This window comes from Pinus tabuliformis, chromosome 1_1 (genome assembly GCF_031772625.1).
Source record: "Pinus tabuliformis cultivar Carrire ecotype Pingquan chromosome 1_1, CPIR1, whole genome shotgun sequence".
Classification (NCBI taxonomy): Eukaryota; Viridiplantae; Streptophyta; class Pinopsida; order Pinales; family Pinaceae; genus Pinus; species Pinus tabuliformis.
The window spans coordinates 336,129,245-336,273,423 of record NC_142297.1 but is presented as its reverse complement, the minus strand read 5'-3'; the positions used below and the strand labels follow the sequence as shown (position 1 = coordinate 336,273,423).

Below are 144,179 nucleotides of genomic sequence, written 5' to 3'. Positions count from 1 at the left end.
CCTCGGCTGAGACCCCAGTCCGTGTTACACGGACTGTCGCTAAAAGGACTGGTAGTGCCAGGATTTGCTTGGTTATACTCACTACTGAACCTGGGTCAGGCCCCATGTATACAACAGATATATATATATATATATATATATATATATATATATATATATATATATATATATATATATATATATATATATATATATCGATATATATATATATATATATATATATATATATATATATATATATATAGATATATATATGAAGAAAATAATATTTGCTTCTAGGGATTTATTTATGTTGTGAATCAGTGTTACAGTCCAAAAAACGAAAACTAGCCTATCTTAGAGAGAAATCAAAGGGAAAGAAAGGGGATCCTAGCGACTAAGCAAGGCACGTTTAGAAAGTATTAGCTCCAAAATATATCTATAATTATGTTACGCTGATTTCTTAAGGTAAAATCTTTAAGGGAATTGAAAACAAAAATAAATTCATGTATTTTGATCAAAATAGAAAATAAAAATAAAAATACTAATTCAATTTCAATTGAGAAGCTTTTGAGACCTTAAAATGGAAAACTTGGATTTCATTGACTATGAGAAGGGAACACCATTTTCAACACGAAAAACCTCAAGAAAGTTTTGTTCTCTATCAGGATCACCACCCTCAAATTCAACCTCATAACAGGTCCCAAATATATTGTCTCCCATCTAGCTTGATTTTCAACCCATACCAATAAAAAAACTCTTTAATGTTACTAAATCATCCAAGGAAAACAAACTACTTACACTCATATTTTTCCAAAACCCTTTTGACGATCCCACCCTCAAGCCTTGCCAATCTCCAGGGATCTGCTATGCAAGCTCTCCCAAGGACTGAGTCCACACCCTCCTCCTTGTACATGTAGTTGATTTTGTCGGTGATAAAAGCCTTGTCCTTCAGAGAAACCACATAGTGATAATCCCCATCATAGAATTGCAGGAAGAGAACCACATGTGTTCCACTCAGCTCCCCATTGTTTCCATCAAGAAGAACATTTTACTGCAAGTGGGTTATGATGTGAAATGAGGGAAACAATCCTAAAACTTCCTAGTGAGTAGTCACATATGACAACTTCAATTTAAATTCTATTTCCATATCGAGAAAATCAGAAACATAAAGGGGCCAAACTGAATGGTTATTTACTGGTTGTCACTAATGTCGAAGTTAATCATTGTGGCTACCGAGGGCTTGGAGTTGAACTGGGCAAGGGCTTAGAGTCGAACTGGCCAAGAGAAATGATTGTGTGGAAATTGGGTGACGACTTCCTAATTGTAGGTTTCTTCCAATTCTTTTCCCTCTCCATATATTAAGGTTTCAAGGGGGTTTTGGTAGAATAATACAATTGTTTAAAGCAATATGTTATGAAGTGAGTGCAGATACAAAGTGAGGCATTAATTTACTATTAAATAATATATGACTTTTTTTTAGATGAGAAATAATATGAGATGAAACATTATATGCGACAATATCCTTGATTCCTAAATAAAATTATTGTCTTGTATAGAATATAATTTTAAAGCTCTAAGCCCTAATTAAAATAAACATGAAGAGTAACCATGTATAAGGCCAATGTTGTTACATGGCTAGGATAACCCTTCACTTCGCAAGCATTGAATTGAGATAGTAGCAAGACTTCCTCAATCGGTGTTGTCTGTATTTAGGAACCATAGCAGAATTTTAGTGTCAAAATCTTCAAGATGTTTCCATTGATAAAACCCTAAAAGGTGAAGAGGAGAGATGTAAAACCCTTAGCAAGGTATTCCTACTCAACAACAATATTTGGGAACCAGAGTAGAATTTTAGAGTGTCAATCTTCAAGAGGTTTACCATTAATAAAACCTGACGTAAAAAGGGAAGAGGGAAAACCCTCAACAAGGTATTTGCAACTGAGGAATGTTGAATAAACACAAATCTCTGAAAAGATAAAAACCTCAGTCACCTGAGATTAAATCCGAATCGAACGATTAACAATGCTAGATGATCAAGGGAGTATGTGTAGAATCATAGAATATATATGGGTAGTATCTAACATTGCCTCTAATGTTGAGAGGTTGACTTTTAATGCCTACTTGTTTCCCTCGTGGTTGAAGCCAACAAATGTGGCGGATGTTGCCTATGTCAATGATTGAAACATTAGTGATTAAGTAATTAGTGACTTAATATATTATCTCTTCTCTACAACTCAAAATAAAACAAATAAAATGAATTCATATAAGCAATATTGGTAGGTAAATGGATCTCATCAGTATCATCTAATTTCTTGTGTTGATTGTCTTCTCCTTCTTCGGCTGTTTAGAAAATATTTACAAGATCCATTGATTAGATCCCCAAATGCATTTTTCATCCCTTGTCTAAACCAAAATTGAAGAGGTTGAAGAGGGATCACAATCTCCTTAGATAATTCAAATGCTTTTTAAGCATTCATGATCTTTTGCCAATATCACAAAATAAATTACCAAGCTTGAATATTTTAACTATAATATTTTGGACAAACAAAAGTGGAAACAGGAGTAACCCACTCTCACTCTATAACCTGTTATGTAAGAAGGTCTTCCCTTCGGTAGAAATCAATGAAATTTTCAAGGAAAGCTAATGAGATAGTAGTAACAGTTTGATGTACATAACAACTTGGAGAGCTTCATCACCAACTAGAAAGTCCTCCCTTAGAAGACACCACAATAACAATAGCAACTGATTTTTTGATGCCTAAGAATATAATTGATTTCTCCCGTTTTCAAATATAAGAATAATTTTGGAGAAGGTGGTTCATTCCAATGCCATGAATCAATGGATGCTAGGCATAACATCCAATTAGGCATCTCCAAGTTAGTTAATCCCATTTACTAGCAAGGGACAAGTGTCAATGAGAAAAATGGAATATGATCAATTGATACAACCTCTAATATGATCAACAAGAAACAAATAATCCTCCTTTCTTCTCCTCAATAAACCCAAATTGAAATGGTCAAACCCTCCTTTTGTCTCCTTGGTAAACCCAAACTCAAATGGAAAACCCCACACTGATTAAATTACTAGCAGGATCAAGGATGTTTCCTAGGACCTTTGAGTATAGAAAGTTCAATATAAATAACTCTTAGCAAAAATTTAGCATCTCAGAAATTATAAGGATCTATTCTAATAAAAATCAAATATTTTTACTAACCATAGAAGACAAAGATCTACTCACTTATTTTGATAGGGGATCAAGGAAGGTATAGATTGATCAAAGTTGTCCCTTCTTTTGTTTTGAGAAGTAATAAGGTCAAGCAGGATAAACTAAGATCAATATTGACCTGGGGAAACCTAGTTAGAGTACAATCCTAGTTTCTCTGGTGGTTTAACTTCTTGCATTATGAGAAAATGGATTTCATTGAATCTTAGATGGAGGTCTCCGTACAACGCTTTGTTCCATACTTATGAAAGAATTCTTCTCTCAAAACCTACAGAGAATGAATTTTTAGTCTCCACTCCTCATGTAATTTCTAAAATATCATTCTTCCTCTTTTTTAAGTCCACAACAAGTAATTGATGTGCAACTGACAAATAAGATGCATGTGAAGGATCAACGAATATACCGAGTTTTTTTCTCAATAGCCAAAATTTCATCAATATGCTTCCTCTGTTTAGTATGAATTCATTTATTGATAGACTTTTTAAGAGCCCTCAACTCAATCCCATAAATTTCCAAAGAATATGTGATCAAGGGGTTTGATCCTATTGCCCAAAAAGTATGCACAGTCTCTGATATTCCGTGCCTTTGATTTCCAAATCTACGCAAGCACTAGGGAATAATATGTCCATCATTATGACAACCGAGGGCACTAAAAGGACTTGCACAATAGTTAATTTTTTGCCTAGTATAGAAGCCAACCTAATTGAGCTCCACCTTCACGTGAAGCCTAGTAGCAAAGTCCACCCCCACAAAAACCCATGTGATATGTTTAACTCACTATAACAGGTTTGCTTCCTCTAGTAATGAAAATTTCCTAATGGAATTACTAATCATCATTAGTGATTTAAGTGACCAAAATACAAGTGGTATACCAGGGAGTTTGGCCCAAAACAATTTCTTTCATGGAAATTATAAGTATGGATCAAATCCCACATTCTAGTGACGTAAATAGAGGAGAGCATGGCCATGAGCCCAATACAATCCCAAAATATTTGCATCATTGTCATCATTAATAAACTGGAAGAAGAACCACTGATTGTATAAAATTTTGAAAAGAAGAGAGTACTTAAGAATTGGGAAGCAATGTTATTTAACCTGAGATGCTATCTGAGAGCCATCTATTCACAGATAATACCACTTACCCACCAAAGCCCATTGTTGTAATCCTACTACCTGGTCCCGAAAAACATCATAACGATAAATAAGTTTATGATAATATGAATCAACCTTAACTCCCTTTTTTTCCATGAACAATGGGAAAAAACATTCGTGGATTATCAGTTTCAAGTTAAATAGCCAGTGGGAATACCAAAACATTTGAATTCACATGTATAGTTGCATGTACAGGAGATGTCCCGGAGCAATAGACTTCTGACATGGGGCAGCCACAACTCTCTGTCTTAATAGTCACATGTATGAATGCATCGAGTAATGGCATGTCACTGCCCTAGTTGCCTTTAGTATCAAGTGACATCCTACTAATAAATGTAAAGGCTAGTTTTACAGGTGATGTTTCCGACACTCTATGATCTCACATATATGTGCACCAAAGTAGAGAGAATTACCAAAAAATATCTTACGTAGTAGTGTCGAAAAAAACCTAAATAAAATATGTAGACAAGGTAATTAATGTCACTTATTAACTCTAGATCCCACTTGATGTAGGTCGTCACCAACTCAATCCACTTGGACACCCCTTAAAATACAATAGACTAACCAATCACCACTAACCAAAGTCCTTCAAAAAATATCATCAAGCACACAATCAACAAAGATATTCAATGACGCCCTAAACCATTAATGCGAACCTATGGTATTGATGTTGGGATAGGGTTCCGGGGGTCAAGTTTGGTCAAATTTTGGGTAAATTTTGTAATATATTTTTGAAGTAATGTAAAGTATCGATGAAATGTCGAAGTGGAGCATGAATATAATATGACTCAAAGGGGCTTTAGTCCCTTAGGTCTGTAAGTGATAGGAATTTTTGAGAGTCGCCCATGGTCCGTGGACCATGGTACTGTAATCGAAATTCTATATATATATGAGTCATAGCGAGTCTAGAGAAGTACCATTTTAATAAGATATTTCGTAAGGGAAGGTGAGATAAGGCAGGAAAGGTCTATTTCATATACTTAGGTGAAAGGGAAAGGCTCCTGTGGATAAGTGCATAGAGACCTTGGTAAGTCTGCATGTTAAGTGCACAGGCCCCTAAAACTGCATGTGCAGGGAAAATAAGTCTGTACTCAATTTATTATACTTAGTAAAGATAGTTTTGAGCCAATTCTAATGCATCTGAGTCTTATTGCTTACATCTGCAAGTTTCTGTATATTCACTATGTGTTATAAGTTATATCAATTAATGATTATCTGTTGCATGAAGATAGTAGATCAGTAATAATTATCCATGTTATGAACGATTAAGAGCGTTCATGAAGATCTAGACATTATTTAATTGTATTTTCAATAATTGTGTATTTGGAAGGGTTAAGGATTCGTGAAGATAGATAGAAGCCCTAGGAAGAGTGGATCAATAGATACCTGTACACTTAATAACACAAAATATTATTTTCCTCTTTCCTCTGTGAATTACATGAGTGGCTTTCCAATTAGAAGATAGTCAAGGGATGTGGAAGCTTGGTGGCCGTATTGTGTGGCCCTAGAACAAGTGAAGCGCTTAGAAGCTTTAGAAAATAACAGCGCACCTGTCATGAATAATATACCACATTCGTCTAGGGTATGAGATAATATGATTTCCCCTTAACATTTTCATGAAGAATATTATGATCTAAGAGAAGAAGAGCTATATAACCATCTCACAAACTTAGATAAATTAAAATGCACATTCCTAATGAAGCACTTGGAAGATTCAGAAAATAACATTGTGTTAGGTTTCGATGAAATATTGCACCGATATGTTCTAGAGTTTGAACAGTCGAACATCCTTCGTCGAAGCACATGAAGGAGTGGCTGGAGGACACTATGCAAGTAGAGAAACTATGCAAAATTTTCTACGGGTAGGATTGTGGTGGACGATAGTGCATAAGGATTCTAAGACGTATTGCAAGGCATGGGATGCTTGTCAAAGGAAGGGGAACCCATCGCGGAGGGAAGAACTGCCCTTAAACTAACAAATTTCCTTGCAAGTGTTTGAAAAATGGGGATTTGACTTTGTGGATTTGATAAATCCACGAGGGAAAAAGACTGGTGCACGAAAAATTATTACTGCAACTGAGTATTTGACGAGATGGGTGGAGGTAGAGCCATTGAAAGACTGCAGCACTGCTACAAATGCAAATCTCCTTTTTGAGTTTCTCATAACTCAGTTTGGGTGTCCTAAGATATTGATAAGAGATAGGGATACACATTTCTTAGATGAAACTATTGCTGGGATGCTGGAAGAATTCCAAGTCTATCACTATAAAATCATGCCCTATCATGCTCAAGTTAACTATATGGTTGAAGCGCTCAATAAGATCCTGTATGACGTGTTGAAGAAGGTTTACAATGCGAAATGGAATGATTGGGTTGTATGCATACCAGCAATCCTATGGATATATAGGACAATGTGCAAAAAGTTGACAGGCCAAACTCCATTCAGATTGGTCTATGGGATAGAGGCTGTGATGCCCATGGCGTACATTGTGCTGAGTTTGCGGATTATCGCACTGACTGATATGGCGGATCATGAGACTATGGAGGAGTACGTCGAGCAGTTGATGGAGTTGGAATAAGATCATTTTTTAGCATGATTTCACCATCATGTGCAAAATCAGTGCGGGAAGGCATGTCATGTTCGACATATAAAGTAGCACAAGTTCTGGGTAAATGATTTGATTTTATTATATGATAGAAATTTTATGAAATTTCCTGGAAAATTTCTAATGAATTGGCTAGGACCCTATATAGTCAAGGAATTTATAGATTGTGGCGTACTTCAGCTCACGAAGCTGAATGTGGAATTATTTCCGGGAAGAGTTAATGGTGGTCGATTGAAGTTGTACAAGGGTGATCCCACCATTGTGCAATGACTATATGATGTTGGTATAGTCTTAGTACTCCAAGTAGCTAGAAGGATGTATAGGACTATAAACTACACTGCATATGAGTTGGAAAGACAAAGCAATGGGGTTTCATGATGGAAGCAAGAAGGGTGCCACGAAGGTTGCGCCATGGAGATGAATGCCATGCAGCTAGGTCAAAAAGTTGTCATTGCGTGCACTATAGATGATTGGATGGGAAATTTTCCGTTAGGAGGAGCGGGAGGGCTGCATTTATTGGGAAAATTTTTAGAAATCTGCGGCCAGAGACACCTTAATGATAAAAAATTAGAGGGAACAGTTGGATTTCAATTCGAATTTGCCTATAAATATGGTAGGCTCACTAGCATTCGAACACATTGCTTTCAATGAGTTTGCCTTAATCCTTGCTACCAAACAGATTGTTATATGTGTGAGAAGATTTGGGAAGACATTTTAGCCCAATCGGAATTTTCCAACCTACCTGAGTGGCACCGACAGATCATCTTTGGGAGAATGACAACCACTCCCCTAGAAACTGCTAAAGCTGTAACCACTTTAGCCTGACCACCCAAAGTCGTGGCAGCAATGGAAGCTACACCTTTTGTACCTATGGTGCCGAGGTCTCCTAGGCTTATGCCATATGTTGCTAATAATAAACAAAAGAAGCCACAACTAGTTCTGGTGAGACAGTTGCAGCGTAAAAACCCCACTGAGGTTCACTAGAAGTGGAAACTAGATAAGTCACAGCAACTAGATGAATGCCTTGATCTTGATGAAGAAGAGCTTCATGGAGGAATTAAGGAGATGGAATTTGAAGAGGGTGAGCCTATAACTTGGCTTCTGCAGTATATCCCACCGTCAAAAGGCAAGGTGAAGGTGTTGAAGGACCCAGATACCACCAAATTTATGGTTTCTACACCATTATTACTAGAAAAGGTGGTGTTTGAAGGTGCGCTATTAGCGCGCATTCCCCCACTCAAGTTGGAGGATTAGGACTTTGAAGGCCATGAGAAGTTCCCACAACTTGCAATGAATACGTATTTGACAAGGATTTATTATGAAGAAACTAGAGTAACGGGACTAGAGACAATGGAGTGGGGCGTGAGGGTCGAGAAAGTAGGAGTGTTGAGCATGCTATTGGTATCGCATTTCAGCACAACAAACATCAAAACAGTTTGTGTTTGAAAATTGCTCACCCTAGTGCATGATGGGTATTTATGGTATGAAGAACCCATCCCTATTATTGATAGGTTGATCCACTAATCACTATGTTACCCCATTAAGTGGTGGATCCAGCAGAGGAATTTGGAGGAAAAGCCAAAGAAAAACAACTCACGGACCAATCAAGAGCAAGTTCATCCTGGTGAAGAAATTGCACGGATATTCCATCCACTCCATTACAGACAAGGTGGTGACGTTTTCCACATAGATCTTGGCCTGTAAAATCATGAGGAAGTCTCACGCAGACGAGGTTCCTGTTAGCTCTGCTACATACTCCAGTGTTTGGAGGACCAAATACTAGCTTGGCCGAGTGTATACGCTCAGAAGGGCAGATCGCAGCAGTCTTATCCTCCCTTCTCCTTCATTTTCCCTTATACTCCATAGCCCCTCTACCTCTGTCTTCCTCCTAAAACGTTTCCATTCCCCGTTTAAACCCTCCTAAATCCAACAAAGCTCCTTTTAGCCCTAGCCCTTAAACGCAAGTTTAAACCTTCCACAAGACCCGACCATATAATTTGGCACTTTCTTCTCTCACCGCAAATCGCAAATCGCATATGTGTGCGGGCATAATGACCCCTACCCCTCGACTTCCGCCGATGCGATTTCGTGATGCGATCTAATCGCTATCGCAAATCGCACCCGTATGTCTATAAGGCTATGCCCCCTTATCTTTGTCCGACGCGATATTGCGATCGCTCCTCCGCCGTCTGATCAGTCCCGACGATCCAGCGGCTCACATTTGATTGCACCCGCTTCCGAAGTGCCGATGCGATATTCATCGGCGATCACAAGTCGCAGGGTCAGGGCTCGATGTTAATATAGACCACCCCATTCTGCCAATGCGATATCAGGTGCCGGACCTAATACGACTCACCGCTCCCTTGCATATTATTTCAGGTCTGTGCTAAAGCCATTTTCAATGATTTTTGGTGCATTTTCGTTGTGTAAACAAAATATGAAGGAACTTTGGGGCAGTGCGACATGCGACAATGATGTGAAGGGCGGACCCGATAAAAGAATTGGTCATGTTTATGGACCTTTGAAGTCCGAAAAGGACAGTGATGGGCGGGATTCAGCAATATTGCAACGTTTCGCTGTTTATGACCCGAACAGCCGCAATAACAGAAAAACATTCGCGGCTATCGTCTGAAAGGGACCGGTGCAGGGATTTCATAGGCACGATAGCCACTCCATTGTAGGTTCAGGCAGCAAGCCATCCTTAGAGGAGTCTTGCAGTCATGATACATACCAGAAGAAGGATTCAGTGGAAAGACAACGACCGGAAAACAGAGCCCGGAAAGGGAAGGAGAAGGGCCACTACACGCCTCAACCCAAATCAAACAAAATCATGGAGCATTAATAGTCCTGCCAGTGCAGCAGTCATCCTAACAAACATGATGGGGCATCTTTGGCACGAGGGAGCTCCCATGCATCACAACAGGCCACCCAAAACATCTAAATATGGTTATTCCTCTGTCAGAAGAGGAAAACCTCTGAGCCATGCCTGCCTATTGAGGGAATCAAACAGTTATGGGACAGATCAGACAAGTCTAAGACTCCGAGCCTTCTAGAGAGCTCAGGAGCATTGTAAAGGGCCTATAAAAGGCAGAAAACTAAATGTAACAAGGGTTCAACTTCTGGAGACTCATGAGACTTTGCTACTCAAGCTTCTCATCTTCATTTTTAGTAATACAAGCTTCTCTTGCTGTTATGTGTTTAATGTCCATTCCTCTCCTGTTCTATGCTTGCACTTGAACAATTTGTTCAGAGTTTCTGTGTGTTCAAGGCCAGATAACTGTCATCTTATCTCTGCTTTGATATATTAGATTTTTAAGCTTCTCTGCTGCCTATGGTTAGCCATTTATATGTGTGATTATATGTGCATCTTCCAGTATAGTCAGTAAGTCCATTTGCTGCCTGTAGCTATCCATTCATATAGGTTCATGTATGCAATCTGCTGGCATAGTCAGTGTTCTCCATCTATCCATTAAGTCTACAAACTATTGAGCATTAGCAGTCTAAAGCCTTGTGTTATTGGGGGTGTTCATGCATGTCTTGGGTAAAAGCATAGTTGAAATGGTTATCTGGCTTGATCCAAACCATCATTTATTCCAATAGTTCGAAGAACAATATTAAAGATCATATGTTACCAGGCATCTCCGATTTACAACCTTGGGGAGTTTCCTGGAGTGATAACATAATTGGCGCCGTTGCTGAGGAACTGGAAACTGAAGCTCAGCTTCCCTGGGAAACGACACAGACCCAACTTTGATGATAGACAAAGTCTGGGCACGTTTTTGGTTGTAATCATCTATCTGGCGACTCTACTAGAGGCCGAACCTCTTGGCGACTCCACTTCATAATTCTGGCTCAGTTTGTGAGGCATACTCGGAGAAATCCTCAGAAATCGCAAGCTGACCCAGCACCTGACCCGGGAAAGACCATCAAGGAGAAGAAAGTATTGCAGAAAGGAGCATCGGGTTCAGGTAAACCTAAACAATACTCTATATCTCTTCAGGAAGATCCTGCAATAGAACAAATACAGGTTGAGAGTACAGATTCAAATACTAGCAGTGAAGAAAAGCTCTCAGAAATTCATAAAGTTCCTTGTTCTTTAGTTTCTCCTTTTGTTGTTAGCCCAAAGGGAACCCCACCTCCTATTCACCATACTCCTTTGGTCTTGTCAATCACTCCTCTGCCTTCCGTCATTCAGACTCCTAGTACTCTTCTAGTCACCACAGTCATGGTTGGTCCTCAAGCACCCACCAAAATGGAAAGAATCATAGCCACTAGCATAGAAAATTTTAGGGGCGAATGTTCGCCCTTTGGCGAAATTAAAGGGTTTTAAATTTTTAGTGGGCGAATATTTTGTATCATAGTACATTTTTACAAATCACCTCAAATAGCCCACCTTATTTTAAGGGAGAGGGTAAAAAAGGTAAATTTAGCCCTTGAAATTAGGAGTTACAACCTTGCATTCGCCCATTTTCAAGAATATGTTTTATTTAAGTGAATCCATTCGCCCATTTTCAAGAATAGGTTTTATTTAAGTGAATCCTATGGGCCAAAGGCCCAAAAACCATATTTATAAAAGAGGTATGGTAAATTAATAAAAATATAAATAAATGAGAGGTATGGTAAATAAATAAAACATTTTTTATATTTACTCCATAAGTCACCTTATATACATTCAAGGGTGTAAACAAATAAAAATATAAGTAAAGTGGAGGTATGGTAAATAAATAAAGCGTCTTTTTATACTTACTCAAAAGGTATGGTAAATAAATAAAAATATAAATAAACAAGAGGTATGGTAAAAAAATAAAACATTTTTTTATATTTACTCCATAAGTCACCTTATATTTACGAACACTCAAAAAATGTGTTATATTTAGGTGAAACCTATGGGAAAAATACTATGGGACAAATACCATGGACTAGATTGTTATTAATACCATGTAAAAAAACATTATTAACCCTAATATTAGTATTAATAAAAATAAAAATGGCACATGGTATTGAACCATGGTATTCACCTGGAATGTAGCCTAATTAAATGGGGGAATTAAACCAGCATAGATCCATCTTTACTCTGGATCTATGAGAGGTATCAAATATCATGATATGAAACTAGCATAGAGTGAAAGAATATTCGATCCGATCAAGAGTAAAAATGGATGTTGTAATTTAATGTATGTTAAACATTTTAGCTTGGTTAAAATAAAAATCAACTATTAATTTTATTAATTTTTATAAATTACTAATAGTAATTTTTAAGCTTCAGGTTTATGATAACCCATGGTATTGACCCATGGTAATACCATGGTATTCATGTGAGCATAGACTATTTAAAGGGAAAATTCTATCATCTTACATCCATCTTAATTCTGGGTCTACCAAGTGCTCAGAGGGATAAATAGATTTCATCCCCCTAAGAGTGGTAGATGTGGAGTTAAGATGGATATAGGTTGGTTTTTATGATAATGAAGATATTAAATAGACTTAGGAAATTATATTGTAAAAACATCTTAAGGTGAATGGTTAAAGCATAGACATTGGACAAGTATATTTGTATACTTCTGTTTTAAACTGAAACAAATCCAGGGCTAAAAGGAATGGATTGATTGCACTAGTCATCCTTCTATAACTTTCCAACATATGCTGGAGTAAACAGATTGTAATTTGGTTAATTTTTCTAATTGCAAATAGGAACATACTTGTGTATTGTTAGGGTGCTTACGAGGTCCCTAGAAGTGTTGAATTTAAATATTTCTTGGTTTTATATATAGTATTAGGTTTCTTCTCATGCTTTCTGTGAATGGCACGGGTGAATTTTATCCTACACCCACTAGGTTATCGATATGTAATTTTGTTAATTTTGATTTCAAAAGATATTTTAAAGAAATGCAATGATTTCATTTGTGTATTCAATAAACACAAGATTTTATAATTGAGTAAAATATTCACCATGCCTAGTGAGATATTCGCCAAAAAATTATATATACATATCATATTATTGATAAAATCGCCTTCCATTTTTCCTATATACCATGGAGATTCGCCCGTTTATTATACATGTAAATTTAAGGGGGTTCTTAAAATTTTCTGTGGCCACTAGGTATGGACCTCTAATATTGCCCACCCCCTTGAATGCTATGCCCACTGGAGAATATCAGAAGTACATGCCTAAGTTCACTTGGACTGAAGGTGTCACTGCTGAAGAACACCTTGAGTCATTTTATAGCTATGCTGATAATCTGGATATTAGTGAAGATGATCTGTGGATGAGAGTCTTTGTCCAAAGTCTAGATGTGGAGGCTAGGAAATGGTTTAGAGAACAAGCCCCAAGATCTATAGTAGATATCGAAGCTTTGGATGATATATTCCTAAAACATTGGGGAGATAAAAAGGACCTCTTATACTATCATACAGAGTTTGAAAACTTGAAGAGGGAAAATGGGGAATCCTTGCCTGATTTTAATAAAAGATTCAACCATATGTATAGTAAGATACCAGATGAGGTAAAGCCTACCCCCACCTCTGCCAAACTTGCCTACACCAGTGCCTTTAACTCTGATTTTTGTTTGCTGTTGAGAGAAAGAAGATGTGCTACACTAGCTGAAATGCAGGATGCGGCACTAGAGGTCGAATCTAACATTATGGTTGCAGAAAAGCTCAAAAGTCACACTGATAGAAGGAGGCAGAGAGGTGAGGCTTCTTCTTCCTCTGCTTCATCCTTAGATACCAAACTTGATAAAATGACTAGAATGATCGAGTCATTGTCTGCTAAAATATCTAAGCTGGAGGTTGAGCAGAACTATGGGAAGACAAGGCTCCCAGGCACATTTGCTCCAAGAAATCTGAATCCATTTAGAAGAACAAACGAACAGTTGAAAATCATTCAGAGGGGTAAAGAAACTAATGAAGATCAAAGAGTTAAGGCTCCTTTCCAAAATGTGGTCATGGAGGAGGAACAGATTGAAGATGAGGATGAAATTCACTGTATGGAAGATAAAGGCAGTGACGCCTTTTTGACATTGGCTGCATACGAAGAGTCTTTGCTGCAGGAGCAAGACAGTCAAAGGTGGGACAGAGAGGTTGTTCTACAAACTGGGGAGCAGAAAAGATATAATCTTAGGTCAAATGCAAATAATGTCAAGGAGAATCCTGCCCAAAAAGCTGCCGTCCAAACTAAGACCCAGAATAGCAGACAGAGAAGACTAGCAGTTGATCCAGTCACCCTCAAAGCACCAGCTCAAGAGGTAAAAGGTTCCGACAAGCTACCTTTCTCTTTCAGCTTCGAATCAGAATTTCTGAAGTTAAAAATACCTGTGCGTCTGATAGAATTGGTGAAGAGTGAAATGTTTACAAAGCCTATCCTTCAGGCTCTCGAGCTGAAGATCACACGAACCTCCACTGACTTTGTCAATTTGCAAGACGATAGGCCCGCAGTTGTGCTAAGCCCAATGACTGAACCTGCCAATGATAATTCCCCATATTTTTATGTCTCCTTCACCATTCATGACAAAATTCTTGACAATTGCCTCCTAGATACAGGTGCCAGTCACAATCTGATGCCTAAAACTGTCATGGAAGAGTTAGGCCTTGACATCACCAGACCATATCATGACCTATTCTCATTTGATTCAAGGAAGGTGAAATGTCTGGGATTGATTAAAGATTTAGCCATTACCCTAACCCAGCTGCCCATGAAGAGCATAATGATGGATATTGTGGTGGCAGATGTCCCTCCTAAGTTTGGCATGCTGTTGTCCAGAGGGTGGATTAAGAGACTAGGTGGGACATTGCAGAATGACCTATCTTATGCCACTGTCCCAGTTTTTGGAGGAGAAAGCAGGAGATTGTATAGAGAAGCACAGTTGGCGTACATCATCAGTGATGAAAAGAATCCTTCTAATCATCCCATTTATGTGGTGGACACTGATTTTGGAGCATGTATCCTCCAAATTGAAGAATCTTAGAAGGCCTCATTGCAGCTCAAGAAACCAATTGTTCAGGCTGAGGGGAAGCAAGAAAATCAGGTTTGGGAGATGTTCTTTGATGGAGCATGTTCCAGGGAGACTGCAGGAGCAGGGGTGGTGCTGATATCTCCAAAATAAGAAAGCACACAACTGTCTTTTAAGCTGGCCTTCCAAGTCACCAATAATATAGCAGAGTATGAAGCTCTGATACTGGGCCTTAATGCAGCAAAAGACAGAGGAATCCAGAATCTGAAGATATTTGGAGATGTTGATTTGATCATTCAGCAAGTAAATAAAACATTTCAAGCAAAGCACCCAAGGCTGAAAGCATACAGAGATGAGGTATGGAGGATCAGAGATTCTTTTGATTATTTCTATATTTCATATATTCCTAGAGCCCAGAATTAGCTTGCTGATTCCCTTGCTGTTTCTGCTAGTCTGTTTATCCCTCCCATGCCTCCCAGACTAGTTTATGAAGTCCAGATGAAATATAGACCATCCTTGCCTGATAATGTCCAGCATTGGAAAGTTTTTGATGATGATGATGAAATAAATAGGTGTCTGCATGTCATTGATGAATTTTCCGAAATGCAAATTGACCAAGAAAACGAAGCCTTGCAAGAGACCCCCCAATCCCAGCTTAGAAACAAAATTGGAAAAGATAGCATTGTCTAGCTTCCCAGCAATCATATTCCTAAGGGTCTAATTCCTCTAGAAAGACTGTTTGATGAAAACGATGTACCCTATAAGGCTGCCCAAAAAGAAGATCCATCTGCAGTCTGTCAGCATGATATAGGGAGTCTAGGTTAGCCTAGATACATAAAGTTGTCTTCTCATCTATCTGCTGACCAAAGTTCTGAATACTGCAAATTAATGAAGCAATTTGCTGATGTCTTCGCCTGGGAATATAGTGACCTGAAAACCTATGATAAGAATATCATCTAGCATAAAATCCCTTTAGAGAAGGGCACCATACCTTTCAAACAGAAGCTGAGGCCAATAAATCCTATGCTTATCCCTCTGATCGAAAAAGAAATAAAAAAGTTGCTGGCTGCCAAAATCATAGTCCCTCTCAGATATTCCAAGTGGGTAGCCAACCTAGTAGTGGTGAGAAAGAAAAGTGGAGAAATCAGACTTTGTGTTGATTTCAGAAACTTAAATAAATGCTCCAAGAAAGACAATTATCCTCTACCCAAGATGGAGCACTTGCTGCAGAAGGTCTCAGGAGCCAAAGTGATGTCTTTCTTGGATGGATTTTCAGGATATAATCAGGTTGTCGTGCATCCAGATGATCAGGAGAAGACTGCATTCACCACTCCTTGGGGCACCTTTATGTATTCCAAGATGCCTTTTGGGTTGATGAATGCTGGAGCCACCTTTCAAAGAGCTATAGATATAGCATTTGTGGGAGAGAAGGATAAATTTGTCCTTATCTACCTGGATGATATAATAGTATAAGCCAGCAGCCATCAAGACCATGTGCAACATTTGAAGAAAGTATTTTTGAAGTGCAGAAGGTTTGGGATTTCAGTAAATCCTAAGAAGTCACAGTTTGCTTTAGAAGAAGGCAAGTTGTTGGGACACATTGTTTTTGCTACGGGTGTCCGAATTGACCCAGAAAGAGTAAAAGCGATACAAACCTTGTCTGTCCCGAGATTGAAGAAGGACATCCAGTCCTTTCTAGGCAAGATAAATTTTGTGAGGAGGTTTATCCCAAATTTTGCAAAACTTGTGAAGCATATTACCTCTATGTTGAAGAAGGGGTCAGAGATCAAATGGACTGGTGTAGCAAGAAAGTCATTCGAGTCCATTAAAAAGGCAATTATTGAGGCTCCCACTTTAACCAGTCCAGATTATAGCAAGGATTTCCACATATTTTCTTTTGCCTCTGACGACACCATTGCAGCAGTCTTATTGCAAGCAGATGAAGAAGGCTCAGAGCATCCGGTGGCATTTTTCAGTAAAACCTTAAGGTATGCTGAGCTGAGGTATGATATTATTGAGAAACAAGCATATGCTCTTATCAAGTCTTTGAAAGCTTTCAGAGTTTATATTCTGCATTCCAAAATAGTTGCATATGTACCCTCTACTACAATAAAAGATGTCTTAACAAAACCTAATGCCGATGGAAGAAGGGCTAAATGGATCGCGAAGTTAATTGAATTTAATATAGAACTGAAGCCCACTAAGCTTGTCAGAGGTCAGGGTCTTGCCAGACTATTAGTTGAAGAAAGTTGTAGAACACTGGACATGAACCTCATGTGTTCGAATTTTGAAAATGGTCAAGCGGAAGAAGAGGAAGCAGCAGAACCAGGAGAAAAGCAGTCATTGACAGAGAATCTAGCTTCTTGTGATTGGTATTCTGCAATAGCTAATTTCTTGCTGAAGTTAGAAATCCCTCCAGGCCTTACTCAAAGTCAGGACAGAACTGTTAAAGTCAGGGCAGCAAAATATTGCATCCATGAAAATCTACTCTATTGGAGAGACCCATCTGGAATGCTTTTGAGGTGTCTGGACAAAGAACAGTCAATGCAAGTTATGCAGCAATTTCATTCCAGCATGTGTGGAGGACATCATTACTGGAAAACTACAGCCCACAAAATCCTCAGAGCTAGGTACTATTGGCCCACCTTATTTTCTAATGTCTTTTCATTTGTTAAATCTTGTGATAGGTGCCAAAGATTCAAAGGGAAACAACAATTGAAGTCCCTGTCCTTAAAATCAGTACATGAAAAGGAACCTTTTAAGCAGTGGGGCTTGGATTTCATTGGAGAAATCAATCCACATTCCAGTGGCCAGCACAGATGGATATTAGTAGCCACTGATTATTTTACTAAGTGGATTGAAGCAATCCCTACTAGAAAGGCTGATCGTAATGTGGTCATGAAGTTTTTTATTGAGCATATCTTCACCAGATTTGGTTGTCCACATAAATTAGTCACAGATAATGCAGTAGCCTTTAGAGAAAAAGAATTGGTGGAAATGTGTAACTCAATGGGCATTAAACTGGTTCATTCCACCTCATACTACCCTCAAGGAAATGGTCTAGTAGAATCTTCCAACAAAAGTCTGATAAGGATAATTAAGAAGTTGTTGGAGGACTACAAAAAGAATTGGGATTCTAAGCTCAAATATGCACTTTGGGTTGACAGAGTGACCATTAAAAGATCCACAGGAAATTCTCCATTCAAGCTGGTGTATGGCACCGAATCTGTGTTCCCAATTCAGTTAACTCTCCCTGTGGCAAAGTTCCTGCAACAAGAACAGGATGAGGAAGAAGGTATGGCAAAAAGAATCACTGATTTAGCAGAGGTACATCAGATTAGAGAGAAGCTGGTTGAAAAGTCTGCAGCACATCAGAAAAAGATCAAGGAAGCCTTTGATAAAGGGACAAAAACAGATAATTTTCAAGTTGGAGACATGGTACTTAAATGGGATGCACTAAAAGAAGAGAAAGGAAACCATGGGAAGTTTGATGCTTTCTGGACAGGCATTTTATCATTTCTCAGGTCCAAGGGAACAATACCTTCATACTGAAGAGCATGGAAGGGGAAGCAGTTTTTGATGGCCCAGTCAACGGGAGTTTTCTGAAAATTTATGTGATTTAAGGTCTTTGGGCCTTAAAACTGTAAATATTTTATTTTATCAGTTTAGTATAAGCAAAGTAGACTCCATGCCCAATGGAACACTAGGATATTTTGGCTAATTTGTTTTCTACAGGAAAGGCATTGCTCTGTAAGTTCTTGAGACCTCACAGGGAGGCTCTCATCCCTTGAAGGAGCCAGTTTTAGCTCTGCTACATACACCAGCGTTTGGAGGACCAAATACCACCTTCGCCGAGCGTATACGCTCAGAAGGGCAGATCGCAGCAGTCTTATCCTCCCTTCTCCTTCATTTTCCTTATACTCCATAGCCCCTCTACCTCTGTTTTCCTCCTAAAACCTTTCAATTCCCCGTTTAAACCCTCCTAAATCCAACAAAGCTCCTTTTAGCCCTAGCCCTTAAGCGCAAGTTTAAACCTTCCACAAGACCCGACTGTATAACTTGGCGCTTTCTTCTCTCACTGTAAATCGCAAATCGCATATGTGTGCGGGCGTAAAGACCCCTACCCCTCGACTTCCGCCAATGCGATTTTGCGATGTGATCTGATCGCTATCGAAAATCACACCCAAGTATCTATAAGGCTATGCCCCCTTATCTTTGTCCGACGTGATATTGCGATCGCTCCTCCACCGTCCGATCAGTCTCGACGATCCAGCAGCTCACGTTTGCTTGCGCCCGCTTCCGAAGTGCCGATGCGATATTCATCGGCGATAGCAAGTCGCAGGGTCAGGGCTTGATGTTAATATAGACCACCCCATTCTGCCGATGCGATATCAGGTGCCAGACCCGATACGACTCACCGCTCCCTTGCATATTATTTCAGGTCCGCGCTAAAGCCATTTTCAATGATTTTCGGTGCATTTTCGTTGTGTAAACAAAATATGAAGGAACTTTGGGGCAGTGCGACATGCGACAGTGATGTGAAGGGCGGACCCGATAAAATAATTGGTCATGTTTATGGACCTTTGAAGTCCGAAAAGGACAGTGATGGGTGGGATTCAGCAATATTACAACGTTTCACTATTTATGACCTGAACAGCCGCAATAACAGAAAAACATTCGCGGCTATCGTCTGAAAGGGACCGGTGTAGGGATTTCATAGGCACGATAGCCACTCCATTGCAGGTTCAGGTGGCAAGCCATCCTTAGAGGAGTCTTGCAGTCATGATACATACTAGGAGAAGGATTCGGTGGAAGGAAAGTGGCCGGCAAACAGAGCCCGGAAAGGGAAGGAGAAGGGCCACTACACGCCTCAACCCAAACCAAACGAAATCATGGAGCATTAACAGTCCTGCCAGTGTAGCAGTCATCCTAACAAACATGATGGGGAATCTTTGGCATGAGGGAGCTCCCATGCATCACGGTAGGCCGCCCAAAACATCTAAATATGGTTAGTCCTCTGTCAGAAGAGGAAAACCTCCGAGCCACACCTGCCTATTGAGGGAATCAAACGGTCATGGGATAGATCAGACAAGTCTAAGACTTTGAGCCTTCTAGAGTGTTCAGGAGCATTGTAAAGGGCCTGTAAAAGGCAGAAAACTAAATGTAACAAGGGTTCAACTTCTGGAGACTCAGGAGACTTTGCTACTCAAGCTTCTCATCTTCTTTTTTAGTAATACAAGCTTCTCTTGCTGTTACGTGTTTAATGTCCATTCCTCTCCTGTTCTATGCTTGCACTTAAACAATTTGTTTAGAGTTTCCGTGTGTTCAAGGCCAGATAACTGTCATCTTCTCTTTGCTTTGATATATTAGATTTGCAAGCTTCTCTGCTGCCTATGGTTAGCCATTTCTATGTGTGATTATATGTGCATATGCCAGTATAGTCAGGAAGTCCATTTGCTACCTGTAGCTAGCCATTCATATAGGTTCATGTATGCAATCTGATGGCATAGTCAGTGTTCTCCATCTATCCATTAAATCTACAAACTATTGAGCATTAGCAGTCTAAAGCCTTGTGTTATTGGGGGTGTTCATGCATGTCTTGGGTAAAAGAATAGTTGAAATGGTTATCTGGCTTGATCCAAACCACCATTTATTCCAATAGTTTGAAGAACAATATTAAAGATCATATGTTACCAGGCATCCCCGATTTACAACCTTGGGGAGTTTCCTGGAGTGATAACAGTTCCAACGTGAGTAATTCCATTAGCTACACAATGTGCTAAAGGTGTGCAGTGCAACTAGGCACAATACATCTGCAAGGAGTTTTTGGCCAACTGTTGTTAGGCACAATATGACCGCAAGACCTTTCATTATTATTGGCTACTTCTATTGATTGTGCTAGTCACGTGGAGGCTACCATAAGACAGTAAATTCCCTCCATAAGATCCTAATTTACCAGAAGCTACGAAGTTTGCTTCGCTGTGGGCGATAAAGGACCCTGCGTGGGTCTTGGAGACTAAATTTTTTTGGGTGTTGGCCGAGATGGATATCTGCATCGTGATCACCCAGAGGTCGAGGCTGTTACTAACTCTATATGAACAACTGAAAGCTTATGCAGTGTTCAAGGTGGACTTCCACAATGTGTCTATCTGCGAATGACGGGTTCCGAGGGAAACATGGTACAAGTTACCTTACCTGGTGAGGGACGAAGATGCATAGGAGGTTGTTGGGAAATGGCCAAGGGAGTGGTTGCAACCCTCAGATATGGGTGCGAGTACAAGCAAGGCGAGAGAGAGTTCCTCTGTGCATACCACAATAGTGTAGAAGAAGAAGGAGGATGACTAGGCCACAACTCAAGAGAAATTTGTGCACCAAAATAAGGAAGTTTTTGTAAAGGAAACTGCTGCCAATGTAGCTGCTGAGAAAGAGTGCGTTGCTAAGGAGACCATTGTTGATGTTGAAGAGTCTTCTTCTCAGCATACCGTTGAGCAGGAGGAGTCCAATGTTGAAGGAGGTGAGGGTGTGGGGCAGGACACCCCCTTTAGAGTACAAAAGGACCCTAAGGAGACAACTTCAGGACCCAGGAAGAAGTAGAAATCCAACAGAAACGCGCATGTCAAACTAATGCTCCTCACTAAGGGGGACTTAAGAAAAATCGAGGACAAGTTCTGTGACATCATAATAGAATTGTATATGTAATTTGACTAGTATTACCAACAGGCATTGGGTAATGTGTAGAAGGATGTGTGTGATTTGTAGATACAGATGGGACAGTTGCAAGTGAGCGTTGGCTTGGCAAGCAGGATTCAAGCGAGCTTGTTGCAAGCGCGCACGATGGTGTTGGACACAAATCGGACTTTGGACCTTTGAGTCATTCATTTTCCAAATGGGGCCCTACACGCCTAGTTAGAGGAAGCGAACACCCAGTTGTCACTGTTAAAGGATTTGGTTGTCAATTGCCTGACACTCCCAATATAGACCCTCCATGAACTAAACCAAGGAGAATTCAATGAGCTAAGCGTTAGGGAGTAGCACATGCTGCTGGTGATCAACGAAGTCAAGACCGGCAATGAGAAAATATTTGTAGAAAAGGCATAGGCGTTGAAGGAGAAGGAAGAAATTGCCACATGCAACCAGGACTTGGAAGAAACTATTACACGGGCCTATAATATGCTACTGAGATTAACATTCTAGTAGCAGTAGAGTTAGAAGATAAAATCCAGCAATTGACTACAGCAGTGAGGGCATCAAAGGACAAAATCGGCGGAGTCTGATTTGGACTTTAGCTGCAAATCTCAGAGTTGCAGTTGACCACTCCGCCAGAGGTCTGGGAATAGGGTGATACAACAATTAAAGAAGGAATGGCCACTATGGACACAATAGTCAAGGACTTCATATATCTCTTCAAGTATATTATTGAACTTTTGACACCTCTATAAGATGACACCACTATGCATAATATTGCTATAGATATAAGGGAGTAGCAGCAGTAGTTTGACAAAATCAGGTCGACTGCGTGCACTTTAGTACCATTATAATCCTTCGCTTGGCTACAAGAAGGGAAACAACCGAAAACAGATATTGAAGAGAGGAAACGTAAAGAGGCCATCTTGAGGTCCAAGACATGGCCATGGACAGAGGAAGCAAGCCAACTCATTCTGTTAGTTGAAGGGAAGTTGAATACCATCTAATAGACATAAAGGACGATGGGCCTTGTGGTGGAAGGCCACACTATAGAGAAGCTGGTCAAAGAAGTACAACAAGTCGTGGTGCAGGGTACTACTAACTTGCTGGTACTGAAGATGGAGTTTCATGAAATCTATAAAAATATTTTTGCGTGAATCGAGTAACTGGAGGGCCAGTCACCCAATTTTTGTTGGGGGCCTTTTGAGATAGGGTCCCTCGGGTCACGTTTGGTCAAACTTTGGGTAAATTTTGTAATATATTTTTGAAAGAATGAAAAGTCTCTATGAAATGTGGAAGCGGAGTGCAAATCCAATATGAGTCAAAGGGGCTCTAGTCCCTTAGGTGGTGTTGTAGCAGCTACAACCACCCTCCAAAATTTTTCCTTAGCTTCGTTTTGGAGCCTCCCTACAAACTTTTCATAGCACCTTGTCTTGCTTTGTCAGGTTCACAAGATTCAGTGTTTTGCTTGCAAAGGCATCCTGTCGATCATAGCTCAATGCATTCCCCTCACATGTTGATCACCCATACTTGGTCTATATTAGGCTGAGCAGCTCCCCCAAGAAATTGCACAATTCATGAGGGCAACCAACCTTCCGTCCAAAAATTGCGCAATCCTGAGTGGCAACCTGTTGCGTTTCAGAATTGCACAATTCTGGTAGTCAACACTCACATAGAAAATTGTGTAATTTCCGTCAGGAGGGTTGCTCAGCATAGAATTTGAGAAAATTTGGGTAGCAGTCAGCTAGTCTGCCCATAAATTATGCAAATCTCACGGGTAGCCAACCTAGCTCCCAGCCAGAAATGTGCACTTTCTCCCAGTAGTTGAACAACCTCTTGCATGTGTAGCTGAGTTGATCGGTTCCCTTCGAGACCGAGAAAAACAGACTTGCATGCATGGACTACTTCTCCCAAGGCAACATGCAAAGGAATCCCTTGTTTCAGGGATCTATTTTTATCAGTTTGAGGTTACATGCAAAGATCATTTTAGAAACCTTTGACCAAGTGTCGCTTTCCCTAGATTCGTGGCATGTGCATCACAACCTCAATTTTATAAAAAATCATCAATTGGACACTGCAGAGCTCATTCCTCACATCAACCTTGTAACTCTGACATCCCACATTGCATCTAGGAGCTTTCGGCACATTCAGCTTACTTGTTTTTGGGTAAGCCCGTTTTCCATGACTTGTGTTGCATTTCTGCTGCTTGTTTTTTTCTTTTTCTTGTATGAGCATTGTTTTCTTGATTTCTTTCAACGCTTTTTGTCATTTACATGTGTACTAACTTGTCCTTGCTCTATTTTAGTTTTTGTTTCTATCTCACTGTTGTCGCATACATGAAACTATTTTGCATGAACGATCACCGAATTGGAAACTTGCTTCACTCACATGCATGTTGATATATTTACTGAATATTATATTCAATGTTTGCATGCATGATCAATCACTTCTGATTTCACTTAGTGTCGACATGCATTCACTATCATATTAAATTTTAGTTGCCCATCGGCGAGTCTGGCCAACCATGGACCGGACTCTGCCTTCACTAAGATAGCATTGTGGAATCCAAGGAAGGAAGGCTCTATCTTCCTCTCCAGAAATGAGCATTTCTGCTAAGGCACTATCCTCCAGGACTGATTTTCACATTTCTGAGGGACAGTGACTACTGGCCAAAAAAATTATGCAATGAATCACTAAGCCTGTAGCCATTACTAGCTAAGATTGCGCATTGTGCAATTCTAGTAGTCAGCAGCCAGACGGGACTATGCATTGCACAATTCCAGTAGTCAGTCAGTCTCCCAACAGCCCAGACTATGCCTTGCGGAGTCTTGGTAGTTAGTCTACAAACCTCCTGGCCAAAATTGTGCAACCTTCATGATCAGTCACACAAGCATGTTGCAAGTTAGTTCTCAAGATCATTTTGGTTTTTGACTGAAAAATCGCTTGACATGAGTTTTTCCATACCTCCAAGTATTGCAGTTGTTCATCTAGCTCTTAGCAGTGTAGGTATAATTATTTCCAAGAGAACAGAGTCGAAGACACCGTTTAGAGCACACCTGGAGATGCAATCGATCAAATTTTTATGAGCTTGCCTACTCATGAAGATATCAAGTTTTTCGTAGAGAAAGACATCAATATATGACAGCAACAACATCACATCAAGCAGCAGCATCAAAAGTAGCTAAACACAACATAACAAATGCGAAAAATGCAATGAATGCAAGAGGAAGGTTGTTGACAACACAAAGGTAGAACAAAGTGGCAAGCTCAAGAAAATCCTCCGATGATGAAAGAAACTTTGGAGACTCAAGCTATGAGGTTATGACATGACATGAAGATTGTGTGAAGACAGAGAATGGAACAAAGAAGGAGTTGCATGTGTTGAAGCAACAACTCAAGGAAGAACATGAAGTTGCACAGACAGACGAATTAGTTGCAATATGAATAGGAACAATAGTGCGGCAACATGCACTCACAAATGAAAATGCACCCATACAAGTTATAGATCTATCCAAGTAGCTGGCATGGAGTAGACATGATGATTAGTGTTGTTGACCACACGCGAGGGATTCAACAACATGCATGTCATTATGTGCATGCATGCGATCCAACCCATTCAACACACTCACCAAGGTGAAGACGAGAAGAAAGTCCAACTAGAGCTGAAAATGTACTTTGGAAAGTTGATATGCGTGACCACCAACACACACTTGAAGAGCCACACAAACATTATGCATCAGTGTGTTGTTGCTTCAGCTATGCCCAAGAAGACCATGCGCATGTTAGCAAACAAGTTGGATGAAGGAGCCAAACCAATGCACCAGATGAAATGGGGGTAAGAGTTTGCTTTAATAAAATGTCACCATGGGGTGCATGCACACCATCACAAATAGCCAAGCTTGGCATCAACTCACCACCTTCACCATCATAATCATGTCAAAGATTTGGTCTCATCACAACGGAATGAGTGTCAATGATGTCTTGCATGGCTTTCTCAAGCCATTTTTCTCTCACATGGGAACATGTGCATTGTACTGTAACATCATGTCAAGTGTGAGTCAAGAGTCGATAGTTGCATGTAACAGGCATAGGGTAGACAAAGAGCCATGAGGGTAGATGAATGGTCACAAAGCGGAATGTCAAGGGTCACCCCACTCTTTGCTATAAATAGAACCTCATAACTCATTGTAGGGGTTTTTGGTCAGCCAAGCTTCCGATAAGACTATCTTGGAGAGAGCTTGAATAGTGTTGTAATGCACCTTCACTTCTCCACTACACAGAGATAGTACATGTCTTTTCAAGAGCAAGCGCATGTGGCTGTAACATTCCACTGTTGTGGCTAGAAGTTTTACATGGATGTATTGTATGGATGGAACTTACACTTCTTTACATAATAAGAGCCAACATGTTTTCATGCATATGTTGTTATTATAGTTGGACTATTCTAGTTTCTATAGCAATGTATTTTGTTTAACTTAAGTAGTTGTGTATGAACTATTTTGTATGAAATTATATGAATCTTGTTGAAAATGTGTTGTTGGTTTAACCATGATCACTTTGGATTGTCAGCTGACTTGTTTTCCAGCTTGTGATGCATATTCCCTCATGTGTTCCATTCCTATCTGAGTATTGTTATAGGTTGCTAATGGGCGCACTCATCTCAACACACCGGGGTTAGAACCTATCATGCACCTTCCTAGGCTCACTACAATGGTCACACCCTTGCTACCAACAAAGTTATCTTACTTACCTCTATAAGAAATCATGGTCAAGGAATTACCATATGACCCACTATTGGGAATCCTACATCAAATGGTCTAATATCTAATTGGGACTTCTTACAAAGGAGATCCCCTTGACATGTTGGCGGGTCCAACACTATGAACATTTCTGGCACTAAAAGGAGGGCCTAATGACAAGTTGTGTCCTCTCATCCAGTTTTGAACCTTTGCATACCTCTCATGGATTCTTGCACTCTTCTCCCTTAATGATTTTTCTCGAATCATGAAGATCTCTCCATCACAGGGGAGCTTTTCGATCTTTTTTCCACTTAGACGTATGATGGTGAAGGCGAAGTGGCTTGGCCTAAGTAATTACATGACTTTCTTTCAATGCTTCATGAGGAAGATGCGTGTTTTGAAAAACAAGCTAGCTTGCTAGTTACACACACACTTCGCAAATCTCCACGCCAATGGCTTCTCAGCCTACCAGATGACAGCATTCACTCACTTGAGCACTTTTGTGATTTTATTGAAGACACTTTCTATCATTTTGATCCAGAACATCTTGACAAAAAAGTTTTACAGCAATGAAAGGATCCACATGAACCAGTTATGGATTTTTGGCAGTGCTTTTGTGACTTACGATTTCAAGCTCCCAGGAGCCAGATGAAATTTTCGTATCTTTGGGATCGGTTCAAGTATTTCCTTAATAAATTTGCATGTCCCAAGAAGAATCTTGAGACAAGCCTCGCTCAAAATTCTTCAGTGAGGGAGCTGCACAATCTCATGTGGATGTCATCATTGTCTCGACTATCTGTTTGTCTTCCCCTCATTCAACAACTCCACCATTGCCAAGTGATGTTGAGGATCATGCTCATACACTTGTTCATCTTTCACATCCTCCCAACATCACTTCGCTCAATTTCCGTGCACATTTTGTTTGTGAGTCCTTCTCATTCTCATATGCATTCTATTATATGACATCTGTCTTCGCACTCAAGTGTTCCTCTGGATGATACCGTCTTGTTTTCATCCATTCCTAACTCCTCACTTGTTGTGAACAAGGAACAAGACACTGACAGTGTTGGTGTTACACAACCAACATGCGTTGTCATTCATGAAGAGTATGAGTGGGAACTTGAGCATCAACACTCGGCAAAGTATGACTCCCTTCCATCTGAGCCCCCTCCATTCTTTCCTATCATCTTTCGTGAACCTGTCATCCATGATTTTTCATGTGTGCCTTCATACATGGATGCACACATTGTTGATAATTCATAGGACTCACCAAATGTTGGTCCATCATTCAACAATAGGGAGGATGACTTATTCATTGGAAATCCACTTGATATTTCTTTTGTCTTTCCCAGAAACACAGAGGATGAATTTGTTCACTTTTCATCTACCCCTTTATTTTATTTATCTGATCATGACGATGTCAATGAATTCATTGAGTTTTCTAATTGTGCTGGTCATGATCCATTTGTTTCCATATTTAATCATGATCATGACTCTATCATAGTTGATCTTTGGGAGCCACCATTTATGATGATCTATCTAGTGAGGAAGTTGAAGCACCCAAGACCTTCGAGGCACTTCAGCCCAAGTTGATCGTTATGGCAGGCCCTCTCTCACTTGGGGTTATTCTCACTTACAATCAAGAAATTTTTCAATCACCCAAGGCTCCTCATCACTCATTTGTATACATTGAAGATCCACCTCACACATAGATCATACTTCCTCCACTCGAACTGCACGATCCCATCACTCATGCATTGGAGGAATCTTACATTGTAAGAACACATGTACAACACATGTTATCTTTGTTTCTTTCGTTTGCTTGCATATCTCATTCAAGAGTGTTCTTATGCTTCAAAGTTGCACGCAGTGTCACACAACAACATGATAAGTTCACGGACTACTTGTCATGCACTTGTAGTCACTTATGTCCTGTGGGCACTTTGAAACACGAAGTTTCATTGTCTTCACTGTTATATCTTTCTTGTTTGCTAGTTCACACAACTGGGTTTCTCCCAGACCAAGCCTTCACCAGCATGGGTCAACCAATACACTAGTGGCTGCATTGGAAATATCACTTTACGTGATCAAGCCCATGCACTCTTGGTATAGGAGTAGGAGTAGTGTTTTCTTTCAATTGTTTGCTTGCATGCGTGTTTTCTTACATGCTTTGTTTGTTTGTTTGTTTTCCTGCTTATTTGCTTACTTACTTTGCTTTCACTTTCACTTCTGCTCTTGCTTTTCTTTGTTGTTTGTTTGTTAGTTCGCTTGATTCGTTCGTAGGTTAGTTTCACATGAAACCATGTATGACTCTTGAAGTGAGTTGGGTGAAGTATAAGAGGGCTTGTACAACTATCACTACTTGGCTATTTGTCATCTTGCCTTTGTATGAAGAACTTGTTACTTTTATTCCATGATATGTCGAAGGAAAATACGTACTATTCAAAGTGAACCTTGGTGAAAACACAACTGTTGCACGTTAACTAGTGTCACCTTCTCTAGTTGGTTGTTTTTGGGTTAACCTTTACCAGCCCAGTCAGGTAGAGTAAGGTGAGGGGGAAAACCTTAATAGGCATGTTAGAGATACAATAAACTAGTTCTCTCTTGGAACAACCTCCCCTTCTCTCAACAAGTTGGGATCCATCTTCTGCCTCTAAAATGAATAAGCGTTATGCACAGTTGAAAAAAATGTAAAGTAAAAACAATTCAAAATGAAAAATGAATAAGGTGAAATAAGAGAAATTTTTCTTGTGTAGGGAGGAGATGCAAGTAACTTCATCGGAGTACTCACCATGCTCATTGGCAGTGAAGCCATGCTCGTGATCCTATGTGACTCTAACGAGGTACTATCCAGGCCTGCTGGCAGGAGAGCAACACCAGAGATGAAACTAAGACTCTGACAAATATAATGCTTGTGCACCATTATACCCCTCAACCCTAATCGAAACAACTGTGTTGCCTTGGCTTTGAATGTGGGTCATTTGACCAAGAGCTTGGTAGATGCTACATCTTACAATAAATCTAGTGTGAAACAAAGATGAGTTAAGTACTGAACAATACTTCTAGAGGTGTTAGACTTTACTTCACGAACAAGGTCCATTCAGAGAGCTGGAGTTCTACTAGTGTGTCTCCAAGTGTTGCAGTGGCTACAACCACCCTCCAAAATTTTGTCTTAGCTTCGTTTTGGAGCCTCCTTACCAACTTTTCACAGCACCTTGTCTTGCTTTGTCAAGTTCACAAGCTTCAGTGTTTTGCTTGCAGAGGTAGCCTGTCGATCACATCTCGATGCATTCCCCTCATAGGTTGATCACCCGGACTTGGTCCAACTACAAGCTGAGCAGATCCCCCAAAAAATTGTGCAATTCTGGATGGCAACCAACCTTCCCTCCATAAATTGCACAATCATGACTAGAAACCCACTAGGTTTCAGAATTTCACAATTCTGGCAGTCAACACTCAGAGCAAAAATTGTACAATTTTCCCCAGCAAGGCTTCTCAACCCATAATTTGTGCAAATCTGGGTAGCAGTCAACTACTCTACCCAGAAATTATGCAAATCTCCTATGCAGCCAGCCCAGCTCCTAACTAGAAATGCGTATTTTGTCTGAGCAGTCGAACAACCTCTTGCATGTGTAGCTGAGTTGACCAGTTCCCTCCGGGACCGAGCAAAACATACTTACATGCATGGGATGCTTCTCGCAAGGTAGCATGCAAACGCATCCCTTGTTTCAGGGATCTATTTTTAGCAGTTGGAGGTTACATGCAAGGAATCATTCAGAAACCTCCCACCAAGTGTCGCTTTCCCTAGATTCATGGCATGCATGTCCCAACCTTGATTTTATGAAAACTCATCAAATGGATGTTGTAGATTCCATTCCTCACATCAACATTGTAGATCTGACATCCCACATCGCATCTAGGAGTTGTCAGCACATTCAGCTCAGTTTTTTTGGGGTAAGCCCATTTTCCATGACTTGTGTTGCATTTTTGTCACTTTTTGTGTTTTCACTTGTATGAGTAATGTTTGCTTGATTTATCTAAATGCTTGTTGTCGTTTACATGTGTACTAGCTTGTCCTAGTACCATCTCTGTTTTCATTTCTATCTCACTACTGTCGCATGTATGAAACTGTTTTGCATGAGTGGTCACTGATTTGGTGACTCGCTTCACTCACCTGCATGTTGATCTGTTTATTGAATCTTTCATTCAATGTTTGCATGCGTGATCAATCATTTCTAATTTCACTTAGTTTCACTGTGAATTCACTATCATATTGACTTTCTATTGCCAATCAGCAAGTCTGGCTAACCTTGACCTGAACTATGCCCTCACTGAGACAACATTGCGCAATCTGGGGAAGGAAGGCTATTTCTTCCTCTCCATAAATGTGCATTTCTACCCTTGAACTATACTCCAGGACTATTTTTCTTATTTTTGAGGGATAGTGATTGTTGGCCTAGAAAATTGCACAATGTAGTCACTAAGCCTACAGCCATTGCCATCTATGATTGTGCATTGCACAATTCCAGTAGTCAGCAGCCAGACTAGACTGTGCATTGCATAGTTCAAATAGTTAGTCAGTCTCCCAACAGCCTAGACTGTGCCTTACACAGTCGTGGTAGTCAGTCTATCAACCTCCAAGCCGAAATTCCAAAACCTTCATGATCAGTAACATAGGTATTGATCCGGATTTAAACAGGAATGCAATAGATTACTGAGATAACCATAAACATAGAGATGCAGCGGAAATAATACTTCATTTCATTAATGGAAAATACTGAAATATGCTTACAACCAGAAATGGAAATAAACCAGCTAAGGCTATGGTAGCTTATCTCTGAGAAGAGATGTGGCGACTACATGCCTCTGAACTGTTCTGAACTGTGTTACAATGAGGCTCGAAGGCCTATTTATTATTGAGAAACAATGGAAAACCCTTCACATCCCAAAACCTAACCCTAGAAGATGAAACGCCAAATTGTGGGCCCCGTTTTGGGGTGATTTGGACAGCCAACTTCCCGAGGTCGTGAATTGGTCGTATTATCTCCGTTTGACACGCATCATAGCCCGTTGGAAAGATCTCTCCAAGGACTATGACGGAAAAGATGATTTTTTGACAGAAAAATCACTAGTGGTATATTTCCCAAAAAATGTCGTTTAGGGCCTCAAAACGGCTCCGGAAGTTTAGGACCTGAAAAACTGCTAAAAATAGTAATCTGCGCTATAATTAAGGAAACTGAAAAACTAAAAGAGACAGTTTTGGGGGTCCAAATGGGATAGGTGGGTGGCATCCAACATACACCTGGATCATTCCTCCCCCCTTAGGAAGCAATGGTCCCCATTGCGTTGAGTTCCTCCCTGAGATGAGGAAGCTTCTGCTGAGCTGGGTCTCTAGTGAGCTGTTCTGCAATCTCTGATGTGTCCAGAAATGGTGGGGAGGATGGTTGGCGACAGTCCACGTTGAACACTCGATGCAAACGAAGGAATGGAGGAATGCTGTGCTTCAAAGCATTGTTGCCCATAGCCTTGTTACTGGTGTAAGGACCATGTCGAAGTGGTCTGAGTTTCTAATGGGTTCTGGTAAGGCGCTCTCTCTGCAAATGTAACCAAAATTTGTCGCCCACCTGAAACTTGTGTTGTACCCCTCTGGGTAAGGAGAATTTGTTCCTGTGTTCTGTCATGACTGTATCCCTCTGTTGTTGCTGTTGTGTAGAGGAACCCTTCGCGGGGGTCATGGATGTAGCAACGATCTTCCCCTTACTTTGGGAGCGAACCAGACAGAAAATAAATTTCCTAGTCTATGAGATGAGCTTGCTGCCTTTCTTAGCAGTGATCAAAGAGGTGGCAGTAGGTGGGGCTACCTCCGGTATCCTGTATAATGAATTATCCAAAGAAATAATGACAGTGCGAGGCCTTGACTCATACACAACATGTCACCTCCACAAGTATGGCTGGCCTAATACTACATCACAAACATCCAGAGGTGTAACATCACACAATACCTCATCTGTGAAGGGCTTGATGCTGTAGGGAAGGTGGCACTGTTGGCGAACTTTGAGATCACGTCCTTCGTGAAGCCACCTGATACTATACGGCTGTGGGTGTGGTGTAGTTGGTTGGCCCAACCGCTTCACGACCTCTGCTGAAATGAGGTTCTTTTGGCTGCCACTGTTGACAATGAATTGCAGCGGCGAACCCTTCACCCACATCTATGAGTGGAAAAGACGCTCTCCCACCTCTGGATCTTCGAGGTCATTTTTCTAGATCTTGGCAGTGGCAACAGTGGCGCTGGGATCTGCATCAATGATCTGCTTCCCTTTGCCATTCCCCTTGTCAGGTTCTGGCTCAGGGTCGGAACATGCATCTGATTCAGAAGCCTTCAACTCTGCCACCAGTGACTGCTTGGTCTGACACTCACATGTATTATGAGTGGGACTCTTATGGAACTCACACCACTTTCCTGTGTCCTTCTTTGACTTCATGGTGTTGCTCTTTTCTTGCGGCTTTGATGGGTTGTCTTGGGTAACCCCGCCTTGGCTTTGTCCTTTGGGCTTTGGATTTGTAGATCCAAAGTCTCGCTTCTTCAGTTTGAACTTTTGCTCAATTTTGACAGTGTATCGGTATGCTGTGCCGAGTGAGGAGATGTTCAAGAACTCCATCTCTTCCTAGATGTATCTGTGTAGGCAGATGCGGTATTTGAGTACCAGATGCAGCTCAGAATCTTTGATACCCAACTGTATGCGAAGGGTATGAAAAATGTTTGTGAACTCCGGCACATCTTGGTCTCGTCCCTGCCGCAGTGTGGTCCATTTAATGTATTTGTCCTCATAGCTTTTGACAGGGTAGTACTGCTCCTTGATGGCATCCCGGAAGTCATTCCAAATGGGTGCGGCTGAAAATAGTGAGCCTGTACTTTCATCCTTCTGCTCGCAGTAGGTTTCCCACCAGTCCTTGACATGGGGGGCTGCTTCGAGAAGAGCGAAAACAATCTTTTCCCCTAATTGAAAATTAATGAACAGAAAAATACCCATCTAGCAGTTTTAACAATTTATCTACGGCATCTGCGTCTATTTGACCCTCGAAGATGGGGATTTCAAAATTAACTTGTACCTTAAACGGTGTGGCGTTTCCAGAGTAGTTGTTGGAAGCCGTTGCGTCGCCTCTGGGTAGCCGTTGAAGGATCTGCGCAAAGCTATCCATCATCGCGTTCCTTTGCCGATCGAGGGCTTATTCGAGCAAGATTTTGGTAGGATCTCCTACCCCCTCGTCTTTCTTCTCATCTGCCATGGGAGGTCGTCGGGATTTGCGAGGCTGGTCTTGCAAAGGTTCGACCAGTTCAAGCCCTAACTCCTTATATCCCGACCTCGTTAGGGACATGCAAAGAAAAACAGAGAAAAAAGCAGACTACTTTGATACCACTGATCCAGATTTGAACAGGAATGCAACAGATTACAGAGATAACCATAAACATAGAGATGCAGCGGAAATAATACTTCATTTCATTAATGGAAAATACTGAAATATGCTTACAACCAGAAATGGAAATAAACCAGCTAGGGCTATGGTAGCTTATCTCTGAGAAGAGATGTGGCGGCTACATGCCTCTGAACTATTCTGAATTGTGTTACAATGAGGCTCGAAGGCCTATTGATTATTGAGAAACAATGGAAAACCCTTCACATCCCAAAACCTAACCCTAGAAGATGAAACGCCAAATTGTGGGCCCCGTTTTGGGGTGAGTTGGACAGCCAACTTCCCGAGGTCGCGAATTGGTCGTATTATCTCCATTTGACGCGCATGATAGCCCGTTGGAAAGATCTCTCCGAGGACTACGACAGAAAAATTGATTTCTGGACTGAAAAATCACTGGCGGTAGATTTCCCAAAAAAAGTCGTTTAGGGCCTCAAAACGGCTCCGGAAGTTTAGGGCCCGAAAAACTGCTAAAAATAGTAAACTGCGCTATAATTAAGGAAACTGAAAAACTGAAAGAGATAGTTGTGGGGGTCCAAATGGGATAGGTGGTTGGCCACCAACATCCACCTAGATCAGGTATGTTGCAAGTCAATTCTCAAGATCATTTTGGTTTTCGATTGGAAAATTTCTTGCCATGAGTGTTGCCATGTCTCTAGGTATTTCAGGTGTTCATCTACCTCTCAATAGTGCAGGTACAATGGTTTCCCAGAGAGCAGAGTCAAAGACACCATTTAGAGAAAAACTGGAGATGTAGTTGATCAAAGGTCTATGAGCTTGTCTACTCACGAAGATATCATGTTGTTTGTAGACAAGGACATCAATATATGACAGCAGCAACATCACAACAAGCAACATCATGAACAAAAATCTGAAGGCAGCCTACCAAATGCAATGAATGAAAACAATGCAAGAGGAAGGTTGTTGACAACATAGAGGCAGAACAAAGTTGCAAGCTCAAGCAGATCCACTAATGATGAAAGCAACTTTGGAGACTCAGGTTATGAGGTAATGGTGCAAAATAAAGATCACGCGAAGACATAGAATGGAACAAAGAAGGAGTTGCATGTGCTGAACTAGAAACTGAAGGAAGAACATGAAGCTGCATAGACAGATGAATGAGTTGCAGCAAGAATAGGGACAACAGTGGGCACAACATGCACTCATGGATGAAACTATGCCCGTACAAGTTATAGATCTATCCCACCAACTAGCATGGAGTAGACATGGTGAGAAGTGTTGATGGTCACATGTAAGGGATTCAGTAGCATGCATGTCATTGTGCGCATGCATGCGATCCAACCCATTCAGCACACTCACCAAGCCAAAGATGAGAAGCAATTCCAACTAGAGCTGAACACGTACTTCAGTAAGTTGATGTGCATGACCACCAGCACACACTTGAAGAGTCGCATATACACTATGCATGAGTGTGTTGCCGGTTTAGTCGTGCCCAAGGAGCTGAACCAATGCACCAGATGCAACAGAGGCAAGCATTTGCTTCAGCAATATGTCACCATGGGGTGCATGCACACCATCACGGGTGACCAAACTTGGCATCAGCTCACCACCTCCAGCTTCACAAGCATGTAAATGAGTTGGTCTCATCACAATATATAGAGTGTTAGTGATGTCTTGCATGGCTTGCTCAAGCCATTCTTGTCTCACATGGGAACATGTGCATTGTAATGTAATGTCATGTCAAGTGTAAGTCAAGAGTCCATAGTTGGATGTAATAGTCATAGAGTAAACGAAGATTCATGAGGGTAGATGAATGGTCACAAAGGGGAATGCCAAGGGTCACCCAACCTTTTACTATAAATAGAACCTCATAACTCATTGTAGGGTCTTTTGGTCAGCCAAGCTTCCGATAAGACTATCTTGGAGAGAGCTTGGATAGTATTGTAATGCGCCTTGGCTTCTCCAGTACACGGAGCTAGTACATCTCTTAAGAGGAGCAGACGCATGTGGCTGTAATGTTCCACTGTTGGGGCTAGTGGGTTTACATGGATTTATTGTATGACTGGAACTTACACTTCTTTATATTATACGATCCAACACGTTTTCATGCATATGTTGTTATTATAGTTGGACTATTCTGTTTGTTGTAGAAATGTATGTTTTTTAACTTACTTAGTTTTGTGTGAAATTATATGAATCTTATTGCAGATGTCCTATTGGTTTAACCATCACTTTGGATTTCTAGCTGACTTTCTTTCCAACTTGTGATGCATCTTCGCTCATGTGTTCCCTTCCTATCCAATGTTCCGAATCGGATCCACAAAAGACTGTCAAGAAACTTAACTGTATCGAGTTGAACAAATCCTTGAAAATTTCAAAACAGCGATCGAAAACACCCTGAACCAATGGCCATGGCAGCCGGCGTGGAACGACGAGGACCTCGTTCAAAGCACGCTAACTAAGGCCCATGGAGACTGCGCAAGATGCCAGAATAGCCCCTCGGAGCCCCGGATCAGGAAAAGGAGCTGATTTTCGATGCGCGAATCACGCATCGCTAGGCGAACAGGGCCAAAATGGGAAAGCCTGAGCAGCCGGCCGCGTGGAGGGGACCACAGGACTGTGGGCAGAGAAAGGAAAAGCGCCAATGTACGAAGGTGGGACCCATGACCTGGAAACCAGTGGTTTTGATCGGGGTGCCCTTGAATGGTAAGAGGTTTTGGAAGAGAGCAGAGTGATCCCACTTAGCGATCGACATGTGGCAGCAGAGGTGAGAGAAAAACTACTATGATCGCATGCTATCGGTCGAGCAAGTCAATCGCGCTCGACGTGCATATGATGTTGGATCTTGAGGAGAATAGATCGTGTTAGCCTCCTGCTGCAGCAGGTTAATAATCTTTCATGATCGACATTTTTACATGCCAAATATGTCGTACTATGCATGCTGCAATGCTCCCTATTTGCTACAGATGACCAGAGAAGTATCCATGAAGGTGTGCTAGTTTTAATGACACTTCTTTGTTCCAGTTTTGATGAGTAATCCATTTTTGATCAGTTTTCAAGTATAGGGAGGGCCAAACAACTTAATCTTGGCCTCCACAGGTTTCAATTTCATGTTGTAGAATATAGAGAGTGAACATCTGTCCAAACAGCTTAATCTTGGCGGATTTGTAATTAGGTAGAGAAACAACGGTGCTCAACAGCTTAATCTGAGCCCCTGGCTGAAATAAGTGTAGAAGTAGACAGGAGCACAGCAAGAAGAAAGAATGAAAAGCTAGGTATGCTAGTTCAAGTGCACCCAAACCAAAAAGAAGAGAAAATGCTAGGTGAGTAGGTCGGGTAGGTAGCTTTGTGGTTGCAGAATCATGGATTGTGATCCATTTCATATTGTCAAGTGTTATATCTATCATATCACAAGTTGAAGGTAGTTGTTCAGTTGGAGGACTTCATGCGAGGCATGTCTAACTTCCCTTTCTTCCTCTTTCCCCAAATCACTCACTAACTTCCCCGAAAGAGGTCAAGATCTGCTTGGTATCTCTTAGTTTCATCATTCTCCATATCATTTACCTTGGTGAAGATCTGCTTCACTCAAGGAATGTCTATACTGCTTCTATGAATCATTTCCCCCCTTAATAGCCTAAGATCTGCATACTTAGCGCTCTTTGTTCATTTGTCATGTTAACTATTAACTTTACTATGTAGCTCCCTATCTATTTCCCCTTCCCCTACTAAAACTATGTATATGACTCCCTTATATATTTATCCCTCCCCCTGGTTGAAAAATAACCATATACATCCTTGGGAATTGCTAAGTTTATCTGAAACTCAGCAAGAACCCCCATTGCCCCCTCAAACCATCTTCTCATGCATTTTGGACACTTTCTAATGCATAGAACCCTTCATCCCCCCTAACTATCTCCCAAGTGCATAAGGACTCATTCCTTTGCATAATTCCCCTTCACATGTTTAAAAATCACCCCTTTGACCTTGGTTTGCCTTTATAAGGCATGAAACCCTCTTTGGCCACTAAACCCCTCTCAAAACCACATCACTTTCCTCCTAAGTGCCTTTGGACTCCTTCCAAGGCATAAGAATACGCAAACCATGCAAAAACCATGAAAAACCTTCAAAAAATGATAAAATCCTCCCTTTTTTGGCTATCGGACCCCTTCCGATGCCTTAGAATCCATGCCAAACTATAAAGGAACCCTTACGATTTCCCAAAAGGCTTGGCAGTTCACAAAAACATGGGTCCGATATAATAAAGTTTCATTTGGACCCCCTCCGATGCGATATCGCTATCGGGAGGGGGCAATCATATGTTCAAATATCATATATAACTCCTCCGAATTCATGTTTCCTTTGCATTTTAATAAAATGCATGCTCTGATGAGAAAATGATCTATTTGATCCCCCTCCGATGCGATATCACTATCGGGAGGGGGCAGTGGCATATATAAGCGAAAATGGCTAAGTCTCAAGGCATGGGGCATAATGCCGATGGGCCGGACCCAAAAACATATAAAGTGGACTGGTAAAAGCATTTCGGGTCCACCACATTTCGGCGTTTCTATGTGGTAGCCCCATGACCCCGCCAATCGCGAAAAGCCGACGTAATCTCAGCCGTACATCGCCCTCACCAGATCAATGGCCCATATTTAATTGGCGGTCACCCCTTGTGTTTGGCTCCGATATGGCGGAGCCGAAATATTATAAGGGAGGGTCTTATAAAGATTTCAGGTCCAAAAGGAGCCCGTTGCACAGCGAAAGGGAAGGCTCCCGATATGGCAGAGCCGAAATAACAATAAATCATTGTATATTAGCATTTCGGGTCCGCAAACCAAATTTTTGTAAATCCGCCGATATGACATCGCCAATGGGCCGGACGCGATTCCAAATAAAAGGAAGGGCCTATAGCATATCGGGTCCGCGCAGTTCGACGATTCTATATGTGACGCCCCCCCGGTCTGCCCCGATGCGATTTAGCGCCAGCCGTTGGATCGGCCCGCGCCGGATCCAACGGCCAGGATTTAAAGGCTGCTACAGTGCCCGCCAAAAGCCAAATTTTCATTAAAATTTCATGTTTTTGGCACATTTTCTGTGTTATTCGGAAATGGGCCGTTTTCAAAGGTTTTGTGTGCGGCGCCCGTGCCCGCCCAGGTATAAAGGAAATGATGGTTTCCTTAACCATTTTGAGATCGCTCCAAGCCCTGTTTTTGCTCCAGGGGGCCAGTATCGGCCTCGGCACAGTCAGCAACACTTTTTCCTCCTGTTTGCACCATTTTTCAAAGTTTAAAGCTAGTTTTGATCGGCCAGAGCGCCGATAGCATTCCAAAGGCCACGAGAACCTTTGCAGCAGTTAATTTTGCATTAAAAGGCAGAAAAGGGGTGATTTGACAGCGTAAAGTGTATCAGAGGAAAGAGAAGGCTCAAGTGCATGTCAAAGGGTATCGGGAAAGCGACAGACAGTATCAGTATTGCGGTTCAAAGTAGATGAAGGCAGAAAGGCCCCAGTAGTTATAGCAAAGCATCATTGAGCTGTAATGGCTCACCAACTTGCAGTTTTTGCCATTTAAGGCAACAAGACCACTTGAAGGCAGATTAAAGGATTTCAATGCAGATTTATGACAAGTGCAATGGTCCCAGTCACATTTTGGAGCAGCGTTGCTTCCTTAATTGCGCAGTTATCAGACAGAGGACAGCACGTGGCTCAAGGCACTCTTTCAGTCCATTTTTGAAGCTGCAGGATCATGTGCAGCCCTAAAGAACCATTTTGATGAGGCTGCTCCCTCATGCGCAACCATTTTAGGTTATTTCATGCATTTATTTTCAGCATAGATTAGGATCAATGACATTCACTGCACAGATCTCTTTTGATCTATTTTCAGAGATATTTTTGAGATATTTTTCCCCCTTGACAGCTGTTCAAGGGAAGTCTGTAGCTATTTTTCTTTATATACCACCCTCTGCACTGTTTCAATGGTTAGTTGGTTGATAATATTCATCAGAGACTCGCGTTGTATACCTATTATTTTCTATAATCAAAGATTTCTTAAAAGCTTGGAGAAGGGACTGTCCGATGTGTTGTTACTGGTTTTGAAGAAATGAATATGGAATTCATGTGCTTTGATATGAATCAATAATTGTTTCTCACCTCTGTATTTCGATTTCATGTATGCTCAAGTTACAGAACAAAAGATTAGTCTAGAATTTGCTTAAATGCACTCTATACTCAGTTTTTGTGACTTCTTAATGTTTTCTTCTTGATGTAGGCATAGATATGAATTCGTTTATCGACTCATATTTGCTCTATTTCACAAATGAATGACTGTTATCTAGGAATTATTAACTGCTCCTAGCTAGGGTTTATTCATTTTCTTTCTGCTAATTTAATTGAGAGATTCTTAATTGCCTCTCTTTTCCTTAGCTCTCACTCCAACCCTTTAAGTTTAAAGGTTGTTTCTTATGCAGCTATCTTGCTCCATATTTCTCTTGTGACCAAGAAAACGCACTAGCAATCTTACTCCATGAATCCATGCCCAATGGTTTGAAACTTACCACACTATGCATTGCCTCTCTGTTTGAAAGCATCCTCCTTCCCACCAAATTACAAACCAAAACCCCTTGAACCCGATACCTAGCCTAAAATTATCATCAACAAAGCTAAATCAGAAAGAGAGAGCCCTCTCTGACTGCAGGTAGGCTAGAACCTGCAGTCCAAAGTTGGTTAGTGGTTACCTCGGCCGTATCCTTTCGAAAGCTTAAGGACAACCTGAGTGATAACATAATGGCAACTCCACTGGGGACTTTCCTGAGATGATTTCACAAAGAAGGTAAGAAAGCTTCGCTGAGACCATAAATCAAACATTCCAATTCAATTGCTATCCACTCTTTAAACTACAGATGAAGCCTGAATGCCAGCCAGGAAGCCTTTGAAACTGTTCTTTGCTTTGCATTAACAGAAGTAAATAAACGCTGCTTCAGTCAATCTTCATGCTAGTTTAAATTGTAGATAGTTGTCCCGAATTTTGACCAGTCATTTGCTATTAGTAAAAAAAATCCACAGAAAAATACCAGAAATAGGATTCAGAAGCTGGCTCCTAAAAAGAACCCACGACATACAAGGTCAAACCCAGATCTGGACCCTCCAGCTATTTTTGAGAATCCCAACCTAATACCGAAGATCCTTAGGAAGCGAGAAAGTCAAGAAGATTTTGCTGGTTTGAGTTCTGAAACAGCTCGGCCAAGTGCTGTTCCAACTCCTGTCAAGGTCTTATTTCGGTCAACCCCTGTTTCCCCTTCTTCATCATCCACATCTCAAAACACTCCTTCCACACCCTCATTCACTGCTACCACTACTGTTGTTCTAGTTACCCCAGTTATCCCTGTTATCCCAGTCGTTCAGGTTGTACCATTTATCCCCGTTGTTCCACTTATCCCCATCAATATGGCTATTAGATATGCACCCCTACATCTACCTGCCAATGCTGGGGCTTTACCTCAAGATTACTAATCTAAAATCACACATTTTGATTCCACCGGTCCTTTCACAGCCATTCAGCATACCAAAAAGATGCAAGACTATTTCGAAAGCTATGAAATCGATGATGATAGTGTAAGAATGAGAATTTTTGTTCAGAGTCTAACCGGTGATGTAAGAACTTGGTTCAGATCACTTGCTGCAAATTCCATAACCACTCCTGATGAGCTTTACCAATCCTTTACTACTAGATGGGAGAAGAAGAAAGACCCCTTGCACATACTAGCTGAATATGATACAATTAAAAGAGGTCCTCAAGAGACTGTTTTGGAGTACTGCGCAAGATTCAATAATGTCTATAATGCAATACCACAAAACTTAAGGCCTCCACCTGACCTCACCTTGTACAAATTTCCTGACGGTTTTGATCCTGATATGGCATACCAGTTAAAAGAAAGAGCCCCTACAACCCTTGTAGACGCACAGAATGTTGCTGTCACCGTAGAAGCCAATCTAATCGCTAAGAGAAACAGAGCTAGAATGGAAAGAAGAACCACCTTTAAGGAAGAACCCTCAGCATTTGACCAGAAGCTTGATGCTATTATCAACGGCCTGCAAAGGCTAGGAGAAAGGGTAGAAAATGTTGAGAGAAAAGCATCATGGGAAGGACAGCAGTCCAATCCCATAAGGAATCCAAATTTTAGGAAAACACAGAATATAAATGCTGGTAGACCTGGCCCGGACCATGACATAAGACCCCCTTTCCAAGATAACTATGTTGAAGGATCTACTTCTAGTGAACCCACAGAGGACTCTCACATGAACCTGATGGATCTAAAGGGTGAACATCAAACATTTTTAAGCCAAGAAGACCAAAATCAGCATAACTGTAATGAGTTTCAAACTAAAACTGGTGAGTCTTTTGATTTTAAACAAGGATATGATACTGCTATGTATGAGGTACACAAACAATATAAGCTGAGAACTAGAACCGTTGACATTTCTGAACCTAGTAAAACAAAGGAAGGCAAACAGCCCAACAAGATTAAAAGCAAGGTTGTCATAACAGAAACAGCTGATACAACTGCCTCAAGCCCACAGCAAGTGACTATAGAAGACATAACAGACATGCAGCCTTCTGTTAATCAGCCTTTGCCATTTTCTTCCCCTAAAGAAAGCTCAAACAGCGTCCCAAAAAGCATTCCTGAAGCTGTAAAACCGCAAGCAGAAATTTCCCATAATGCTGATAAACAAGAGCAGATTGCCGAGAATGCAAATGAAAAAGAAAAAACTGCCATTATCAACAGCAAGACTCCGCTGGAAAAGCCATTTAACTTAGAGGCAGAGATTGGAAAACTCAAGATATCTTTCCCTCTTTCAGAACTCGCCAAACACGATGTATATAGACAACAAATTCAAAGATCACTTCAAATCCCGGGAAACAAAGATGATGTAAATGTTTTGGATGATTCCCCAGAATTGCTATTTGGTCCAGAAGTTAACGGAAAATCAACACATGGACCTGTTCCACCCTTTTATATCAGTCTGCATATACATGACAAAGTGTTGCACAACGCTATGTTTGACTTAGGGGCCTCGCACAATCTTATGCCCAAAGGAGTTATGGAAAAACTCAACCTTGCGGTTACAAGACCTTACAAAGATCTGTACTCATTTGACTCAAGTCAAGTGAAATGTCTAGGCCTCATCAAAGACATGTGTGTCTCCTTAGTCCAATATCCCAACAAAACCATTCTCATGGATATAGTGGTGGCTGATATCCCACCAAAGTACGGTATTCTCCTATCAAGATCATGGGGAGCAAAGCTCCAAGGATCCCTTCCATTAGACCTTTCCTACGCTACTATTTCTGTCTTTGGGCAACCAAAGAGACTGTACAGAGAAACGCTCATGAAATACGTAGTAAGTAGTGAGAGCAAACCTGAAAATTTTCCCATTTACTCCGTGCACTCTGATATGGATTCCTTCATTTTGTTTAACGATGATATAAATTCTCAAACTGATGATGAAATATTGGCTCTACAACAACAAGCACATATCAATCAAGAATCGGTTGCACATACTCAACAAATTGTCACAACAACAAATGAAACCAGCATACAAGAAGAACCTCCCCAAACAGAATTTTCAAATCTGCCCAATCCTAAAATGACTCAAACTCTTGAGACTACCCACAAGCAAGAAATCACATCGTATTTAGAGTTTGACGGATTTGTTAACAAATTAGGGGCAGGGGTAGGTGTCTGGATTCACAACACACATGATAACCATGTGGAAGGACATGTCTACAGACTCAATTTCAAATGCACAAATAACATGGCAGAGTATGAGGCTCTGCTCTTAGGTCTTAAATTGCTAAAAACTCTAGGAGCTACAAAAGTATCTATCCTGGGTGACTCCGACCTAGTAATCCAACAAATGAAAGGTAACCTTGTTACCAATGACAACAGAATGAGAGCCTATAGGACTGCTGCTACCAACATACTCAATGCATTCTCTGAATCCAAGCTTGCCAAGATTTCGAGAAATCATAACATTCATGTTCACAGCCTAGCCACTTTCGCTAGTACATGCAAGCTTCCCTTTGAGCCAAATCACCATTTCACTGCTGAAATAAAACATAGGCCTGCTGTCCCAAATAACATTAAAGACTGGCAAGTGTTCGAGGATGATGCTCAAATAAACAATTTTCTTACCTTACAGCATGAATTTGCAGGCCTAAACATTGATGAGGATACCATGGAGGACCTACAACAACAAGCATTAAACGAAAATCAGCAGGCTGTAACAGCTGTAATAGCCAGACAGATCCTAAGCCCAACAGTTTTTGACAATGCAAACATTGAAGAGCTGAAACAAATGCATTTGGAGGAAATAGATAAAACAGAGGCCGAGATTATTGATCTAAAAGATAACTTTCTCCCTGCTGGCCTCACTCCACTAGAAGACATGTTTGATGCAAATGATGTGCCCAAAAAGCCAAAAATGCAGCCTATAAACACTGCCATAGAAGAATACAACATTGGGATAGCAAAGAAGCCCAAAATGATCAAACTGTCTAAGTCTTTGCCTCCTGATCAAAAACCAAAGTATGTGGATTTGTTCAAAGAATTCCAAGATGTCTTTGCTTGGTGTTATGAGGACTTGAAGTCCTATGACACCTCAGTAATCCAACACACCATTCCCTTAAAAACAAATCAGAAACCTTTCAAACAAAAACTTAGAAGAATCAAACCCATGCTCCTTCCCTTGGTTGAGAAGGAGGTAAAGAGGATGTATGAGGCAAGAATCATTGCACCCATTAGGTTTTCCAAATGGGTGTCAAACTTAGTTCCCACAAGAAAGAAAACAAATGAGATCGGACTTTGTGTAGATCTCAGAAATCTAAATCAAGTCTCCCTAAAGGACCACTATCCTTTGCCCAAAATAGACCACATCTTGGAAAGGGTGGTGGGGTCATCTAGAATCTCTTTACTAGATGGCTTCTCAGGTTTTAACTAAATACTTGTTCACTCGGATGACCAAGACAAGACAGCCTTTACCACACCGTGGGGAACATTTAAGTATGTAAAAATGCCATTCGGACTTAAAAATGCTGGTGCTACATTTCAACGAGCAATGGATATTGCATTTGCTAAAGAAATACATGATTTCCTAGTTGTCTACCTTGATGACTTAACCCCATTTTCCAAATCTGATGAAGAACACCTCAAGCACCTAAGGCAAATATTCATCACATGTAGGAAATATGGCATTTCCTTGAATCCCAAGAAGTCTCTCTTTGGCCTTGAAGAAGGCAAATTACTTGGACATATCATCTCAAAGGATGGTATTAGGATTGATCCGGAAAGGATCCAAGCCATATTGCAAATCCCATATCCTAGAAATATAAAAGAATTACAAGCATTCCTTGGGAAAATCAATTTCCTAAGGAGATTTATCCCAAACTTGGTTGAGCTAATAAGAATGCTAAACAACATGCTCAAGAAAGACGCCAAGGTAAAGTGGTCTCTAGAGGCCAAGCAAGCATTTGAGGGCATCAAATCAGCCTTAACCCAAGGCCCAGTCCTCACAAGTCCAAAATTTGATAGGGACTTTATCATATTTTCATTCACATCTGATAATACTATAGCTGTTGTCCTTTTGCAAAAGGATGATCAAGGAGCTGAAAAGCCAATTGCTTTTTTCAGCCGAGCCTTAAGAGATGCCCCCTTGAAATACCCAATCATGGAGAAGCAAGCCTATGCCCTTGTTAAAGCAATCAAGGAATTCCGAATTTATATTTTATATTCACATGTGATTTCTTATGTGCCAAATGCTATTGTAAAAGACATATTAACCCAAGAGGGGTTAGAAGGAAAAAGAGGCAAGTGGATTTCTAACATTCTTGAGTATGACATAGAGATAAAACCAACCAAGCTGATAAAGGGACAAGGTTTAGCCAAACTGATGTCCGAAATAAACTTTCAAGCCTTAGACATCAACCAACTGGACAATGAACCGGAGCTGGCGACTCCACGGATCAGTAAAATATTTCTGCAATGCCCTTGGTATACTGATATATGCATTGTATTGTTAAACCTGCATGCTCCCCCAGGATTGTCCAGGACAAAGAAAAGATTTTTAAAAATGAAGGCTTTAAAGTTTTGTGTTGTAGATGGTGCATTATTTTGGAGAAATCATGAAGGTATATTGCTTAATTGTTTAACCATGAGTGAAACTAACAATGTCATGAAAGAATTCCATGCAGGTGACTATGGAGGACATCTATACTGGAAGACCACAACTGATAAAATCCTAAGTGCTGGTTTTTATTGGCCCACCCTTTTTGCAGATGTAAAAAAGTTTTCCATGGCATGTCACAAGTGCCAAATCTTTGAAGGCAAGAGAAAGCTGCTCCCCTTGCCTCTGAAACCCATCTCAACCGAGAAGCCTTTTCAACAATGGGGTCTAGACTTCATTGGAGAAATCCATCCCTCTTCCTCAGGCCAGCATAAGTGGATCTTAACAGCCACCGATTATTTCACTAAGTGGATTGAGGCCATCCCATGTAGGCAAGCCAATGACACCATTATTATCCAATTCCTTGAGTGCAATATCCTTTCTAGATTTGGCTGCCCTGAGAAGATCATCACTAAGAATGTCGCTGCTTTCAAATCCAAAAAGATGATCAGTTTTTGCCACAAATTTCATATAACCTTGGGCCATTCCACAGCCTATTACCCTCAAGGTAATGGCTTAGCTGAGTCATCCAACAAGAGCCTGATCAGTATTATCAAGAAGACCTTAGAAGAAAACAAGAAGAACTGGCACAAAAATCTCACCAATGCCCTATGGGCAGACAGACTTTCAACAAAGAGATCCATTGGGATGAGCCCTTACGATCTAGTATATGGCATGGAGGCTAGATTTCCATCTTCTGTAGGCATTCCTGTTATCAAGCTGTTGCAAGAGGTTCAAGCTAAACCAAATGATATTCAACGAAGGATCAATCAGACCATTCATCTTCAGCAAACCAGAGAGCAGGTGTATGACAGAGCTCAAATGTTACAAGAAAGGCTAAAGAAGGCGTTTGACAAGAGGACTAAGGCTGAGGATTTCTTTATTGGCGATAAAGTGTTAAGGTGGGACTCACGACGAGAAGGCAAGGGAAAGCATGCCAAGCTTGACTTTCTGTGGAAAGGCCCATTTGTCATCAGCGCTATTCAAGGCAACAATACATATTTTCTCAAAACTCTAGATGCCTGCGCAGCTGAAGAGGGCCCTGTGAATGGCCGCATGCTGAAGCATTACCTCGATCCAGTGATCTAAGGGATACAGGGTTCTGATGTATATATTTGTATATTAATGCGTGTACATATAAGCGTTTTCTTTTATGTTTTTATAAGCGATCCGATTGCTTGGAACCAAGCAGCGAAGTTATGGAGGCAGAGCAGCACAAGTCCCCCATTTCAAAGCTCTGCCTTTGCATTGATTTTGGGAAAAGAGAGCAGTCCCAAGGAAAAGACCCAAAGGAACGTGACATTCGAAGCCTCTGTTCTTTTGAAGGGAAGATCAAGGAGAAGCACATCAATTTTGCCCCCGGCTATGAACTTACTTCAAAGGGTGCACAAGGCAGGTTTTGATATACTTTAAATGCTCTCAATGATAAAGGGGCAGCACTGTTGTTTATAACAGCGGGTTCAAATAAAAATGCTGCATTCATGCTTCCAGCTCTCCAGTCAGTAGTATCAAAACAGAGGAACGTTTGTTTTAGTGTTACATCTACAGCCTGTTCAAAGACAAAATTAAGAGGAGTTGCTCCAGTTGGTTCCCTTTTTGTGTTTACTTCAAAATGCAGTTCTCAAGCAAAAGTGTATGCAATATCAAGCACGCAGAAGAAAGCAGGTGATGCTTTATTTTTCACAATATTTCAGTTGAAGGAGAGTGCTGTTCAGATCTCAAAGTTCCAGTCATTTAGCAGTCAGCACAGAAGAAGTTTTCAGTTAACAGCAACTACAGAGGATCAAGGCAGTCTGACCTGCTGTTCTTGGCTTTTCACAAGGAAAAGCCATCCCCAAGTGGAGCCACTATTAGCCTCCTGCTGCAGCAGGTTAATCATCTTTCATGGTCGACATTTTTTACATGCCAAATATGTCGTACTATGCATGCTGCAATGCTCCATATTTGCTACAGATGACCAAAGAAGTATCCATGAAGGTGTGCCAGTTTTAATGACACTGCTTTGTTCCAGTTTTGATGAGTAATCCATTTTTGATCAGTTTTCAAGTATAGGGAGGGCAAAACAACTTAATCTTGGCCTCCCCAGGTTTCAATTTCATGTTGTAGAATATAGAGAGTGAACATCTGTCCAAACAGCTTAATCTTGGCAGATTTGTAATTAGGTAGAGAAACAAGGGTGCTCAACAGCTTAATCTGAGCCCCTGGTTGAAATAAGTGTAGAAGTAGATAGGAGCACAACAAGAAGAAAGAATGAAAAGCTGGGTATGCTAGTTCAAGTGCACCCAAACCAAAAAGAAGAGAAAATGCTAGGTGAGTAGGTCGGGTAGGTAGCTTTGTGGTTGCAGAATCATGGCTTGTGATCCATTTCATATTGTCAAGTGTTATATCTATCATATCACAAGTTGAAGGCAGTTGTTCAGTTGGAGGACTTCAAGCGAGGCATGTCTAACTTCCCTTTCTTCCTCTTTCCCCAAATCACTCACTAACTTCCCTAAAAGAGGTCAAGATCTGCTTGGTATCTCTTAGTTTCATCATTCTCCATATCATTTACCTTGGTGAAGATCTGCTTCACTCAAGGAATGTCCATACTGCTTCTATGAATCATTTTCCCCCTTAATAGCCTAAGATCTGCATACTTAGCGCTCTCTGATCATTTGTCATGTTAACTATTAACTTTACTATGTAGCTCCCTATCTATTTCCCCTTCCCCTACTAAAACTATGTATATGACTCCCCTATATATTTATCCCTCCCCCTGGTTGAAAAATAACCATATACATCCTTGGGAATTGCTAAGTTTATCTGTAACTCAGCAAGAACCCCCATTGCCCCCTCAAACAATCTTCTCATGTATTTTGGACACATTCCAATGCATAGAACCCTTCATCCCCCCTAACTATCTCCCAAGTGCATAAGGACTCATTCCTTTGCATAATTCCCCTTCACATGTTTAAAAATCACCGCTTTTACCTTGGTTTTCCTTTATAAGGCATGAAACCCTCTTTGGCCACTAAACCCCTCTCAAAACCACATCACTTTCCTCCTAAGTGCCTTTGGACTCCTTCCAAGGCATAAGAATACGCAAACCATGCAAAAACCATGAAAAACCTTCAAAAAATGATAAAATCCTCCCTTTTTTGGCTATCGGACCCCTTCCGATGCCTTAGAATCCATGCCAAACTATAAAGGAACCCTTCTGATTTCCCAAAAGGCTTGGCAGTTCACAAAAAACATGGGTCCGATATAATAAAGTTTCATTTGGACCCCCTCCAATGCGATATTGCTATCGGGAGGGAGGCAATCATATGTTCAAATATCATATATAACTCCTCCGAATTCATGTTTCCTTTGCATTTTAATAAAATGCATGCTCCGATGAGAAAAGGATCTATTTGATCCCCCTCCGATGCGATATCGCTATCAGGAGGGGGAAATGGCATATATAAGCGAAAATGGCTAAGTGTCAAGGCATGGGGCATAATGCCGATGGGCCGGACCCGAAAACAGATAAAGTGGACCGGTAAAAGCATTTCGGGTCCACCACATTTCGGCGTTTCTATGTGGCAGCCCCATGACCCCGCCGATAGTGAAAAGCCGACGTAATCTCAATCGTCCATCACCCCCACTAGATCAACGGCCCATATTTAATCGGCGGTCACCCCTTGTGTTTGGCTCCGATATGGTGGAGCCGAAATATTATAAGGGTGGGTCTTATAAAGATTTCGGGTCCGAAAGGAGCCCGTTGCACAGCGAAAGGGAAGGCTCCCGATATGGCGGAGCTGAAATAACAATAAAGCATGGTATATTAGCATTTCAGGTCCGCAAACCAAATTTTTGTAAATCCGCCGATATGACATCATCGATGGGCTGGACACGATTCCAAATAAAAGGAAGGGCCTATAGCATATCGGGTCCGCGCAGTTCGGCGATTCTATATGTGCCGCCCCCCCGGTCCACCCCGATGCGATTTAGCGCCACCTGTTGGATCGGCCCGCACCGGATCCAACGGCCAGGATTTAAAGGCTGCTATAGTGCCCGCCAAAAGCCAATTTTTCAATAAAATTTCATGTTTTTGGCACATTTTCTGTGTTATTCGGAAATAGGCCGTTTTCAAAGGTTTTGTGTGCGGCGCCCGTGCCCGCCCAGGTATAAAGGAAATGATGGTTTCCTTAACCATTTTGAGATCGCTCAGAGCCCTGTTTTTGCTCCAGGGGGTCAGTATCGGCCTCGGCACAGTCAACAACACTTTTTCCTCCTGTTTGCACCATTTTTCAAAGTTTAAAGCTAGTTTTGATCGGCCAGAGCGCCGATAGCATTCCAAAGGCCACGGGAACCTTTGCAGCAGTTAATTTTGCATTAAAAGGCAGAAAAGGGGCGATTTGACAGCGTAAAGTGTATCAGAGGAAAGGGAAGGCTAAAGTGCATGTCAAAGGGTATTGGGAAAGCGACAAATGGTATCAGTATTGCGGTTCAAAGTAGATGAAGGCAGAAAGGCCCCAGTAGTTATAGCAAAGCATCATTGAGCTGTAATGGCTCACCAACTTGCAGTTTTTGTCGTTTAAGGCAACAGGACCACTTGAAAGCAGATTCAAGGATTTCAATGCAGATTTATGAGAAGTGCAATGGTCCCAGTCACATTTTGGAGCAGCGCTGCTTCCTTAATTGCGTAGTTATCACACAAAGGACAACACGTGGATCAAGGCACTCTTTCAGTCCATTTTTGAAGCTGCAGGGCCATGTGCAGCCCTAAAGAACCATTTTGATGAGGCTGCTCCCTCATGCGCAACCGTTTTAAGTTATTTCATGCATTTATTTTCAGCATAGATTAGGATCAATGACATTGACTACACAGATCTCTTTTGATCTGTTTTCAGAGATATTTTTGAGTTATTTTTCCCCCTTGACAGCTGTTCAAGGGAAGTCTGTAGCTATTTTTCTTTATATACCACCCTCTGCACTGTTTCAAGGGTTGGTTGGTTGATAATATTCATCAGAGACTCGCAGTGTATACCTGTTATTTTCTATAATCAAAGATTGCTTAAAAGCTTGGAGAAGGGACTGTCTGATGTGTTGTTACTGGTTTTGAAGAAATGAATATGGAATTCATGTGCTGTGATATGAATCAATAAGTGTTTCTCACCTCTGTATTTCGATTTCATGTATGCTCAAGTTACAGAACAAAAGATTAGTCTAGAATTTGCTTAAATGCACTCTATACTCAGTTTCTGTGACTTCTTAATGTTTTCTTCTTGATTTAGGCATAAATATGAATTCCTTTATCGGCTCATATTTGCTCTATTTCACAAATGAATGACTGTTAACTAGGAATTCTTAACTGCTCCTAGCTAGGGTTTATTCATTTTCTTTCTGCTAATTTAATTGAGAGATTCTTAATTGCCTCTCTTTTCCTTAGCTCTCACTCCATCCCTTTAAGTTTAAAAGTTGTTTCATATGCAGCTATCTTGCTCCATATTCCTCTTGTGACCAAGAAAACGCACCAGCAGTCTTACTCCATGACTCCATGCCCAATGGTTTGAAACTTACCACACTATGCATTGCCTCTCTGTTTGAAAGCATCCTCCTTCCCACCAAATTACAAACCAAAACCCCTTGAACCCGATACCTAGCCTAAAATCATCATCAACAAAGCTAAATCAGAAAGAGAGAGCCCTCTCTGACTGCAGGTGGGCTAGAACCTGCAGTCCAAAGTTGGTTAGTGGTTACCTCGGCCGTATCCTTTCCGAAGCTTAAGGACAACCTGAGTGATAACAGATTGGACAGCTTAGATTGCACCTGATAGAAAGAAGTGGAATCAACAGGGAATTAAGCCGCGATTTAAGGGGATTTGGAATCCGTTTGACCGCCACATTGGAGAAAGAACATATCCACGACATAACTGAAGAAACGAATCGACGCGCAGGCTGGCATTGTTACGATGGGGACGCGTGGCTTCTTCTCGAGCATTCATGCTGACGCCAAACAGGGAACTCCAAGCACGCGGGTGGTAGGCGAATCGACGTAGGTAGGAGAGGAACCAAACAGGCATAGGGATTGAATGACTAAAACCATGAATAGAGATAGTTGAATGAGATTCAGAGAGGAGAAATGGAGAGGAGTCCAAGCGACCAAGAGAGACAGTGAACAGTGAACCCTGAGAGGAGGACTGAACACAGAGAACAGTAAAGCCAAGCAGAGGAGACAGAGGGCCGAGCTGACCATAGGTAGCGTCGAGCACCAGAGAGCTTGAAGATTCAAGCCTTTTCCTAGAGGAATCTATCCAGACTGTGTTATAGATCTAAGCTGGAAATATTATAGATCTGATATGAAAATATAAGACAATGCAAATATACCCAGAAATAATAAGATAGAAATAGATAGAAATGCTCTTTATTGATTAAACCCTTAAGGTAGGGCAACACCATACATTCACTCCTTAAGGAAGGAGAACACTCCACAAGCCATATTCATGTTCATACAATATTCCTTGACAATTCCACGACATGGAGTCTCTAGCCTCTATATAGGCCTCATACATACAATACCATGGGTCATTACCATGGTTCCCTCATACCATCAAACTAATATCATGGGCCCATTACATTATTACTAACTACTTGTGGTCCCTTACATGATATGGGTTAACCACCTTATTTGTTACTATGGCTCATCCCATTATTACATTGTTACCTTGGGTACCTCCCTTGGTACCCCATATTATCCCCCCTAGGTATATAAAATTCCACCCCCCTTAGCATGTTTCATCCCCGAAACATGCGAAGAACACAAATAATAAGATCTACTCAAAAGAGTAGTCCACTGTTACCATGCACGTGCATCTAGCCATCCAAGAGAGAGGTGAACCCTCGGTCTCGCTGGTGCCTCTCTCGGTTGAGATGGAAGTTGACCGTGGTAGCTCTTCTGTGTTGATGTGTAGTAGGTGGATCTTCGCTCCTCTCTATCTATCCTGTGGGGGTTGTTGTCCGTGTGGCTAATTGGTTGACATCTTGATGGTTGTCTTGCGGGGTGATGATATGTTGAAGTTTTAACCCACGATGGCTTTTTCTTTAATTCACCCCTTACGGGAGCCTGACTATTATCTGGTGCATGTTGTGGTGCTTGCTGTGGTGTCTTATCTTTCGATATTACTTCAACCACTGAGCCCTCCTCTGATGTATCAGCACCTGTAACCTTTTCTGCTTCAGCCTCTATTTGTGTTTGATTGTCTATCATCACTAGCTCATCATCTAATATTTTAGACCCTGGAACATCTTCTGGTTCAGCCTCCTTGGACTCTACCTGTTTATTAATGGAAATATCCTGTAATGTAATTTTGTTCTTTTTATACTAGAGCTTTAGGAATTTCTTCTGTACATTAATATTGATAGTACCCACTAATTCCATCCAAGGGTATCCCAAAACAACATCCATGTTATCCATATTTGAAGCATAAAAATCACCATGCAACACATATTTATCCATAGAAATCTTCAAATCCTTGTACACTTGAACATCTTCATCATCCACTTGTGTGTTTTCAATGTGTTTTGCTGGAATTTGCAATTTTTTGCCAAGTTGACATTTATGAGATTTTGCTTGCAACTCAGATTTATAGACACAATGACTTTCTCCTTCTGAATCAATCCATGAACCTGTAATAAGGATATACCAGTAGGAAATAGACCCACATGTTTCTCCTTATCTTGTTTTCTGGCATGAGACCATCTGTCTAAAAGTAATTTTTCAAATTCTTCATCAGGCATGTTGAAACACTTCTTTTGGTTAAGTAATCCCCACCATGTGGCTGCCTCATCTTCAAAATTAGCCAGTGCCACCCATTTCCAATTGTGTCTAAATAACCTCTTGTATTCCTTTATGTATTCTTCAATAGTAGAACCATTATCTTTTCCTGTAAAACATAGAACCACCATGAAGAGGGTTCTGAAAAAATTCACTTACTTGGAGAAAATTTGAAATTGTCACAGTTTAGTCAATATTGCTCAGAATCCCTATTATGACCTGTGTTCAGAAATGGAAAAATCATTCTGCATCTATCCATATGATAGAAATATTGATCCAAGCACTGGAATTTCAGATCTGCACTGCAACTCCCCCGCTGTCACCAAAATTTCTGCAAAAGAAAGAGCTGATTTTAAATCAGCGATATCTCCCTCATCCGGACTCCGATTCGACTGTTTTTTTTTTTAAATTGGGTATTTTTTCACAAAGAATCCAGATATGCAATTAGATTTTGCAGATCTTGCACTAGGGCGTCCAAATCTACGCCGCAAACTCGCTGACCTGAAAATTTGTCTGCAACCCCACTGATTTTTAAATCAGTGATATATCCTTCATCCGGACTCCGATTCGACCGAGTTTTTTTTGAAATCGGGTATTTTTTCACATAGAATCCAGATCTATAATCAGATTTTGCAGATCTTGCACCAAAACATACAGATCTGATCTACAAACTTGCCGCCCCCGAAATCTTGCAAAAATTTAAAAAAAAAAAATTCTCCACTTTTGCCCAGGAAAGTGCTCTGATACCACTTGTTATAGATCTAACCCAGAAATATTATAGATCTGATATGAAAATATAAGACAATGCAAATATACCCAGAAATAATAAGATAGAAATGCTCTTTATTGATTAAAACCTTAAGGTAGGGCAACACCATACATTCACTCCTTAAGGAAGGAGAACACTCCACAAGCCATATGCCTGTTCATACAATACTCCTTGACAATTCCTTGACATGGAGTCTCTAGCCTCTATATAGGCCTCATACATACAATACCATGGGTCATTACTGTGGTTCCCTCATACCATCAAACTAATACGATGGGCCCATTACATTATTACTAACTACTTGTGGTCCCTTACATGATATGGGTTAACCACCTTATTTATTACTATGGCCCATCCCATTATTACATTATTACCTTGGGTACCTCCCTTGGTACCCCATATTATCCCCCCTAGGTATATAACAGACAGAGCATCACATTTGGCTCTTTCCACTGTGGACCAAGGGTCACAGAGTTGGTAGGAAGAAAAAGAGTCTGTGAACTCTGATTGGCTTGGGGAATCCAAGAACCACCCTACCAAGCAAAATCTGCTTCAGGAGAACTCACATTGAGTCCCTATATTGTAATTTCTCTGCTGTAAGACACAATAAAACAAGGCCACCACTGAAGCTGGACCGGAGACGTAGCCCTAGAGAATAGGGTGAACTCCTTATTAAAAACTGTTTGTGTCTTTGTGTTGCTTATTGTATTTCTCTGCTGTCTTTCCACTTATTTTCTGTGTATTGGAAATCTGATCGATCTATTGCTTAAATAACACAGAACACACACCATCACATGAGTCTGTAATACCTTTTGTTTAATAAATCTTTAACTGAGGTCACTCATAGGGTGATTATCAGATCAAGTGGTATCAGAGCTCTAGGCTGTAAGGTTAGACAAGCTTGTGTTGGTTTAGCTGTGAATGCTCATTAGATCAAAGCTCAAATTAGGATAAGGAGAATTGGTGGAAACTAATCTTGAAATTGGGAGAGTCTATTCTTAGAAGACAATGTCAGAGGAAGGTTCTATAGGGCCAAACACTCAATTCATAGAAAGTTTCCTAGCTATAAAGTCTATGGTAGAAGAAATGTATAGGGACTTTAGAAAGCATAAGGATGAAGATTCATCAGGCTCTAAGCAAGATAAAGAAGAAGATGAATCTCATTCCCATGACCACTCCAAAGGAAAGGGGAAAGAGGAAAGCTTTCTCACACCTCCTAATAGCCCTGTGCATAATAAGAAAGCATCTTTGATTAATTTAGATGTTAAATTTGATTTGCCTATATATGATGGAGAGCTAAATGCTGAAAAGTTGGACAATTGGATAAGACAAATTGATGTGTATTGTAGGGCACAAAATATAGACTCAGACAAGAGTAAGATTCAGTTGGCAAGCCTACGCTTAGGAGGCACTGCCTTGGTTTGGTGGGAAGGCAGAACCCAAGCTGATATGAAGAAGCATGGTAAGACCATCTCTGTCTGGAGTGAATTTGTTGCTGCAATCAAAAAGCAGTTCTATCCATTGGCCTACATGCAACAAGCCATGATGAGTTGGCAAACTCTTCGGCAGTTGAAAGGGCAAAGTGTACAAGGGTATACTCAAGAATTCAGAAAGAGAGCATTGATGTTGGGTATCTCATTAGACTCACCAGAGACTCTTTTGAAGTACATTGGTGATCTACACAAGTACATGAGGCATACTATCCTCATGTTTAATCCCACTAGTATAGATGAGGTATCTGTACAAGCTACTCATCTAGAAGCTAGAGGAAAGAATGGAAATCCAGAAGTTGGGGGACCATCCCAACCCACTGTAAGCAAGAGAAAGGAGAAAAGGAAGCAGAAGTGGAAAGCAAGGAAGGCTAATACTGCACAAAAAGGCAAAGCTTCATGCACTCACTGTAAAAAGGAGGGGAATGATGATGAGCACTATTGGATTCTGCATCCAGAGCCGAGACCCAAGAAGTCTGAGGGCAAGAAGAAGAAGACTGTTGTAGCTATTCAGAAAGATTTGGGGTCAGACTCGAAAGATGAAACAATCATTGTAGCCACAGGCATAAAAGGTAAGAATTCTGAAGCATCTACTAGTAATTCTGCTTAATCTTTTATTGATGAAGAACATGAGAGAAAAAGACATGAGCTTTTCCATAATCGAGTTGTTTCCAAAAATCAAAATATTGATACTTTGTTTGATAGTGGATCACAAGTAAATCTGATTTCTGAAGCAATTGTAAAGAAATTGGGATTAACAACTACACCTCATAGGAAGCCATACCCATTAGGATGGTTGAATGATAAAGCAAAACTACAAGTGACTAGACAGTGCAAACTCAAGTTTTCTTTTGGGTCAGCATTTGTAGATGAGGTTGAGTTAGATGTAATTCCTTTAGATATATGTGGAACTGTTTTAGGAAGTCCCTACTTGTATGATAGAAAAGCTATTTTCTATAGAGTTGAGAACAAGTATCTACTTGTTAAAGAAGGAATCGAATACTTTGTAAGAGCTCATAAGCTCAAGAATAATTACACTCTCATAAACTCAGGACAGATGAAAAGAATGATAAATTCTTGCAAACAGTTCTTACTAATGGTTGTAAAGGAAATGAAAAATGATAAAACCAATGAATTTGAGGGTTGTAATTCTAATCAGCAAGCTGATATAGAAAAGATTGTTTCTGAGTATGATGTCTTGTTTCAAGAACCTCAAGGTCTACCACCCACAAAGGGAATAGTACATGATATTATTTTGCAGCAAGATGTTCCTTTGCCTAACATTTGGATGTACAGGTTATCTGCTTTAGAGAATGTTGAAATCAAGAAGCAGGTGCAAGAGTTGCTCAGGAAAGGGTTCATCAGACCTAGCACATCACCATGTGGGTCACCAATCATTTTGGTGAGAAAGAAAGATGGCTCGTGGAGAATGTGCATTGACTACCGAGCATTAAAGAAGATAACAATAAAAAATCGTTATCCCCTTCCTCGTATAGATGATCTTTTAGATCAATTGAAGGAAGCTGTTTATTTCACCAAGATGGATTTTCATAGTGGATACCATCAGGTCAGAGTTGCAGAGCAAGATGCATGGAAGACTGCTTTCAAAACAAAGCAGGGATTGTATGAATGGCTGGTTATGCCTTTTGGCCTAACTAATGCTCCTGCTACTTTCATGAGATTAATGAATGATGTACTCAGATCTTGATGATTTCGTTATTGTGTATCTGGATGACATTTCGATTTTTAGTAAAACGTGGGAAGAACATTTAAAGCATGTTAAGTAGACATTAGATGTTTTGAAAAGAGAAAATTTTTATGTTAAACTCTCCAAATGTGAATTTGGCAAAACCTCCCTAAATTATTTGGGTCATATAGTAGAGGGAGGTGAATTGAAAATAGATCCCTCTAAAGTGGTAATCATCATAAAATGGCCTAAACCCAAGTCTGCTACAGAAGTGAGAAGCTTCTTAGGAGTAGCACAATATTGGAGGAAGTTCATTTCAAATTTTTCCTCAATTGCAGCTCCCTTACATGCTTTGACAGGATTGAACAAGGTGTTTCAGTGGGGAGGCAAACAGCAGAAAGCCTTCGATACCTTGAAAGAAAAAATTAGTACAGCACCTGTACTAGCACTGCCAGATCTACAAAGACCATTTGATATCCAAACTGATGCCAGTGACTATGCAATGGGAGAAGTGTTGAAACAACACGGTAAACCCATATGTTATCATTCTGAGACTTTTAATCCTGTAGTAGTTAACTATCCTACCTATGATAAAGAATTGTATGCATTAGTTCAGAGTGTGAAAAAGTGGAAACATTACTTAATGGGCAAAGAAACAGTAATACATACTGATCATCAACCACTTAAATATCTACACTCCCAAACTAAGTTGCAACAATCAAGACATTACAGATGGATGGGTTTTCTACAACAGTTTCATTTAGTCATCAGATATAAAAAGGGCATACATAACAAGGTTGCAGATATATTATCTAGACCCATTATAAATGCATCTACCATACATAAGCATAATTTTGTGCTGCATGAAAGCTACATAGAACAGTATGCTCAGGATATGGACTTTAAGGATGTATATGCAACTTTGAGTCAAGGAAAAAGAGTAGAAGAATTGGACTATCATGTGAAGGACCGACTCTTACATCATTGTGGGAAACTCTGCATTCCGCAAACTAAGAGAGTAAAGATAATTAGGGAAGCACATACTTCTCTGATATCAGGTCACTTTGGGGTAAGTAAAACAGTTGCAAAGCTACAAAGGTTCTGCTATTGGCCAAAAATGAACAAGACAGTTTCTAGATATGTAAAGGGATGTGCTATGTGTGCTAAAAGCAAGCCCAGCAACAAAAAACTAGGCTTATACACTCCATTACCAATTCCTTCTCACCCTTGGGAAAGCATTTCCATGGATTTTTTTGGAGGACTGCCCAAATCTAGGAAAGGTCATGATTATCTGTATGTTGTTGTGGATAGGTTCAGCAAAATGTGTATTTGATACCCTGTAGTAAACAGATTACAACTGAACAAACTACAAAATTATTCTTTGAACATGTATGGGTTCATTTCGGATTACCCACTTCTATTATATCTGATCAAGACACCCGATTTGTGGGGAAGTTTTGGTCAAGTCTGTGGGAACTAATGGACACCAAGTTAAAGCAAAGCACATCTTTTCATCCACAAACAGATGACTAGACAGAAGTAGATAACAGGATGGTGATCCAGTTACGGAGAGGATATTGCAGCAAACACCCTAAGCTTTGGGATGAACACTTGTGTTATGTGCGGCATGCTTACAATAGAGCCAAAGACTCTTCTACACAGAGATCTCCTTTTGAGACCTGCTTTGGTTTCGTACCGAGGTCTCCTTTTGATTTTGTCTTTGGTAAAGATACCATGGTCGATAGACACAGTGATGTGGACAAGGCAACTAGGTTCATTAAGCAGATCCAGGAGATCCACCAGGCAGTAGAGGAACAGCTGGAAAAGAGCCAGGCCAAGTACAAGGCTATGCATGATAAGCATCGGATGGAGCATAGTTTTCAAGTTGTAGACCAAGTCTGGCTGTATATCAGCAAGGATAGGATGCAAGGTGAAGGTAAAAAGCTAAAAACTATTAGGTATGGACCCTTGAAGATACTTGAGAAGATTGGTGAAAATGCTTTTCACCTTCATCTACCAGCTTACATGCACATCTACTCAGTTTTGAACGCAGATTGCTTGAGGTTGTTTGAACCTTCAACGATTGAGCACCCTGAAGAGCAGATTCAATTACCTTCTATTGACGACCTACTACCTGAATATCTTAATGAGTTGAAGGAGGATACAGTGCTGGACAGGAAGCTAAGGACGACGCGCAGTGGACAAGTGGAATACCTTAGGATTGGGCTTAAAGGTTCAAAGCCGAGCAGTGCGAAGTGGATTGAGATTAGACAAGTGAGACAGCAGTTTCCTCACTTAGTCGATGCTTGAAGAAAACCAACTTTTGGTGGTCCAAAAGCTTTTTCAGTAGGGAGGTCGTGATCCAAATTGGATCCAAAAAAGACTGTCAAGAACCTTGACTATATCGAGTTGAACAAATCCTTGAAAATTCCAAAACAGCAATCGAAAACACCCTGAACCAGTGGCCATGGCAGTTATCGTGGAACAACGCCAACGAGGACCTCGGTCAAAGCGCACTGACCGAGGCCCATGGAGACTGCGTGGGATGCCAAAATAGCCCCCGGGAGCCCTGGATCGGGAAAAAGGAGCTAATTTTTTATGCACGATTAGCGCTAATCACGCATTGCTAGGCGAACAGGGCCAAAATGGGAAAGCCTAAGCACCTGGTTGCGTGGGGGGGACCAGAGGACCGCGGGCGGGGAAACAAAAAGTGTCAATGTACGAAGGTGGGACCCACGACCTAGAAACCGGTGGTTTTAATCGAGGCACCCTTAAATGATAAGAGGTTTTTGAAGAGAGCGGATAAACCCCACTGAGTGATCGACGCGTGGTAGCGGAGGTGAGAGAAAAACTACAGTGATCGCGCATTATCGGTTGAGCAAGCCAACCACGCTCGACGCGTGTATGACGTTGGATCTTGAGGAGCCCAGATCGGACGACTGAGATTGCGCCAGATAGAAAGAAGTGGAATTGACAGGGAATTAAGCCATGATTTAAGGGGATTTGGAATCCGTTTGGCCGCCATGATGGACAAGAACGTATCCACGACATAACCGAGGAAATGAATCGACGAGCAGGCTGGCGCTGTTTCGATGGGGACGTGTGGCTACTTCCCGAGCGTTAATGCTAACATCGAACAGGGAACTCCAAGCATGCAGGCGGTAGGCGAATCAATGTAGGTGGGAGAGGAACCGAATAAGCATAGGGATCGAATGACTAAAGCCATGAACAGAGATAGTCGAATGAGATTCAGAGAGGAGGAATAGAGAGGATTCCAAGTGACCAAGAGAGATAGTGAACAGTGAACCCTGAGAGGAGGACTGAACAGAGAGAATGGTAAAGCCAAGCAGAGGAGAAAGAGGACCAAGCTGACCATAGGCTGCGTCGAGCACCAGAGAGCTTGAAGATTCAAGCCTTTCCCTAGAGGAATCTGTCCGGACTGAGCATCACATTTGGCTCTTTCCACTATAGACCAAGGGTCATAGAGCTTGTAGGAAGAAAAAGAATCTGTGAATTCCGAGTGGCTTGGGGAATCCAAGAACCACCCTACCAAGCGAAATCTGCTTCAGGAGAACTCACATTGAGTCCCTGTATTGTAATTTCTCTTCTATAAGACACAATAAAACAAGGCCACCACTGAAGCTAGACCAGAGACATAGCCTTGGAGAACAGGGTGAACTCCTTATTAAAAACTGTTTGTGTCTTTGTGTTGCTTACTGTATTTCTCTCTCGTCCTTTCCACTTATTTTCTGTGTATTGGCAATCTTATCGATCTGTTGCTTAAATAACATAAAACACACATCATCACATTAGCCTGTAATACCATTTGTTTAATAAATCTTTAACTGAGGTCACTCATAGGGTGATTATCAGATCATCCAAGTACTGTTACAAGTTTCCAAGGGGCGCACTCATCTCAACCCACCAATGTTAGAACCTCTCATGCACCTTCCTTGACTCACTGTAGCGTTCACATCCTTGCTACCAACAGAGTTATCTTACTTGCCTTTCTGCGAAATCATGGTCAAGGCATTACCATATGACCCACTACTGGGACTCCTACACCAAACGGTTCAAGGTTTCATTGGAACTTCTTACTGGGGAGATCCCCTTGACATGTTGGCAGGTCTAGCACCGTCAATAGGTGGGTAAGTGATAGGAAGTTTTGAGACCCGCACATGGTCCATGAACCATGGTATTGTAAGCGAAATTCTATATATACATGAGTCATAGCGAGCCTAAAGAAGTAACATTTTGATAAGAAATTTTGTGAGGGCAAGTGAGTTAAGGCAGGAAAGGTCTGTTTCATGTACTTAGGCAAAAGGGGAAGGCTCCTGCAGCTGAGTGCGTGGAGACCTAGGTAATTTTGTAGGCTGAGTACGCAGGCCCCTGCAGCTGAGTGCGTAGGGAAAAGATGTCTGCAATGATTTAATTATACTTAATAAAGACAGTTTTGAGCCAATTTTGATGCATCTGAGTCTTATTTATTACTTTTGCGAGTTTATATATTTTCGCTATGTGTTATAATTTATATGAATTAATGCTTATCTGTTGCATTAAGATAGTAGATCAGTAATAATTATGCATGTTATGAAGGATTAAGAGGCTTCACAAAGATCTATACATTGTTTAATTGTATTTTCAGTAATTGTTTGTTCGTAAGGGTTAAGGTTTCACAAAGATAGATCGAAGCCCTAGGAACTACAAGAACCTATCACATTGACTTTTGGATGCAGAAACCTAGTTTTTTTATCCCCCAATACTACTTCAGGTGAGACTGCAACCTATGTTATGCAAGTTGTTGCCGAAAGGGCTAACAGTTAGGGTTTTGTGGGTTGGCGTAGATAATGTTGAACCTAGGTTAGGCCCCATCAAGCTAAAAATTGATACATGGTATTCATGTGGAATATTACATATTTAAAAGGATAAATTAAACCAACCTAGATACATTTTAACTTTGGATCTACCAAAGGTTGAGAGGGATAAAAATTCTTTTCACTCTAAAAAGAAGTTTTCTCAAGATATTTTATCCCTCTTAGCCCTTGGTAGATCCAAATTTATAATGAATCTAGGCTGGTTTGTATATGAAGTTCCAAGGTATGTGAGAGGTATATTCTACTGTAGCAAACACAAAGAGAAAAAGGCAAGGTCGTCAACCAAGATCAAATTTATTGAACAATATACTTGATAAGGTCACTTGGGGGAATTCAACTTGGGTGGGAAGGATAACACCCTCCCAACTATTTGGACTAGATCAAATTGACAAAATTGGCAGATTCTTGGCTACCACAACAATTATATGTTCGAATTTCTATTGTAGTATTTGTTATTGTTTGTGTGTGTGCCAATCTAGTTAGCCCCAAAATGAAGATAATAAGAATAATAACACTTGATTATGTGTTTAAGTTTTGTGAAATAAATAGACATTTATATTCAGTTTTGGCTAGCTTATTAATGGGATATGTTATAAGAGAATTGTGGGTTGTGTGCTAATGATATTTATTAGCATGCAAGTTTTAGTATGTTATTATTTTTTTATGTCAAGGCATCAAGATTATTTTCCCCTAACTAGTGTGTCCAATTATGCTTAGATAACACATCCCAATTGTATTAGGGAGTAATTTGTTTCATTTGGATTAGATTAAATTGAAAAAAATAGTAGATCCTTTGCTATCAATACAATTATATTTTGAAGTTCTATTGTAGTACTTCTTATTGTTTGTGTGTGTGCCAATTTGATTAGCATCAAAATGAATATAATAAAGATAAGTGCACTTGATTCCACACATGTTTTTGCGAAGTAAATAAAGAATTATCTTCCAGTCTGGAAAACTTATTAATGGACCGTGAGCTGTGTTGTGGCAGTTGATTACCATGTACAAGTGTTAATATGTTATTAGTTTTTTTACATCAAGGTATTAGGATTATCTGCACCTAAATAGTGTGTTTGAACTTATGCTTTAGATAGCACATTTCAGTCATATTAGGGAGTAATTTGTTTCTATGAAACATTTATTCGTTTACCAGATAAAATTCCCAATCATGGGCTTAATTTTAATTCTCTCATATGGTATGGCTCTTACAATCCTTACATAATTGGTTTTTCATCCTTGAAATTTAGATTATAGCAAGAATAATAGCCTCATACTTATTACTGTCTTGTTGCCTCTACTCTTTCCCACCTAAAAATTTGTATCTCTAATTGTGTTTTCTAGCCCCATATTGAACTACTACTTGAATTGTTATCAAATGAACTTCATGTTGGGTATATACATGTTTATTGTAAAGTTCAATCTGAGGAATGCCTGAGTAAGTTGTCAAGTTGTTGTAACTTTTGATTCATTATATCCAATCCTCTAAGGTGGAAACAAGGTTGTTCCATTTTACAATACATGATTGAATTTGATGGGGCTAGTCATTTTACAGATTTTGTGTGGCTGTAGGTGCCATCTATTTCCACAAGTAGTGAGTCCCCACCAAAGAGGTCAGGTAAGATTGAGTGTCCTATCAGTTAAAGAGAGAGAAAAAATTATTTTGTCGTAGCTCACATCCTTCTGATATTGTTGTAACTGAAATTTTGTTTCTAATGTTTGATTTCTTTTGATGTTGTTTAATTTAGCTTTTTTTTGTGTTGTTGATTTTCATATTATTGAACTATGTGCTATATGAAAACTAGCATCTACAAATTTGGTTCAAAATGCAAGTTCCACCATCTAAAAGATAGGTTGGCAACCTTAAAATTAATGGAGAATGTTGATGGATGTGAGGTACTCAAGTCAGTCTATGTTTTCATCCATTATATTTTTTCTTCCATTTAATATGATATGTAATTAGTCCCTAAATTTATATGCTCTTGCCTTGGTAGGTCAAAAGCGATGTTGTTTCACTATTAGAGAGGTTTGGTGAGCCTGAGTGTGTTGTAATATGCTCTGTGATGAGTTTTTTGTTTTCATGTTCTACAGTTGTTACTAATCAAATTATATTTTTTCTTTTGGATCTATTGGTTTACTAAATTTCTTGTTGTGGATTTCAGTTTTTTGTCAAAACAGGTATTCACAAGTATGGTGCCCAGTGAAATTTTGATCATGCAAAAGACAAATGCGGATTTTTAAACATATAATAGCACAAAGGGGATGTGGATGATTTTGTAACTGTAGGAATAGAGGAAAAAGGGGATTCTGACTTTGTAAATGGTAAAACAAAGGTTACACCTATAAAGCTTTCTATCATGCACAATTCCAAGGGCTTATCAATTAGACCCGTGAGTATTTGTTTGGATTTATCTATTCGGTAATGTATGGATAAACGAGTTTGTCATCAGTAATTGCAAATTAATTTTTTGTCATTTTAAAGTCACCATGACTTACTATGTTATATGGTTATTAGCATTGTCTACATATCTCCAATGATGAAAACCTAGTTTGGATTTCCCTTATATGTTCTTCTTGAAGTAATTCATTAGAATTTGGTTGGCTTCATTGACTTCTGTGTATGTAGTATGTAGTTGTGGTTTTGTATTGATATTGTTTGGGATTTTTGTCACTCTTTTTCACTTCTAAGAATGCTTTGGTTTTGTTTTACTTTAATTATTATGGATGCTATGATTTTGTAGGGTGAAACAGATTGCCCATTTTATGTTAAAATAGGGAGGTGGTTTTACAATGTGATGCCTTTCTTTTATCAAACCATGAAGAGAATTCTAAAATTCTTATTCAAGTCATTATATATGTATGTGTAAATGGAGTGATACTATTATTATAGTGTTAGATAAAAATAATCATATTTTTTATTGAAATCTCACTAGCTGATTAGTATAAAATTTTTATACAAATTGTACTCATTGATTTTACCTAATTTTCTTTAATCTTTTGTGTAGCTACAAATTTGGATCAAATTGTCGATTCAATCATCCTGATAGGATATGTAAGTATGGATGTTGGATTTTATTAAACTTTGCCAGTGCCAAATTTTGTGACCTTTCAATAACTATTGTAACTAAAATTAGATATCATTTTTTATTTCATGATGCATTATTAAATATGCCATCAGCTGTTATGCATTTTTTGCCAATAATCAACCTTTAGTTTTCTATTTAGGGGTAAGTCGAAGCCTCCTTTATATTTCAGTGTAATTTTTGTACAATGTTTTGTATATATATCTAAATCTCTTATGCTCACATTGAGCTCTTATTTAGTCAAGCTTTTGTGGTTAATTAAAAATACTCTACCACAATATTTTCTCTAGTGTATTCTACTACTATTTTTATTGCTATTCATATGTTTTCGGATGCTTCCCCAACGTAGTTTAGGAGCTTCTATTCCTCCACAGAGCCCTGTAGAGCTGGAATGTACAGTAAGTAATTTATTATTAAATGCTTACCTTGTTCATATAGACATTTATGTGTGTATAGATGTTCCATATAACTACATTCCCCATGTCATGAATTAGGGACATGGTTTGTTTCTATTGGGGAGTATAGAGCATTGACAAAAATTTGTCTTCGACTAGAATCATTGTCTAAAGAGTGATTAAATGTATGTTACTACTGCTTTCTTCACAAACTTATTTGGTTATCTGCAATTTTTCTATATTGTGTTTTCTGATTGGAGGTTTCTAGTCACAATTTCATATTCAAAGTAATTCAAAAGGCCAATTCAAGAAAGAAATGCGGATAAAATTATTTTGATGTAAGGATTAGAAATGGAATCATTCCAAACCCTTATAGAAATATTATTTTTCTAATTCTCACCAATAGTTGATGGGCACTTTGTAGATTGAATTCAAGGCCAACTTGAATAGAGATTTTGAATTAGAAGCCTCCACAAAGGGCTTCCTCTTATTATGATGAGTCTAACAACCCCAAATTTAGCATTACAAAGGAACCTTTAGTGACATTCAATTCAGTGGCCTTCAACTTAGAAACCATGAGTGGGGGTATCTATTTGGGAAAAGTCACCTAGGACATGCACCTGGCTCCAACTGTTATTGTGTGCTCTACGTACATTAAAAAGAACGGGGCATATCACTTGGTAGGACTTGAGCCATGTTCATTAGGGGAATTTTGAGGCCTAAAATGGGCCTCCTAAGAAAAATTTACAACCAAAATAAACTTTATAAAAACCAATAGGATTCAAGGTGATGATGCAAACCATGGGGGATGATTCACCATTTTTGGAGTAATAAAGTAAAAAGATAGAAAAATAATAAAAATAATAAAAATACTTTTTCAACTTATCTCCCCAATATTTTACTCAAATTTTGAGTGAGAATACTCGTTGAATGTAAAATTTAAACCCTCATCCAAGGAGTACCCATGTTTCATACCTTTGATGGAATCTACTACATGAAAAATGAGAAATACATAAAAAAATGTGATTGTAATCACATTTTCCATGTATTTTTCATTTTTCATGTATCAAGGTTCATCAAAAGTATGCAACATGGGCACTCCTTGGATGAGGAATCAAATTTGGCTTCCAATGAGTGTTTTTGCTTGAATTTTGAGTAAACCCAGAGGGAGATAAGTTGAAAATACGAGTTGAAAAAATGGTTTTTCTTTTTTCCCTCTTAAATTTGATGATGTCATCTAATCTTATTTTATTATTTCTACTATTACTTTATAATTTCCTTTGGAGGCCCATTTTAGACATCAAAATTCCCCTAATGTGGGGGCTATATTAGCTATCCACTATTGTCAACATAGCAACCCATTACTGACACAAGTGTCCCTTATAATATATGAAACACTTAGAAGTGAACTTCTAGTACATTTGGAGGCTTTGTAGTAGAGTAGAGCTTTGCTAAATGTATGTTTTGTGTGTAAAAACCATAATGAATAATATTTGTACATTAAAGGCAAGGATGAAAGCCACTACTATAAGATTTTTTTGTATGGTAAATATCACATTTTCCTTAATCTGACCGCAAATTGAAAGGTGATGAAAATTAGTACAAATGTAGAACCTTACAATCAAGTAATTGTTTGGAAGTTCCTCAGTTTCTAGTGGAAAAAAAATAGTGTTTTTTCACTTGTTGATGGTGCTAGACCCACCAACATGTCAAGTGATCCCCCTAGTAAGAAGTCCCAAATAGACCTCATATTGTTTGGAGTAGGGTCCCAACAGTGGGTATTAAAGTAGTGCCCTAACCGCGGTAACGCGCAAAGGTAAGTATGAAAACTTTGTCGGAAGTAAGTGTGTGATCTTGCAGTGTGTCAAGTAAGATGCATGGGGGTTCTAACACATAGAGGGGAAAATGTTAGGACCCTATAATACTAATGCATTTCCTCATTTTTATTAGTGTTGCTCCCTTATAGTTATTGTTTTTCCCCATAAAAGTCCACTATTGTTAATTTTATGCCCTTACATTATTATTGTTATGTTGACTGTGATTATATTATGACCCCTTAGACTCCTATATATAGAAAGAAGGTCTTTTCGTTTGAATCATCCAATAATTATTCATTTTTCTAATGTAAAGGAGGTTTCCCCCTTGAAGAGGCTGATTTTGAAGTCACTGATTTATCTTTTCTTCTATTTTGTGAGCTCATTGCATAATATTTGGTATTAGAGCCTTAGATTCTAGGGTTTTCTTTCTTAAAAAATATCATGAAATTCTTAAATACTTTTTAGAACAAATATTATCTTAAGAAGAGCAACAAAAATGGGTCACAAAGATGTTGGCTTATGACTTTGAAATTATCAACAAAAAAGGGAAGAAAAATGTTTTTGTAGATGCACTCTTAAGAAAGGATGACGATGTGGAAGAATTGCTTTGTGTCAGTTCTATTATCTAACTAGACTTGATAACCAAAGCAAGGGATGAATGGAGGAATGAAAAATAAGTGTGGGAACTCATTTAAAAGTTGCAACAAGATCCTAGTACATCTCAGAAATTTGGCTGGAATAAAGATTCATTATGGTATAAAGATTTCTTGTGCCTTTGTAAGAATTACCAACTCAAACAAAAGGTTATTCAGGAATTACACACCTCTCCCTTGGGAGAGCACTTAGGACTTTCAAAAACTTACCACAAGGTTAATATTTTTTTTTTTTTTGGATGGCCTTAAATATAATATTCAGAATGTTGCGGCAGAATGTTTGGCTTTTCAACAAAATAAAGTTGACAGAATTAAGACTGTGATTCTGTTAAAACCTTTATCCATTCCATGTCAACGTTGGGAGGAGGTTTCAATGGATTTTATCACAAGTTTACCCAATTTTGAAGGAGAGAGCTTCATCATGGTGGTAATTGATAAACTTACCAAGTATGCACAATTTTTTGCATTATCTCATCCATTTAAAGCTAGTACAGTTGTTATTACATTTATGGAAATAATTAAAAAGCTACATGGAAACCCAAATATTATTATAAGCGAGAGAGATCTATTTTTCTTGGAAATATTTGGACATAATCATTTTATTGTCTGGGTACTCAACTAGTTCACAACTCATCTTATCATCCTCAATCATATGGGCAAACTGAGATAGTGAACAAATGTTTGGAATGATATCTTCATTGCTTTATATCTGATAAACAAACATAATGGGTCAAGTGGTTACCTCTGACTGAATGGTGGTATAACACTTCCTTCCATACTGCAGCAAAAATGACCCCATTTATGGAACTTTATGGCTATCATCCACCATCCATCACATCATCTTTATGAGAAAATTCTAAGGTTCAAGCAATGGAACAGCAAATCTAGCATCAACAACAAGTTCTCCAACTCTTAAATGATACCTCACTTTGGCACAGAATATAATGAAACAATAGGTTGATCAACATCACAATGAAATAAATTTTGATATAGGTGAGTGGGTACTTTTACAGCTACAACCATACAAACAAATGTCCCTTTAGCAAGCTAAGAAGGATAATAAATTATCACCAAAGTATTATGGTCCTCACAAGGTGTTATACAACAATGGTACTATGGCATACAAATTGGAGCTTCTTACATCTTCACGAGTGTACCCAGTTTTGCATGTTTTACGCTTAGAGAAGGTTATAGGTGACAAGCTCCTAGTTCAAACAATATTGCCAAAGCTTGACGAGGAAGGAAAACTCATATTAGAGCCTGAATCAGTTATGGAAATAAATCTAGTACAAAATGACTAATTAGTTACTAAAACAACAGCTAAAATTTGCATATAAATGACCATTTTTTAGTTGGTGACCAATAGTATATAATTTATAGTATCTTATAACACAACCAACTTTTAGTCATCTTTAGCTTACTCATTAATTGGTTTCTTCAATTTTACCATCTAGTAGTATATTTAGTCATAAATTTGGCCATTAATTTTTCATTGGTTTAGTCATTAATTGTCGCAATTAATGACCAAATATACAAAAAAATATATTACTATATGAATCCTCAAGAAAACTAATTAATGACCAAAGAAATATGACCAAAATGTTGGTTGTGTCATAAAATACTGTAAATTAGCTACTAATAGCCATATATATGCAAATTTTAGTCATCATTTAAAACCAATTAATGACCAAAGAAATATGACTAAACTTTTGTCGTGTTATAAGATGTTGTAAATTAGCTGTTAATAGTCGTATATATGCAAAATTTAGTCATCATTTAATAATAAAAAATTTATCATTTGTCGTAGTCATTTATCTTCTTTTGGAATTTTCAAATTCATTATATAAACGATTGATTTAGTAGGTTCTATTTATTTCATTCAATTTCATTCATAATCATTATAAATGGTTAATTTCGCCATGTATTCATTTTATTCCGGCCCTTGGTTTTGGGAAAAATCAGGCTTATTCATGAAGCCATGGAACCCATCATTCGATCCCTCAACAGCAGTGATAACCTCAGCACCAGTTTGGGTGAGATTGCCAAGCCTACCCTTGCATCTCTGGAATCTCTCCTCGCTAAAAGCCATTGGAAATGCAATTGGGAAATTTTACTGCAGGTGCCCAGAAACAGAGGAATATGTCAGAACCACCTATGCACGCATTTGTGTGGAGATGGACTTCAGTGCCAGATTCCCAGCGGAAATAAACCTAACAAGTAAAGATTATGTGTGGAACCAGAAACTCGATTATGAAAGTGTCCTCTTCCGATGTCGATCCTGCTTTGAGACAGGCCATCTAGCCAAAAATTGCCCAAAAGCCTCCCAGAAAAATCCTGGTAAAAAAAGCCACCACAGATCTACTTGGTGGGAAGGAGCACAAAAAGAACACTACATTGTCATCAAAGAAGAATACTCTAGAGAAAACTCTGAATCACAAGAAATTGGGCAAGACAGAAACAACTCTCAAGACAAGCATGGAGAAAGCCCTGCCCAACAACAAAAAAGTGCACTCGACAACCCCTCAAGTGTCAACAGTTATGAGGATTCGATTATCGTGCAAAATAAATCTTCATTTAACAACAAAGCAGATCTCCTAGACCAAACCTCTTCTTCGACTATCTTCAAAAGGACGAACACAATTGATCGTGAAGCTAAGACACCATTGTTTCAAGAACCAGAAGAGATGAAGGAGATGCAAGATAAAGGAAGCTGGAAGACCGTAGAGAAAAAAAAGAGAGCTACAACACCAATCTCGCCAAGAAAGACAAGGAGCCAGACAATTAAAAATTAAAAATATTATAGGTCCGATAGACCAATTTGGTCTCAGTGGACGGTAACCACCATCATCATCATCATCATCATCAATATAAACTACTAATTTAGTAGTTCTAACTTGATTTTATGTGTTTATTATTAATCACCATAAATAAATTAGCATGATTTTGCTACTAATTTTTAAGAAAATGTCATACAATATGCATGTTTATCTAATATGATAACACAAAGTTACATATGTTAATTACAAGACTAAATAATATCAAGTGCAAATAAAAATAATTTCAACCATATAAATTTTATTATATAAAATATCAAGTATTACAATATGAGTTTCCAACTTAATATGGGTTGGACTACAATTTACACATGAAATATTGTTTCATTATTTCAAAACATTATCTCTGTGTCACCAAAGCATTGCAAGCTGTAGGTTTTAACCCCGTATAGAAATTACCTGCATACGAATTCTAAAACACAGAAAATAAACAATGCGAGAGCATAACACATAAAACACATATACATAGAGATTTTCCCTTGGATCGCAAAACCGAGACTACCAGCTTGATTTTTCATTATGTTCCTTTCAATGTTACAATACATATTTTTACAGGCCAAAGAATCCAATACCATGGACTAAAAACCATCGCACCAGAAACCATGTGTGAAAAAACATGCACAAAACCATAGGTAGGTCTGCCCAACTTAATATAGGGTGGAAAACATATTTACACCAGACCCCATAGAGTGGGGTGATCTACACCCCTCAAACCCCTTGTGACTCCCCTCGCTATACAATCGGCGCAACGAAGGCGGGGCCTCGCCCCCCTTCTAACCCCGCGGTTAACTATGTGGGCTAGTCATGGAAAGAATATAAGACGACCCAACATTCTCCCACTTGTTGTTTTCTTTCCACAGGGGACCACAAGAGAGCTTAGTCATTTATCCAGCCCTGCAACGCCCATTGTTTCTCTACAACAGCTCATAGATTTTGTCAATGCATCTGCAGTATTCTTCAAAGTGTCCACCTTTACCAGCAACACCCTTTTGTCTTCTATCATATCCCTCACAAAGTGATACTGAAAATCAATGTGCTTTGTCTTTGAATGATATGCAGTGTTCTTTGCCAAAAAAAATTCACTTTGGTTGTCACAGTCTATCCTTATAGCTCCCTGTACTAACCCCATACATGAACATGATCTCTGCAACCAAACTTCTTCCTTTCTTTCATGAGTGGCTGCCATGTATTTTGCCTCTGTAGTTGATAGTGCTACTAAATATTGTTTCTTATTTGTCCAACTGACTGCACCTCCAAATAGGATAAACACATACCCACTTGTAGATCTTCTTTGATCCATATCTCCAGCCCAGTCTGCATCAACAAATCCACAAATATCCAACACTTTGTCCAATCTTGGTCTTCCATAGTAGCACAAACCATAATCACTAGTGCCATGCAAATACCTGAAAACCCGCTTCATTGCTGTCTAGTGCTCCTTCCCTAGTTTTGACATAAACCTTCTCAATACTCCCACTCCATGTGCAATGTCTGGTCTAGTACAGGTCATTGCATACATCAGGCTACTGACTGCACTTGCATATGGAACATGGGACATGTCCTCTTCCTCCTCTTGTGTCTTGGGACATTGTTTAGCAAATAACTTTACACCTACAGGAATAGGAACCTTCACTGGTTTACTATCATGCATATTAAACCTCTGCAATATTGTCTCAACATACTTCCTCTAGTTTAACCAAAGCTACCTCTTTGTCCGATCTCTTTTAATTTCCATGTCCAAAATATAGTTTGCATCAGCAAGATTATTGTGGGGAAAAATGCCTATGCAAGACGATCCTATCCACCTAAGGTGTGACAGTGCCTTAGCAACAAACAAGGACAGCTATTCTGGTTTCTTCCTTTATGAAATGTGAAAGAAGAGAGATAAATAGACTTACCGGTATCTTCTGTTTGTTCTTCGATCCAGTCTCTCTTCTCTTTGGGAGTTCACAGCTACTTGCCTTCTCACTCGCCCAGCTTCAACGGGTTCCTACAAGATCACAAGAGAACAGCTACTTGCGACAAGAGAAGAACTCTACTCAAAGACAGATATTCACATTCATAACTAGTTCAAGATTAGAAATGAACTAAATACACCAATGTAATCATACATCAAAGATACATCATTATATAGGAGAAACCAAGATAACTTTATTGATGAATAACAAGGTTCAGGAGGAGATACAACCACAAGTGGTGCAATCCAGCACCTCCTTCCTAGCAAATGGAATTCCTATCTTCACCTCCCTTCAAAGCATTAAGCACCCAATGATCTCAGTCTCAAACCAGCAGCAATTCTTTGCAATAATAAAATTCCAGCCTCTAGATCTCATGGAGAAGAGATCTATATATAGATGTTTAGAGTGAAGATGAGTCAGCTTGTGACCTGACTAGTGTCCTCTTCCTCTGTCAGTTCTTACTTCCACTTGGAGGCTAAGAGCCTCTTACTCATCACTTAGTCGAACTCATCAAGGCAAGTGTCATGGAGGAATCTTTTGGAAGCTTCCACAGTCTTTGACACCTTTCACAAGAACCTTGACATTTGTCACTTTCCGCTCAGCGCACCCTGGTAGTGCTTCTACCTGCATTGCAGTGTAGGTAGCCAGTGTTGACTTTGCATTTCAGCGCAGACAGCTAGTGGAGCCACTGAATTGATCCTGAATTGACTTGTTTTTGAGTAGTTTCTGGTGGAGAACTTCTGTGAATTGCTGTGGTTTGTTAGCCTTGTTCCTCTAGGGGTAGGAACAACATGTTTAGGGACTTTGGATCCCTTAGATTATGGACATTTCATGCTCAATGCTGTAAGGCACAAAAAATTCTATAACAGTTGCCCCCTAAAGTATGAGGCCGTTTATCGGGTGAAATGCTTTATCAGGAGGATCCGAAGTTCATCCAATGCTGGGAGGAGACCTGTAATAAGATACAATACAATACATTATTTTTCATACTGCTTTCATGATCTAACTGAGGCGGGCATTCCCATGCTCAGCTTTATAAATTCATTTTTCTGTACATGGAACAGACAATCGTCTGATGATAGACTGATGATTCTGAAAGAGCCATCATCCTTTTAGTAGGATGATTATCTGCTGCAATGCTGTACATGTCAATGTCTTTATTTCCTGAATATATATATCGCAGCCCGGATGGATGAAACTAGATCCGGGGTCTTCAATCTCGTCCGATCTTCACTCTAAGTACAAGTCGATCCATGTGAGAATTTCTTTGAAGTTGAACATGGAAAGACATCGCTTGATTACCAGTCAATGATGTAAACTGTTAACAAGCGCGAGAGGAATCACCGATAATGATGATGACCCTCAAGGTACTGCAGTACAATTCATGTGGTGTGAATAAAGGACTTGGCGTCGAACACCACGCAAAATATTTCGGTCGAAGGTCATTGATGTATACCTGTCGCCAGAAGTGAGAAACTTGCCATTGAGGCATGCAAGCTTCAAAGTACTGAAGGGGTTGTTCCTAGACCAACTTCTTGGATAATGAGTTGATGTCGACAAGAAGCGATCCGTCAAAGGAGGGCCTTAATGAATCTCACATCAATGACACGGAACGGAGCTAATGATTTTGGTGGAGGTGAAAACGATCTGTGACATATGATTGAGGGTGGCGGTCATGAAAGGATGAAGGATAATGTACGGCAGTGGATGGGACACGGTTGACTTCTCTGAATGACTTCTCTTGAACATACGGCGACACTGATGCGATGGATCGGTAGCATTACCCCAAATATGGATGGTATGGCGAGACCATGGTGATGTGACCGGTGAATGAAACAACCCAACCCGATTGTGGTACGGAGGAAAAGTGTCATGTTCAAGAGCGACTTGCTACCATCAAAGTTTTTTTTTAGTTTCTCCCAATTTTTCCCCAGTCATTGCTGACCAGTACCTCTTTATTTTTGTCAAGCTTGAGGAGGATAACATGTGCTTGTTCTATAACCTGCCCTTCAGGCAAGCCCATCTCTATGTTTTAACGAGCCTAGCGATAGGGAAACTCGTTCTCGTCTAAAGACAAGCTTGTCGCTATTTAATACATTTAACGAGTCTAGCGACAAAGACAACTCGGTCCTTTTCATTTTTAGAGAGTCTGAAAAGGTACATAAAGTTAACTCCAAAGCTCCTTTTTCGTCATCTAATCCCTTAGGTCCGAAAAAGTATAAAACAATGTAGAAGGGATGAGTTTTCGATAGTTTTAACGAGCCGAACAAAACAAGCGCTCGATCTTTTTGTGCAATAATCCCTCAGGTCCAAAAAAATTAAAATCTAGAGGAGGGATAGCACTTCCTGTCGCTTTAACGAGCTGGAAGGCCAAAACTCGGCAATCTTTCCATATTTTACGAGTCAGATGAAAAGAGCTTAAATAAGACTCGTCTTTTGAGGAACGAGTGATAAAATGGGTTAGCAGCTGATTCAAGGTACAGGTTGGAATTTTCCAATCACGGCAGTGTCACAAGGATGGCTAGGTGAAATCACTCTTCGCAACTGTTCCTCAAAATGGGTAAACAATCAAATGGAGGTGAACGATCGGCCAAATGAAAAGTGGAGGTGATGGTGCAAACACGACCAAGGCTTTAATGGCTGATGATGTTACATTCGCAGTGGTTATTTACCGGGAATTCGGTTCATTTTTTATTTTAAAATGAGCTTAAACGCTGGTGGAAACACTTGCTCATTGCTTATGTTTATTTTTTAACGAGCATGAAGTCCGCGTTAAAACTGCTCGGATCTTGCGTTTATTTTTTAACGAGCATGAACTGTGTGCTAAAACTGCTCGATAAACCCATCATATGATAAGAGTGTCTCATTAAGATTCTATTTTTTATGGAGCTTCATCTCACAAAGCTTTGCTCCGCATCCTTTCTTTATGCAAGTTAGGAAATGGCTAACCCAAAAAACAGATAAATAACCGCTCTTTGCTTGCACTCCAAAAGGTTTGCATGCCCCCAGGTATAAAGTACGATTTCAAGGTTACCCCTACTTCATTTCCATCAAAACATTTGTTTCACCGAGAGAGGCCTACCTCTTTCAGGTTACCCAAAGATTGTTCTATTAATAGTTTAAACAAAACACTTCTTCAGCAATGTCTACCGAGACAGACAAAGGTGAGCGACGATGCCCGCCAACTCACATAACTTTGACAAAAGAATCTTGTTCTAAAACAACCCCTCTTCCTAGACGGACAGGGTACGAACTAGTCATATTCTCCCGCGGAAACCTACCCTATACCTAAAGTTTTCCTGCCGAAGCAGACCAGAACGCATGCCCCCTGGGTTCCAGTCATATCCTCTCGGATTACTCGCGCTCATCAGGAGGACGGACCGTGGGTTGAGACACTTCTTGAGTGAAGAGACCATTTAGGGATGGTATATGACTATTTGCGATGCGTGATCCGGGGAATGAAAGTTGCTCCACGAGCTTGACCATTCTTCCTTCATGTGGAAAACACATTACTCTAAAGAGTGAGGAGACGACGGCTCCCATGCAATATATATAGTCTCGTCCAAGGAGTAGGTTATAATCCAAGGGTCCTTGAACAACCATCACGTTCATTTGAACGTCTTCCCTTTCAATGTTATGGGCACATTGGGGAGGATCCCTAAAGGTCGACTGGTTCCTTTATCGAAGCCTGTCAGATTTCTCATTTCAGGCAAAAGCGTTGGCGAGCCAAGCGCTTTCCACGAAATAGAGGAAAGGATACTCACAGATGCCCCCTCATCAATGATAGTGCCAGCCATTACCATTCTGTATATTTGAAAGATAATTCTGAATGGAATGCTGGCTGGTAACCGGGGTCTGCCTAGTTGGTTCCAGTCGAAGGACACAACCAGGTTGCTTGGTGGTGGGACCGAATATACGGCCGGGTATGACCCTGACGAAGTTCCTTCCTGCGATAAAGGAATGGGCACATTGCCCTTATGCTCGTCGGAGTCTGTGTTGATGAAAACAATCTGGATGGTGTCATCCTTATTCTCTTTTGTGATGGTATCATTCGAGGATAGAGCCTCTGAAGGCAAAACTGGGTCAACTGCCACCTCAACCTTATGACTTTCGTTAGGTATGGATTCAGACGGTTCATCCTCAACGATAGGTGCTTCAGCTGACCACCTGGGTGGGCTAGCCAGATTCTCAACTGGTGAAGGGCTTGGCAGGAGTTTTTGATATCCAGGAGGAAGTTGCGCTCGTAAAATCGGGCGATCTTCCAAAACTCTTTTAGCCTCGTCTAAGAAGGGACAACGGTGGATGGCATGGTCGCCTTCACACAATTTGCAGGGAAATCTAGCTTTCCCTCTCTGTCCTGGGGCTTCACTTTCACTAGTTGATGGTGTGCTATCAACATGGCTATCAGAGGTTGACGCAATCGAATTGTGCAAGCGGGGAGACCAGTCCCTTAGTATTCGAGGGATGCAGGGACAATCTCTATGGAAGTGGTCTCCCTTGCATATGAAACATGGCGATTTAGGCCTAGTCAGTGCAGTGTGTGGATTTTCGTTAGATGCCTTTTGCTTTCCCCCAGTCACTTTTGGCTCCTTCTTCTTCTTCTCTCTCTTCTTCTTCTCCTTCTTCTCTTTGGGAGCTTGGCTTTTGCCGGCTCTACCATGTGAAGAGGAAGGAGGAGAGGAAGAATTATAGGAAGTAGAAGGCTGGTGGGCAGCTCTAGACTGATCTAACTGCTGATTCGACTATTCAGGATTAGTGGTGTTTTGAACAACATTAGTTGAGAAGAGCCGAACGGGCAAGCCTATTGTCAGTCCCGGAAGCGACAATGTGGTCATATGGGGCGCTCCAACATCTCCCCAAGAGGAGAAGGGACTAGGATTTCCACCAAGGGGAATTCCTTGGTTGGAGGGTTCCATTTTCTCAACTTAAAGATCAACGCAGGAATAAAGGGTGATTGTTTCGTTTAAAATAAATTTTAACGACGCTTAGACACAACTTGATTTTTCAATTTTAAAGAGTCGAGAAAAAGCTAAAGATGACTCTAGTCTCCTTCGATGTTTTAATGAGCCCGAAGTGACAAATTCTCGGATGGACTTTTTCTGTTATAGAGTCTGAAAAAGGCCAAAAGGAACTGCTCTGGAGTTCTAGGCAGAGGGTGTGCCAAACTTTTCGCAAAACCGCAGAATACTTTTTAGGGTACGGGCGGTCGATCTTCCTGAATGCTGTGTTCAGTGCATTGCGATCAGTAGGGCGGCCGACACGGCTTCCTAAGGATAAAGGGTATATGCCTATAGGGGTCTCCCAATATATACACGACGGTACGTGGGAGCACAATCCATACTGGCGCTGTCGTCCCTCAGGAGGAATCACCCACCATCAATGAGATCGACAGTCACCAGGCTTTACGACACCGGAACACGTCTCTAGCCTAGACCTCTATGTTGTGCGTTATGTTGCAAAGCGTTGTTAAGTTCATTCAATTTATTTTAGGTTGATCTTTTTAGAAGTTTGCCTTTTTGGATCACCACGAGATGTATGATACAATTCCTAAATGCAGTCTAAAGATGATAAGCAAGCTTTATATCTTTTCAACTATGAAAATCCTAGCTACAAAGGGAAAAGAAAGACACCATCTTTTCTCAAAGAGAAATCAGCACACTCTAATGATGCATTTTTCCTAAATCAACATGCAAACTATCAAGATGCAAATGCACAATGCAAGTGTTCGTTGTCCGCTTTCTTAGTATTGATGCCTACAAAGAAAGCTTTTTGCACAACTTTGAATTTTCTTTTAAATGATCACTACAAACAAGTTAACTTTTTCGAAATCAGAAAGGGTAGAAGAGATTACAAGACCTAACGATTTTTGAAATGAACTACTTGTTTTGACACTTAAAAGAGACAAACACAAACCAAAAGCAAAAATGAATGTATAACCAATCTGTAAACAGCCAATGAACTCTCTTCTAAGATCACAATCAACAAATCTGAATCAAGGGCTACAGGATGACTATTTCACTCTTGCAAAAGGAGACTGTAAATGACGCCACAAACAAATAAAAACACTCACAGTCTTTTGTACAAAAGGAGGCGCAATTTAAGCAGAGAAAAGGAGTTATCAGACAGGTACCTATGCTGGTTACAGGCTGCAAAAATCAGAATCAAAACAAGGCAAAACAGAGCAGAGAATCCCAGCTGCACAAGGCCTAACTGGATCAGCGCACCCTCAACACAGAGGTTTTGACATTTAGCGTAGGTAGCCTTCACGGGACCTGCGTTGAAATGCAGAACCTCTTCACAGGATCTGCGCTGAAGAAACGAGGGTTTCTCCCTAGGTTCTGGGTCACAGTTTGCTGATTAATCTACGGTTTCAGGCCAAATAAAAGCAACAAGCAAAGGTACAATCAAAGGGATGCTTTGAGGGATGACTAAGATCTATCACAAAGGATCATCAAATCATTTGTGAGTCCATTGTTCAGATCATAGACAAATCCAGTGATTGGATCAGAGCAGCAGCTGCTGCTGTTAAGTCTATGAAATAAACAATGATAGAAACACAAATAAAATGACTAACAGATCTCCCCAGCGGAGTCGCCAATTTGTTGTGGGGAAAAATGCCTATGTAGGACGATCCTATCCACCTAAGGTGTGACAGTGCCTTAGCAACAAAGAAGGACAGCTATTCTAGTTTCTTCCTTTATGAAATGTGAAAGAAGAGAGATAAGTAGACTTACCGGTATCTTCCGTTTGTCCTTTGATCCAGTCTCTCTTCTCTTTGGGAGTTCATAGCTACTTGCCTTCTCACTCGCCCAGCTTCAACGGGTTCCTGCAAGATCACAAGAGAATAGCTACTTGCGACAAGAGAAGAACTCTACTCAAAGACAGATATTCACATTCATAACTAGTTCAGGATTAGAAATGAACTAAATACACCAATGCAATCATACATCAAAGATACATCATTATATAGGAGAAACCAAGATAACTTTATTGATGAATAACAAGGTTCAGGAGGAGATACAACCACAAGTGGTCCAATCCAGCACCTCCTTCCCAGCAAATGGAATTCCTATCTTCACCTCCCTTCAAAGCATTAAGCACCCAATGATCTCAGTCTCAAACCAGCAGCAATTCTTTGCAATAATAAAATTCCAGCCCCTAGATCTCATGGAGAAGAGATCTATATATAGATGTTTAGAGTGAAGATGAGTCAGCTTGTGACCTGACTAGTGTCCTCTTCCTCTGTCAGTTCTTACTTCCACTTGGAGGCTAAGAGCCTCTTACTCATCACTTAGTCGAACTCATCAAGGCAAGTGTCATGGAGGAACCTTTTGGAAGCTTCCACAGTCTTTGACACCTTTCACAAGAACCTTGACATCTGTCACTTTCCGCTCAGCACACCTTGGTAGTGTTTCTACCTGCGTTGCAGTGCAGGTAGCCAGTGTTGACTTTGCATTTCAGCGCAGACAGCTAGTGGAGCCACTGAATTGATCCTGAATTGACTTGTTTTTGAGTAGTTTCTGGTGGAGAACTGCTGTGAATTGCTGTGGTTTGTTAGCCTTGTTCCTCTAGGGGTAGGAACAACATGTTTAGGGACTTTGGATCCCTTAGATTATGGACATTTCATGCTCAATGCTGTAAGGCAGAAAAATGTCTATAACAAAGATCTTTCATGTCGAATTTGGAGGACAAATGAGTCTTCAAATCCTCGATAATTTCTTTGTCATCCACATACAAGACCAAATAAATAACATGGTCACCAATTAATTTAAAATACAAACAATGATCTACTTTGCTTATGGTGAAGCCAAGTCTCGGTATAAATGTATCAAATTTCTGATAACACATCCTTGGTGACTATTTTAACCCATACAGAGACTTCTTTAACTTGCATACTAGTTATTTCTTACCCTTCACCGCAAAGCCTTCAGGTTGCTTCATGTAGATCTCCTCTTCCAAATCCCAGTGAAGAAATGTTGTCTTCACATCCATCTGTTCTACCTCAAAATCAAAAGCAGTAGCAACATATAAAAGTAATCTAATAAAAGCTACCTCGGCAACAAAAGCAAAAATATCACTAAAATCAATTCCCAGCACCTGGGAATAACCTTTTGCTACCAACCGATCTTTGTATTTCTCCGTCTTTCCTTTTGCATTTGTCTTCTTCCTGAACACCCATTTGCTGCCAATGGGTTTCCTTCTAGACGGCAACTCCACCAGATCCCAAGCCTCATTTTTGTGGAAAGATTCCATTTCCTCAACTATGGCCTCTTTCCAAAGTTTTCCATCCTCTGAATCTACTGCTTCCTTCATAGTTCTGGGATCATCGTCAGTAATAGATAAAGAAAAATTTGAACAGAAAGTAGATGGACTATACCTTTCTAGTTTCCTTCTTTCTTGAGCTAATCTTCTCACACCCGGAGTTTGTGGCTCTTCATCTTCTGATTCCTCCTCTGTTGTAGAGTCTGATTCTTCCTCCTTTAGCTCAAACTCTATCTTCTCAGGTTCCTTTGGTTGGACTTCATGTTTAATAACATATTTCACCTCTCTGAACACCACATCTTGGCTGTACACAACCTTCCTTGTTACTAGATTCCAATGCTTATAACCCTTTAAACCATCCTTATACCTAATAAAGATGCACTTTTCAAATTTCCTATCCAACTTGGTTCGTTTCTTCTTTGGAACATGTACATATGCATCACATCCAAATACCCTCAGATGTGAAAGAGAGGGTTTCTTACCAGTCCATACCTCTTACAGTGTCTTATCCTCCAATGATGATGAAGGTGATCTATTGACTAGGTAACATGCTGTCTCCACCACCTCTGCCCAGAATTCCTGTACTAATCCGACACCATTGAGCATGCTTCTTGCCCTTTCCATCAACGTCTTGTTCATTCTTTCTGCAACACCATTTTGCTGAGGTGTATATGGAGTAGTCTTCTGTCATGCTATACCACATTTCTTACAAAATTCTTCAAATTCCTTAATGCAAAACTCTCCACCATTATCTTTCCTCAGCACCTTTATCATCTTCTCTGTCTAGTTTTCCACCAGAGCCTTAAATTCATTAAACCTGCCAAAGACTTCAGATTTATTCTTAAGGAAACATATCCATGTATTCCTTGAGAAGTCATCTATAAATGATACATAGTACACAGACTTACTCAGTGATGGAACCTTCACAGGTCCAAACACATCACTGTGCACAAGCTCTAATATCTATTTTGCCCTCTTACCAGTGGAGGGGAAACTCACCCGATTATGCTTCCCATATACACAATTTTGATAGAAATCAAAATCCAGAGAACTATTACTCATACCTTCTACCATACCTTTACCATGAAGTATTCAAAGGCCCTTCTCTCCAATATGTCCAAGCCTTTGATGCCACAACATGGTCTTCTCTCCAGAGACCACTAGATTTTTTGCTTCACTTTCAAGAACCACAAAATTGTTGCACCCATCAACAACAGTGCTACCTTGCATCTTGTACAGTGTTCCAATCTGAACTCCCCGCATCAATACCAATGCTCCCTGAACCATTTTGCAGGTATCCTTCTTGAACATTGTTTTTACACCAGCATCATTTAGCTTACTTATAGAAATCAGATTTCTAGCTAGTGCAAGAATATGCAAAACACCCAAAAGTGTTCTAACACTTCCTCCTTGCAACTTCAACTTTACTTTTCAACGACCAATGATTCTAGCCTTCTTGTCATCCCCTAAGAAGACATCATCACCATCATATTTCTTATACTCGCAAAACCACTCTCTATGGGGAGTGAAGTGAAAGGATGCACCTGAGTCAATACACCATGCCTCATTATCTACATGTGTACTTGAAGAAGCCAAGTACACATCCCCACCTTCATCTGAGGTGGTTTTTGCCACTGCAGAAGAGCATAATCCAATCCCTTTCCTTTGTCAGGAGCTCTAGATTTATAGTCCCTTATGTAGTGCCCTTCCTATCCCCATTTCCAGCACACCACCTTTACAAGTTTTCCTAGAGATTTAGATCTCCATCTAGATTTAGATCTCCCACTTGATGACTTATTTTTGTTTCTGTTCTGGGACCGTCCTCATACAGATAAGGCATCACCATTCTAGCTCTCCATATTTTTTCATCTCATCTCCTCCGTCAACAAGGATGAGACTATTTCATCAAACTACAAAGTAGGTGCATTGCTACCTATTGCAATAACCAGGCTATCCCACGAATCTGGTAGAGAACACAAAAAACTAATGCACTTATCTTCATATGAAATTTTGATATCAATAGACGTTAACTAACTTACCACAGTATTAAACGCATTCATATGCTCTGTCACCAAGTCTCCATCTTTCATCCTCAGGTTATACAGCTTTCTCCGTAGGAATAGTTTATTCACCAGAGACTTACATTGGTAAAAAGTCCCTAACTTGTCCTACAAAGCCTTCATCGTAGCTTCACCTAATACATTCAACAATACTGAATCTGAGACACATAATTGTATTGTGCTCATTTCCTTCGATCCAAATTCTTTCTTTCTTCATCAGATACTCCCATTGGTTTAGTATCTGGATCTACTGTGATCCACTGATCTTTATCCACCAACAAATCCTCCATCTTGAGTTTCCATTACTCAAAACTCTAACCATTAAATTTCTTGATCTCTATCTTTCCAATGCTCACCATCTTCTTTCACCACAAGAATCGATCTCGCAGATCTCCCACTGAACAAGGTCTACCACAGGCCCGAGGGAAACCCCTAAGCAATAAAGGTGTCCCCTTGAAGCCAAAAAAACTCTGATACCAAATGTAGGTTTTAACTCCGTACAGAAATTACCTGCATACGAATTATAAAACACAAAAAATAAATAATGCGAGAGCATAACACATAAAACACATATAGATAGAGATTTTCCCCTGGATCCCAAAACTGGGACTACTAGCTTGATTTTTCATTATGTTCCTTTCATTCTTACAATACATATTTATACATGCCAAAGCATCCAATACCATGGACCGAAAACCATCGTGTCCGAAGCCATGGACCGAAAACCATCACGTCCAAAACCATGTGCAAAAAAACATGCACAAAACCATACGTAGGTCTGCCCAACATAATATGGGGTGCAAAACCAAAATTTTCCAGGGCGCTGCCCCGAACCCCATAGAGTGGGTTGACTTACACCCCTGAAACCCCCTGTGACTCCCCCCGCTATGCAATCGGCGCAACGAACGAGGGGCTCCACTGCCCTTCTAACCCCTTGGTTAACTACGTGGGCTAGTCATGGAAAGAATATAACACAACTCAACATAAGTGAACTCACCAACTTTGAAGGCTTGACCATAAGTCTTTATGAGTGTGTCTTATGCAAGATAGTGTCTCTAAGATAGATTCCCTTCCGTCTCTCATTTTGCATTTGTGACTCTAGTGTTATTGTTCTCCTCTTTCTTAAATTGTCGCTTCTTACCATCAATATTGAATTCCTCTCCTAAAAATGAAAGAAGATAAAATGTAGAGTAGAATACATGAAAGAAGATGAATACTTAAATATAAAATAAAGTAGATTATAAAATATTTATATGACATATACCTCAATAGTCGATAGTGGCCACATGTGTCAAGATGACCTATATAAACAAGGTAAATAAAATGTCACCATAGAAAATAGAATTGGAGGGGGATTCATCATGCATGCTAGGATTGTTTGTGTGTGCACACATCATATTTCTCACTTCTAATTGTATCAAAAACAAAGAGTATGCACAAGGACATGTAGTGACATGTGGTTGTCTATTTGATTCAATGATATGCTTGATTTTCTAAACCATTCCAATTCTACCACAATGAAATTAAGAGAGACAAGGACACAAGAAGGACTATAAATAAATAAATTAGAGACTTTAGAATGAAAATCAACTGTACCTGAATGTAACGATAAGTATTTTCAGCTTCCTGGTCACCGATGAGCATCAAATAACACTGTGAAAAATTCCTTGCATTATGATAATTTGGTTACACCTTCATTAATCCTCTGTAGTAGTCCCTTGACTTGCCTATAGATATAATTTTAGAAACAATCCTACTCCTGCAATTCTTCCTTATATGGATCATCTTTGTGCCCTCTTATTGATAGTTATTTTTCAAGGGAACAAAATATAACTCTCCAATTACATCATTGCCTTTCAAAACAATGCTCGAGTATTTGCAGATGATTGTTAAACTAGTCTCTACTCAGGTCCATGAAATCTTGATTTATCTCCATCGCAAAAACCTCACTTTTTAATAAAATTATGAATCCCATATCTGCATTCCTCCTCCCCCGCATACAAATTCTTTACAGTTGAATACTTTATCATTGCTCCCTCGGTGCAATAGAGATCCACTACTATGTCATGGAGATGATTGGTGTCATAAAATGGTATAGTTCATCCTTCAATATATGTCACAGAACTCCTCTCACCTCACATAACTCCTCTCATCTACAAAAATAAGAGTCCTCTCAAAATGCCTCGTCTCCATCTCATTCATCCTAAAATAAGTGGATATTTCCATGGGTTACAAACTGTGATCGGAGATTTAATAGAAGTTGCTATCACTAAAGAAATAAAAATACAATGCAGCATAATAGTTATCATTAGGACCAACAACCCTGCTAAGCTACATCCTAACTAGATAAAGATACTCATGAATTACCTCTTATAACGAACAAAAGATAACCTCAACTACCTATACAGTCTACCTATGCATGGTAGTAATGAAAACACTGTCGAAAACAACATCTGCAACAACGTTGGTCATTCTCTTCCTCTAGTCAAGGGCATGCCCAACATTTGAAAAGTATCAAGCAGGTCATGGTGCACCTCATCCAGGCTCCTCTTCTTCTTCTACTCTCTCTGTTTAGGTTCTGAATAATACCAAAGGTCTTCAAAATTCATGGGTGGGTAAAATTTATTAGACCATTGAGTTCTTCCATTTTTAATCATTGTCTGTAAGAATTGAATCTAAATTGGAAAATACATTCAGGCTCCTTTTTTTAGCTGAAATTAACCTAAGATTTGGAGAGTTGTAAGGTTTAATGGATCTACGTATATTCTACTTAAAATATAGTAACATGGTTTAAAACTGTAGTCATTGGGATCAAAATCTAAGGATGAAACATAAAAGATTTTATGTTCATGATTACAAAATTTTTTAATTTCATGTAACAAAGTTTGAGGAAGGTCTAGCATTTGCATCGTACTAGAAAAAATTCTTGCATCACTTGAAACCTTTTATTTTGGGCATGGTAGAGTTGCTTACACAAACAATCAACCACTAAAAAAAAGGTGAAAAGAAAAAATAAAATTTCACACATTCTGACCCTAGAAAAGTTAGGGAGGAGCAAAGTCATTTGTACAATAAGGACATGCAAAATGCTTAGTTGTACATTGTATTTTGATGAATTGTTGGCCTCAATCAAGATCTGCATTATCATAATCATTAAACCCTTTGTACAATAAGGACGTGCAAAATTCTTACTTGTGCATTGTCTATCATAATCATTAAACCCTTTGTACAATAAGGACATGCAAAATGCTTACCTGTGCATTGTTTTTTGATGAATTGTTGGCCGCAATCAAGATTTTAATTATTATAATCATTAAACTCTCAACTCTAGATAAAATTTATGATTTTATCATATAAACCCTCAAAATTATTTACCCATGAGAAAAAAATCCTCTTTAGTAAAAAGGAAGAATAGAGTCCAAATTCATGCACATATACAAATTACCAAAATATCATAATCATTAAACCCTCAACACTAGATAAAATTTATTCTTTGATCATATAAACCCTGGAAATTATTTACCCATACAAACAAAAATCCTTTTTAGTAAAAAGGAAGAATAGAGTCCAAATTCATAAGCATGTACAAATTACCAAAACATCCATGCCCAGTGACCTTTCCCTTTCTCCATCTAATCATTGATGATCTCCTAAGGTGTTTCCCATGCAAACTCCATCTGGGGTTTGGATCCCATGAAATCCATAGGTCACATTGATGGTATTCCTTCTTCTTGCAGATATAAACAAGCGAGAGAAAAATACAGTGCTACAATTTGATGTTGTAATGTGTGAATATTTTAGTACGCTAAAATTGAAATGAAAAAGAAAAGAAATATTTATAATATAAAATAAAATATATAAATTGCAATTGCGTTAAATGATTTATTTTTAATAAGAATTTGTTATTTTTAATTGAATCTAAAAGGGAAAATGTTACAATTTGAGATATATCTAAACCCTCTATCCTCACAACTACTAAAAATATTCCCATAGAAATTAAAAAAAGGTTTTAATGAAATTAAGTTAAGATGGATCTATGTTGGTTCTTTATATATATATAAAGAAAGAACCGACATCGATCCATCATAGCTAAGGATCCAAGGGGTGAGAGTTTTTAAAGCTTTTCATTATTTTATTTTCTTTGACATGATTGATCTAAAATATAGGCTTAAAATTTTACAACCAATTAAGTTTTTATAATTTAGATAATTTCTTAAATACAATACAATGTGATCAAATTTAAGAGATAGTTGTGGAGGGGGTGGAGAGAGGGAGCAAGACAATGAAAAATTTGGAGGATAGAGAGAGAAAGAGAGATTGATGGGGGGAGAGAGTTAGGTGGGAGAGAGGGAGTGAAAGGAAGGAAGAGAAAGGAGAGAGAAGTAGAGATGGAGTTGGAGTGTGAGAGAGAGGAAGGAAAGACAAAGACATGCAAAGATAGAGGTGGAGAGAGAGAGAAGAGTGAGAAGGGAGAGATAAAGGGGAAGGAATAGAGATGGAGACATAGAGATGGAGAAGGACAGGGAGGGAGGAATATAGTGATAGAGTTGGATGGAAGAGAGAGAGAGAGAGAGACAGAGAGTGATTTGGGGGGGACAGATAGAGGGAGGTGGGAGATAAGGGATAGAGAGGAAGGAAGATAGAGATGATGAGAGAGAGATGGAATGGGACGGGGTAGGAGAGGGAGGGAACAAGAAGAACATAGAGGAAGAAATGTGGAGAGAGAGAGGGGGTGACAAGGGAGTCTTGGAGAGAGAGTTAGGGAGAGAGCATAGAGGGAGGGAATAGAGATAAGGATATAGATAGGGAGGGAGAGAAGGGGAAGAGAGGGAGAGAGACTGTGTGTATGTTTGGGGGGTGAGATAGAGAGAGGGAATAATAAAGACACACAAATACATATATAGATATTTTATACTATTATATAAACAATCTAGATTCATATTAACCCTATAACTATCAAGTTCCGAGAGGGATCCAATCTCTCGAGGTGAAAACATTTCCTCAAGTTTTGCACTAGAAAAAAGGTTTGCACCTTGAGGGATTGGACCCCCCTCAATGCTTGATAGATATGCGGTTAATATGGATGTAGGTCGGTTAATATGAAATTAAAATAGTTTTTATTCAATATTACAGTCTTAAAAATTAAAATTTCCCTTTAAATTAATTTCAAATTAGAAGTAGATCAAATTAGATTCAATGAATAGATTTTTAAAAAATACATAACATATTTTTTTTATTAAAAAATATATTTTCAAAATTACAAATTATTAGAGATACACAGTGCAAATTTGGCTCATCTATACACCATGTGAGGATGAAGAAGTGTTTAAGGAAGGATAACCTTTCAACCAATATTTAATAACCTTTCAATCCCCTATCACTTGTAAGTTTAGATTGCTTGACACAATTAAGATGACTCGCATTAAAAATTGATTCAAATTATTGTAGTAATTGTTAGGTAGTTTCATTTTTGTTCTTATACTAAATTATTCATTCGTGTTAGTCATTTTTAGTTGTATTACTTATTAGATAGCAACATATTTTAACCCGTGACTAAATTAGTGATTTATGTTATTTGTTTTTAGCTCGGTCACTTAATATTGCTCAGTTTGGTAGTATTTCACATGGAAAAGTTGTGGTGACTAACTTTTTTAGTCACCTAGTCACTAATTTCTCATTTTCTACTAGTGTAATAACTCAACAGTTATGAAATCGATCAATTTCAGAGTATTTGATCAAGTGGAAGAACTTACCCAAGGAAGATTCCTCATGGTAGGATGAGAATTTTATACATAAGCATCCAGAACTACTCAAACATTGAGGACAACACTTTCTTTCAAGGAGAGGTGCATGTTAGGTCCCTATAATACTAGTGTATTTCCTCATTGTTATTAGTATCACCCCCTTATTGTTACTGTTGTTCTCCACAGAAGCCCAATATTGTTATTTTTGTGCCTTTACATTATTCACTAGTACAAAATGGATAATTAGTTACTAAAACAACGACTAAAATTTGCATATAAATGACTATTTTTCAGTTGGTGACTAGTAGTAGCTAATTTACAGTATCTTATAATGTGACCAACTTTTAGACGTTTTTAGCTTAGTCATTAATTGATTATCTCAATGTTATCGTCTAGTAGTATATTTAGTCATAAATTTGGTCTTCAATTTAGTTATTGATTTTGTCATTAATTGCCACAATTAATGTGTTGGCATTTTGGCAGAGGTGTGGCGCTACGATACAGGTGTTGTCCTTGATGGCAACTCTCTTTGATGACAGATCTCAGTCCAGACTACAAGTATGAAGAGAAATTTCATATACGCAGGTTCATTAAGCCCAAGTTGCGTATACACGCAGGTACGCTATATACTAAGTAGCGGATACGCTGGTTCGCTATATACGAAGTCGCGTATACACGCAGCTTCATGAACAGAAAAGAGCGTACATGTCGAGAAGCTTCCCTTTGGTCCGTGGTAGTTAGTCCTCGGTACTTGAGCCTATGTCTTTGGACCAAAGTATCTCGACAGACGTGTTGATCCCTAGTTTTGAAGTTGATGGTATTGGATTTCTATGGTTTTGGCCCTTGGTATTGAGCAAGGCCTAAGGCTATATAAGGAGAAGAAGATCATTAGGCAAGTACAATTTGAAAAGGCTTGAATAGCTGAAAAAGAAAGAGATCTGGTATGCAGGTTTTGGGTTGCTTGATCTAAGCTAAGGAGAGATCACACCAGTTGATGGAAGACTAGATCTAAGGACAGATCGGGATTTAATGGTTTGAAATGCACTATTATGATATGGTTGATTATGCGTATTTCTAGATCTGCATACTGACGCAATGTTATGTTCTGGGTCTAACTGATGTCTGGTACAGCTGCAAGTTGAGAGAATTTATTTTTAGATCTGTACGCAGGTTGTCTTCAGTAAAAGCGCATGTATACGCGGGTTGCTCTCATTGAAGTAGCGTATATCTTTTGAAGCTTGATTTTTGGGTTTGCAGTTGGGTCTGATTGTTATTGCAGAGTTCTGTAGTCTGCTCTGTGTTCTGGTGACAGGTGTTGACAGGGTTTCAGTGGTTCAGTGATTCAAAGATTGATGATGCTAGTATTGGTTGTTTTATGCTTCAATGATTTGTGAATGAATCATGGTCTTCAGATTGTAATGTTGTGCTTCAGGAGTATCCAGTCTGAAAATTGATGAAAAGTGGTACCTGAAGGAAAGAAGATTGTAGGCCAGCACCTACGTACTAGTATCTTAGCTAGTACAAGAGCAAAAGGGGGGTTGGAGCTCCCTTCCAGGAGTGCTTGGAAAACGAGAGAAGGTTGTAGCCTTCTGCAGGTTGTAGCCTACGTACTGGTATAAGGCTGCACCAGTACAAAAGATTGTAAACTAAAGTTCTTATTAAAGAAAGATAGAGATGACTTGCAGCAGGTGGTTTTCACCCACATTGGGTTTCCACCTTATATCATGGTCTTCATGTGTGTGGCTTTTGTGTGATGATCTGTTCTGTTATACTGCATCTGTTTACTCTTAATATGGTGAATAATGTCCTGATGCATTTAACTGAAAATAAACTAACTGAATTATAAGATTTCTAGTTATACGCTGGTTTCTTTAGACATAGTAGCGTGTACACGCTGATTCACTTAACTGAAGTAGCGTATATGTTTCTGAGCATTGAAAAAGTTTTATTGATCTGATAATACTGATTCACCCCCCCCCCCTCTCAGTATTATTTTCAACAATTGGTATCAGAGCAGGTCCTTCAGAGAAGCTTGATCGCTTGAAGGTAGATCGTTCATCATGAGCAACTACGAGAGAGAAGCATCAATCAGGCCACCGGTTTATGATGGGACAAACTTCAATTATTGGAAGGTAAGAGTTACTGCCTATCTTCAGTCTCTTGGTACAGAAGTTTGGGACATCGTAGAGATAGGCTACGCTTTTCCTTTAGCTACTCCTACAGATGCAACCGAGAAAAAGAAATATGAAACAAATGCAAAAGCAGTCAGTACTCTATTAGGATGTATATCCCAATCGGAATTCATGAAGGTAATGCACTTTAAATCCTCAAAAGAAATATGGGACAAAATCGTCACAAGCTATGAAGGAGACGAACAGGTAAAGCATGCTAACTTCAAACTCTCAGGATTAAGTATGAGACTCTCAGAATGTATAATGATGAAAGTGTGGCTAACTATTTCCTTAGGGTAGATGAGATTGTTAATTGCATGAAAAACTTGGGTGAAGAAATAAAAGAGGCTATTGTGGTTGAAAAGGTTCTAAGATCATTATCCCCCAAATTTGAATCTAAAGTGTCTGCAATAGAAGAAAAGGAAAATCTACGAATTCTTACTATGTCTCAGCTTCACGGAATTCTAACTACTTACGAAATGAGAAAAGGAGGTCCATCAGAAAGAAGAGAAGCTGCTTTCAAGGCTTCAGGCAAAGAAGATTATTATGAAGCAAGTCACGTGCCAGAAGATGAAGAAGAAGAATCAAATTTTGTTAGAAATCTTCAAAGGGGTTCTGGAAGGTTCAGAGGTAAGTTACCTTTTAAATGCTTTGCTTGTGGAAGAGTAGGTCATTATGCTGCCAAATGTCCTCACAAAAATAAGAATGACAAAGGAAAGGAACCTGTTAAATGGAACAAGAAACAGAATGAAAAGAAGAAAAGCTATTACACTCATGAAGATAGTGATGGTCTTTCAAATAGTGACGAAGATGAACAGGTCAATAGATATAAACTTTTAATGGATTTTGAAGATGATGACTACATGGATGCTATAGATGTAGAAGGTTTTTATGAAGAAATGAATAATCTCAAAGTTTGCTTAGAAGAGAAAAGTGTTATTATTGACTCTCTACAATGTCAACTGGCTGAAAAGGAAAAACACCTTGAAAAATTGGAATGTGAGATTGTTTGTCTTAGAAAGGAGATTGAGAAAACAAAAGCGATTAATCTTAAATTTGTTAAAGGATCTGAAACCTTGGATGAGATTATCAATGTGCAGCGTTCTCCTCTGATCAAGACAGGTCTGGGATATAATGGAGAAACATCTCAAGCTTCTACTTCTAAAAGTTATCTTGATGCAGCAAGGAGAAGTGAGCAAAGGCCAAATAAAAGTCATCAAGTGAATCAGGGACAGTTTACCTCAAGAACAAATCAAGAAACTCGGGGACAAGCTGCCTTAAGGACAAACAGAAGCTACAAACAGCCACAGGTAAAATCTTCCCAATTTGCCCCAAGAATGGATGTCAATAGAAGCTACAATCAGTTGGATGATAGATCTGATTATCGCAGAAATTTCTTTAATGGCCAATGTTTTTCTTGCCATAACTTCGGTCACAAAGCAGCTCAATGTGTTGCCTACAAGACAATCATGACTAGAGAAGCTCAAAAGCAAAGAAGTATGACTGGAACCATGAAAAGGACTTATAACAACTTTTCGTTTCTTGAAAATGAAGTTGAATGCTCTATATGTAATAACTTTGGTCATGAAGACTCTGAATGCAGGAGCAGGTTATGGAAAACAACTCAGAAGGAACAAACCTCAAATGTCAGAACATGGAGAATAAAGGAACCGCAACCAGAAATATGTGGGATAGCCTTTTATGCAGAAGGTCAAGAAAGTCTATGGTACATTGACAACGGATGTTCGAAGCATATGACAGGGGACAAAGAAAAGCTTGAGTCATATACCGCATTAGAAAAGGGGAAGAAAGTTTCTTTTGGAAACGATATCTCTGCAGCCATAAAGGGAAAAGGTGTTGCTCCATTGAAAGAGAAGGTCAAAGCTGGAAATTTTTTGTATGTTGATGGATTGAAGCATAATCTTCTGAGTGTCAGTCAGATGTGCGATCAAGGAACAGAGGTAATATTTAGATCAAATGGATGTTGTGTTCGTGATCTTGATACAGGTAAAACAGTGATCAAAGGAAGAAGGACTCCAAATAATCTATACATATTTGAAGAAAGACCACAACAATGCTATTTGAGAAAGGATGATGAACACTGGCTATGGCATAGGAGGTTGAGGCATCTAAGCTTTTCACAAATAAGGAAAGCATGCAAATATCAGGCAGTTCGCGGTCTTCCAGATATCAAAATTCCAGACAACACTATATGAAAATCTTGTCAGTTTGGAAAGCAAACCAGAACTAACTTTCCAGAGAAGGAAGGATCAGCCAGCATACCTCTTGAGCTAGTCCATACAGATGTATGTGGTCCATTTAGGAAAAGGACACCTCGAGGAGAAGAATATTTGATATTATTCATTGACGATTTCTCCAGGTTTGTCTGGTTAGGACTTATGAAGCACAAAGATGAAGCATTCGAAAAATTCAAATCCTTCAAAGCCTTGGCAGAAAATGAATCAGGACACAAAATTAAGTGCCTCAGATCTGACAGAGGTGGGGAGTTTACCTCAAATGAATTCTTCGATTTCTGTGAAGAACATGGGATAAGAAGAGAATTCTCTACAGCTAGAACTCCTCAGCAAAATGGAGTTGTGGAAAGAATGAACAGAACAATCCAACAAATGGATCGTGCTATGCTTGATGAGTCAAGTACTCCCGCAACTTTCTGGGGTGAAGCTGCACATGCTGCGGTTATTATTCTCAACAAAACAAATGTCCGAGTAAATAGCAATCAAACTCCTCATGAGCTCTGGTGTGGTAAGACTCCTTCGGTGAAGCACTTCAAAATCTTTGGGAGCAAATGTTATATTAAGAATATTGATGAGCAACTTGGCAAACTTGAACCAAGAGAAGATGAAGGCATTCTTCTTGGTTATTCTCCACATAGCAAAGCATACAAGTGCTACAATAAAAGACTTGGCAGAATTATTGACAGCATTGATGTTGTGGTTGATGAGAAGGGATACATTCCTAGGCAAGTTCATCATGAAGACATCGAAGAAGATGAAGGCTACCCTCAAAGGCAGAATGATGAAGAAGAAGAACCTCAAGAAGAAGAAGAACCTCAAGAAGAAATAGAGGAGCAAACAAGAATAGAAGAGAAGACTCCATCCAGATATGTTCAAAAGAATCATGCAGAATCTCAGATTGTGGGGCAGAAAGAAGCAGGAATACAAACAAGAAGAATTGCAGAAGCTTCAAGCTATTTGGCATTACTCTCTTCCACTAAACCACAAAATGTGAAAGAGGCATGCAAAGATGAATGCTGGGTCAAAGCAATGGATGAAGAACTTGAGCAGATCGAAAAGAACAACACTTGGGAATTGGTTCCTAGACCAAAAGATAAAAATGTCATAGGGACTAAATGGGTCTTCAAAAATAAATTGAATGAAAATGGAGAAGTAATTAGAAACAAGGCCAGACTTGTTTGTAAAGGGTATGCGCAGCAAGAAGGAATAGATTTTGAAGAGACCTTTGCTCCTGTTGCAAGACTTGAGGCCATCAGAATGTTCCTTGCTCTCTCAAGCTTTCAAAACTTCAAGGTATTTCAAATGGATGTGAAATCAGCCTTTCTGAATGGAGACTTAGAAGAAGAAGTATATATTGAGCAGCCAGATGGTTTCATTCTTGGGAATGATCCAAACCTTGTATGCAGTTTGAAAAAGGCTCTCTATGGTCTCAAACAAGCTCCAAGGGCTTGGTACTATCGGTTGGACAAATATCTTCACCAACAAGGCTTTTCAAAAGGATCAGCAGATAGCAATCTCTATATAAAAATTGAAAATAACAAATTGCTAATACTTGTTGTTTATGTAGATGATATTATCTTTGGCAGCAATGAAGAGACTATGAGTCAAAACTTTGCCTTGGTTATGCAGAAAGAATTCGAAATGTCACTACTTGGAGAATTGACATACTTTCTTGGATTGCAAATCCAACAAAATGAAGGAGGTATCTTATTGTCTCAAACCAAGTACCTCAAGCAGATCTTGAAGAAGTATGGCATGGAAGATTCAAAGCCAGTATGTACACCCATGGTTACAGGATGCAACCTCAGTGCAAATGACGAATCAGCAGCAGTTCACCAACCCACTTATAGATCCATGATTGGGAGTTTGCTTTATTTGACAGGTACCCGACCAGATATTATGCATGCAGTAGGAATTGTTGGAAGATTTCAAGCCAACCCAAAGGAAACTCGTCTTCAGGCAGTCAAAAGAATCTTCAAGTATCTTCAAGGGACCCAAAACTATGGCTTATGGTATCCTAGAGATACAGATCTCACTCTTCATGCTTACACAGATGCAGATTGGGCCGGAAGTGTGGATGATAGGAAAAGAACAAGTGGTGGTGCTTTCTTCATGGGTTCCAGATTAGTATCTTGGTTCAGCAAGAAACAGAGTTCGATTGCTTTATCTACAGCTGAAGCAGAATATGTGGCTGCGGCATCTTGTTGCACACAACTTCTTTGGATGATGCAGACCTTGCAGGATTTTCAAATCACTTGCACTCCACCAGTCTCTATCTTATGTGATAATACAAGTGCAATCAACATTTCAAAGAATCCAGTCATCCACTCAAAGACCAAGCACATACCAATCAAGTACCATTTTCTTCGGGAACAAGTGCTTGAGCAGAAGGTCAAGTTGGAGTATGTTCCTTCTAAGGAACAAGTTGCTGATATTCTCACAAAACCACTGCCCAGGGAAACTTTTGAATATCTCAGACAAAAGCTGGGAGTAATTGATGCTTCATCCTGCTGTTGAAGCTTGTCTGTTCTACAGAAAAGTTGGTATACGCGAGTTTCGTAAGGGATATCCGCGTATATACGCCGATTTATGCGGGGAAAGTCACGTGTATGGTGTACGCGTGTATGGTGAAATTATATCCGCGTACATACTCTGTTTTATGCAGGAGAAGTAGCGTATATGGAGTTCTGAACAGCAAGGGCAGACTCTAGTTGGAGAAGGTCTGAGATGGGTATGCTAGAATTCTTCACGCACAGTTTCAGGGGGTGCAGCAGGCACAGGTTCAGGGGGAGCAGCTTAAAGTCTCATAAAGCATTGTTGGCATTTAGATGCTTTTGGTCCTAAGTCACAACTGTTGTTAGTTTCAGGAGAAGGAGCTCAGAAGGAAATCTTGGCTGCTGATATAAAAGATGTTTATCAGATGCTGCTGGTGTCTTTCATAAGTCTTGGTCTAGATTTGTTGTCTCTATGTCATGTATCTTTTTTTATGATATCTCTTTTATGGTGTCAAGGTCATGTAACGGCCTATGTTGGTTTCCCCACTATGCCTGGGATGAATGATGTAATATAATTGATTGTTTCTGATGTGTCCCTTCTTGGTTGGGAGTATGGATGTATGTATTGAGTCCTTTGGTGATAGGAAGGTCCCTTATGGTGTATAAGTCTTGGTTTTTTTTGAAGAACATCTTTTGCAGATATTGCCTACAGTCAGGGGGAGCATGTTTCAGCACAGCCAAGCAGAGATATCAGCATGCACTCAGGGGGAGCACCGCCCTTTGCCCTTGATGACAAAGGGGGAGAATGATTCTAAGGATCTTGGGGTTGCCATCAAGTCCAAAGGGGGAGATTGTTGGCATTTTGGCATAGGTGTGGCGCTATGATACAGGTGTTGTCCTTGATGGCAACTCTCTTTGATGACAGATCTCAGTCCAGACTACAAGTATGAAGAGAAATTTCATATACGCAGGTTCATTAAGCCCAAGTTGCGTATACACACAGGTACGCTATATACTAAGTAGCGGATATGCTGGTTCGCTATATACGAAGTCACGTATACACGCAGCTTCATGAACAGAAAAGAGCGTACATGTCGAGAAGCTTCCCTTTGGTCCATGGTAGTTAGTCCTCGGTACTTGAGCCTATGTCTTTGGACCAAGGTATCTCGACAGACGTGTTGATCCCCAGTTTTGAAGTTGATGGTATTGGATTTCTATGGTTTTGGCCCTTGGTATTGAGCAAGGCCTAAGGCTATATAAGGAGAAGAAAATCATTAGGCAAGTACAATTTGAAAAGGCTTGAATATCTGAAAAAGAAAGAGATCTGGTATGCAGGTTCTGGGTTGCTTGATCTAAGCTAAGGAGAGATCACACCGGTTGATGGAAGACTAGATCTAAGGACAGATCGGGATTTAATTGTTTGAAATGCACTATTATGATATGGTTGATTATGCATATTTCTAGATCTGCATACTGACGCAATGTTATGTTCTGGGTCTAACTGATGTCTGGTACAACTGCAAGTTGAGAGGATTTATTTTTAGATCTGTACGCAGGTTGTCTTCGGTAAAAGCGCGTGTATACGCGGGTTACTCTCATTGAAGTAGCGTATATCTTTTGAAGCTTGATTTTTGGGTTTGCAGTTGGGTCTGACTGTTATTGCAGAGTTCTGTAGTCTGCTCTGTGTTCTGGTGACAGGTGTTGATAGGGTTTCAGTGGTTCAGTGATTCAAAGATTGATGATGCTAGTATTGGTTGTTTTATGCTTCAATGATTTGTGAATGAATCATGGTCTTCAGATTGTAATGTTGTGCTTCAGGAGTATCCAGTCTGAAAATTGATGAAAAGTGGTACCTGAAGGAAAGAAGATTGTAGGCCAGCACCTACATACTAGTATCTTAGCTAGTACAAGAGCAAAAGGGGGGTTGGAGCTCCCTTCCAGGAGTGCTTGGAAAACGAGAGAAGTTTGTAGCCTTCTGCAGGTTGTAGCCTGCGTACTAGTATAAGGCTGCACCAGTACAAAAGATTGTAAACTGAAGTTCTTATTAAAGAAAGATAGAGACGACTTGCAGCAGGTGGTTTTCACCCACATTGGGTTTCCACCTTATATCATGGTGTTCATGTGTGTGGCTTTTGTGTGATGATCTGTTCTGTTATACTGCATCTGTTTACTCTTAATATGGTGAATAATGTCCTGATGCATTTAACTGAAGATAAACCAATTGAATTATAAGATTTCTGGTTATACGCTGGTTTCTTTAGACACAGTAGCGTGTACACGCTGGTTCACTTAACTGAAGTAGCGTATATGTTTCTGAGCATTGAAAATTTTTTATTGATCTAATAATACTGATTCACCCCCCCCCCCCCCTCTCAGTATTATTTCCAACATAATGACCAAATATACAACATAATATATGTTGGGTGTGGAGCCTGATTGTCTTTTGTATTCAAAGGTATTGCCACATTGGACCCCAGTTCAAAATGTCAGCTGTAACCTTTTGGGAGCCCCCACTTGGCAAGCAGATCAGGGGTAGTGCCCCCAAAGCTTAGAATAGATGTAAAATTGCCTTGTAAAATGTTGTAATTTCATAGTCAATCTGAGCCGTTCATTAGACGGAGATGTGATGGTAGAAGTTATCTTTAATTTAGTGTTTTTTTCCCTAGAAGTCAACCCCTCACTATGTATGAGGGAATTGTATTACATCTATGGATATCTGTATTCTGAGTGACGAAGAGGGAGGAGATTGAGAGGGAAGAGGGAGGAGATTGAGAGGGAAGAGGGAGTTACAACGGATCTATTGTAGGTTGTATCTCTTCAGATTGCTAGATAATGTAGAAAGAAGGATTGGTTGTTTCTCTGTGGACGTATCCCAAATTGGGTGAACCATGTATATTTGTGTCTCTCTTGTTTTATGCATTTTTTCTGTTTATATTTCTGCAATATTTTATGTGTTCCATTGCTCCGTAATACATAATTTTCTAACAACAGGTATCAGAGCCAAAGGTCTATTTGGCTGATAAAATCGCAGGAGAAAATGATTCCTAGTTCGAGTGGGAGTAATGGCGGAAGATGGTTGGTTTAGGGTCGAAAAATTCAATGGCCAAAACTACCAGCTGTGGAAGATGCAGATGGAATATTATCTGTATTAGAGAGATCTGTACCTACCATTGAGCAGAAATACAAAGAAGCCGATGAGTATGACAGACGCAAAATGGAATATTCTCGACAGAAAGGCACTCTGAACAATACGGCTGTACCTAGCAACGTCGGTGGCATTTAATATTTCAAAGGAAACAACGACAAAGGGTTTAATGTCGACATTGGCCAAGCTATATGAAAAACCCTCAGCCACAAATAAGTTATTTATTATGAAATGTTTATTTGATATGAAGATGTCAAAAGGTGGATCTGTTGTAGACCATTTAAACGATTTTAATACAGATACAAGTCAGTTACGTTCTGTAGGGGTAACTTTTGATGATGAGTTAGGGCTCTGTTATTTCTATGCTCATTGCCAGAAAGTTGGAATGGTTTAGTTATGGCCATAAGTAACTCTATCTCTGGATCTAGTACTTTAAAGTATGATGATGTTGTCAGTGCAATCCTTAGCAAGGAAATGCGATAGAAAAGCTCCAGTGAGACATCAGGTAATGCTTTCACCGCAAAGATTAGGGGAAGAAAAATGGAAAGATGAAAGAGACCAGGATAACGCAGTAAGTCAAGAAAAGGAAGATCCATGTCTAGATCGGGGATAGTGTGCTAGAAATGTTGGAAGAAAGGACACCTAAAGAAAGACTGCAAGTCTCGGAAGGGAAAAGAAGGAGATGCGCAACAAGAAACTAAGCATGAAGCGAATGTAATAGGTGATGTGTTGCAAGATGCTTTGATTCTTTCATCAAAAAATATTATTGATGCCTGGGTGGTAGATTCAGGGGCCTCATTTCGTGGCACACCTGATAGGAAAAAAATTTATGATTATGTTCAAGGAGATTTTGGACAGGTTCGATTGGGTGATGATAAACCCTGTAAAATTAGTGGCTATTGAAGGAGGTAAGGCATGTTCCAGATCTGAAGAAAAATATGATTTCAACAAGGCAGCTGGGAGGTGGAGGTTGCATAACTATTTTCACAGATAAAACCTGGAAGGTCACAAAAAGATCCCTGGTAACAGAAAAAGGAGAAAATGTTGGTACATTGTATTTATGCAATGGTATTTCTAATTATGTTAATGTTTTAACCTCTACAGAAGAAGATACGACATTATGGCATCATAGGCTTGAGCACATGAGTGAGAAGGTGATGTAGATTCTTCACTCAAGAAATTTGTTGCCAGGTTTGAAGCATGTTGATTTAAAATTTTGTGAGAATTGTGTTTATGGAAAATAGAAGAGAGTCAGATTCCTTAGAGGTGGGAAAGAAAAGAAGAACAAAAAATTAGAGCTTGTGCATACATATGTATGGGGACCTGCTCAGGTATCATCTCTTGGTGGCTCTCGTTTTTATGTTACTTTTATTGATGATGCAACCAGAAAAACCTGGATTTATTGTATTCGAAATAAGTCTGATGTATTTGGTACTTTCAAGAAATGGAATGCTTTGCTTGAAAATGAGATAGAAAAAGGTTGAAGTGTCTCAGATCAGACAATGCAGGTGAATATTGTACTAAAGAGTTTGATAGGTTCTATTCAGAGAATGGAATTTGTAGAGAGAAGACAATTCCAGGAACACCACAAGGAAATGGTGTGTCAGAAAGGATGAACAGGACAATCATGGAGTGTGCAAGGTGCATGACCTTCAAGTTCCTTGGGTGGTGGTATTCCAGAGGAAGCATGAATAGGTAAAAACGTAAACTACTATTTTTTAAAGACTTTTGGTTGTGAAGCCTTTGTCCATATTAATAAACATAATAGAACAAAGCTTGAGGCAAAATCAAAGAAATGTGCCTTTATTGGATATGGTGTTAATGATTTTGGTCATTGCTTTTATGATTATGAAAAACATAAAATCATTAGGAGAAGAGATGCCATTTTCAATGAAAAGGTTTTGTATAAGGATCAGCCATAGGAAAAGAAATAGGAAAAAGAAAACAGAGAATACACAGTGCTTGACGATATCACAAGAAAAGTGATGGCACCTGAAAATCATAATGATCAAGAGCCAGAACAACAGCCACAATAGCAACAAGCACTTCAAACACCTAAAAGTGGTGTTAGAAGATATACTAGGATAACTAGACCCCCTAAATGATATTTTCCTTCATTATATTATGTATTGTTGACTGATTCTAGTGAACCAGAATGTTATGAAGAAGCAGTGCAAGTAGAAACCAGAAATAAGTGGGAGCAAGCCATGAAAGAAGAGATGGACTCCTTAGCACATAACCAGACTTGGGACTTAGTCAGGTTGCCTGTAGGTAAAACAACATTATAGAATAAATGGGTTTACACGTTAAAGGAAGAAAATGAAGGTAGAAAAAGGTATAAAGCTAGACTTTTGGTAAAAGGGTTTCCATAGAAAAAGGGTATAGACTGTGATGAAATATTTTCTCTTGTTGTTAAAATGACTTCAATCATAACTATTTTAAGTCTAGTAGTAGTTGAAGATTTTCATCTTGGGCAGTTAGATGTAAAGACAACCTTTCTCCATGGGGATTTGGAGGAGGAGATATATATGCAGCAGCCACAAGGATATGAGGTAAAATGGAAGGAGAAACTAGTTTGTAGGTTGAAGAAGAGCTTGTATGGCTTAAAATAGGTTCCAAGGTAGTGGTATCTAAAATTTGACAAGTTTATGTCTGAACAAGGTTATACTAGATGTCACTCTAATCATTGTGTTTATCTGAAAAAGCAAAATGATGGCAGCTATATTATATTTTTATTATATGTAGATGACATGCTTGTTTCAGGGTCTAACATATAGGAAATAAATGTGCTCAAAAGAAAATTGGCAAATTCATTTGCAATGAAGGATTTGGGAGCTGCAAAACAAATCCTTGGTATGAGAATAACTAGAGACAGAAAAAATCGCAAATTAACATTGTCTTAGAATGAGTACAAACAAAAGGTGTTGAAAAGATTTAATATGCACAATGCAAAACTAGTTAGTACACCTGTTGCTAGCCATTTCAAACTTAGTAAGGAGATGTGCCCAAAGACCCAAGAAGACATGGATTATATGTCTAAAGTTCCATATGCATCAGTAGTTGGAAGCTTATTGTATGCAATGGTCTGCACAAGGCCTGATATTGCACATGCAGTGGGAGTTATAAGTAGGTACATAAACAATCCATGAAAAGAACATTGGATGGCAGTGAAGTGGATTCTCAGGTATTTGAGAGGTACCACAAATCAAGCATTATGCTTTGGTGGTTCAAACATTTCTCTATAGGTATATGTTGATGCAAATATGGTGGGTGACAGAGATAACAAGAGGAGCACAACAGGGTATGTATTTACTGTAGGTGGAACAACTGTCAGTTGGGTCTCAAAAGTACAAAGTGTTGTTGCACTCTCAACAACAGAAGCAGAGTATGTTGCTGCTACAGAGGCTAGTAAAGAAATGATTTGGTTATACAGGTTTCTGGATGAATTGGGTATGAAGCATGAGTTGGGCAGGTTATACAGTGACAGCCAGAGTTCCATACATCTTGCAAAGAACTCTACATTTTATTCCAAGACAAAGCATATACAGCTCAAGTACCATTTCATACGGTTGGCATTGGAAGATGGATAGTTGAAGCTGGAAAAGATACACACTAGCCAGAATCCTGCAGATATGTTAACAAAAGTTGTAACTAGGGAGAAACTGAGAATCTGCTGAGTTTCAATTTGTCTTCAAGTATTATGAAGAAGATGAGAAGCGTCTAGATCCAAAGTGGAGTCATTGTCTAGCAAATGAAGCAGCGGTGGAGTTACTATAATCAATCTCCAAGTGGTAGATTGTTGGGTGTGGAGCCTGATTATCTTCTGTATTCAAAGGTATCACCGCATTGGACCCCAGTTCAAAATGTTGTAATTTCATAGTCAATCTGGGCCTTAAATTAGGCAGAGATCTGACAGTAGAAGTTATGTTTAATTTAGGTTTTTTTGCCCTAGAAGGCAACCCCTTGCTATATATGAGGGAATTGTATTGCATCTATGGATATCTGTATTCTCAGTGAGGAAGAGAGCGGAGATTGAGAAGGAAGAGGAAGTTACAGTAGATCTGTTGTAGGGTGTATCTCTTTAGTTTGCTGGATAATATAAAAAGAAGGACTGGCTATTTCTCCGTGGACGTAGCCCAAACTGGGTGAACCACGTATATTTGTGTCTCTCTTGTTTTATGCATTTTCTATGTTTATATTTCTGTAATATTTTATGTGTTCCATTGCTCTATAATAAATAATTTCTAACAATATATTACTATATGATCATCTAAGAAAACCAATTAATGACCAAAGAAATATGACAAAAATGTTGGTTGTGTTATATGGTATTGTAAATTAGCTACTAATAGTCACATATATGCAAAATTTAGTTGTCATTTCTAATGAAAAATTAATCATTTGTAGTAGCCATTTATATTTTTTTGGTAGTTTCATATTCATTATATAAACGACTAATTTAGTAGTATATATTCATTTAATTTATTTTCATTAATAATCATTATAAACAACTAATTTAGTCATTTTAGATTGATTTTATGTGTTCATTATTAATCAACATAGATTAATTAGTATGATTTTGTGACTAAACTAAAAAAACATCATAAAGTGTGAATTGGTTCATCTAATATGAAAATTAAAAATTACATATGTTAGTTAAAATACTGAACAAGATCAAGTGCAACTATAAATAATTTCAACCACAAATGATATATTATATGAAATGTCGAGTATTAAAATACGAGTTTCCAACTTAACATTGGCTAGACTACAATTTACACATGAAATGTTGTTTCATCACTATAAAACATTATCATTGTATTTTCAAGTCATTGCAGGTGAATTCACCAACTATGAAGACTTGAACAGCAGTCTCTATGCCTGTGTCTTATGCGGGATATTGGCTTTAAGTGTACCACTAGATTGGTTCTCTTCTCTCTCTCTTTTTGCATTTGTTGCTCCAGTGTTAGTGTTCTCCTCTTTCTTCAAATCTTGCTGCTTACCATCAATATTGAGTTCCTTTTCTGAAAACAAAAGAACCTAGAATGTAGAGTGTAAGGCATGAAAGAGGATGAAAACTAGAATATAAATTAAAGTATACTATAAAGGATTGATATTACATATACCTCAATATCAACAATGTTAAAGCCATTCTTCCCCAGAACAACTAGAAACATGAAGAATTTTTCTTTGGTTGAGCGATAGTGGCTACAATGTGGCCAGATGACCTGTATAAACAAATTAAAGTCACCATATAAAATAACACCTTAGTAACTTAGTATTCAACCTTCAAGGAAATATTTGGCACAATTGTTAGACTTAGTCTTGTCAGTCCTCTGTCAGAGTCAAATTCACCAAGGTTCATTTCGCGTCATTTGCAGTCATCAAATACCAGTTTGGTCAAAAAGGGTCATTTTAATCCTTGAGTCTAGGGTTTTGTCTCCAGAAGTGTTCACTAACGCCTGTAGGCCAAAGAGAGCTTCAATAAGGTTTCACTTCAAGATCCACATTATTAATAATGCTGAAGGATAGTTCTTCTTCAAAACTCTGTTTTAAAGAAGAAATTATTAAATTCGTTCAATACATGGTTGATAAGGTTTTACAGCTCTTCAGGCAGCCCTGCCCATCTTGCTAGGTTCAGCAGCCCCTATCCCTGCAAAAGCACAAACAGACAGAACATCATCAACACAAAGAGACAAAGCAAGATCTACAGGGGTTGGAGCGGGATTTTTCAAAGCTAATCTAGTTATATCTCATATCAACAAGTGTATCACTGAAAGCCCCTAGACAACATTAAGTAGGAGAAAATTCATTTACTCAATACAGTACCAGTTTTCCTTTATTGAAGATGGACCTGCAAACAAAGCAAATGAAATACTATTGGAAAAGAAGGGAACTTTTGGACCACATGATTGTAGGCTACTATGTATTAATTCTTCACAATCAAATGAAGAGATCTTACTAGAAGATATCTAGACTCCTTTTGTTTCATCATCTGACCATGTTCTAGGCCGCTGTTTCAATAGAAATGACTTGGAACAGATTAATGAATTCATGCAAGAATTTTCTGTAAAGAATATTATCCCATACATGGAGCAGAAAATATTCTCCTTGAGTCAACAGGTTTCAGCAACAAGGAAGGGGTTGAAAAATCAGTTTAAAAAACTTTTGGTGGCATAAGGGGAAGGATGATACTCCTAATGTTTCGAATGGGTCCATCTACACATTTAGTTCGATAGAGTCTCAGATCAGAATTTTGGGAGACTATGCCTTTATGTTGCGTGATTATGAACTTGCTCTTTCAAATTATCGATTGTTATCCAGTGACTACAAGATTGACAAGGCTTGGAAGCGTTATGCTGGTGTTCAGGAAATGATTGGACTTTCACTATTTATGCTGGATCAATCAAGAAAGGAAGCAGAGTATTCCATGGAAACGACTTTTACAACTTATCAGAAAATAGGTGCCTCAGGTCAGAGATATGCCACAAGATGTGCACTTTGGTGGTCGGAATTGCACAAAGCTAGGGGGCAATTCAAGGAGGCTGCCAATGTCTACTTCTGTATCTCTAGTGAGGAACCAAGCTTACGCGTAGGTATATTGCTGGAGCAGGCAGCCTATTGTTATCTACGTGCAAATCCACGCATGCTCAGGAAATTTGGATTCCATCTTGTCCGTGCAGGAAATCGCTACACTATATGTGGACAGCAGAAACATGCCATTAGAGCATATATGTGTGCTCTTCCTATATTTTAAGGCGATGGATGGAATTATTTTAGAGACCATGTCCACTTTAATCTTGGAAGATGGTATGCTGTATTGGGAAGTCAGAACTGGCCATTCAACATTTAATGAGATTACTTGCATATAGTGATAAATTAGCTAAAACTCAGGAAATGTTTCTGGGAGATTTCCTGCGTGTTTTTGAGAGTGTTGGTAAAAAAGATGAAATGTTCAAACTGAAGTTACCTGCCATTAAATATGACATCACTGAGAATTCGTTTTGAGGATCACCGCGCATATGCCTCTGCTGGAGCTGTTCTTTTACTAGAAAGGACATGGCAATATTTGGAGGAAAGATTAGTTTCATCGACATCCCCAACATTAAGTAACTGGTTAGATTCTGCAGCAAGGTCTTCTTCCAAATCTTTGAAAGGAAAAGATAGCAATAGTTGTATCGTTGGAGAGGTTATAAATGTGGAGCTTGAGTTTAAGAAGCCCTCTTCATATCCCTATTGATATATCTACAGTTTCCCTCATATGTGATTTCATTCCTGAAATGATGTCGGAGAACGTTGGTGTTGGTCATCATGGAGAAAAAGAAATTGGATCTGAAATTGCACTATCTAATCATAGCATCGATGAAGAGGGGAACACATATGATCGTGGTGCTTCTTCATTGGTTTTATCTGAGGAGGCTTTTAGTCCGAAAGGAGGTCAAAGTGTGATGGTACATTTGAAAGTGACTCCTAAAATGGATGGTTTCCAGCATATGTTGACAGTTGATTTGTATACTCTGAGTTCTGTTCAATACAAATTCAGTCAGGGAAAGGTACGGTGCCCAAAATTATGCTTCCAGAAGACATTAAACTGTTGCAATTTAAAGCTTTCCATTCCTGGCATACCGAGCTCTTTGTGCATATTAAGGTTGATATTCTTTCAAATCCACGGCTAGAGATTGTTAGTGTTCCGGATCAAACTTTCGATGATGGAGCAATCTGTCATGCTCACGATGAGAGCACAGCAGGTCAATCACAAATAAGTAATCAAACTATGGTGAATGAAGTCAGGTTTTACATTGAGACTTGTATGAGTGAAGATGACGAAATGGGAGAATGATTTGAAGTGACTTGGGACCAAAGTTTGAAAGCGTGAGGATGAATTGAGGAAATTAGAAACCAATTTAAGTGAAGTGAATAGGTTCTCTGAGTGCCTTGGAAAGAGAGCTCAACAAATGTACCTTTTCTTCTAAAGGTGATGGGAAGGCAAATTCAAATCCATATTCACATAGTGTTGAAGATACTTTAGAAGAAAATCAATAGACGAGGAATCACTGCAGCTTCCCTCTGGCTTCACTTAAGTAGGGTGAATGTTCAATCGAGAAAACCCCCTAAAAACCTCCACTAAGACCCTACCCCTGGTTTTCCAAGAAAATTGGTGTCATTTTACAGTGCGCAGCGCACACACAAGGTGGCGCGGGGCACTCAGGGTGCGCGGCACACTGGGAGCCCGGCCATAGTGTTAATATTACATTGGTGCGGCGCATACCTGGTGCGTGGCGCACTAGGTAGTACGTACGCTGTACAGAGCCCCAAGGCTGAATTTTATCATCGATTCATCAAAAAATTCATTTTTTTGTCGGCATCATTTGATCCGCTGCCTATTCTAATCTTCGACAGGGTTAATTTGAGCTCAGAATAGAGTTGATGTGTGTAGAGAATATGTTCATCAACTTATTGTGGGAGAGAATACAACTATGCATGGACAATGGAGATCTTGACTGTACATGCTTGTCTAGCGAAACTGCGTGGATGTGTGGAGAGACTGCTCGCATGAATCTAGAATGGAAAATAGAGCTCACTATATAGGTTTGAAATTCCAAGTCTCAGTGATATCCAATTCAAAACCAGCATGCCTCGTAATGTTAGCCGGTCCATCGACCAATATGATATTTTCAAGGAGTCATCACACAGGGACATTACAATTCTGCAACGTGAATTCAGAGCAATGGACGACCAACATCATCTTAACTAGTAACCAAAAGCTCCAATGTGAGGCAAACTAGAGAGCTCTGAAAGGATGTGTGAAGAGCCCATCTGCCGTGGCACCGTAGGAGAACAACGATTGCAGGGAGAATCGTTGATCGTTGTTACAACAACCCACCTTCCTCTTTCTGGAAACCAGCACGTGAATGTTAGTTTTTATTTTGATATAATACAAATTTAAAGCTGAAATTTGCATGAAGCCGAGTACCTAAAACTGAGTGAAGCTGAGTGGAGAAGCATTCTATTAATGGGGATTTCATGACATGGGTGAAAGTGTGTCAGAAAAATGGACAAAAGAGGAGGAAAAAACCTTTCAGGATCTTGTGAATATGAATCCCATATCATCAAACAAGAATTTTTGGAATTATCTATCTGTGGCCTTTCCATCAAGAAGCAAAAAGGAGCTGGTTAGTTACTATTTCAATGTGTTTGTACTACGTCGATGGGCTTTTCAGAATAGGTTAGACCCAGATAACATTGACATTGATGATGATGAAACAGATTTTACAAACTCGGAAAATGGAATGAGTGAGAGACTCTTGACGACTGAGGAGGATGATGATTCAGTGGATGAATTTGATGCGTCAGAAGGTGATGAATTGGTTGCAGGATCAAATGATGAAACGACAGATACAACGGATGATCAATGTTGAGGACGAAGGAAGGTGAAAAGGTCGAAAACCAAGTGGTGAAAAAGGCACAGGGCCAGCGTAAGGTGGAAAGCCAAAAGCCAAATTAAACGGAAAATGCCTACCACAGCAAAGAAATAGGATTCGATTTCCTATTTTTGGACTGTAGTTATGATTCAAAGGGTATACAGTTATAGTGTACGCCTTTCCAACTGGTCATCAGTGATTTCAAATGGGATAATGTAACACTCTTCTGTCGCCAGCACAGATGGATAGCTCTCTTCCTATCTTCTTCCATTGGTGTTCCAGCTCCCTATTTTTTATCGATTTGTTTTCCCATTCCTGAGTCTATTTATTATATGAAAATTATGTGTAAATGGTTCTGAGTTCTGGAAAACAGTGGGAGAGTTGTGAAGGGAAACTCCACTGTACAGTTTTGACAGGGATTTAATGAAAAGATACAGCTCTGGTCCCTGAGATTCTTGTGGTGTGCATTTAACATTTGTCTCTTCCTTTGTTTCATATGTAGCTTGGTTATGTTTCCATTTCATTCATAATCATTTCTAAATGAATACTTTTAAGTGAGAAAGGTAGAATCCAATTTATTGCTCTGTCTTGGGAAAGTGTTCATATTTAATGTTTTCTTCTGTTTGACAAGGATTCATCTTCTATGCCCTTGTCAACCTCTCAACAGTTCACCCACTCCACAGTGTTTCAAATTTGATGTTAAATCTCTTGCCTATCTTGCCTCAGGATATAATCTGTGTCTTTGATTCTATTTCTCTGTTCAAGCTATTCCTTGTCCCATGCAGCCCAGAAAACCTAGTCATTTATCAAAATACCCTTTCTTATCTATTTACTAGCCTAAAATCAGTTCCCATTTTAAGTCATCTCGCACCCTATTGCTCATTTTATCGAGATTGACTGGAGAGAGCCCTCTCATGTCCTCGTAGGGCTAGCTACGAGGCTGAGCTTGGTTTGATGTTGCCTTGAACCTCGCCTTCCTTCAGCCTAAGGGAGATTCAAGCACTAATATAGTGGCGACTCCGCTGGGGACAAAGTTTACTTGTAGATTGTCTTGCCCCAGGACATATCTCAAGTTCAGAGCTGATCGTTGATGGTGAACAACGATCAGACATAAGAAGACGGCTGAAATCATTCACCTGGTGACTCCATTCACTGAAGAATCCATCAATCAATCCTTCATGGTGACTCCACTACAGAGAGATCAGTAGAGGTAAGATTTTCAAAATGGATCGAATTGTAAGAAGATATGCTCCCATGAGCCGAGATCACATCCCAGGTTTTCCAAATAAAATGCCCAAGGTAGATTGGTCAAAGAATTTTCCTGTGTTTAGAAATGTGGAAGGTAATGACGCTGCCCTTCATCTAGTGAAATTTCACATTCATGTGCATAGATTAAAGATCAATTTTCCTGAAGACTGTTTGATGAAAATGTTTATGGCTACTCTAGAAGACGAAGCCTGATCTTGGTATGAAAGCTTGCCACCTGCTTCCATTTATTGTCTAAAGGATTTTCATTTGATATTCTTTGAGAAGTATAAAGAATCTTATCCATCATTAAATTTAGTTTAGGATTGTTGCAAGCATGCTTATGGTTTTATTGAGAGCCTTGAAAAATACTATGAGGATGATAATTTTATGGACGAAGAAATCATGGAAGCATTGTATGAAAATCCGTTTCAGCAGTCTACAGAACTCTTAGAGGAAACTTTGCAGCAGGATCAAAATCAGCAGGTTAAAGATTTTCATATGACTGAAAATGATGAAAAAGGAAGTCCTATTTCAGATCTGGTTGAAATAAATGAGGGTACGCAGGAAAATGATGATGATAAACCAGATCGAGAGACGGATTGTGATGAGGAAAAATATGTTGTTCTGGATCTCATAGAAGAGAATTGCATTATTGAGGCTGCCTCAAATGAAGAAGACAGAGTTACAAGCCTAACTACCCTCATCTCATCAGAACACAGCCTTCCTACCAAGGTAATCCAGTCAATTCATGAACAACAAGAGGATACCTTCGTTCAAGTAAGTGAAAAGGTTCCTTTGGATGAATCTTTAGTAGATGGTAGAAATGTCATTTGTGCGCTTCAACAATCATTCGAAGATGCTTTTATTATGATTAATGAATGTAATAAGGAACATGAAATCCTGGCTATCATATCATATGAAGATAACCTACAATACATTTACACCGCAGAAGATCAAAGCATTCAGGATTTCCATTCAGATTCTTCTTCATATGTTTCATGTACTGAAATGTTTTTCCAAGAAGAGATATTCTCATCTACAGGTTCCCTCGAGACAAAGGACACCTTGTTTCTTCAGCAGGAAGAAAATCTTCATGTTTTTCATGATCCAATGGCAGATTTACTGCAGTCAGCAGTGAAGGTGATTGTTGTAGTGTTCAGTGATGAAGGAGATCATGGTCAACTATGTTTTTGGATGCCCAGTGATCAGTTTGTATTGTTGACCAGAAGATATGATAGGAAGAATCAGTCAAGAAGCCATCTTCTTGAATGGTTGCATTGGCATTTTGATATAGTTTGAGGATATATTGTCTTGTAAGTAACACGGGTGGCCAGGTACTGCCACCCAGCTTTAAGTTTTAAGTTCAGGTCTCAGTGTTTTTAAGTACAGTTTGTCGAGTCAGTTTTTTCAGTCATTTGAGATTTACAAATGAGTCGGTTTGAGTCAAGTTTCAGTAAATAAATTGAGTCATGTTGGTTTGTCGGAATAATGGACTCCATAGCCCAATGGACGAAGGCACTGTTTGCTCACCCAAAGATCTGCAGTTCTTGGCACCTCCACGGAGTGGCAGCTGCCATCCCAATTGGAGCCAATGTTAGACTCAGTCTTGTCAGTCCTCTGTCAGAGTCAAATTCACCAAGGTTCATTTCTCGTCATTTGCAGTCATCAAATACCAGTTTGGTCAAAAAGGGTCATTTTAATCCTTGAGTCCAGGGTTTTGTCTCCAGAAGTGTTCACTAATGCCTGTAGGCCAAAGAGAGCTTCAATAAGGTTTCACTTCAAGATCCACATTATTAATAATGCTGAAGGACAGTTCTTCTTCAAAACTCTGTTTTAAAGAAGAAATTATTTTCGTTCACTACATGGTTGATAAGGTTTTATAGCTCTTCAGTCAGCCCTGCCCATCTCGCTAGGTTCAGCAGCCCCTATCCCTGCAAAAGTACAAACAGACAGAACATCATTAGCACAAAGAGACAAAGCAAGATCTACAGGGGTTGGAGCGGGATTTTTCAAAGCTAACCTAGTTATATCTCATATCAACAAGTGTATGACTGAAAGCCCCTAGACAACATTAAGTACAAGAAAATTCATTTACTCAATACAGTACCAGTTTTCCTTTATTGAAGATGGACCTGCAGACAAAGAAAATGAAATACTATTGGAAATGAAGGGAACTTTTGGACCACATGATTGTAGGCTGCTATGTATTAATTCTTGACAATCAAATGAAGAGATCTTACCAGAAGATATCTCGACTCCTTTTGTTTCATCATCTTTGATAATTCATCATCTGACCATGTTCTAGGCCGCTGTTTCAATAGAAATGACTTGGAACAGATTAATGAATTCATGCAAGAATTTCCTGTAAAGAATATTATCCCATACATGGAGCAGAAAATACGCTCCTTGAATCAACAGGTTTCAGCAACAAGGAAGGGGTTGAAAAATCAATTTAAAAAACCTTTGGTGGCATAAGGGGAAGGATGATACTACTAATGTTTCGAATGGGTCCATCTACACATTTAGTTCGATAGAGTCTCAGATCAGAATTTTGGGAGACTATGCCTTTATGTCGCGTGATTATGAACTTGCTCTTTCAAATTATCGATTGTTATCCAGTGACTACAAGATTGACAAGGCTTGGAAGCATTATGCTGGTGTTCAGGAAATGATTGGACTTTCACTATTTATGCTGGATCAATCAAGAAAGGAAGCAGAGTATTCCATGAAAACGGCTTTTACAACTTATCAGAAAATAGGTGCCTCGGGTCAGAGATATGCCACAAGATGTGAACTTTGGTGGTCGGAATTGCACAAAGCTAGGGGGCAATTCAAGAAGGCTGCCAATGTCTACTTTCGTATCTCTAGTGAGGAACCAAGCTTATGTGCAGGTATATTGCTGGAGAAGCCAGCCCATTTTTATCTGCGTGCAAATCCACGCATGCTCAGGAAATTTGGATTCCATCTTGTCCTTGCAGGAAATAGCTACACTATATGTGGACAGCGGAAACATGCCATTAGAGCATATATGTGTGTTCTTCCTGTATTTGAAGGCGATGGATGGAATTATATCAGAGACCATGTCCACTTTAATCTTGGAAGATGGTATGCTGTATCGGGAAGTTAGAACTGGCCATTCAACATTTAATGAGATTACTTGCATATAGGCATAAATCAGCTGTAACTCAGGAAATGTTTCTGGGAGATTTCCTGCGTGTTTTTGAGAGTGTTGGTAAAAAAGATGAAATGTTCAAATTGAAGTTGCTTGCCATTAAAAATGACATCACTGAGAATTCGTTTTGAGGATCACCGCACATATGCCTCTGCTGGAGCTGTTCTTTTACCAGAAAGGACATGGCAATATTTGGAGGAAAGATTAGTTTCATCGACATCCCCGACATCAAGTAACTGGTTAGATTCTGCAGCAAGGTCTTCTTCCAAATCTTTGAAAGGAAAAGATAGCAATATTTGTATTGCTGGAGAGGCTATAAATGTCGAGCTTGAGTTTAAGAAGCCCTCTTCATATCCCTATTGATATATCTGCAGTTTCCCTCATATGTGATTTCATTCCTGAAATGATGTCGGAGAACGTTGGTGTTGGTCATCATAGAGAAAAAGAAATTGGATCTGAAATTGCACTATCTAATCATAGCATCGATGAAGAGGGGAACATATATGATTTTGCTGCTTCTTCAGTGGTTTTATCTGAGGAGGCTTTTAGTCTGAAAGGAGGTCAAAGTATGATGGTACATTTGAAAGTGACTCCCAAAATGGATGGTTTCTAGCATACGTCGACAGTTGATTTGTATCCTCTGAATTCTGTTCAATACAAATTCAGTCAAGGAAAGGTACGATGCCCAAAATTATGCTTCCAGAAGACATTAGACTGTTGCAATTTAAAGCTTTCCATTCCTGGCATACCGAGCTCTTTGTGCATATTAAGGTTGATATTCTTCCAAATCCACGGCTGGAGATTGTTAATGTTCCAGATCAAACTTTCGATGATGGAGCAATCTATCATGCTCACGATGAGAGCACAACAAGTCAATCACAGATACGTAATCAAACTATGGTGAATGAAGTTAGGTTGTACATTGAGACTTGTATGAGTGAAGATGACGAAATGGGAGAATGATTTGAAGCGACTTGGGACCAAATTTTAAAAGCGTGAGGATGAATTGAGGAAATTAGAAACCAATTTAAGTGAGGTGAATAGTTTCTCTGAATGACTTGGAAAGAGAGCTCAACAAATGTACCTTTTCTTCAAAAGGTGATGGGAAGGCAAATTCCAATCCATATTCACACAGTGTTGAAGATACTTTAGAAGAAAATCAATAGACGGGGAATCATTGCAGCTTCCCTCTGGCTTCACTTAAGTAGGGTGAATGTTCAATCGAGGAAACCCCCTAAAAACCTCCACTAAGACCCTACCCCTGGTTTTCCAAGCAAATTGGTGTCATTTTACAATGCGCGGCGCACACACAAGGTGGCGTGGCGCACTGGGAGCTCGGCCACAGTGTTAATATTATACTGGCGCGGTGCATACCCAGCGTATGGCGCACTGGGCAGTACGCGTGCCGCACAGAGCCCCAAGGCTGAATTTTATCATCGATTCATCAAAAAATTCAATTTTTTGTTGGCATCATTTGATCCGCTGCCTATTCTAATCTTTGACGGGGTTAATTTGAGCTCAGATGAGAGTTGATGTGTGTAGAGAATATGTTCATCAACTTATTGTGGGAGAGCATACAACTATGCGTGGACAATGGAGAGCTTGACTGTACATGCCTGTCTAGCAAAACTGCGTGCTTGTGTGGAGAGACTGCTCGCGTGAATCTAGAATGGAAAATAGAGCTCACTGTATAGGTTTGAAGTTCCAAGTCTCGGTGATATCCAATTCAAAACCAGCATGCCTCGGAATGTTAGCCAGTCCATCGACCAATCTAATATTTTCAAGGAGTCATCACACAGGGACATTACAATTCTGCAACGTGAATTCAGAGCAATGGACGACCAACATCATCTTAACTAGTAACCAGAAGCTCCAATGTGAGGCAAACTAAAGAGCTCTGAAAGGATGTGTGAAGAGCCCATCTGCCGTGGCGCTGTAGGAGAACAACGATTGCAGGGAGAATCGTTGATCGTTGTTACAACAACCCACCTTCCTCTTTCCGGAAACCAGCGCGTGAATGTCAGTTTTTATTTTGATATAATACAAATTTCAAGCTGACATTTGCATGAAGCCGAGTACCTAAAACTGAGTGAAGCTGAGTGGAGAAGCATTCTATTCATGGGGATTTCATGACATGGGTGAAAGTGTGTCAGAAAAATGGACAAAAGAGGAGGAACAAGCCTTTCAGGATCTTGTGAATATGAATCCCATATCATCAAACAAGAATTTTTGGAATTATCTATCCTTGGCCTTTCCATCAAGAAGCAAAAAGGAGCTAGTCAATTACTATTTCAATGTGTTTGTACTGCGTCGACGGGCTTTTCAGAATAGGTTAGACCCAGGTAACATTGACAGTGATGATGATGAAACAGATTGTACAAACTCAGAAAATGGAATGAGTGAGATACTCTTGACGACTGAGGAGGATGATGATTCAGTGGATGAATCTGATGCGTCAGAAGGTGATGAATTGGTTGCAGGATCAGATGATGAAACGACAGATACAATGGATGATCAATGTTGAGGACGAAGGAAGGTGAAAAGGTCGAAAGCCAAGCGGTGAAAAAGGCACAGGGCCAGCGTAAGTTGGAAAGCCAAAAGCCAAATTAAATGGAATATGCCTACCATAGTAGAGAAATAGGATTCGATTTCCTATTTTTGGACTGTAGTTATGATTCAAAGGGTATACAGTTACAGTGTACGCCTTTCCAACTGGTCATCAGAGATTTCAAATGGGATAATGTAACGCTGTTCTGTCGCCAGCACAGATGGAAAGCTCTCTTCCTATCTTCTTCCATTGGTGTTCCAGCTCCCTATTTTTTATCGATTTGTTTTCCCATTCCTGAGTCTATTTATTGTATGAAAATTATGTGTAAAGGGTTCTGAGTTCTGGCAAACAGTGGGAGAGCTGTGAAGGAAAACTTCACTGTACAGTTTTGACAGGGATTTAATGAAAAGATACAGCTCTGACCCCTGAGATTCTTGTGGTGTGAATTTAACATTTGTCTCTTCCTTTGTTTCATATGTAGCTTGGTTATGTTTCCATTTCATTTCATAATCATTTCTAAATGAATACTTTTAAGTGAGAAAGGCAGAATCCAATTTATTGCTCTGTCTTGGGAAAGTGTTCATATTTAATGTTTTCTTCTGTTTGACAAGGATTCATCTTCTATGCCCTTGTCAACCTCTCAACAGTTCACCCACTCCACAGTGTTTCAAATTTGATGTTAAATCTCTTGCCTATCTTGCCTCAGGAGATAATCTGTGTCTTTGATTCTATTTCTCTGTTCAACTTGTTCCTTGTCCCATGCAGCCCAGAAAACCCAGTCATTATCAAAATACCTTTCTTATCTATTTACTAGCCTAAAATCAGTTCCCATTTTAAGTCATCTCGCACCCTATTGCTCATTTTATCGAGATTGACTAGAGAGAGCCCTCTCCTGTCCTCGTAGGGCTGGCTACGAGGCTGAGCTTGTTTTGATGTTGCCTTGAACCTCGCCTTCCTTCAACCTAAGGCAGATTCAAGTGCTAACAACAATTATGCCAACTAAGTTACATGCTAAAAATCTCAAGCTGTAAATAACTTGTTAAAACAAATAATTTGAGGTATGATGTCTAATCCTTGTCATTTTATTTGCAACAACAATTTTTTGTCTAATGCATGAACTTGGTCAAGTATATAAACAACATGTTCTCAAATAACAACATGAAAGTAAACTTTTCTAATAATCATGAAAATATTTTAATACAAAACATTTGAAAGGATTTCAATCAATATCATGTAATATTAATTTCATATTCAAGCTTTGGTTGTTTTTTAAACAGACATAATACCAATTACTTTCAATTTCATAGTTAAAACACAAATAAAAATCGAAATGAACGCTCAAAATACAATCAAACAATAAAGACAGGGTATCATGGAATGGACATTGCAATTATAAAAAAACTGTTTACCTGTCCATCGATATCTTATCACACATTCCTAAAACACTTTCTTGCCAAAAATAACCATGAGGTCAAAGAATCACAACATTAAAAACAATAGGAATATTTTCTAGAAACATTTCCAAAGTCGATGGTTGAAGTGCCTGAAGGATCTCGAACAATAAATGAATCATATCCAAGACATGATCTCTATATTGTCTCCCCATCCTTCCTCCAATCACATTTCATGTAACCTACCCACACCAAAGTCAAGTAATAATAAGGAATTGACATTTTTTTTTATCTTTTATATGTATAAACTTAGAATATAATTTGTTTTGTTAACATATTAATTCATATCTAAGGCCTTCATGTCATGAGAATGTATCAATCAAGTATAACATCAGAAAAATTGACCTCAATGAGGTCCTCTAACAATTTCTACAATATCAATATTTGTCTTGCTGTGATATCTTGGATAAAAAAGAGAACATACCTGCAAAAAAAAAAGCTATATATTACTTATGTTCAAACTATGTAGGCTAATACTCATTCCCATCCTTTTCTGAAACCTCTGCAACAGTAGATCTCCCCAGACATCTGCAGACCTACCAGCAACGACAACAACACGACTTTTCGAATCCAACAGGGTAGTTTCGAGCTCCATGAATCCCCCCAGGGGAAGGACGCAACGCCTCCCCCAAAGGACGATGAAGAGCGACAAAAGAATAAGGAAGGCGACAAACCAGAGAATCAGAATGAGGACAGCACGGATCTGAACTGACAACAGGCAAAAAAGGATGACAAAGAACGACCCAAAGTCAGCTCGACCACATGCAAGCCAGTGGCAACTGAGCATCCGAAAGTAGAACTTCCAAGTCACTGAATCAATGCTCAGATACAGTATATGAGGGATCATGCACTGATAGGCAAGTTCATAGGACTTTGGCCGACTGAGAAAGTGCTGCGTGGATGGATAGCAGCGAAATGGAACCCAAAAGGACACATCACCCTGTAGCTAGGGCCTAAAGGGTTCTTCACAGCCATTTTTAACTGCCCAGACGACCGAAACAAGGTTTTGGATGGTGGGCTGTATTTCTTCAATGCCGCCGGCCTGTATCTCAAAGGATGGGTAGAGCGGTTCAACCCTGATAAAGAGGATCTCAGCTTGGCTCCAGTCTGGATACGACTTTACTCGCTTCCCATGGAGTATTGGGATGAAGCCTCTCTACAAGAAATTGGTAATGTTCTGGGTGAATTTATCAAAGTAGCAGAGGAAACAAAAATCCAAAGATACACCTCCTACGTGCGAATCTGCATCTACATGCACCTCAACAAGGCACTTCTGGATGCGATAAGTTTATTCCATGACGATATTGAATGGATTCAGTTGATTGACTATGAACATGTGTTGTTTAGATGCAGAAGATGTCACACCCTGGGACACTTATTTAGGAACTATCCTTTAACTCAAAAACCCTCATCCCCATCTGCTTCAGATAAGCCTGAGTCTGATGGCTTTACCAAAGTCGCCAGCCACAGGAAAAATCACAAGAAATCAGCTTCAACTCCTAAGATGCCTCAAGCCAGCTCCTCCAAACCTTCTACGAGCAATAGCTTTGAAGCACTAGCCTAACAAAATTATCTCAACTCTCAAAATCCTTCTTCCCCAGAGAGGGAGGCAAAGAAGGACAAACAATCAGTGCATATAGATTCCAAATCACTCCAAGAAGATCCTCTACCCAAAGATACCTTCTCCTCAGCTAAGCACAAGGTCCGAGCATGGAATATTCAAGGAATGGAGGTAGACAACATACAATCTGATTCCAGAACAGCAGCAGAAACAACTGAAGAATTAAACGAATCTCAGCACATGGAGGAGGAACCAGAAAGCATAGATATTGGGGAACTAGACATTTTGGGCCTAGAGCAGGCATGTAAAACAAAAAATTTTGACAAAATTCTAGATTGACAACTAGAGAATCTGGAGGAGATCCTATCACAGGCACAAAGGCAAAAATCTCTAGGTATTTAGACTGGAAGCCTCTGGGATGGGAGACTCATTACCAAAGATAACAAAAAACGTGGAAGAAAAATAGATCTCCAACGAACAATCAAAATAGGAGAAATGTTAGTGGATTCGGGCAGATACTCCAAGCTAATAAAGTACTATAACTCCCTCCACAACACTTCCCAATGAAGTTAATATCATGGAATATCAGAGGGCTCAATGGCCCAGGGAAAGGTAGACTACTCAAAAACATGATAATGGAAGAAAAACCACAAATCCTATTCTTGCAAGAAACCAAATGCAATTCAAAAACTCTAGAAAGAATTGGAGCAAAAGCATGGCCAGGAGGTCTTACCGCTGCAGTGGATGCTAATGGGGTGTCTGGGGGCTTAGCAGTCATATGGGACACTCGTACTATTATGCTCAACAACATCCATGCTAATAAGAATTTTATCCAAGAAATTTTTCACATCATAGGGACCAACATACATGGGAATCTAACCAATGTGTATTTTCCCCATGAGGCTATGCACAAGATAGAAATCCTGAACACCCTCTCAGCAATCAACACTGATAGGCTACACCCACTGTGGATTTCTGGAGGAGACTTCAACATGATTACCTAGTTGGAAGAAAAAAGGGGAGGTAGGAACAGAGGGAATTAGGAAGGGAACCACCTAAAAGATTTTATTCAGAACAATTGGCTTATTGATATGACTTTCAATAATGGACTTTTTAACTGGAATAACAAAAGAGCAGGGGTGCATCAGATTGCCTCTCGTCTCGACAGATTCTTACTATCAGACAACGCAATTCACATAGGCGGAGATTTTGCTGCTTCCATCTTGCCGATCTCGAGATCAGATCAGTGGCCAATATCCCTTCAATGGACTCATGCTGGTAACACTATCCGAAAACCATTTCGCTTTGAGGCTTTCTAGATGTCTCATCCAAATTTCAAAGACTTAATCAACATAGAATGGAACAACTTCTCTCCTCCAAATGGTACAAAGATGTTTCAATTTCAGTAGAAGCTTAAGCATCTCAAGGGCAAGATTAAACACTGGAATCATACTTATTTTGGCAATATTTTCCAGGCTCAGAGTGCCCTCGATTAGGATATGAAACAACTGCAGCAGAGGATTATAATTGAAGGTCGATCAGATGACCTGTCAGAACAGGAAAAAATTCTTGAGTCGCAAATCTTAGAGAGGGAAAAATAGGAAGAAACGCTATGGAGGCAAAAATCAAGAATAAGATGGCTTAAGGATGGAGAAAAAAACACAAAATTTTTTCATAGTACCACCATCCAATGCAGAATGAATAACAACATAACTCACATTCAAAATGAGCAGGGGGCTAAGGTGGAAACACATGAAGAAATTGAAAGTGAATTTCTAAACTATTTCAAGCAAGTGCATCACGAACCACATGTAGACAGATCGCTAGCCATAGAAAAAATTACAAGGAATATTCCTAAAATTATTTCTGAGGAGCATAACCAACTTCTTCTCAGGCCTGTAGACTTACAGGAGGTTGAAGCAGCAGTTCGTCAACTGAAAGCTGGGAAGGCGCCTGGCCCGGATGGATTCACCTCCAACTTTTTCCACAATTTCTGGGAATTGATCAAAATGGAAGTTTGGCAGGTTGTTGAGGAATCAAGAACCTTAAGATGGATGTTTCCTGGATTGAATGCCACATTCATTTCCCTTATTCCCGGGGAAGCTCAGCCCAACACTCCTGACAAATATAGACCTATTGCTCCGTGCAACATAATCTGCAAGATTGTCTCCAAAATCATCGCCTCCAAACTCAGACTCTGCTTCCTCTCATCATTTTGCCTGAGCAATTTGGATATGTCAAAGGTCGGCAGATCACTGATGGCATCATCCTTACTCATGAAATAATCCATTCTTTGAAGCAATCCAAGAAGCCAGGTATGCTCCTTAAAGTAGATCTTTCAAAGGCATTTGATATCTTATGCTAGTTGTACATTAAAAAAACTCTAATGGCTTTTGGTTTTGCTCCACCTTGGGTAAGGTGGGTTATGATTCTTTTATCCTCCTCCTTCTTTTCTATTCTAATCAATGGTATTCCCTCCTCTCCCTTCCATCCTTCTTAGGGAATTAGACAGGGAGACCTGCTCTCCCCCTTCCTTTTCATTATTATGGCAGAAGGGTTGGGCCAAAGCATTAGAAAAGCTCAGCAATCTCAGCTCCTTAGAGGCTTGTCTTTTCATAACTCCTCCGCTTTTACTCACCAACAATTTGTTGATGACAACATGCTCTTTGGTCATCCATCCATCCAGGAAGCTCATCAGCTCAAATCATTATTGACGGATTTCTCGGATGCCTCAGGAGCTAATATCAATAAATCCAAATCCCAAATTTTCTTTTTCAATACTCCTGTTAATACCCAAGCAGCTATAGCCCGCATTCTTGGATTTTCTATTGTTGTCCTCCCTTCCAAATATTTAGGCGCTCCTTTGACTACCTCGGCCTTGAAGCATTCTTCTTGGAAGATCCTTTTAGAAAAACTGGAGGCCCGCCTTTCCTTATGGACTCACAGAGCCCTCAATATGGCGAGTCGGTTAGTCCTCATAAAAGTAGTTCTTCATTCCATGCCGCTCTACCTTTTCTCTATCCTTGCGGCTCCCAAATGGGTTCTCAAAGAAATCAAGCATCTCTAGAGGTCCTTCTTATGGGGTAGCTCAGGTCGAACTCGCAACTGGGCTCTAGTGAAATGGGACATAGTATGCCTTCCAAAAAGTGTCAGTGGCACTGGATTGAGGGATCCCTCCCATAGCAACGAGGTCATGGGGGCTCAAATTTGGTGGAAATGGCTTACTGTGCCATTCACCCCCTGGGCTACTCTATGGACAGCAAAATATGCAAGCAATCGCCCAACAGAAGAACTAATACGAATGTCAGAAGTCAGCATGGGTTCCCTAATCTGGAATTCGGCCAAGCAACATAGAAGCCTAATTCAGCAGCATAGTTTCTGGGAAGTTAAGGACGACAACACAGCAAGGTTTTGGGAAGATTCTTGGCAGCAGCTGCCCAAGTTAAAGGACCTAATTTCTCATCTGCAACTTCCGGAGCAGGATTTGCAGACCTATGACAAGGTTAAAAATTTTTGGAATCCCTCTCCTACACAAGGACATAGGCAATGGATTAAAGCAGATCAAATCTTAAGACATGGAACAGCACAAGTTCAGCAAACTCTTGACATAGAATTAATGAAAAGGAAAATACAATTCTCAGATGAAAGGGATATCCTTAGATGGGGATATGAAGAAAAAGGCACCTTTACTATTAGGGAGGCTTATAATATCATTATCAAGGAACATATGGTCAAAGACCCTCTTTGGAGCAAAGTCTGGGACCCTACCAACTAGCCGAAAGTCTCAACCTTTCTCTAGCTCTTATGTCAAAACAAGATCCTCACATGGGACAATCTTAGGAAGAGGAACTATCACGGGCCCTCAATATGTCCTAATTACCGACAAGAAGAGGAATCCGTAAAGCATCTTATGCACTCTTGTCACATTGCGTGCAAGCTCTGGGAAAAAGTCAGTTTTTGATGCCAAAAGGAAGGAAGAATATAAGGAGACATCATAGCCACAGTTCGCAACTGGGATTAGAAACCTTATCAAAGCAAGATTTTAAACTTCTTATGGAAGCACATTCCAGGCTTCCTCATGTGGACCATCTGGAAGGAGAGAAATAGAAGAATATTCAAGGATCATTCTGCACCTATGGAGAATCTTTGGAAAATTATCTGCCAAAATATCAAGGAAACCTTATCTCTCCATACCTGGTATTAGGAGGACCTTCCTTCTCTTCCCGAAGAACAAAATATCTAGGCTAATTGGAACCTTCAGTGGAATCAAGAACATATTTCCAAAGGAACAACTCCTCTAATGGAACGTTCACCAGAAAAGTGGTTCCCTCCTCCCAAGCATATGTTCCAGCTAAACTTTGATGGGGCCTCGAGAGGAAACCCAGGTAATTCAAGCTTCAGAGGGTTATTCAGAGACTACAAGGGCGTTCCTCTTCTTACTTTTTTAGGATCAAAAGGCTGGGATACCAATAACTCAGCTGAACTGGAAGGTCTTTGGCAGGGTCTTACTCTAGCTCAAAATAAGGGATTCTTTCCGCTTATAATAGAAGGCGACTCTCAGATCATCATAAATATGGTCACCAAAATTATGCAAGGCACTCCCTCAAGCAAAGTGAGCAACAGTTGGAGAATGGTGAAGCGGCTTGAACTCATTGAAATCTAGCTCTCTTCTCACAGGGCGATTACTTTCAAGCACATTCGTAGGGAAGGAAACAAAGTGGTTGATTTTCTAGCTAATACTGGAGTTGAAAGTGGCTTGGATCTTCATACAGGTTTAATATCCAAACTAGCCTCTGAAACTCAACTCATGGATTACCAAAATATTGTGAAGAATGAAATGAAACAGGGAGAAGAAGAGCACCTGGATGCGGGTGATTTTTACGCTCATTAATGGTGACAATTAAGAGTGATGGCGCTCGGCCCTGCCAGCTACTGGCCAGCGCATTTCTCCAAGCCCACACATGGCTCATGCTTGCTAACATAAGGTGTGAGCAGGTCTGCCTGTAGATTGAATTTAATGTTCACATTGGCCGAGACAATGCAGCTGCTGGTTTAATCATGAAGCATTCGGCCTTCGAACCCATTGTTCGCTCCCCGTTCTCTAACCTCTGCCCGTCCAATGTAGGAATCCTTTGCAGCAGAACGATTTTAAGCAATCGCTGTTGGCTCCTGTTGGCTTTTGATTTTGGAATTGGATGGTCTTTCTCCCATTTTCAGCCTTGCTCTCTGAGCCCTTCTCAGGATCTTTCTGCGCAGTCTCGACTATCCCCTAAAGTTTCCAGTGCTTCCGAGCTTTCCCCTCACCGCTCAGCCATGGTGCATCATCGCATGAGAAGCCGCCATGGAGGGTGCCATGGTGGTTGTGCGCGGCCTCAGACAGCTCAATCAGTTGATCAACCTCTGCCCCCTGCCTCTCCGCCTTCATCCCAAGAGAATTCTCCTCCTCCCAGCCCTTCTCGCAGACCTTTCCCGCACAATGCCTTCCAAACTACTCATTTCAAATTTCAGAGTATCCTGAACAGGCCCATCATTATGGCTAATATCACCATCATTTTCTCAGAGGAAGAAGCTCAGATTCAAGCTCTTGCGCGTACTGTGGCAGAGCATCCTCAGGGCGTTCACAAAACTGCAGGCTGCCTCACCACTATGCAGAATCCGGCTGAAGAAGGTATGGCCAAAAGGCGTGGCGATCAACATGGGGAGGGTGACAATCCAGGTAACACTTGGCCACCAGGTGGCAGCTCACATGATGCCACAGTATCGATGACCATTGCGGGCAGCTCTAGCGGCACCCGTCTAGCAGAGGACCCTCCAGGCGGCAACGGGGATGGTGTCATGGTCTCGGATGGTGAAATCTAGTATGGCAATGCATGCCCTATCATTGAGGAGCCACTGTACCCCATGTGATGCCACCTGGACTCCTTTTTGTCTTCCCATAGTTTTCTCATTCGCTCACTGGTCAGGTTCGGATGTTTATGGTTTTGTTGTTCTGGTTCTGTTTCTGCGGCTCAGTAGTCTGGCTCTATGTCTATGTGGCTTGGAAGTATGTGGTTTTATGGCTGCCATGTACAACATCTCGGTCTTTAGGTGTTTGTCTCCACTGTTTCAAAGAGGGCTATCCCAAGTCCCCATTTTGGCTTTCTTGCAGTATTCAGGCTCCTATGTATGGATTTTTTCTCACTGTAACTGGTTTTCCCAATTTTGGGACAGTTTTGATGACCTGAAAGCAGTCAAATACTCTTGGCTGAGGCTTCTGCCTTTTTTTAACTTTATTCTTTTTTCCTTTTAATAGAATTAGTCTTTACAGAGAAAAAAAAATGTTCAAACTGTGTATATGGTGTATTCTTAGGTAACTTTTTAAGATGTCCCTCTACCTTTACCAAAGCGGATTGTAGCTTGGTTAAATATTTATCCTTTCATTCAACATCAATTTCTGCAAGATAAATGTCACAGATTATTCTTTCCTATTTCTCAACATGGTAGATATGATAAATTGAAAGTCACATAAAAGCAAGAGAAAACCATTTTCTAACCAAAACAAATAAACAAACAATGTCTGTAATAAAACTTCACACCTCATAAATTACTCTGCCACGTGCTCTCACTAAAGGTGATATTCTTTGAATCATCTTTAGGTCATAATTAATGGGATATTCATATTTTTACCATGATTTCAATTTGGAGCTAAAAGAACTATATATATCCAGGTTATTATCAGTGAACTTCAAGTATAATTTAAAAAATTAATGTCGTTATAAGGTAGGGAGAGAGAAACATATTCATAACTAGGATTATCTATTTTAGTTTGGTTTGAGTTTAGTTGGTGTTTGAATATATAGTTTTCTCTAAAGAAGTGAAATAGAAATATGAGAATCGAAATAACCCTGTGAATTTTTAATTAATTCATAGTATATATCTCTAAAATAGCCATGTCATGATTCTCTACTATTTGATAGATATTTTTTGGCATAGAATAATAATGAATTAACTATCAAACACAATGATGCAATATATTAACCAAGGGAAGAAAAACGACATGGATTTGGCATTTGTGTGCTCGAATGAAATCCAACAATGGTCGTGTGCTTTCTTTATCATGAAATGGTATTGAAGGCAAATGTTGGTTCAAGAATTGAACTCCGTTACCAATAGGAGATGGTTGTGTTGGGTAAAGAAAGGATGAATTGAAGGGCTCAAGGTATAGCTCCAATACATAGTTATCCTTGTCACTACAAAATAAAAAGTTGTCATCATTTGCTTATCCAGGTAAAAGGAAAAGTGAGTTTGTATTTGTGCACTTGTGATAGTATATGAAAAAGAGAGCACTAGTGGAAATCAAAGTGTGTTGTCCCACCATTCAACCTAATAGAAAACTTATATATTTAGTTGTTGACTACAACAGTATTCAAATGTACAACCCACTCAACTTGATCTTTACATCACATAGTATCAATGAACTAGTACAATAGAATCATGCTAACTCATAAACAAGAGATGATAAAAAAGAATAATGGAACATTATTTCCTGCCACATAATTGGCATGAATAAAACTTCCATAGAATTCATCCAAAAAATGAGAGGAACTTATGGCAAAAGAACATATCATTAGTGTTTTGTACCCTCTATAACACGTAGCCTAGGGAAGTAGAGGAGGCCAAATGTAGCAAGATTTCAATTGTGTTGGATATAAAAACATAAATGTGGAAGAACACACCTGCAAATTCACAAAATCTCATTCTAAATAATAGATCATTTTAAGGATAGTAATGGTGAAAACAGATCATGTATTAACATCGAGCCCCCTATTGGTCATCAATTAGCAAGGCGGCTGGTAATTTTTACTCGTAAAAAAATATATATCATAATTAGTGCAATGACTATGTGGATATTTTTGTGAATTTTTTTACATTTATATTATGGCATCCTTGTAGGAGAGAGTGATGAAATCTCTCCAGGTTTGCTCAAACTTGTTTCTCCTTTCATATGCTTATGTGAATGGATGGAGAACTACCTTTATTCGGTTTGGAAATTCAGGTGTCCCTCCCTTTCATTCAATATGTGGACATGCCCCACCATTGAAGGACTTTGATAGTTTTTAATCCAATATTACAGGCATAACAGATGGATCTGGCCCAAATTAAGATGTTGCTATGGTGATTCGAGAAGGAGAAATAGCTCGAGAATCGTTTAGTATTCCTCTTGTGGAGCTTGGAAGATAGTGTAGGAAAAATGGTTTATCTAATTGTGGTGGTAGGGAGGTAATGTTTCTTCGATAGCTTAGCTTAGAAGAAGAAGAGAAGCATAAGAACGAAGATCAAGACGAGGATTTCAAGTATGGGCATAACTTTGCAATCAGAGGGAAGCATGCAAGAGAAACCGATGTTTATATACAATTGGGAGGGGGGAGGTGGAGCACGAGTGAAGAAAGAAAATCCATACTTTACAATGATAAGGACTATATGTCATTGTCATCATCTAGGAAAAATGTTCAAGAAGAATAATATTTATAGTCACGAGCTAAGGAATGTGAATCAGTGGATGCATCTTGCTTTGGAACTTTACCAAAAAAATGTTGGTGTCATGATGGTAGTGTCACGTGATGTGCCCCCAAAAGTTCAAAATATTCTAGGAAATGTCACAGAAAATTTCCTTCTCTACTCCTTAACTCATATTTCACCCCATCCACGGTTTTATGGACCAATTATCAAGATTATAGAATGATATTTTCTTAAATGAAGGAGTCCAAGGGTTAACAATTTAAGGACATGATCATTTTTTTTTTAAAATGAATAGTCTTGTCTGACTTGCAAGGACTTGGGTGTCAGACTTGTTGTCGAGCCAATGTTATTCACATGTCAAAAAATTTAGTATGACTTGGGGTTGACTTTGAATGAGAGGATTTTTCTTAACACTATTTTGTCAAGGAAAAGAACCAAATTTAGAGTCCATTTGAATTATGATTCATGAAGCATAGTAACAAAGTTGGTGAGCTTAATAGGTCTCATCCTTGTCATGATGTGTTACATTAGAATGGCATGAATGCATGAATTAAAAGAGGTTGAGATATGATATAAATCTTACGAAATTTTGAACAAATAAATAAGCCAAACCTGACACATGAGATATGATATAAATCTTGGGAAATTTTAACCAAATACATAACCCAAACCTTAAACCTAGTAGTGTGAAATCCATTGTTTGAAGTGTGGCTATTGAAGACAAATTTCTTAAATACTTTTAAAAATTAACGTACAAACAATTTATAAAAGAATGGAATTTCGTTTTCAATCAAATGCCAAACTGGATAACAATTAAAGCAATAACCCGCAATGACAATCCAAAATCGATAAGGGATATTGGATAAATGTTCAAAACTGCTTAGGAACATCCTAATCCTACAACCTGCTCATCTAAAGAAAGAGAATATGTTACCTTTCCTGGGAAACATGGAATTTTAATGATATAAATGACAAAAATATAAATAATTAAAATTGGCTATTAGAACTAGCCAAACAACGAATGATAAACAATATGAGAATGGGGAAAAATATCACATACCCACTCCATGAGACTTCCATCCCCTTCCATACTCGATGTTGCCGAAGACTAAGCAGGTCATTCCATTGGTGTCCACATCCTCGTATCCACATACAACATTGGTCATACCCTTCCATAAAGAAAAAAATAAAATAAAATGAAGCCCGAAAGCCTTTTTACTAGTCAACGGTTTAGATATTTTGAAGCATGTTTTTAAAAGGAAGATTCTCATACCCATATCCTTACTTACTTTGAAACTCTATTCAAATACATCACTTCCTCAAAAAACTTTACATATCGTGGATCATCATAATTCAAGTCATCAATTAAACGAAGTTCTATCATCTCTACAGCAGGGGTTCTCTAAAGAAAGCAACCTAATACATTGATTTCCCTATCATGAAATTCAGTTATGTCTACATAAACCTGTATATACAGAGATGAGAGAGTGGGGATATGAGATGTCGAGGTATGGGATATTTTAAAAGTTCTTGCATTGCATTTCAAAACTAGAGTAATCCAACTTTGCACTAATTTACGTGGTAAAAGATATAAATATTCATTATGAACATCCTAGAAAAAAACCATGGAATAATTTTATGGTTTTTTCACATCTTATAGCAGGTTAACCATTTTAATTTAGGTAGTGTAAGTTTTCATTAAGGAATATATATGAAACAAAGCATTACCTTCTTTTGTTTCATATCTATTGGATATACTGAATCTACAAACATGACATAATAATGAACCAAAACATAATAGTCAACCTAATTTACATCAATATATGCTTTGTATAAAAAAAAATAAAAAATTATGTTATACCTAACAACCAAGTAGCAAATGCAAACATTCTTAAACAATGAAACATGTTGTTCATTCAACATGTAAAAGAAAAGTAGAAATTTTGTTTTTACCAAGATAATGTTGTCACCTGTTAAAAAACATCAGAGATTAGGAAGCCTCTTGAACAACAAATTGAGAAGACACATATTTCTTTAAGCAAAGGCAGAACACATATGACCAACTCCTTTAATGATTTAAAGCTCCCCATCATCTCAATCAATATGTCCACAATTTTATTGAATATGAGTCCATTTCCAGTACGGTCAAATTACTTCCACGTTGCATATTGAGTCTCAAGATAGAGCACTAAAGCTCTTGAAACAATATCCCATCCACTCTCAAATATTTTATCATGTATGCCCCTACATACTGTTAGGTGTGGAGCCTGATTACCTTCTGTATTCAAAGGTATCGCTGCATTGGACCCTAGGTCGAAATGGGGTGGCACCGCCACCCGTAAAATATTTGTTGTAGGGGGTTCTACTGCGACATTTTGGGAGCCCCCCGTGGCGGGGGTATGGGGGCAACGTCCCTAAGCTAAGAATAGACGTAAAATTTCCTTGTAAAATGTTGCAATTTTGTAGTCAATCTGGGCTGTTCATTAAGTGGAGATCTGATGGTATAAGTTATGTTTAATCTAGGGTGTTTTTCCCCAAAAAGCAACCCGTCGCTATATATGAGGGAACTGTATTGCGTCTATGTAGATCTGTATTATGAGTGAGGAAGAGAGAGGAGATTTAGAGCGAAGAGGGAATTACAGTGTATATGATGTAGGTTGTATCTCTTCAGTTTGCTGGATAATATAAATAAAAGGACTAGTTGTTTCTCTGTGGACATAGCCTAAACTGGGTGAACCACATATATCTATGTCTCTCCTATTTTATCCTTTTTTTTGTTTATATTTCTGCAATATTTTATGTTTTGCATTGCTCTGTAATATATAATTTTCTAAAAATTGGTATCGGAGCTGAAGGACTATTTGGCTTAAAAACTTGCAAGAGAGAAGGGTTCTTGGTTTGAGTGGGAGCAATGGCGGATGATGGTAGGTTTAGGGTCGAAAAATTCAACGGCCAAAACTACCAACTGTAGAAGATGCAGATGGAAGCTTATCTGTATTAGAGAGATCTATACCAACCATTGAGCAGAAAGACAAAGAAGCCAATGAGTATTGCAAACACAGAATGGGATATTCTCGACAGAAAGGCATTTGGAACAATACGATTGTGCCTAGCATCATCGGTAGCGTTTAATATTTCAAAGGAATTGACAACAGAGGGTTTAATGTATACATTGGCCAAACTATATGAAAAACCCTTGGCCTCAAATAAGGTATTTCTTATGAGGTGTTTATTTAATATGAAGATGTCAGTAGGTGGATCTATTGCTGATAATTTAAATGAATCTAATATAGTTACCAATCAGTTAAGTTCTGTAGGGGTAACTTTTGATGATGAAGTTAGGGCTCTGTTATTTATGTGCTTATTGCCAGAAAGTTGGAATGGTTTAGTTATGGCCATTAGAAACTCTGTCTCTGGATCTAGTACTTTAAAGTTTGATGATGTTCTCGGTGCAATCCTTAGCGAGGAAATGCGAGGGAAAAGCTCCAGTGAGACATCAGGTAATTCTTTGACTGCAGAGACTAGGTGAAGAAAAATGGAAAGAGGAAAGAGCCCAGGATATCGCAGTAAGTCAAGAAAAGGTAGATCCAAGTCCAGATCGGGGATAATGTGCTGGAAATGTGGGAAGAAAGAACACCTGAAGAAAGACTGCAAGTCTCTGAAGGGAAAAGAAGGAGACATGTAGCAAGAAAACAATCATGAAGCAAATGTGACACATGATGTGTTGCAATATGCTTTGATTCTTTCTTTAGAAAATATTATTGATGCTTAGGTGGTAGATTCAGGGGCCTCATTCCATGCCACATGTGATAGGAAACATTTTCATGATTATGTTCAAGGAGATTTTGGAAAAGTTCGATTAGGTGATGATAAACTCTGTAAAATCGTTGGAATGTGTACTGTTTTCATAAAACAGTAGAATGGAAATCAATGGTTATTAAAGGAGGTAAGGCATGTCCCATATCTAAAGAAAAATATGATTTCAATAGGGCAGTTGGGAGGTGAAGGCTGTGTGACTACTTTTACAGATAAAAGCTGGAAGGTCACAAAAGGATCCCTAGTAATAGCAAAAGGAGAAAAGGTTGGTACATTGTATTTATGCAATGGTATTTCTAATTTTTTCAATGCTTTAACCTCTACAAGAGAAGATATGGAATTCTGGCATCATAGGCTCAGGCACATGAGTGAGAAGGGGATGCAGATTCTTTACTCAAGAAATTTTTTGCCAGATTTGGAGCATGTTGATTTAAAATTCTGTGAGAATTATGTTTATGGAAAACAGAAGTGAGTCAGATTCCTCAGAGTTGGGAAAGAAAAGAAGAGTGAAAAATTAGAGCTTGTGCATACAGATGTATGGGGGCCTGCTCAGGTATAATCTCTTCGTGGATCTCGTTATTATGTTACTTTTATTGATGATGCAGTCAGAAAAACATGGATTTATTGTATTCGAAATAAATCTGATGTATTTGATACTTTCAAGAAATGGAAAGCTTTGGCTGAAAATGAGATAGGAAAAAGGTTGAAGTGTCTCAGATCAGACAACAGAGGTGAATATTGTAGCAAAACATTTGATAGGTACTGTTCCGAGAATGGAATTTGCAGAGAGAAAATAGTTCCAGGAACACCACAAGAAAATGGTGTGTCAGAAAGGATGAACAAGAAAATCATGGAGTGTGCAAGGTGCTTGAGATTGCATGCAGGATTACCTTTATGATTTTGGTAAAATGTTGTAGATACTTTTGTTTATCTAATAAACAAAGGGCCTTCAAGTTCCTTGGATGGTGGTATTCCAGAGGAGGCATGGACAGGTAAAAGGGTAACCTACTCTTTTTTAAAGACTTTTGGTTGTGAAGCCTTTGTCCACATTAATAAACAAAATAGAACAAAGCTTGAGGCAAAATCAAAGAAATGTACCTTTATTGGATATGGTGTTAATGATTTTGGTTATCGCTTTTATGATTATGAAAAACACAAAATCATTAGGAGTAGAGATAACATATTCAATGAAAAGGTTTTATATAAGGATCAACTGCAAGAAAAGAAATAGGAAAAATAAAACAAAGAATACACAGTGCTTGACAAGATCACAGAAAAAATGATTTTGCCTAAAAATCATAATGATCAACATCCAAAACAACAACCACAACAACAACAAGCACCTCAAACACCTGAAGGTGGTGTTAAAAGATCTACCAGGATTAGTAGACTGCCTGAACGATACTCTCGTTCATTATATTATGTATTGTTAACTGATTATGGTGAACCAGAATGTTATGAAGAAGCAGTACAGGTAGAAACCAGGAAGATGTGGGAGCAAGCCATGAAGGAAGAGATGTACTCCTTAGCACATAACCAGACTTGGGATTTAGTCAGGTTGCCTACCGGTAAAACAAGATTACATAATAAATGGGTTTACAAGTTGAAGGAAGAAGATGGAGGTAGAAAAAGGTATAAAGCTAGACTTGTGGTGAAAGGGTTTGCACAGAAAAAGGGTATAGATTTTGATGAGATATTTTCTCCTATTGCTAAAATGACTTCAATCAGAACTATTTTAATTCTACTAGCAGTTGAAGATTTGCATCTTGAGCAGTTAGATGTAAAGAAAACCTTTCTCCATGGGGATTTGGAGGAACAGATATAAATGCAGTAGCCACAAGGATATGAGGTAAAAGGGAAGGAGAAACTAGTGTGCAGGTTAAAGAAGAGCTTATATGGCTTAAAATAGGCTCCAAGGTAGTGCTATCTAAAATTTGACAATTTTATGTCTGAACAAGGTTATACTAGATGTCACTCTGATCATTGTGTTTATCTCAAAAGGCAAAATGATGGTAGCTATATTATATTGTTATTGTACGTAGATGACATGCTTGTTGCAAGTTCTAACATGCAGGAAATAAATGTGCTTGAAGTAAAATTGGAAAATTCATTTGCAATGAAGGATTTCGATGCTGCAAAACAAATCCTTGGTATGAGAATAACTAGAGATAGGAAGAATCGCAGATTAATATTGTCTCAAACTGAGTACATAGAAAAAGGTGTTGAAAATGTTTAATATGCAGAATGCAAAAATGGTTAGTATGCCTTTGGCTAGCCATTTCAAATTAAGTACGGAGGAGTGTCCCGAGACACAGGAAGAAATGGCTCATATGTCTAAAGTTACATATGCATCAGCAATTGGAAGCTTAATGTATGCAATGGTCTACACAAGGCCTGATATTGGACATGCAATGGGAATTGTAATCAGGTACATGAACAATCTAGGAAAAGGACATTGGATGGTGATGAAGTGGATTCTCAGGTATTTGAGAGGTACCACAAATCAAACATTATGCTTTACTGGTACAAACATTGCTTTATAGGGATATTTTGATGCAGATATGGACGGTGATAGAGATAATAGGAGGAGCACAATAGGGTATGTGTTTACTGTAGGTGTAACAACTATTAGTTGTGTCTCAAAACTGCAAAGTGTTGTTGCACTCTCAACAATACAAGCAGAGTATGTTGCTGCTATAGAGGCTAGTAAGGAAATGATTTGGTTACAAAGGTTTCTGGATGAATTGGGTAAGAAGCAGGAGTTGGGTAGGTTATACAGTGACATCCAGAGTGCCATACATCTTGCAAAAAACTCTGCATTTCATTCCAAGACTAAACATATACAGCTCAAGTACCATTTCATACGGTTAGTGTTGGAAGAAGGACAGTTGAATCTGGAAAAGATACACACCAGCCGGAATCTTGCAGATATGTTAACAAAAGTTGTAGCTATGGAGAAACTGAGAATCTGCTCAGTTTCAATTGGTCTTCAAGTATGATGAAGAAGATGAGAAACAGCCAGGTCCAAGGTGGAGCCATTGTCCAGCAAATGTAGCAGCAAGGGAGTTGTAATAATCAGTCTCCAAGTCGGAGATTGTCCGGTTTGGAGCCTAATTACCTTATGTATTCAAAGGTATTGTTGCATTTGACCCCATATTGAAATGGGGCAACAACGCCGCCCGTAAAATATTCGGTGCAGGCAGAGTCCATGGGGGGGCGACTACAACCTTTTGGGAGCCCCCCCTAGTAAGGGTATCAGGGGCGGCGCCCTCGAAACTAAGAATAGATGTAAAATTGCCTTGTGAAATGTTGTAATTTTGTAGTCAATTTGGGCTCTTCATTAGGCAGAGATCTGACAATAGAAGTTATGTTTAATTTAGGGTTATTTCCCTAGAAGGAAACCCCTCGCTATATATGAGGGAATTGTATTGCGTCTATGTAGATCTGTATTCTAAGTGAGGAAGAGAGAGGAGATTGAGAGAAAAGAGGGAATTGCAATGGATATGTTGTAGGTTGTATCTCTTCAGCTTGCTGGATAATATAAATCGAAGGACCAGCTATTTCTCCATGGACGTAGCCCAAACTATGTGAACCACGTATATATGTGTCTCTCTTGTTTTATGCGTTTTCTGTGTTTACATTTCTGCAATATTTTATGTGTTCCACTGCTCTATAATATATAATTTTCTAACACATACGCATACAAGACAACCTGCATTTACAGTGGTTTATATTTTATCCACACACAACCTGCATTTACAGTAGTTTCATTGTAAAGCGTTGAAAGTAATAGTAAAATCCAGACTTACATGGTTGTAGTTTGAAGTAATGTGATTGAAGAGGTTTTTCCCATATCTAGTAGTTGTTTGATGCAAATTTAGTGATTCCTCTACTAATGGCCACAAACACATGGAGTGCACAGAAGGTTGAATACTAACGATCAAATATTCTTTATGGTTTGGCTAGTCGAGTGGGGTGTCCGCTCAAATTGGATGAGCATATAGCTAAGCTTCAAAAGGGGTCTTATGCAAGTTCTTTTAAATGATATCCATTGGAAGCTTCAACATAGTACTCAGTACCATCATACGAAGGACCACCCAAAAACAGACCATCTGATCCTCTCAAATTTTGAAGAACCAAGTCACCCTTTTTCAGAAGACCATTGCTACTATCATTTTGAGAAATTATTTTAATGTCAACACCTAGGATTGTTGGTAGCACTAAACCTAAATGTACTTTCGTAAGCACCCACCAAAAGAAGGAATAACAGTTTGGCACTCAATAGTTTTAATAGCAACGTGCTGACTTCTTGGATAAAACAAAACCTTTTCAAAACTATTTCTCTGACCAACATTCATTTTATCTCTTAGAACAAAGACCATTTTATCTTCAAGATTGGCCCTGTGAGTGTACTGATATACAACAATTTTTCTTGGTCCGTTAGCACTTGAAACAAGTTTGACATCATTGATCATATTTATAAATGCACCCGCCTTTTTCCATACGTCTACAATAACGCTTCAAGACAACTCATTTTCTTTGGGATATGAACCTTAATCAACATGTATTTCACCACTCAGTAGATATTTTTGACCATTCAAATATATAGCCTTATGGTTCAATACATTGATTTCTAATGAAGACATTCCAAAGAAAATGCACGAGTTGAAGAAATGAAGGATGTGCACAAGAGAAACTTCTAAGTATATTTGCTATCATCCTTTCTCAATCAACAAATTCATTGGTTCTTTGTTTGGTTGTACTATGTAAGAAGACACAGGATGAGTAGACATAATACACAACCAATAGCCTTTTTGGATAAACACTATCTATTAATGATTAGAAACACCAACATTGACATCAATAACCTTTCTCTCCCAACACCACTCATCATCCCAATCTAACAAATCAGATGAAGGTCTATTTTTTACCTCAAGACGCAATACACCAGGTATAACTTTCACAAATATGAAGTCACTACTCTCATTTGTTAAACTTAAAGACTTAAGCTTCTATGAACCTAGAGTTGAAAAACTAAGAAGTAAGTGATATAGAAACTAATGAGTCGCATCCTTCCTTCCATATTATCGATCCACGAATATCAACAAGGGCCTTTATAAATTCAATGCCAAGCATTGGTCTAGTTATTGTCACATCAAAATGTGATGGTGAAAATTGAAGACTAGAATCACGTTTTGTTGTTGTGGTGAGTGGGGATATTTGATATTAACATGGTTGAACCTTGTAGCAGAAGTTCCCATATCATTAATCCTCTTTATTTGAGGCTTAATATTGTCTGGCCCATGTGTCAAGCCAGCTTGACGCTTTCCATAATAGCCCTTTGTCACTAATTTTAGTAAACCACAAATATTATAATGTGTTGCTTCTATCTTTGGGATTGAAGCCATGTTTGGCACAACCATGAAATTCTCCAAACTGCTAAACTCGAAGTGATCCTTCTCAGCCTTGATTGTGTAGCATGTTGATGTTGCATGATCAAGTTTGTAATATTCTTGGACATCTATTGTAGCTCTTTCTCATCCATCAACTAATATATTAATAGCTTCAACACAGACTCCTTCAGAAGTCACCACAACTCCTCCAACTGAGGAACCTATGACCTTAAATCGCTGAGATATATTAACATAACTATGCTCAACAATAACCTCTATAGATGGAAGTGAAACATAAAATATTGTATTTTCACCCTTGTAGAATGGCAACAACCTTTATTTTCGACATGGAATAAAATTAAAAGCAAATTTCCCATATGCATCATATATTGCATGACAAAGTTCTTGATTTGGCCAAGGATCTTCTTTGAGTGCACTTCACCTCATGGACATCATTCAAATAAAGGTATACATGAACACCTGAAATAGGGCTACACTGAGAAACAACTAAGCGATCCATATCATAACTTGGGACATAAAAGATGTCGTCTACTACTAGATTTCCAAAGCCCAACTCTATCTCTGGAGACTCTCTTTGGAAAATTGTTAAGAGAACATGAGAATCATGTATTTGAAAGAGAATATTATAGAAAATATACTCTATAAACCTCAATCATTGTACCTCATGCATAGTGCCATCCTATCTAGGATTAACATTAGGTATGACCTTGTATCCTCTTCCTCTGGTTAATAATTGGCTCACAAAGCCCGATCTTTCCACTTCTTCAGGTTTTATTTGATGGAGGGCTACTGTGTCCTCTCGACACTCATCCTTAAGGAATATCCAAAGTTATTCTACGTATCAAACGAAGGCAAAGAGAGAAAAATATCATGTCCTTTCCTTTTTGAAACAAAATGTGGTGGGATTTGATATGACCTGATATTTGTTTATTTCTCTGGGATTGATGAAGTTAATTAATCATGATGGGAAGCAACCAACCTATATTCCCTTGGAGTAACATTTGTAAACATGTAACTGCCTCCCTATGACGTAAACACATCATTAATGAAATCATTACTGGTTTAAATGAGTTCTACATTCACATTGGCACAACCTCCATTTATATCTGGACAACTTTGTACTCCAATAAACCCCATCACTCTCCTTGAAATAGTGAACCCAATGAAGTGAAAATTGATTTCTTCATAGCCATTACAACCATTATGATCCACTAATACATATTCATCCATTTAAGATATATTCACAAAGTCAAGGAATATGAATATTTCCGATGTATTTTTTTCACTCGATAAACTTAGCATCAAATCCGAAAATGTCTCATTCATCTTCACATCAAATCCGAAATTGTCTCATTCATCTTTAGAGAGCTCTTGAAATAGCTTTTCATAATTGTATCACAAATATATTCCGAAATCATCTCGTTCATCTTCAGAGAGCTCTTGAAACAATTTCTCAAAATTGTATCAAATGTGCACAAATATATTAAAAAAATTATTAATGTATGCTGCTTGATTACCAATCAAAATGTTTAAAACAATACAACACCAATAAATTTGGATTTCATCTCTATTGCACATGATTCACCTTCCTTCGTAGAATGCATATGGCTCGTAGATCCTTTCCAGGTGCTTCAATTGATGTACATATAGCTTTTGCAATATGAATATAGTTTGCAATGATTCATTTTATATATATCTATATATATATATATATATATATATATATATATATATATATATATATATATATATATATATATTATGGTAAATTAATAATTCTTTATATTAAATAACGAATATACTCCTTGAACAAAGATTATATGCAGAAATTATATGCAAAGTAAAATTTACATGAGTAATTTTTTTACTTTTCAAATTTCACTTATAGTCATCAAAATTTCAAGAAACACAGCTACAACTTATGTTCTTTGCTAAAGTAACCATTGTGTCCAGAGCCTACCCATAATTCTCTGTGGTATTAACGCAAGTCAATTGTTTCAACAATTTTACTGGGTTTCCTTTTCAATCAATGTAGGGATAACATTTAAAATGTTCAAATATTATTTTTAAAAATTCTTGAATTTTTATGGGATTTACCACCGAAGAAGCAACTTGATAAACCTTTACATCATGCTTTCTTGTGTGTTTGGCAATGGTTGCTAAAGTTGCATTCACAACCATGTCTGCGGATATCTGCTATTTGAATTCAACAAAAAATAACACATTTAAGAGAAAAAGGATAATGGTTTTTTGGGTCGAAGTTTTGAAGACATATATGGAAGATTTGATCTCCCAAAGAAAACAAATAATGTAGAGAAGCTCTAAAAAAATCAAATAAATATGTTTTAAACAATTGAAAAATATCAAATCTAAGTTTCGAACCATCCACTATCACCTTCTAGATATAAATGAAAAACATAATCTAATAAAAATAAAAATTTAATATGGAAATACTCTAGAAAATCTAAAATTAATTACAAAATGTCTTTTCACACTTTGTTAATAGTTACTCACAAGATCTAGCACAATATTTAGATCAACAAAGAAGAGAGATAATTGACCTTTGTCGTCGTAATGATTGGATTAATCATTCTGCAAGCTGGATATTTGATTTAGCTCAACAACAATGTGAGAGTAATCCAGCATTAGATCCGAAGGTTTCCTCAACTTTGTCAAAGACCGACTTTCGATGAAACATCGACATCCATTGACCTGTTGGAGTGGTTCAAACTACCAAACATGTAACCAACATCTGAAGCACCCACCATGTCAAGCACCCACCATGTCTCCTCTACAAGGAGCATCGAATCTAAAAACCTTCTAGTTTTTTTTTCCAGGTTTCAACAGCTCAGTGCATCTCTCTTTCTCAAATCACTCTGATGGTTGAGATGTCGGCTTGCAGGGGCATCAAACACATGAATCCACTGAAAATACAGCCTCACAATGTGGATCAGTTTTATCCTCATAGGGATTTTGATAGGTGTTACCCTGGTAGAAATAGTGCAAGATATAAAACAATGCCTTTACATTGCCAATTATCAAGGCAAGATGATCTATAACCCCTACAGTTTAGGCAAAATCACCCAAAACCCCAAAGTTACTGTAGTTTAAATTATTAAATTATAAAGTTTTTTGTAATTCAAAGTTTAAATAAAATAATTACGAATATCTTTACTTTCTTTGAAAATAGAAAGCAGCTTTTCATTAAAATAATATTATTTTAACTTTCAATTAATTGGAATTTATTTTATTTTAATTAATATAAAATTGTTTTTGGTTATTTATATGTACTTTTCAAAGTTATTTGTAATTTTAGATCAAAAATAAAATAATTATTGTGCCCATGGGGTAGAGCTCACGTAAAATGTAAACATGTAAACTAAAATGTAAATGTAAACATAAACGTAAATGTAAACGTTAATATTGAACATTTAACATTGCTAATCTAATGTATGTCTGCCCTATTTAAAAATCAATCTAATTATTATTATGTGTAAACACAACATATATTTAAAATATAAAGATGTCTACGAATAGTAAATAAATATAGCTATGGTAAATAAATAAAAATATAAATAAACAAGAAGTATGGTAAATAAATAAGATTTTTTTTACATTTACTGCAAAGGTATGGTAAATAAAAAAATAATTAAATAAAGTAGAGGTATGGTAAATAAATAAAACCTCTTTTTATCTTTACTCCGTCATCCTCTTTATATTTATGAAAACTCAAAAAAATTGTTTTATTTAGGTGGATCCTGGGGGATACATAATCATTAATAGCATGGACCAATTACCATATTTACAAAATAGGTATGATAAATAAATAAATATTGAAGATGTATAAAGATGTATGGTAAATAAATAAAAACATGTCAAATAAGATTAGAAATCAACAGCTAATTATATACCAAGCCTATGGGCCAAATACCATTGTAAATAAAAGAAATATGATAAATAAATAAAAATATAAATAAAGAAGAGGTATCGTAAATAAATAAAACCTCTTTTTATATTTGCTGACCAATTACCATATTTACAAAATAGGTATGATAAATAAATAAATATTGAAGATGTATAAATATGTATGGTAAATAAAAAAAAACATGTCAAATAATATTAGAAATCAACATCTAATTATATACCAAGCCTATGGGCCAAATACCATTGTAAATAAAAGAAATATGATAAATAAATAAAAATATAAATAAACAAGAGGTATCGTAAATAAATAAAACCTCTTTTTATATTTTCTCCATAAACCTCTTGACGCTTGCTAACACTCAAAAAATAGGTTTTATTTAGGTGAAGCCTATGGGCAAAATACCATGGGCCAGATTATTATTAATACCATGCAAAAAATACTATTAACCATAATATTAATATTAAAAGATTATTATTATTACTACTACTATTATTATTATTATTATTATTAAATATAATATTCATATTAATATATCATAATATTGATATTATTAAATATAATAACTTTATTTTAATCCAATATTAAATTTCTTATATTATAATATATATTAATATATCATGATATATATTAACTTTATATATATGGGAGGTAAGAACAAAGACATAAAGTTATAGAGGTGGTGATATAGGGGAAGTGAAAAGGGAGAGATTGAGATAAAATGAAGGAAAGGGAAGAGGAGGAATAAGAAGAGAGAGAGGTATAGAAGGGTAAAAGAGGGAGAGGGAGACACAAGGATGGAGGGGGAGGAGATTGGACAGTGGGAGGGAGATAGTGACAAGATTGGAGGAGAGAGAGAGAGAGAGACGGGGCAAGAGAGATAAACGTAGGAGAGAAAGGGTGAGAGATGAAGGATGAGACAGAGGAGGAGAGAGGGAGGGATAGAGATATGGAGTTGGAGGGTGAGAGAGGGAGGGATAGAGATATGGAGTTGGAGGGTGAGAGAGGGAGGGATAGAGATATGGAGTTGGAGGGTGAGAGAGGGAGGGAAGAAGAAAGACATAGACACTGATAAGTGGAGAGAGAGAGGGATTGACAAGGGAGAGATGGAGAGAAAGAGTGTACATTTAGGGGTGACATAAAGAGATAAATGAGGAGAGATAGAGAGCAGGAGGGAGAGAAGGAGACATCAGGAGAGAGGGAGGGATATAGTAACATAGGGGGAGAGAGAGAGAGAGAGAGAGAGAGAGAGAGAGAGAGAGAGAGAGATAATACTTAAGAGAGAGAAGGAGAGTGATGGGGTAAGAGAGAGAGAGAGGGAGGGAGAGAGAGAGAGTGATGATGGGGGAAGAGAGAGGGAGGTTGGAGAGAAAGGGAGAAAGAGGAAGTACAAGAGAGAAGATTTGACAGAGAGGAGGAGAGAGGGAGGGAGAGAGGAAGAGATAAGGATGGATAGGGAGATGGAGTTGGAGGGGGAGAGAGGGAGGGAAGAATAAATACATAGAGAGTGAGAATTGGAGAGAGAGATGGAGTAACAATGGAGAGATGGAGAGAGGGTATGTATGTTCAGGGTTGAAATAAAGACAAAGCAGGAGAGATGGAGAGAATGGGGGAGAGAAGGAGAGAGGGAGGGATATAGTAACATAGTTGGAGGATGAAGAGTAAGAGAGAGAGAGAGAGAGAGAAAGAGATGAAGGGAGAGATAGAGGACGTGAGGGAGTGGAGTGAAGGAGGGAAAGAGAAATGGAGTTGTAGGGGGAGAGAGAGAGGTAAGAAAAAATAAATATAGAGAGAAAGGTGGAGAGAGAGAGAGGGAGTGATAAAGAGGATGGAGAGAGAGGGGGAGAGGAAATAAGTTGGGAAGAGAGATAGAAGCGGGGGAGAGGGAGAGAAGGGGAAGAGAGAGAGAGAGAGAGGGAGAGAGGGAGAGGAGGAGGGAGAGATAGGCAGATAGATTGAAGAAATAGAGTGTATGTTTTGGTAGTGATATAGAGAGGCAAATGGAGATAGAGGTATATATGAAATGTGAAGAGAGGAAAGAAGAGAAAGATGGAGAGAGGGAGGGAGGGACAAAGAGATTGATAGATATGATGTAAAATAGCATGTTTGTTTGGGGGGTTGAGATAGAGTGGAAAATAAGGAGAGATGGAGGGAGATATATATATATATATATATATATATATATATATATATATATATATATATATATATATATATATATATATATATATATATATATAGATATATATATATATTATATATATATATATATATATATATATATATATATATATATATATATATATATATATATATATATATATATATATATATATATATATGGGGGTGTGGGGGGGAGAGGGAAGAATATTTCTTTCACTAGATACATTGATTTCAGTGTAGACAATGATTTCTTATCCAAATGCATTTCTTGCACTAGATGCATTGGTTTTAGTGTAGATGTAGATTTCTAATGATATTTGATTTCTTTCACTAGTGCATTAATTTCAATGTACATGATTTCTAATCCTATTTGATTTCTTGCACTAAATACATTGATTTCAATGTAGATGGTGATTTCTATTCCTATTTGATTGCATGCACTGGATGCATTGATTTCAATGTAGATGTTGATTTCTAATAATGTTTGATTTCTTGCACTAGATGCATTGATTTTAGTGTAGATGGTGATTTCTAATCTTATTTGATTCCTTGCACTAAATGCATTGATTTCAATGTAGATGGTGATTTCTAATCCTATTTGATTTCTTGCACTAGATGCATTGATATCAATGTAGATGTTGTTTTATAATCATATTTTCTTACTTGCACTAGGTGCATTAATTTCAGTGTAGATGTTGGTTTACAATCCAATTTTCTTATGTGCACTAGATGAATTGATTTGAGTGTAAATTTTGATTTCTAATCTTATTTGATTGTTGTAATTAGATGCAGTGATTTTAGTGTAAATTTTGTTTTCTAATCTTATTTAATTGTTTGCATTAGATTCATTAATTTCAATGTAAATGCTTATTTTTGTTTGATGTAATTGGATTCATGATGGTAAATTAATTTTAAAGTGATTGGATTAACATTATGCATTGATTTTATTGTAAGCACAAAAAAGTATTGACAATGTACATTGATTTTTGTGTTATAGTAATTCAACCTACTAATATTGGAGAGAAGGAGAGACAAAGGATGATGTTTACTACAATTGATTGAGCTAAAGATTTAAATGGTTTATGGTTTACCCTGTCCTTTTCATATAATCGATATGAAAATATGACAATCAATATGAAAAGATGATAGAAATAAAAAGGGTGACAATAAGAATAATAGAGGAAAATAATTTTAGATTAACCACAATGAATACTATTTGTAATTGATTGTATTCTTATTATTCACATTTTCTATCATCCAACACTATTACACTGTCCCTTTACATTCAAAATTTATATTTCATCATTTTTCATCATTATAATTATTATCATCACAACAAACTGAGGCAACTTAGCAAATTTAAAATTAAAATATATAGATTAATCTTAGGCATATTAGCATATTTAAAATGATTATATTAATATTAGATGAATTTACGTATTATTGGTAAAATTAATCATATGTTTGTTATATTTTCTTTGGCCACACAT

At 38.9% G+C, this 144,179-nt stretch overlaps 2 pseudogenes; both read left to right on the top strand.

Moving 5' to 3' along the window:
- Window positions 1-42,372: 42,372 nt before the first annotated feature.
- Window positions 42,373-107,313, top strand: LOC149212934 (uncharacterized; annotated as a pseudogene).
- Window positions 107,314-108,502: 1,189 nt separating this feature from the next.
- Window positions 108,503-113,928, top strand: LOC149212933 (uncharacterized; annotated as a pseudogene).
- Window positions 113,929-144,179: the final 30,251 nt, after the last annotated feature.